General features: G+C 37.3%; 4 protein-coding genes across 4 annotated transcripts; all 4 read right to left on the bottom strand.

The window, feature by feature from the left end:
- Nucleotides 1-21,648: 21,648 nt before the first annotated feature.
- On the bottom strand, nucleotides 21,649-42,873 carry LOC310641644 (mast cell carboxypeptidase A-like; the record flags this gene model as incomplete). Its single annotated transcript, XM_083364881.1, has 11 exons — nucleotides 21,649-21,836; nucleotides 23,223-23,307; nucleotides 24,078-24,280; nucleotides 26,371-26,461; nucleotides 29,712-29,822; nucleotides 30,459-30,560; nucleotides 31,887-31,988; nucleotides 34,242-34,338; nucleotides 35,462-35,586; nucleotides 42,629-42,704; nucleotides 42,803-42,873. The coding sequence occupies 11 exons, from the start codon at nucleotides 42,871-42,873 to the stop codon at nucleotides 21,649-21,651; spliced, it is 1,251 nt and encodes a 416-aa protein (XP_083221007.1).
- Nucleotides 42,874-49,069: 6,196 nt separating this feature from the next.
- Nucleotides 49,070-65,183, bottom strand: LOC310641399 (mast cell carboxypeptidase A-like). Its single transcript, XM_083364432.1, has 11 exons — nucleotides 64,355-65,183; nucleotides 64,049-64,124; nucleotides 62,086-62,210; nucleotides 59,245-59,347; nucleotides 59,027-59,128; nucleotides 58,478-58,579; nucleotides 57,793-57,903; nucleotides 56,798-56,888; nucleotides 55,881-56,089; nucleotides 51,576-51,660; nucleotides 49,070-49,537 (listed from the first exon to the last, which is right to left on the bottom strand). The coding sequence occupies exons 1-11, from the start codon at nucleotides 64,426-64,428 to the stop codon at nucleotides 49,350-49,352; spliced, it is 1,266 nt and encodes a 421-aa protein (XP_083220558.1). The 5' UTR covers nucleotides 64,429-65,183; the 3' UTR covers nucleotides 49,070-49,349.
- Nucleotides 65,184-67,454: 2,271 nt separating this feature from the next.
- Nucleotides 67,455-95,713, bottom strand: LOC310641645 (carboxypeptidase B-like; the record flags this gene model as incomplete). Its single annotated transcript, XM_083364882.1, has 11 exons — nucleotides 67,455-67,636; nucleotides 68,548-68,632; nucleotides 74,824-75,026; nucleotides 78,013-78,103; nucleotides 78,187-78,297; nucleotides 80,337-80,438; nucleotides 86,804-86,905; nucleotides 88,192-88,291; nucleotides 89,564-89,688; nucleotides 95,474-95,549; nucleotides 95,643-95,713. 11 exons carry the CDS (start codon nucleotides 95,711-95,713, stop codon nucleotides 67,455-67,457), a joined length of 1,248 nt encoding a protein of 415 aa, XP_083221008.1.
- A 34,262-nt stretch (nucleotides 95,714-129,975) lies between these two features.
- Nucleotides 129,976-131,068, bottom strand: AGTR1 (angiotensin II receptor type 1; the record flags this gene model as incomplete). The annotated part of the gene is made up of 1 exon (XM_083363542.1): nucleotides 129,976-131,068. The coding sequence occupies one exon, from the start codon at nucleotides 131,066-131,068 to the stop codon at nucleotides 129,980-129,982; it is 1,089 nt and encodes a 362-aa protein (XP_083219668.1). The 3' UTR covers nucleotides 129,976-129,979.
- Between the last annotated feature and the right edge of the window lie 13,111 nt (nucleotides 131,069-144,179).

Consider the following 144,179-nt stretch of genomic DNA (forward strand, 5'->3'; position numbering starts at 1 on the left):
GTTAGAGATTAATAAGGATAACAGAGATAGGCGCTCGTGGCGCGTAAATGAGAATTTGTTTAGAAATCAGGAAAATGTGGAAGAGTGTAAACAGCGAATGAAGGATTTTTTTGAAATTAATATGAATAAGGATACTTCTATGGATATGGTCTGGGATGCTAGCAAGGCCTATATGAGAGGAGTGTTGATATATATGAATAACAAATATAGACGTACTTTGGAAGCTAGGAGGAAAGAATTGGATAATGAAATTAAGGAAAAAGAGAATGCTTTGATTTTGAATCCATTGGATGTGAAGACTAAGGAGGCTATTAAGCTATTAAGAGGACAATTTGATAAATTAATGGCTGATCAAGTGGCAACCAATTTGAGGTTTGCCAGGCATAATACTTTTTGCAATGCTAATAAGCCAGGTAGATGGCTAGCTTATAGACTAAGGAAAAAGCAGAGGGCTTCTGACATAGACAAAATTGAACACAAGGGAAAAATGTGTTTCAACAGGATTTTATCAAGGAAGCCTTTGTGGATTTTTATTCTAAATTATATGCTAAGGAGAAGATTAATGAAAAAGACATTGATGAATATTTGGAGAATGCTAGCATCCCGGTGCTTACACAAGTACAAAAAGAGGAGATTAATCAACTGATTACAGAAGAAGAAATACTTACAGTAATTAAGGAATTGAAGGTAGACAAAGCGCCAGGTACAGATGGTTTGACGGCGGCCTACTACAAAAATTTACAATTAGAGATGGTTAAACCGTTAAAGGAACTGTTCCAGACAATCCAGCGAGGGGGAAAGGTGCCTCCATCTTGGAGAACTGCCTTTATCTCTTTGATTCCGAAGGAAGACCAAGATGCTACTCAAGTAAAAAACTATAGACCGATATCACTATTAAATACAGACTATAAGATATTTGCTAAGGTGTTGGCTAATAGATTGATGAGGGTTCTGCAACGGGTGATTCATGGGGATCAAACTGGGTTTATTAGTGTTAGGCAAATGAAAAATAACGTGAGGCATATAGTAGATGTGTTGGAATTTTTAGAAAGGAACAACCAGATCCCTGCGGCGCTAATTTTTTTAGACGCTGAAAAAGCTTTTGATCAATTGAATTGGCAATTTTTGATGAAAGTTTTAGACAAAATGAATTTTGGGGATAAATTTTTGCAACCAATCAGGGCATTATATCAAAAACAAACAGCCTGAATAATAGTTAACAATAGTTTGACAGAAGTATGTAATATTGAGAAGGGCACAAGGCAAGGGTGTCCGTTATCGCCCCTGTTATTTGTGTTAACGTTGGAGATATTATTGGTAAAAATACGAAATTCGGAAAGAATTAAGGGTATACAGATCAGAGATCAGGATTATAGATTGAGAGCGTTCGCAGACGATCTGGTTGTTACAGTGACCCAGCCGGAGAGCTCTGTTGTGGACCTGATGGAGATAATAATGCAATATGGGAAGGTTTCAGGATTTAAAGTTAATGTACAGAAAACTAAAATTTTGGCTAAAAACATGACAGCATCGCAAAAGGCTCTTTTAGAAGGGTTAACTGGATTTGAGATTGTCAAAAGGGTTAAATATTTGGGGGTGTTTTTGTCGCCCTCTAATACAAAATTATATAAAAATAACTATGAAAAATTATGGAGAAAAATCCAAAAAGAAATGGAGAGTTGGGAAAAACTGCAATTGTCTTTGTTGGGGCGAATCGCAGCAGTAAAAATGAATATCCTGCCTAAATTTTTATTTTTATTTTTATTTCAAATGATACCGGTTCTTAAGAAAGATTCTAATTTGGAGGAATGGCAGAGAGGTATCAACAAATTTGTTTGGGCAGGGAAAAGGCCACGAGTTAAACTTAAGATTATGCAGGATACTCGTGAAAGAGGTGGTCTTAAAATGCCTAATCTTAAATTATATTATGAAGCTGCTGCGTTAGCAGGTATAAGTGATTGGATTAATTTGACACAAGAGAGATTATTAAATCTTGAGGGCCACGACTTGCTGTTTGGCTGGCATGCATATTTGTTGTATGATAAGAAGGTAGATAATGTGTTTAGAGTGCATATTTTAAGACAGGCATTGCTGAGAGTTTGGAAGAAGTACAGACATAAGTTAGATTGTAAGATACCATTGTGGGCAATTCCAAAACACGCAATAGAAAATATACATGCTGGTTTCAAACATGATGTGACTACGTACAAGGAGATCTTAAGCTTGGAAAGAAATGATTGGTGTTTGAAGCCATATAGTCTCTTGCGAGACGAGAAGATTGTTCAAAATTGGTTTCAATATACTCAGCTACGGGCCAGGTGGAAAGAAGATCAGAAAAATGGTTTTACAATGACTGATGAAAATTTGATAAAGCAAATTAGAAATCAGGGACCAGCACATATTAAACAGATATATCTTGCGTTGATAGAGATTGATTCAGAAACAGAGCTCGTTAAGGATTGTATGATAAAATGGGCCCAAAACATCCAGGAAGTTATCACAATGGACACGTGGGAAAAGATTTGGGTGAGGAACGTAAAATTTACACAAGCTCAAAACTTAAGAGAGAACTTTTATAAAATGTTTTATAGATGGCATTTAGATCCTAAAAAGCTTGCAAGTATGTATCCGAACTATCAGCCAAAATGCTGGAGATGTGGAGATGAAGATGCAACATATTTTCATGTATGGTGGACTTGTAAAAAGATCAAGGTTTTTTGGATAAAAATTTGGTGGAATATGCAGAAGATTTTTAAGCAAAGGATAAAGTTTTGTCCGCAACTCTTCTTGTTGGGAATAATCACGGATGCTACGGTTGTGGACACTAAGTTGATGTTAAATTTAATTACGGCAGCAAGACTATTGATAGGTCAGTATTGGAAGAAAGAGGAACTGCCGACCATAGAAGAGTGGACTTTAAAGGTCTCCGACCTGGCAGAGATGGCGAAGATTTCGGCTTATTTGAAAGATCACTCGCAAGAACGTTATATTATGGAATGGAGAAAATGGATTGAGTTTATCCAGAACAAGTATAGGGTTAAGAAGTTTCATGTAGCATTTGAATAAGTCTTCTTTCTTTTTTTTCTTTTTCTATTTTAGTTTCTATTTTATATATTAAATATATAATTTAATATTACTAAGGTTTGTCCTATCCTATATAAGCTAGAGAGTGATGGATTTTAGAGTTTATGGTTGTTAGTATATGGTTGTTTATGATTGTTTTTTTATATGTACCTTGTATTTAGCTCTGGGAAGTCGGGGGGGAGGGGGGGAGGGGGGAGGGGGGAGGGGGAGGGGGAGGGGGGGAGGGAGAAGGGAGGGGGAGGGGGGACTGTTAAAGATAAACTGTATGTTAAAACTTTTTAATAAAAAAAAATATTATGGATATTTTGCAAGTGGCAGAAAGCACTGAGAACTCCATGCAGTTCCTTTTGTTCAGCTTCTTGTCCAGATAGTCCTTCAATTGCCTTTCTTTCACATAGGGTGCGTACTGTCCCACAATCTGTTCTCCCTCTGTGTGATCTCTGTTTAGAAAAATCAGTGTTTTTATTTGAAATTTTGTGGCTCTGCAGAAGTTGTATGAAGTCTGTTTCCCTATTTGTCTTATCCCAGAATTCAGATTCCAGTTCTGAACCCTACCACCCCTCCCCCCACCAAAGATTTCCAAGAGTCAAGGAAGTTTGATGGCTTTTCAGCCCTCATTGAAGTTTCTCAGATTAAAAATAAAAACCTAAACAATGCAAACAAGATGAAATTAGAATGCCTCACCTTCTAAATGTTGACTTGAGGGGATGGGACATCTGGAAAAGTTATTCTACTTTTCACTGAATTGCTGTATGATTAATTTCAGTAAAAACTGAAACAACACTCTGTTTCTCACAAGTCCTGATTTTAAGCACAGATTAAATTTCACCAATTTCATCTAGCAAGTCATGGATGATGAACGGGGTCTTTCTTTTTCTTAAAAAAAAAACCCCTCCACAACCCTAACTGAGTATGGTTTAGCATGTTTTGGACAGAAATGTTTTTATCCCACTATAACCGACCATAGAATATTTTTTAATCATCTGTGCAGTTCAGCAACAAGGGAGAGAACTGTACTGCTGGTAGTGAAAGTTTGCTGCATTTATGAACCTCTGATTTGGATAAAGGAGCTCTACTATGGACATGGCTAAATATTACTGCCATGTATTATCAAGCAATCTTGTGAAAAAAATGAACTTTTGTTTTGAATGACTGAGTGCTTATTATTAAGTGACTACATTTGTTATGAGACTTATAAGAAATATTTCAGAGAGATAAATGATTTAGGTACATCTTAAAACTGTAATAATTGTGGGGGCAAATAGTACTTGCACAAAGTTGCTTGAAGACAGGTAACCACATTGCACTGTAAATTAAAATAGTTAAAGGAAAATAGTTGAGCAGGCATATACTGAGCAATTAGTATAGGTGGGTAATGTAAGAGTCTCTGCAGGTTTTACTTCACTAGTCATTGTCAACTCTAGGGGGCAGTCCTCATTTTTTTCCAAGGCCATTAAACCAGCACTCTCCAAAGACATTTCCATGGTCATGCAGCCAGCATGATGTCACGGAGTGCTGTTACCTTCTCACAGAAGTGGTACTTATTTATCTACTTGCATTTGATTGCTTTCAAACTGCTAGTTTGGCAGGAGCTGGGATGAGGTTGGGAGCTCACCCTATGGAGTGGCACTTGGGTCTCAAACCTGGGCTCCCAGCTTTTCCAGACAAGAAGCCCAGCGTCTTAACTGTTGAGCCATCACACCACCCCCATCCAAATCTTTATTTATGTGAAAACCTAGCTCTAGGCAAAATAAGTTTAGATGATTGTTTTGTTTAGTGAATTTTAAAATAACAAACAGCTATTACAAAAGCTTTGTTGTATGATTTTAGGATTATTAGTGATACATGCACAGGTGGTAAATCTAGGCCAGGGGTGTCAAACTGCTGGCCTGCGGGCCAGATGTGTCACATGGAAGCCACGCCCACCCCATTGCTGGCAATGGCAAAACTATCCCGATATATTGCACAATGTCACGTGATGTCGTGAGTTTGACATGTCTGATCTAGGCAATAATGAAGAATAAAGGTTACACTAAGCCTCAGATGTGCTGCATCTAAACTGTTAAGATGTTGCCAAGAAACATGCTGATTTCTTTCAAAATTAGAAAATGTATGGGTTTTCTACATTTTCACAAATTCTTCCATTGTTTTGGGTTTGTCTTATAGTTTGCCTTCTAATTGTATGAAGAAGAAAAAAGTAATTCTGCCTTTCCCAGCCTGGCACTTTCCAGAAGAGCTTGGATGATAAATCTAAGAATTTCTGAAAGTTGAGGTCCTAGCACATCTAGAGTAGAGGGAAAGACTGAGGTTATCATTAGTGATTGTACCTACTGTATGTTTTGGATGGCTAAGGAGCACTGACCCAAAAGGAGGGTAGTATTGAGAATCAAAAAGGAGAAATCAGTAAAGTAGGATCCCCAAATGTGGCAGAATAGGTAATATTCTTCAGGGAGAAAAAAAACCTGTCTAAGCCAGGGGTGTCAAACTGCTGGCCCACAGGCCAGATGTGTCATCAGGAAACCGCACCCACCCCATTGCCGGCAATGGAGAAAAAGCTCTGCTATGTCGTGCGACGTCACATGACATCGCGAGTTTGACATCATGAGTTTGAGGGTCTAAGCCCTCAAATCAGCCCAATGAAAAATAAATGTGTTGGAATTTACTTGTTGGGTATCTGCAATGGAAAACTAGAAAGAAGTGAGGAAATGAGATATCCCTGGATAAAAAAATCTTTTTTTTTTCTGTTTTGCAAATGAGCTGTCTGAATATGTTCCCTCTATCCTGATAGCAAACTTGGAGGAAAAGCCATGAGTCAAAGCATAAATCAGCATTCCAGGATCAGGAAAGCCACTAATCCAATGGAACTTTTGACTGTGCAAATGCTTTAAGCTGGAGCTTGAATAGTATTAGGCACATTGTAAGCCTTTGGGAGGGCTAAAATAATTATCAATTAATAATAATGGGAGGTACTTTAATTGATCTCTTCAAAGTTGCTGAACATTATGACAATGCTATGCAGAGCTTTTTGCTTTTAAGAATCTATGTACTTCTGACAGCCACAATTCTGCACTCATGTACTCATTCAGCCATTCTGGAGGCAGACCATACTCATTAGGCTATATTCTAAATGCTCTCCTGTATCAAGTGATGGAAATTGGACACAGTCCATTAGTTGGAACTATTGCAATATAATCTGGAACAAATAGTTTTTACTGAAACCTGAAACAGGGAGCTTGAGATGCGGGCTCACTGCAGAGACGTAGGACTAGTCAGATTTCCCCTTGTGAGGCTACAGAGAAGGTCCAGAGGGTGAAACCTTACACTGGATTCCGTTTCTGAATCCCTGGCATGTTGCTCTTGCACTTAGTCACGGCATAATCATTCCTCGTCAACAGCAATTTTCACCTTTGTCCACACAATGAGGACAGTCTTGCTCCCTGCCTATGAATGAGACAGGGATAGGTCAGTTTTTGATTGTTATACAACAGCACCCTTAAGATATACAGAATTTGTTTTCAGCAAGAGGCTGTTATATCTCCCTCTTTATTTATGCAGATGATACTGTGACAGTGTCTCAGATGGCAGTGGATTTAAAAAGGGCATGGAGAAAGCTGGCAGAATATTGTAGGTGAGAGCACCTTCTCATCAAAAACCCAAGGACATGTCTTTTGCCCAGAAGCCTAAGTGGACCTCATGGCATAGAGATGGGCATCAGATCAGGTTGAGGACTACCTGTACTTTGTAAATGTGCTCCCCTTTCACTTAGTAGTTCTCTACTTTTTGCACCTCAGATCATTACTTGTATCATTGCTATTTTTGTCAAGAATTATCTGGAAATACTCTGAAGAGCCAAATTAGACTAGACTAGACTAGACTAGACTAGACTAGACTAGACTAGACTAGACTAGAGTACTCCATCACTGGAGGTTTTTAAAGAAGATATTGGACAGCAATTTGTCTGGAATGGTATAAAGTCTCCTGCTTGAGCAAAGAATTGGATTAGAAGACCTACAAGGTCTCTTTCAACTCTGTTACTCTGTTATTCCATACTTCTGGTTCTTCAAAGGCCCAAATTGAGTAGGAAGCACACAGATCATCAAATGCAATCCTGAAGTTCTGAACATTGGGTTGGTGTTGGGGGTGTTTTGGTAGATTTCATCCTGGGTGCAGTAAAGCTCTTTCAGGTGAAATTGACGGCTCACTTATTGTATAGAATGTAGTCAAGACCTCCCCTGCATTTTGTCCCTTTAGAACAAATGCAGCTCAGTTTCTCGGAACAGATTGATAACTTCCTTGATGTGTCCTAAATACTACCCTTCATCTGGAGATGGACACAATTAAAGTGGATGATATCTTGCCTCCCTAACACTGTGGCTGAATTTAGTGTAGCTATAAAAGATTAGTTCTTTAGTTTTAACCCAGGACAGTTACCTGGGTTAAGACAATGAGACTGAAATTAAGCTTCTTAGGATGAATCATGATAGGGCTAAGGTAGCCATTAAACAATCCTTGACACAGAATATTAGGAAGATATTGGAAAGGTCTTTTTTTTGCCTCAGAGTGGTTCAAATATCCAGTGGTTCCTATGGGGTCTGTCCTGCAATTGGAAATACTGAGCCACAGAAAAACTGTTACACTGTCAAGGTGCCAAACACTAGCCTTTGCTGTTCTAGTGGGCAAGCATAAAAATTGCCCAATGGCTCAAAGGCTTTGCTCCTGGGATACAGGATAACATGTCATCCTCCATTGTCCATTCTAAAGAAATCTGAGGGCAAGGCTTAGTTTTCCCCTGATGATAGTGGGTACCCATAGATCAGTCTCACCTTATGGCCAATTTCTGTTATAGGGTGGTAGTTCCTATATTGCAAAATTTTATGCAACTGCTTATCAAATTTGACAAGCACGTACTGAGCATAGCACCCGTTAAATATGTTGGCTTTATACTTGCTTCTCTCTGATGCCACAATCAATTTTAGACTCATTGTCTTTTAACTTCCATGAAGCCCACCCAGTTGTGGATTTTTTTATTGCTACTATTTTAACCTGCAGTTGAATATACAGGCTTGGTACTTTTAATGAATTTTAACTCTGACTTGCTGGACAAATGGAATCCATTATCTTATTTGTTTTATTGTTTTATTGTCCTAATTGTTCTAAAAGCAATTTTTCTAATTGGTCTAACACCAAATTTGATTGAAAACAAAAATCCATTGTACATCACTTCCAAGTTGAAATCAAGTGACTAGTAATGGGAGTGATCCCTGTGGGAGCGCACAGGACGAAGGGAGCTTGATGCCGGCAGCAGGTGTTCCCTCAAATATCCCGGTTCCAAGCCATTTAGGGCTTTATAGGTCATCACCAGCACCTTGAATCTCACCTGAAGGGCAACCGGAAGCCAATGCAGCTCACGGAGTAGAGGTGTTACATGGGAGTATTGGGAAACCCCCATCACAACTCGCGTGGCCACATTCTGCACCAGTTGAAGCCTCCGAGTGGTCCTCAAGGGCAGCCCCATGTAGAGCGTGTTGCAGTAGTCTAAACGGGAGGTCACGAGCACATGAGTGACTGTGCTTAGGGCATCTCGGTCCAGGTAGAGTCGCAACTGGTGCACCAGGCGAACCTGGGCAAAAGCCCCCCTGGTCACGGCTCCTATGTGGTCTTCAAAATTGAGCTGTGAATCCAGGAGGACACCCAAGTTGTGAGCCCTATCAACGGGCGGTAACACCTCACCCCCCCATCGTTAAAGATGGAATAGTCTGGTTGACCCGAGATGCCGGTATGCACAGCCACTCAGTCTTGGCAGGATTGAGACGAAGCCTGTTTCTCCCCATCCAGACCCGGACCGCCTCCAGGCAACGGGACATCACGGCGAGGGCATCACTGGGTTACCAATTTCTTACCAAATTACCAATTTCTTCTTCACTACACTGTCCTAGAAATGCATTAGGTCACATAAATGCAGGGCTTTTTTCCTCATAGAATGCTCAGAACTGAGTTCCGGCACCTTTTTTGGATGGAACCTTGTAGGGTAGGCAAGGTGGGTTGTATGACATGTGTGAGTTCCGGCACCTTTTTCTTTTACAAAAAAAGCACTGCATAAATGTATCTCTCACTGGTGGTCAGTTTGTATAATAAAAGTGTTAGTAATGGATACTCATTTTTGGATGTATTTTCTTACAGGAATAATTGAAGTATTACATAACCAATACAATTAATGAGGTTATATAAGGGGTGGTTGTGTCAGCTTGTTGAGTAAAAAATGAGAAATTTCTTATAGCATTTTAAAAATAAATTTATGATGGCCTGAATGTACATGTGACAAATGAAAAGGATTTGTTTTTGTGGAACTGTAGCTAAAATATTCAAGTACTGCATGTTAAAGCCATAAAATTGCTTGGCTCCAGTGATCTGTTTTCATAAGAAATATTTCTTGAAATTCTATATTATTATTTTTTTTACCAAGGCCTAGCTGAGCAGTGGTCGACTCAACTACAGCAGAAATTCAGCGAAGTTCCTGCATGGCTGAGAATGATGGGATAATAAATAGGTAGGTAAGTAATGGATAGAATACTAAAATAAAAAGAGCTGTGATTTTTAGCTGCTCTCACAACAACTGGTGCCTGAGGATCACATACTGTATTTTAATAGAAGTATCACAAAATGTATAGTCTCAGGAGGGAACTCTTTTTTTTTATTGAAAAGTTTTAACATACAATTTTTCTTTAAAAATCCTCCCTCCCCCTCCCTTCTCCCTCCCCCCCTACCTCTCCCCCCTCCCCCCCGACTTCCCAGAGCTAAATACAAGGTATATATAAAAAAAACAATCATAAACAACCATATACTAACTACTATAAACTCTAAAATCCATCACTCTCTAGCTTATATAGGATAAAACAAACCTTAGTAATATTAAATATATATAAAGAAACTAAAATAGAAAAAGAAAAAAAGAAAGAAGACTTATTCAAATGCTACATGAAACTTCTTAACCCTATACCTGTTCTGGATAAACTCAATCCATTTTCTCCATTCCATAATATAGCGTTCTTGCGAGTGATCTTTCAAATAGGCCGAAATCTTCGCCATCTCTGCCAGGTCGGAAACCTTTAAAGTCCACTCTTCTATGGTCGGCAGTTCCTCTTTCTTCCAATACTGACCTATCAAAAGTCTTGCTGCCGTAATTAAATTCAACATCAACTTGGTGTCCACAACTGTAACATCAGTAATTATTCCCAACAAAAAAAGTTGCGGACAAAACTTTATCCTCTGTTTAAAAATCTTCTGCATGTTCCACCAGACTTTTATCCAAAAAGCCTTAACCTTTTTACAAGTCCACCATATGTGAAAATATGTTGCGTCTTCATCACCGCACCTCCAACATTTAGGCTGATAATTCGGATACATACTTGCAAGCTTTTTCTGATCTAAATGCCATCTATAAAACATTTTGTAAAAATTCTCTCTTAGATTTTGAGCTTGTGTAAATTTTACGTTCCTCACCCAAATCTTTTCCCACGTGTCCATTGTGATAACTTCCTGGATGTTTTGGGCCCATTTTATCATACAATCCTTAACAAGTTCTGTTTCTGAATCAATCTCTATCAATGCAAGATATATCCGTTTAATATGTGCTGGTCCCTGATTTCTAATTTGCTTTATCAAATTTTCATCAGTCATTGTAAAACCATTTTTCTGGTCTTCTTTCCACCTGGCCCGTAACTGAGTATATTGAAACCAGTTTTGAACAACCTCCTCTTCTCGCAAGAGGCTATATGATTTCAAACACCAGACATTTCTTTCCAAGCTAAGAATCTCCTTGTACGTAGTCACATCATGTTTGAAACCAGCATGTATATTTTCTATTGCGTGTTTTGGAATTGCCCACAGTGGTATCTTGCAATCTAGCTTATGTCTATACTTCTTCCAAACTCTCAACAATGCCTGTCTTAAAATATGCACTCTAAACACATTGTCTACCTTCTTGTCATACAACAAATATGCATGCCAGCCAAACAACAAATCGTGGCCCTCAAGATTTAATAATCTCTCTTGTGTCAAATTAATCCAATCACTTATTCCTACTAATGCAGCAGCTTCATAATATAGTTTAAAATTGGGCATTTTAAGACCACCTCTCTCACGAGTATCCTGCATAATCTTAAATTTAACTCGTGGCTTTTTCCCTGCCCAAACAAATTTATTGATACCTCGCTGCCATTCCTCCAAATTAGAATCTTTCTTAAGAATCGGTATCATTTGAAATAAAAATAAAAATTTAGGCAGGACATTCATTTTCACTGCTGCGATCCGTCCCAACAAAGACAATTGCAATTTTTCCCAACTCTCCAATTCTTTTTGAATTTTCCCCCATAGTTTTTCATAATTATTTTTATATAACTTTGTATTAGAGGGCGACAAAAGCACCCCCAAATATTTAACCCTTTTAACAATCTCAAATCCAGTTAATCCTTCTAAGAGAGCCTTTTGCGAAACTGTCATATTTTTGGCCAAAATTTTGGTTTTCTGTATATTAACTTTAAATCCAGAAACCTTCCCATATTGCATTATTATCTCCATCAGGTCCACAACAGAGTTCTCTGGCTGGGTCACTGTAACAACCAGATCATCTGCGAATGCTCTCAATCTATAATCCTGATCTCTAATTTGTATCCCCTTAATTTTTTCCGAATTCCGTATTTTAACCAATAATATCTCTAATGTTAACACAAATAACAAGGGCGATAACGGACACCCTTGCCTTGTGCCCTTCTCAATATTACATGCTTCTGTCAGACTATTATTAACTATGATTCGGGCAGTTTGTTTTTGGTATAATGCCCTAATCGGTTGTAAAAAAATTTCCCCAAAATCCATTTTGTCTAAAACTTTCAACAAAAATTGCCAATTCAATTGATCAAAAGCCTTTTCAGCATCTAGAAAAATTAGCGCCGCAGGGATCTGGTTGTTCCTTTCCAAAAACTCTAACACATCAACTATATGCCTCACATTATTTTTCATTTGCCTACCACTAATAAACCCCGTTTGGTCCCCATGAATCACCTGTTGCAGAACCCTCATCAGTCTATTAGCCAAAACCTTAGCAAATATCTTGTAATCTGTATTTAAAAGCGATATCGGTCTATAATTTTTAACTTGAGTAACATCTTGGTCTTCCTTCGGAATCAAAGAAATAAAAGCTGTTCTCCAAGACGGTGGCACCTTTCCCCCCCTCTGGATTGTCTGGAACAGTTCCTTTAACGGTTTTATCATCTCTAATTGTAGATTTTTGTAGTAAGCCGCAGTCAAACCATCCGTACCTGGTGCTTTATCCACCTTCAATTCCTTAATTGCTGTAAAAATTTCTTCTTCTGTAATCAATTGATTAATCCCCTCTTTTTGTACTTGCGTAAGAACCGGGATGCTAGCATTCTCCAAATATATATCAATGTCTTTTTCATTAATCTTCTCCTTAGCATATAATTTAGAATAAAAATCCACAAAAGCATCCTTGATAAGGTCCTGTTGAAACACAACCCTTCCTTTATGCTCAATTTTGTCTATATTAAAGCCCTTTGTTTTTTCCTCAATCTATAAGCTAACCATCTACCTGGTTTGTTAGCGTTGCAAAAGGTATTATGCCTGGCAAACCGCAAATTGGTTGCCACTTGGTCAGCCATTAATTTATCAAATTGTCCTCTTAACAGTTTAATAGCCTCCTTAGTCTTCACATCCTCTGAATTCAAAATCAAAGCCTTTTCTTTTTCCTTTATTTCATTCTCCAGTTCTTTCCTCCTAGCTTCCACAGCACGTCTATGTTTATTATTCATATATATCAACACCCCTCTCATGTAGGCCTTGCTAGCATCCCAAACCATATCCATAGAGGTGCCCTTATTCATATTAATTTCAAAAAAATCCTTCATCCGCTGTTTGCATTCTTCCACATTTCTCTGATTTCTAAACAAATTCTCATTTACGCGCCACGAGCGCCTGTCTCTGTTCTCCTTATCAATCTCTAACCAAACTGGACTATGATCAGAGATAGTTCTTGCACAAATCTTCACCTTTTTAGTCCTCAAAAAAAATCATTAGTCAGGAACTCTTGTATTTTTCAGTATTTTTCAGATTACAAACAGGCTTGAGTAGACTCCAGGGGATTTTAGGATTTAAATGGGCATGAATGGTTACAGCTATTGACATGATATTCAGGATAGCTTTGGGGCAGAACAATCAACTAATTAAGAGACCTTAAATAAAAATATAGATCTCTATACTCTTTATAAACTCACCAATATCCCTTTCTTTGTATTTCATGAGAAAATTTGCCTTTCTGGGATAAATATTTAGAGCATGAATCCTGATCATACTCAGTTTTACAAGTTTTCTTGAAAGCAGGATGGTGGACCAAATCATTTTGGAGCAATGACATTTCCTAACATCACCATCTCTCTTTTTTTCCCCCTGGGTTGGTGAGTACACACTTTAGTAAAGCAGTAGAGTATATCTACCTACTGTTTTCATTTTCAAAGAAACTCCCTGGGATTTATAAGCATGCTTGCAAATTATTATTTTATTTTTTTAAAAAATCAAGGAGCCCTGGTGGACAGTAATAGATAATTCTGGAAGTATACCATATCCAGGATGCTGTGTTAAATAACCTAAGTTACATTAAGTGATGAATTGCGAAAATCAAAGGTAGTTTACTCTGTCTGGATATTCATAAACAGTTATGAGAGTTCCTAATTTCGTATACTGTATATTATTCATTCACAGCCAGAGCATCAATTTGAGGTAATAATGCCCTCTGCTGGTTTCATATCATAAATGACAAATAGTGAATGATTTAATGATTTAATTTACTCTCTAGAGCAGACATGTCAAACTCGTGACATCACGTGATGTCGCATAACATATTGGGACAGTTTTGCCATTGCCAGCAATGGGGTGGGCACAGCTTCCGTGTGATGCGTCTGGCCTGTGGGCCAGCAGTTTGACACCCCTGAATTAGAGAGTAAATTAATAAAATTAATGTTTTATTAATTGACTCTCTAATTAATATTAAGTAAAATTAAGACTAAGTCTAAACTGGTTTAAGTTTTCTGTGGATGGAGTGTTGAGAGATTATTAGGTTTTCTTGGAATTCTGAAATTTGTTGCAAGAGGACCGAGTGTTTTTGAAAAATAGAATTAAATAAATGATCAATTTTAAATTTACCAATCAAAACAAAAATAAAACTAACTTTTTTTAAAAAAAAAGACTGAAGTTCTTAGGCCACTTATATGAACCTTTAAGAGAATTTGTAAACCACTAATTCATTTTTTTTGCCTAACTATGTTTTACCTTGCTCTTGAGATACAAAACTAGGAAAAAACACTGAACAGTGGAATTTTCAAAGAATGTGAGCTATTATTATAACACCCTTCATTCCATTCCATTTTATGAATTCATTCACGATGCTAATGCAAAATAAAGCAACCACATTAATGCTTAGCACAGTGGCAACTGCCAATAAACTATACCTTCTCCACTTTCCTTGCTTAATCTCTGTTCTTATCCTGAGTATCCCTTATATAAGAAGTTTAGGGAACAGTGTATCTATTTTTTTTGTAAGAGTAATATTTGTTTCTTACTTTCTTTCCAAATTCCAAATCATTAATCAACCTTTCAGAGAGTTCAGCTACAGTGTGCTTCAGAGGAGTCATACTTATGTCTACTTCCAAATTGTTTTGATTGAGAACATATGTAGACCTATGTGTGAGAGACTGTGCTTGCATGCAAAAGGGATCAGTTAATTTACAAATGGAGGATTCTTTTAAAGGCAATTCATTTTAATGAATTACATTGAGATTAATTGCTTAGGATTGTTTAGGTGGAGTTCATGTCAACTCTCACTATATAGATAACTTTCTCCAGGATGACTTATCTCTAAACCAAAGATTTTCTAACACCTATCATTGCTATAATTGAGTCCATTCATCTTGCTGTTGACCAAATTTTTCTCTTTTCTTCCGGATTTCCCATCATTACACATTTTTCAAGAGAGGTAGGACTTTGCTTGTATAATGTTTCAAAATTAGGATAAATTGAAGGTAGTCATTTGTGCCTTGACAACTCTGAATTAATGTTTCTATGATCTATTGTCTTTTTTCTGCTATCCATGGGTGGTCAATCAATCATGTGTGAATATTTTGGAATAAATATGTTCACACAGGTATAAAAATTCCCTCTCATGCATAAATTTATTTGGGATAAAAGATCTCCTGGGTTATCACCTGGGACTTCAACTGATGTTTACTGCTGGCCACATGATCACGGAGACGTCCTCGGACAAGCGCTGGCTCTTCGGCTTTGAAATGGAGATGAGCACCGGCCCCTAGAGTCAGAAATGACTAGCATGCATGTGTGGGGGAACCTTTACCATTACCTTTAGCAAGGTTCCCCCGCACATGCATGGTAGTCGTTTCCAACTCTAGGGACTGGTGCTCATCTCCGTTTCAAAGCCGAAGAGCCAGCGCTTGTCCGAGGATGTCTCTGTGGTCATGTGGCCGGCATGACTAGACGCCAAAGGCGCATGGAACGCTGTTACCTTCCCACTGTAGTGGTCCCTGTTTTTCTACTTGCATTTTTACGTGCTTTCAAACTACTAGGTTGGCAGAAGCTGGGACGAGTAATAGGGTCGTGATGGGTTTGACACGACTTCGCAGCTAACAACAACAACAAAGCAAAGGAAAGCTGAAGTTTTGAAGAACATAAGTTCATAAGTAGAATGGCTGTTTCACTTAGTGACCACTTTGCTTAAAGTTGCCAGTCTCAATTATGGTCCCTAATTTATGACCACCTCTGTGTTCCATCTCGTACTTTTAAGGTATTACTTTTAAAGCAACCCAGTGATGCCCTCGATGTGATGTCCTGTTGCCTGAAAGCGGTACAGATTTGGATGGGAAAGAACAGGCTCCGGCTCAACCCGGCCAAGACTGAGTGGCTTTACGTACTGACATCTCGTTTAGTCCAAGAGGTTCCATCTTTGATTATAGGAGGAGAGATGCTACCTCCCGTTGATAGAGCACGCAACCTGGGTGTCCTCCTGGATTCACGACTCAGTTTTGAAGATCATATTGGAGTCGTGGCTAGGGGGGCATTTGCCCAGATTTGCCTGGTACACCAGTTGCGCCCCTTTCTGGACCGAGATGCCCTACGTACAGTCACCCACGCACTCGTTACCTCCCGTATAGACTACTGCAATGCTCTCTACATGGGGCTGCCCTTGAAGACCACCCGGAGGCTTCAACTGGTGCAGAGTGCAGCTGCACAGGTAGTGATGGGAGCACCCCGATACTCCCATATTACACCCCTCCTGCGTGAGCTGCATTGGCTACCGGTTGCCCTCCGGTTGAGATTTAAGGTGCTGGTACTTACCTTTAAAGCCCTACATGGCTTAGGCCCGGGATACTTGCAGGACCATCTGCTGCTGGGAACGAATTCCCATTGCCCAGTACGCTCACACAGAGAAGGCCTCCTCAGGGTACCGTCGGCTAGACAATGTTGGCTTGCGACCCCCAGGGGAAGAGCCTTCTCTGTGGGAGCACCAGCCCTGTGGAACCAGCTTCCCCCTGAGCTTCGGATGGCCCAAGATCTCCAGTCCTTTCGCCGCAGCCTCAAAACACTCCTTTTCCACCTGGCTGACCTGGACTGATAGGGATTTTAATTAAGTTTACAATTTTAAGTCTATTCTTTAATTTATTTTAATTTATTTCAATTTTTAATTTTAATTTACTGTACAGAGACCTTTAAGTTTTGTTGTTGTTAGCTGCCCTGAGTCCCTCGGGAGATAGGGCGGGATATAAGTCCCATAAATAAATAAATAAATAAATAAAAGCAGAATATAAATTTTTGCCACAAGGTGTCACTGTTGATTTAATTATTGAGTTTATGGAAGAATAAAAACACTATATAGGTTGATAATTCCATCAAAAATGCATTATTTTTTCACAAGTCACAGTTGATGGTGATCTTACCGAATGTGCTAATTTCTGAAACTGCACAAACATGATAGCAAAGAAGTTATAGATAACATAAATGTATGATATAGCCACATTTGAAAACTTGTATAAAAATGATCACTACACCTCATATTGCAAAGCTAGAAAAAACTGCAAAATTAAGAAACTGGGATGGTCTGCAGAATGGAGTAACTCATCTTCTCTCAAGCACAAAGGAGCAGGAACATACATTAAGTTGCAGTTCAAAGATTTATTGCTCAAGCCTATACACAAGAATCTAGTCAACTAAGTTCAATTTTAAAATGGCACCAGATAAGATTCAACAGAATTTAAGAAGTGTTGAACTTAGTTCACTTGTGGCAACATACCATTTCTAGGCTGATGACCCACTTGATTTCGCCCCTCCCCCCAGCTCTGCCTTTCTCTACGTCTTCAGAAAAAGATTATATGTATGAAGCTATTTTGTTGGCATCCAAGTACATCTGCCTGATCCCAAGAGCCTCTCATGCTATATATGATGTTTGCAAACTACCATTTAAAATTGCCAAAATGTTTTAGAATAACACTGTGTTTTTAGTTTTATTTCACTTTATTTATTTTTTAATTTTAAAGAGCACAGAATATAAAGCAAGATACAGAATAATGACAAAATTAAACTAAACATCCATAAAAATAAAAACTATAAAAAAGAGGAAAAAAAGAAAAGTGAAAAAATCTATCATATATTAAACTGACAATTGTCTGGTGCTTTACACAAATACCATATATTATAATATTATTATAAAATATTATAATATTTATGCCATACAAAAAGATATTTTTTCATCCTTTTACCAGTAGAACATTTTGTCTTTTCAGAAACAGATATATTTACACAATTCTAAAAGCCAGTCTTTAGTGTCTATAGTAAAGTCATCATTCCAATTTCTCAATATTATCCTTTTAGCTACCCACCCCCCACATACATAGCATATGGGTCAATAATCCTTTTTACATCTTCCACAGAGAAAATCTCAAGTACTTCCTTTGGGGAGTCCAATACACTCTAAATATATATTTTTTGATGAATCAGTTTCAGTCTGAAATTAATCAATACCATTTTAACACCTTTAAGAACACGAAGCCATTGATGGAGCATTATCAGTGTATCTAATCCTTTGGTCTGTTTGATATATCCCACTATTATTCACTTTAAAATGTTCAACTTTTGATAAAGAGATATTATGGGTTTCTGTTATGGATTCCATCAACTGCAGCATCTCAGATACCTTTGAAGTAGCCAAAGTATCTGATCTATACTGAGCCTTTAAAATATGCTTGAGTTGAAAATACTGTTCACCGCCCTGAGTCTCTTGAGAGAAGGGTGGTATATAAATTAAATAAATAAATAAATAAATACTGCAAGTATTGTAAAATACTTGATTATCCTATTTCAGATGAAAAAAAATATATTCTATCCTCTCTGACATGAGATTCTTGCAAAAATATAACATCAGATATTTAAAGATCTAGGTAGAATCCTTTGATGTTTAAGGATGTTTTAGATTCCGCTCATTCCAACTTAATATACTTAAATTCAGCATATGAAAATTTTAAATACAATATAATTATACATAGAAACAATAGAAATTAAGCCACCCTTGAAAGCATTAAAAATAGCATTATGGATATACAGATAAATAATATATGGCTTCAAAGAATTATTATGAAAATAATCCAACCGGGAACAAAAGAAACTGTACCTAGAATTAAAAACATAAAACAAAAATACTTACACAAAAAGAAATTAAACCAACAAAATAAATAAAAACAATGACTTCCACAGAGAACAAGTTCACCACCTCAACCACCTTAGCTCCCATTCTCCTACCCACCCTTTTTAATAAAAAATAAAATTAACAACTGTGTGCTTAAAACAAGACCCAGCAGAGGGCAATGCTGGCTAAACAATGCACCTACCTAAGGAAGGGTGGTCATTTCAAGATTGCAAGATTCAGTCAATGCACAGTGAAAAATGTCAGTGCTGGTCAGGACCCATAAAGTGCTTGATTTGGTCAGAGATGGTCAGACAGAAAATTGTAGAAAACAAGGGAAAAAAAACACATTGATTTTCTTTAGTCGAAGTGGAGCAGCAGTCCTTCCTCAAAGAGACTGAAGCAGGTGAAATATTGAGGAAGATTTAAATTTTATGCCATTTAAAGTTGTGAATAGATATCATGAATGGCCACACCATGAAATTTAATAATAATCTGAAAATGCATGGGAAAAAAAGAGATAATGTAAAATAAGAAAGTTGTTGGAGGATCTCCAAAAGGGCTTTGAGAAACTGAAACAAATATATGCTGACTAATTCTATTGGCTTGTGTAGTGTGCTGTTTGGACAAGCATGGATCAGGGAATGAGAGGACAATTTTTAACAGCTCCTTGGCACTGTTCCCCTTTCTTGGTCTACTTGGAGAGTAATGATCTGAAATCATGGCAAGTTTTAGGATGTGGGTTTATACATATCTTCATTTCCACCCTTGAAAACAGGCAGGCACATTTGGTCAATAATAGCTAAGCAGTAACATTTTGACCCTGAATCACCAGAGAAACTGACTTTGTAGAATAACCTAAAATATGAAAATAGTTTAATTGTTTATTGGAATACTTGGGCTAAGCAAGGGATCAGTATATTAAATCAGACAATTTTGTGTGGTTCTTTTAAAGGCTTCAAAAATTGCATGTAGAACATGACTACACTTGGCCTTATACAATTAAAACATGTAGAATCTAAATGATATTGCTTGGATACATTTTCAGGTTAAATCAGAGGTCTTCAAACCTGGCCCTTTTATGACTTGTGGACTTCAACTCCCAGAATTAGATGACCTCCAAGGTCCCTTCCAACTTATCATCATCATCATCATCATCATCATCATCATTATTATTATTATTATTATTATTATTATTATTATTATTATTATTATTTCCTCAGCCAGGCACACTGGCTGAGTAATTCTGGGAGTTGAAGTCCACAAGTCATAAAAGGGCCAACTTTGAAGACCCCTGGGTTAAACCAACAGAAGCCTAATTTTTAAACTGCAGAAAGCAATACTTTTACTTTATTTTGCTGATGTCAGACTAATATCAGCTACGGTGTCCCATTCTGAACATCTCACTTTAAAATGAATTCAGAGAACGTGGGACAGGTTTAGAACATGGCAAGGAAGATGATCAAGAGACCATAAATTTTATAAAGAAAAGTAATCAGACATGGGTTTGAGAAAAGACACGAATGCATAATGTTTTTATAATTTAACCAGTGGAGAAAACACATAGATAAATAGTTGCCTTTTACACCCATCTGAGTATTCTAATTTATGGTTAGATTTAAGTTTTATATCTGCATCTTTTTCTGAAACTAAGGATAATACAAAATATAACAACCTATGTACTCAGTACATCTGAATTCCTCTGAAACAATTTTGGGGACTGCAAAAGGTTCCTGTCCTTGCTGCCACTGGCATCTTTGAGAACCAAACTATCATATTCAGTGGCTAGATTCACCTATCAAAATACATCATGAATTGTTTAACAGGTTTGCTTGAATAAGGAATGATTGGCTGGACTCATGCATATATTAAATCACAATGAAGCAAGCTACATTATGGCTTAATGTAGCACATAGCTGCAATAATTCTAAATAATGTTAATTTTGTGTGACTGTTTTTACACCTGTAAATAGCTCTCATGAGAAGAAAAAACATTATTGAAACAACAGGAATTTGGGAAGATGAGTTTAATCTTTTTCCCTCATGACCTGTTACAATGAAAATCACCTCTGGGAGATGTTACTTGCATTACAAGAAAAACTTTAATTCTCAGCAGTGAAACTTCTTCCAATATAAAGAAAAGCTTAGTATGAAGGAATAATTTTCAGCCTTATCAAAAGAAAAGGTAGTACATCTGATCCAGTACAACATGGTCCAGTCCTGGTTTCTTCCACTTCAGCTGTGATTTGCACTTGTAAAAATATCCACTTAATCTAAGGGACACACAAGATGCCAAAATATTATTTGGCTGTGTGCATCTTATAAAAATTACACTATAGCCTCCTTTCATTTTGATTTCTAATGAGGGATTGGGTGTTCCATTTGACTTTCATTCAAAACAATCATAAAAACAAAAGAAAATCCCTTTATTTTTCTATTTAATTCTAAGAAAATATATACCATAGCTAATTTAATTCAAGTTGTCTTAACTGACTCGTCTTTCAATTAACCAAAACCATACATTTTCCTTAATTCAGAATTTGTAGAGATATTGAAGGTAAGTATAAAAACCTTTCTTTTCTGGAATGTCCCTCTGTGTCTCATAATTAGAATAACGCTTGCAGGAAGACTATTTGTGAAATTATATTTTATGCTTGAAACTGAAGAAGCTAAAATGCCTTGTTTTGCATTGACTTGGGACCACAGATCCCAAAAGTGCTTTCAAATTCAAAACAAATATTTTTCATGTAATAAATGATGATTTATTACTTTCCAAACATCTATAATTCATCCAAAAGCATTAGTCCAAATTATAAAGTCTTGTTGAGGATGTGACTGGCAATTAACTTGACTGCTAGCATTATTTCCTGGCATGTTGGCTTGATCTGGGATTCAGGGAGAAGGAATCCGTATTTGCCTTTATCACGAAGCTCAAAGGTGAAGGAGTATTTGATCCCCTGGTTGAATACCCAGTCATCGGAACAACCGGAAGAAAGATCTGTAAAGCAAGGCACAACAAATAGAATGACAGGAAACATAGCAGGGGGGAAAAGGGAAATAAAAACAAAATAATAAAAGTGAAGGTAAGGTGTTTGAATAACTTTAAGAGGGGGAGACTGTTGTTCACTTGTGGAAGTCATGAGGAAAGTGAAATGTTTAAGATTAGTTGCTTCCATTTTAAAAACAGTACCAGGAATCATAAGTTATGAAAGCCCTCTCACAACTTGGAAAACTACTGCCAGTAATAAAAATGGAGGTAGATGGAAAAACAGTTTATGTAGAATGGTATAGGAATTCTATGAAGCTGTGGTGGTGCAGTGGTTAGAATGCAGTTCTGCAGGCCAATTCTGCCAACTGCCACCAGTTTGATCCTGACTGGCTCAAGATTGAGTTAACCTTCCATCTTTCCAAGGTCTGTAAAATGAGGATCCAGATTGTTAGGGGCAATATGTTTACTCTGTAAACCATTTAGAGAGGGCTTTAAAGTACTATGAAGTGGTGTATAAGTCTAATTACTAGTCTATTGCTATGGCTCAGTTGCCTGCTTCTTTTCTAAAAGGAAAAAAAAACACATTCCTGAAATCAGTGATGTGGGATTGATCTGTTATTAATCTCTTTGAAATATCAGTTTAAACTCATGGGATTTTATGCATTCAAGGGCTATCTCCATTTTCACTCACATCTGTTTTAGCCATCTTGATCTGTCTTTCCTCTCTCCATTCCCTATATAGGGCCCTCAGAAAAAGTCAAAGATGAGCTCTTTTCAGGATACCTAAACCTTTGGATCTTCTTATTTGTCACTTTTTTGGTGGCTTCATTTGCACATACTTACAAGAGAGATTGCATTGGGTTTATGAGAATATGCAAACTCTCAACAGCTCTTTTATATTGTAGATGGTACAGTTAGTCCTCAGTAAATGACCGTAACTGAGACTGGTAACTCCATTGCTAAGGTTGTAAAGTGAAAAATCATGTGACCATACCAACTTAAGATGACAGTTGTGGTTATTTAGTGAATTGTACACTATCATGAAGCACAGTGTCAAGTGACTGCAACTTACTGCAACTTGCAACTACTTGCCTTCTTTTCCATTCACTTTGCTTATTGGAAGCTGGCAGTGAAAGTTGCAAGTGGTAGTCTCTGATTGCAGCAATGCTGCAATGGAAGCAACTTCAAGGACCGGCCATAGGTTTCCTGCACTGTTGTGACTTTAAATAATAGTTGAACAAATAATCATTAACCGAGGATTACTTGTATTTTCCACAAGTGCTGCATCTCCATGCTACTGTTTTTTCTTCTAAGCAGAGGAAGAAAACCCTATCACTATCCAGCATGACTTATAAAGGATGTAATATGTCTTTTAACAATGTGTAAAATACGTACAGATAGTAGATGCTGATGTTCCATACTTATACACTTTACCATATAGGCTGGCTATAGCTTTGACAGCTCTTTTTGCAAGTTCATTCTAGTATCAAACAAAGAAGAAACCAGCATCAATTGGAGCAAAATACATATGTCTTAAAAGTAAACTTCCTATATGCTTTTTTGAGCCACAGAATCTAGGATACCTGGATGAATTTTGCTTACCCAATTGTGCTTCATTGAGTTTTTTATCTTATTGACATCATCTGGACATTTCCATTGCTTACGAATACAGCAAAAAATTCACACAAATGTTCATATGAATTATTCTAATTTTAGCTTGTTCTAGTAATGTGTAGTTCTAATGTTCCTAGGGTGCAATTTTTGTAAGAACATTTTGAATTATATCAAAATTCTGAGAAATGCAGATTTCGACTAGCTTGTACATTCTGGATGTTATTATATATTTGGCAGGTCTAAAAGTGCCATATGTGATTAAAAATTCTAATGGATAAGATCTTTGGAATTACACTTCTAGGACAAGAAAGTAAGTTGGAGGCAGGGCAAAAATCAACCTTGATTTAATTTATTGATAGGTAATCAAAATTACGTTCCTATAATAAATTGCCATTTATTTAAAATAGTCCTCTTTCATCATGTTAAATTTAACAATTTGGTATTAATTTTTGATGGGAACGATAAGCCACATGAAATCCTAGGATTTCTGGATGTGAATCTCTTTGTTTGATACATGTTAAAAATGATGATAGGATTCCATCTCAAGATTGCTAAAGAATTGTGTTGACTGAGCACAAAGCAGACAGACTCAAATTAGAAATTTTAGGAAATGGGACAATTGCAATGCCTTCATACCAATTCATTATAATTTGCTGTCTTCTTATAGGTATAACCAAAAGGGAACAATATCATCTGAGAGTAGGAATGCATGGTGAGGTAGCCCTTGATTGAAGAAAGATGGCTACGGATGAATGAAGCAACTGCTTTAGTTTCTGGTTCAGATTCTGGGGCAGATCCACAATATATTTCTTCACAGGGATTTCTGGAAGCATCAGCAGCTGTTGGTGGAAACAACAGTTACATTTTATTGCACAGTTAAGTTGATCCTGGTTAGTGTAGACAATGTTTATGATAAATATTTATTTGTTTGCTTTGAATCAGGACATTTTCCATTTAGCATGTTAATTTGATTAATAGAAATAAACCATTTAAGCATGTTCAAGTAACTCACAGATTTGACTGCAGAGGGGTTTTTTTGCAAGTTTATTCAAAAGTAGGTCCCAATGTATTCAGTAGGAATTACTCCTAGTAAATGTCCATAGGAATATACTCTAGAGATAGTTTAAATATTATGCAAAAATGTAACACTTGACAATTATTGTACTAGAATATTTAATAGGATACAATTTCCATATATTATTACATTTATAATAGATAGAAGCTTACCTCTTTTTTCCTAGCGTTATCACACAAGTACAGGCTCCACTTGCTTTTGGACCAATAGAGTGTTGACTCATTGGTTGCAACAAGAATTGACTGACTGGCTTGCTGCCTTTCATGGGCTGAGTGGGAGTGACTGGCCCATAGTCACCCAGCTTCATGCCTAAAGCACTCACAGCCTCCAGGTGCATTAACCTCTTGGACATACATGTTCACACAGATAAGTACTTCAAAGCAATAATCAATTTGAAAAAAGTCACTTCCCAAGGCCTAGCTGAATTTTTATAGTGCTTAATCATTATGTACACCAGACATGTCAAACTCACGATGTCATGTGACATCGTGTGACGTATCAGAACTTTTCCCCCATTGCCAGCAATGGGGTAGGCATGGTTTCCTCATGATCTGTTCAGCCTTTGGGCTGGCAGTTTGACACCCCTAATGTATACTAATGTTTCAATATGAAACAATGCTTTTTAACAAAGGATTTTTAGTCTTCAAGGAAATCTGGTAATTGAAATTTGATGCCCTACATCAGTGAAAGACTTTTCAGAAATTGCAAATTACACCTAGAGAAATAGCTTGTATAGTATAAAAATAAAATACTATCTTGATCAGTCAGAAAAAATTTAAAACACATGTAAACACATCTGATAAAAGTATGAAAAAATGAAGAAAAGAAAGGATTTATTCCCTTTTAAATGGAAGCATGAACACTACAATTTTGATGGCAAGTTACATTGCTACATTTTGGTGACAAATTGCAATAGAGCTCTGGGGAGCGTACAATGCTACCTTACCTCATTAACATAAATAAACTAAAATGGAAGAATAAAAGACCAGAATTTTGTACTTCCCACAGTAGTTAAGAAATGAGTGTCAATACTGATGTGATGTATGGTGCTATGGTAACCAATATTAAAGCAATTTCTTCCATTGTTTAGGGCTTGATATAGAGGTCAGAACAGTTATAGACATTTGAGTTACATAGGAAAACAGAAAGTATGACATTTTATAATATATTTCATTTTCCCCAAAGCTTCTACAATCTTTAATGGAGGATCTCTTATACTTGAGATAGAGTCATTCCTATCTACATAAAATTAAACTTTCTCCACCATCTTTTTTCAATGATTTTAGTTAATAAGCTTATTTTTTCTATAAAGACCAGGTCCAAAACTCTGTCATGATCCTAACTCTTTCCAATGTTGTCTTATAACTTAACTTACTGCTATTAAGGACAAAGAGTTAGTGTTTTACTGTTTACAATTTATTCTCCACACTAAATATATTTTTACTTGTAGCATATGCTTAATATGGTGATTTTGTTATCAGTCCTATTTGAAGAATTGTATCCAAAATGTATGTACTACTTTATAAGAGTAACAAAAATGAAGGCCTGTTCTTTCATCCTTTTAGCTCCAACATGAAATTGATGTTGGACATAAAACTGATGAAAGTACAACTGAGATAAGGTACGATCTATATAATATTTTAAGGAGCATTACTTATATTTTTGGTGATAATAAAAATGAGATATTTACTCAATCTTAGTTCCTAAGTTCATTAAACATGCTATTTGTCAACCCAAGTCTTTTTGATTTCCTCTAAATGTCTAGTGGCAATCTAAGTAATTTTACTGAAACACCATCTGGATTAGTCATATGAAAATAACGTGAAGGTAGATAATGTTGCAAAGGCTACTTACTGCTCCATGCAACATTAAAGTTCCTATTGATGTCAACGCCAATGCAGTTACTCTGGGATGCATTAGAACGATTCTTTCTCCAGAAACGATCCTGCTGGACAAAAATCATTTAGGGACTTCAATCTGACCCATAAACATTTTTCTATATTTTCTCTTTCTTTATACTGATTATGAGTGGAATGCATTAATTTTCTGTAGAAAGACAATGCAATGAAAAACGGCAGTGTGTTGAGTGAGCTTTCCTTTGATAGCCTGATTCCCTTGTTTAGCTGTAACTCTTTGCTATGTAGTTCAGATAAAAAGTTTGTTCAAGTGTTCTGTAAAAGAATGAGGGAAGAAGCGAGGCATCCTCAGATCCATTAGGCCAGAGGTCCCCAACCTTTTGGACACCAGGGGCAGGTTCCACGGAGAGAGGTTTTTCTGTAGACAAGAGGGGGCATGTTTTTGTGTGCTGCCTGCATCCCGCAGATGGGATTTTGCTTGTTTGTGCAGCCCAGTTGCTGGCATGCTGCATCCTGGTACTGCTCCATGGACCATGGGTTGGGGACACCTGCATTAGACAAATGTCCTTACAAATGGAAAAGATCCCATCAAGTTGCCCTAATTAGACTGCTCTCTAACATTTCACAGCTTATCTTGACTTTTGGCCTTAACCTGGTAGAAATTTCGAAGACATGGCTTGACTAGATTAAAATGTACACTACTTCAAACCCAGAACAAGGCATATAGAATAACAGATTTCCTACTACATTAGAAAAATATCAGGAGCTTTTATATGTCCAAGTAGATTTAAATCCAGGAGTGCCTTATTTTTGTCCTTCAGAATTAATTGCTTCTTGATGCAGTCCTTGGTGGTCTTAAAATGTGTCTGGTTCTTGCCTTAGCAGGATATAATCTTATAAGATTGGTATCTAAGATGGTTAGATATGTTTCAATCATGGCAGTAAAACTAATTCATTAATTTCCCGAATCATGGTTTTATCCACACATATCCATTTAGCAGGTAATTGATTTTAATAAGCACCCATCCTCCCTTTCACTACTAATGTTATATTGATAGAAACATTATGTGGCTTGGTAACTGTAACCACAATCAGTGAAATCTATCTACATTTAGATTTGTTCCACCGTAAATTCTTTGCAGAATTTTCTTGTTAGTACCAAGATGTTAAAGAGACCAAGACTTAAGCAACAGCCTCCCTAACCCCAACCTTCAGGCTTCCTTTTTAAAGTTCTGTAAAAGTGTGTGTTTGTATTTGTGTGTGTGTGTATGTGTGAAGGCAGCATATAACAAAACCACTAAAATCAAATGTATACACCAGCTAAAATGATTAAATCACAAACATAAGGAAAACAAGTTTGTGTAGGTTTGTGTAAGATGATTATGAGCCAGCAGTGTGCAGCAGCAGCCAAAAAAGTTAATACAGTCCTGGGTTGAATAAACAGAGGCATAGAAATCAAGAACATGCGAGGTATTAGTACCACTTTATAAAACCCTAGTAAGACCAAATCTGGAATACTGCAGCCAATTTTGGTCATCATATCACAAAAAAGTTGTTGAGAGTTTGGAAAAAATTCAGAGAAGAGCAACTAAGATGATCAAAGGCCTGGAGACTAAAACATGAAGAATGGTTGCGGGACTTGGATTTGGCTAATCTAAAGAAAAGAAGAAATAGGGAAGACATGATAGCAGTGTTCCAGTTTTTTAGGGGCTGCTACAAAGAAGAGGGGGTCACATTATTCACCAAAACACCAGAGGGCAGGGCAAGAAATAATGGTTGGAAACTAATCAAAGAGAGAAGCAACCTGGAATTAAAGAGAAACTTCCTGACAGTGAGGACAATTAATCAGTGCAACAGCTTGCCTCCAGAAATCATGGGCTCTCTATCTCTGGAGATTTTCAAGAAGAGGTTAGACAGTTACTTGTCTAAGATGGTATAGGTTCTCTTGCTTGAGCAGGGGGCTGGACTAGAAGACCTTCAAGGTTCTATTCTATTCTATTCTATTCTATTCTATTCTATTCTATTCTATTCTATTCTATTCTATTCTATTCTATTCTATTCTATTCTATTCTATTCTATTCTATTCTATTCTATTCTATTCTATTCTGTTCTATTCTATTCTAATGTCATACATAGTGCAAACAATGTCTGGATTCTCTGCTTCCAAGGGATCTCCAGGCCTGTTTTGAGAGCATTGTAAAAGGCCATAAGGACTGGGGTTATTCTCGCTTCAGGAGGGATAACGTTCCACCAGAGCAGGTGCCACAACAGAAAAGGCTCATTTCCAGTCAACTGGATGGAACCTGCAACATGCCTCTCCTGCGGAACCTGATGGGATGGGTAGAAATAACAGGAGAGGTGGTCCTTCAGATAACCTGGCCTCATGCCTTGTAGGACTTTAAAGGTCAAAATCAGCATGTTGAAAAACCAGCAACCAGTGCAGCTCATGGAGCAGATATGTGTCCTTTTAGGAACATTCATAACTGCTCACGTGCTGCATATAATTTTGCTTTTTCTCCACAAGTCTCTGATTTTGGCTAGATGCTGGTTGAATTAATTAGATCTGAAGCAAATATATATAATTTAAAAGAGATATTGAAGCAGATCTGGTGGCTTGGATATTACTGTTTTATGATAGATAGAGATAGATAGATAGATAGATAGATAGATAGATAGATAGATAGATAGATAGAAATAGAGATAAATGGATATAGATAGATATTATTGTATTGCTATTAATTCTGATATAACATTATACATATCTTTTGTTATGCTCATCTGCTCCTTGCTGTAGAGATATTTGTAATCATTTCTGCTTTCTATTAATTTTGTTTTGTTGTTTTCAATAGCTATTTCTATTCTTATTAGCAAATGTAAGATATATATTTTTAGTATGCAAAATTTCTATTGTATTCAGAACTGAAATATCATCAGAGGATGTTTCACTTTGATGCCTTCATAATGGAAGAAAATTCTGAATTCATAGTTAAAGTGGTCTCCAAAATTATAAAATGGGGATGAGGGTCCTATGAAGTCTGGGGTCACAGATCCCATTCCCCCATATATGAAACAAAGCTGGATATCTATTTATCTAGGGCATTTAAAATGTTCCAGAAGGCCAGCAGGGCTTAAAATCTTACAGATTTTCAGCCCTTCCCCAAGCTTTGTGAAATTATGGGTCATCAGCTTTTGAAATGAGAGGCAAGATAGAGGACTTTTTTGCCTCTCAGAATAAAAGCTGATTTTTAACTGATGGTTTGGGAGTGCTGGTTCAAGGAGGCTAGGAACATGTCTTAGATACCAAACATAGATTATCCTGTTAAAAAGTATGAATGATACCTGTGTCCAGCTCCAGACATACCCATCTACATTGACTATAGGAACGATGTAGAAATTCATGTTATCCAGTATATATGTCATGTCCCTGTTTTTTCCATAGGTGCTGATGGCCTGATAATTTAGAAAACATAACTTTTTTAAGAAAAAAAAATACATTTCTCTGTGATCCCATATACTCAAAATTTAGGCTCAGTTGGTCTTATAAATAAAGTGTATGTAGAACTGCAGCATTCTTCATCACACTATATAACATTATAGAATCTATTTTCCATATCATTCATGATAGACTCTTTTGAGAATACAGAAACATGATTCACATTTCTATTTGTTTAGTGGTATACAAGGGCTTTGATTTTTGGAGTTATAGATTGTGCAAAGATCACAAAATCAAAGATCAAAGCCAGTTTGGTCTAGTGATTAAGGCACCAGACTAGAAAGCAAGAGATTGTGAGTTTAATTCCCACCTTAACCATGAAAGTCAGCTGGGTGGCCTTGGGCCAGTCACTCTCTCTCAGCCCAACTACCTTACAGGGTTATTGTTGTGGGGAAAATAGGAGGAGGAAGAAGCATTAGGTATGTTTGCCACTTTGAGTTATTGGTAAAAATAATAAAGGTGGGCTATAACCAACTAACTAAACAAACAAATACAATTATGAATGAGTAAGAACTTCTAGGGATGCTAGAAGTTGTTTTAACACATTTGTAGGACAGTTAACATATGAGACAAAAAAATCCTTGTTAATTAACCTCTTTCACAAACCACTGACAAAAGGCAGGAGAAATCCACTCTCGTGCGTGAACACCACAATCCATAAAGATGGCTTTTCCCTCTTCACTTTTCTTTCCAATCTGCTTTGAAAAAGTAAAAAAGGGAGATTTTTAAGAAAGTACACTTCAATACCATACTATTCCTTACAGATGGATCCATTCTGTTCTGCCACCTTCACTTTTAAATAGCTTTGCTATTAAGAAAAAATAGTTTCTAAGAGTCTCATTCTAAGTCTTGTATGTAGAAATGTGTATGCAAGTCATTTTTTTCATTGTTGTTGTCTCATTGAAAGAGCAGGATGACTCTATTGTTGGGTTGTCATGTCATGCTTATTATATTGAGCAAAATAATATAATAAGCCACAGGGCAGCTGTGATTTTGAAAGATCTCCGGAAGTCACTGCTCACTGTTCAATGTGATAGAAGCAGAATGTTTTTATATATGTGGTAACAACTGTATTATATATATTTAATTAATTTCAATTTTATGTGTTGTAAATGAAATGAAAGCAAATATAATTTTTGTTTTAACAACACCCACTACTCATTCTGACCCCATCTGCTATGTAAAATATAATGAGGTATGGAGTACTTTATTGGTTTTCCGTTCAGGAAAAAAAAAAGAATAATCTTTTGTTCTTGAACATAAACCAACCGTGATTTGTTAATCAGATGGTTGGACTAGTGGAATACTAAACTAAAAGTGAACAAATTGCATGGTTGCTTAGCATGACACATAACCTCATGTAGTGGAGAGCTGGAAGAAGAACTCAGATTCAATCAATTATGCTTACTAATACAAATGTATTTTACTAAATACATGTATTTTGCTGTATTTCCTTTGTAGCACCTTTAACAGTAGAATTTAGTGTGTTAGTTTGTACCTATTGATGATTAATTGATTATGGAATTAGCACATTCAGAAGAGGCAGTATATTCAATGTCTTTAGAGGAGGAAATATATTCAACACATTTTATTATCTCTCATGTGATAACAATTAAAGCTTTGGTGCAAATCATATCAAAGATTCTATGTAGCTTATCAGAGACTGTGTCTGTAATGTTTTCAAACCATGAAAGATACCCGCTTCCTCCTTTCTGGCTATTTTGTCTCATTAGCTGTAAATAAATTCTTCCTTCATTTGGGATCTTCGGCTAGTGTAGATGCATGGCTGAAATACTTGATCAACATTCTATATAAGAACAATGTAACTTTGAGACTTTTGCTGTTGGCTCTTCTGAATGCAAGAGACCAGTAACTCACTGTAACCTGCTAGCTTTATAACTATTCAAACAATTGTTGAATCCTTCCCAGATATGGGTGGTGAATTTGGGTGTGTGTGAGAGAGAGTTTTTCAACACAATTTCATCTGTTCTTTGCTTATTTTCCTGAAAAGGTTTTCATACCCGAAGAAGGAATATGGGTCGATTTTCAAATGTCTTTCCAATCTGGATACGGGAAACCAATGTTGAGTTGTTTTTTGCAATTCTGGCAGTCCAGTCAGAAATCTGGGTAAAAGAAAAATAAGGGTTGCTGGAAAAGCAGTTGATGAAATGATATACAGCCCATGAAATTAAATTAATTTTTTTAGTTGGGCAATGTGCTGCCAGACTCTTGTTCTTTTTGGTATCGCTGATTAACATAGTTCTCTTCCTATAAGTTGAGTAAGATGATTTTCTAATTGTAGATAAGGCATATGATACCAGGCCATTAAATAACAACTGATCTCATACCTGTTACCATAACCTTCCCCATTTTAATGTCTTTTAGCTTTGTGATACTACAAATTTCCAATGATATACTGGTCAGAATTTGGAGAAATGTGGTCTTAATTTAGCTGAGGGATACTGAAATCAGAAAGAGTAGTCTAGTATCTGCTGAAGGAACCCATATTCATTAAACTTCTGGTTATCCATTTAAGGTAAGAATATATACCTGTCTTATCTTTAAATCTGATTTGTACAAATACGTGAGTAATAGTCCCAAAGGTACATTTCCAAAAGACAACTGGACTTGGTTTTTTCCTTGAAAACATTTTACTTTTCATCCAAGAAGCTACTTCAGCTCTGACAAAATTAAGTGATACTTTTTCACACCATCGAAATAAAAAACACTATTATCTATTGCTGTGGAGCAGTGTTTTTTTAGGCAACTTTCTATTTATATATACTCTTTATTGCTTTTAAAATAACAAAAAGGGTGAAAAAACAAAAATAAAAATACACACGTTATCAAAGAAGAGGAAAAATACCCACATAGAAAGTGCTTTAAAATATAAAAAAAACCAGAAAAGAAAAAAATCTATATCATTTTAGCAATAAATAGTTGCAATTCTATAATTATTATTATTCAATTATATTTGAATATATTTCATTATATTTTTCCCTACAAAGTCTTCCTTTATAGGCAATCCTATAGGAAGTGTAATTGGCTTCTCAATTCATTGAATGAAAGAGGCCCTACATTTATCTTTCCAATACTGCAATATCAATCTTTTGTTCATAATAAAGGCACATTTACATTGTTCAGTTACCAAATTCCATGTACTGGGTAAATATTTCAAAAGAATATTATTGCCTGAAAATTTTGCTGTTGCTAGAGAATTATATTTATAAATTATACTAAGTTTTGGGAGAAGGAACTTCTGAAGTTTAAGATATGTGGACTTCAAGCTCCTGATGGCTGGGAATTCTGGGAGTTTAAGTCCACACATCCTAAAGTTGCCAAGTTTGTAAAACACTGCTTTAGATGAAGCATCTGATAAATGCAGTAGAAGAATAGATTCTGTAAAAACATTGACAACTCTGAAGGAAAATGGACAATGCGATAATAATGATAGAGGGCAATTTCTTCAATTCAGGTAGTTGTGGCTATAGCTTAATCCTTCCATGAAATATGCCAAGTACTAAAAAGATACATGTCCAATCCTGTGTGAAAAATTTTTGCATGCATTTTTGATAGACTCCTTAGGTAATAGTCTAAACTAGACTCAGTTTTAGCCACCAAGTGCACTCTTCATGCTTCAGAGGATGCATGTACACCCAAGTGGTAAACTGAAATATAATTACAAACAAGTGCAAATGGTCTAATGTCTCTCTCTCTCTCTCTCTCTCTCCCTCTCCCTCTCCCTCTCCCTCTCTCTCTCTCTCTCTCTCTCTCTCTCTCTCTCTCTCTCTCTCTCTCTCTCTCTCTCTCTCTCTCTCTCTCTCTCTCTCTCTCTCTCTCTCTCTTTTAGTGTATGGTGTATATAGCCAGGGAAGTCTACAATGCTTTTTACCACAGAGAAGTACTGGCAGCCTAAAATTGCTAGTTCATTTTTTAACATATGCACACTATCCACAGTACATCACAAGGGGCGAACTAGCTTTGCACCAGCTGACTAGGAAGGTTTGGGGTATGTCAGGTCATCTGGGCTTTCTTCCACCAACTTTGGAAGAATCCAGGCAAGTCCGGTGCTTGTTTCTGCTTCCTCATTAAACACTGCTAGATTTTTCCCACTGAAGTGATACCTATTTATCTACTTTCATTTGTATATACTTTTGATCTGCTAAGTGGGCAGGAGCTTGGGGCAAATGACAGGAGCTCACTCTGCCACGTGGTATCGTGGTGTCAAACTGCTGGAGTGCCAACCATCTCTAGCTGACAAATCCAGTATCAATAAGCCATTGTGCCATCACTCTCCCTTCCCACTGTCTCTGATAAATGGGGATTCTTGATGCTGAAGATTGTTTCTTTTGTCGAATGTCATATAAGTTCTGTACCTTGTCCCATTCATTATATTTTTCATAGCTGTGCCCATCGTTCTTGTCACCATCAAGCTGCTGTTCAATGTCTTTTTGTAGGTTGTCAAATAATATTCTACATGATAAAAAATAATCAGAAAATTATACTCTATCTGAGCTCATTTATTTCTGCATTTTAGGAGCCAATTAACTCCAAAAGGACTTTGAATGGCTTACATCAGTGATGGTGAACCTTTTAGAGACCAAGTGCCTAAACTGCAACCCAAAACCCACTTATGTATTGTCGGGTGCTGGGTGGGTGTGGTCAATTGGGTGGGCATGGCTGCGGTGGTAACAGCAGACTAGGTGGGACTGAAAAGTTCAATCAATGAATTCCAACTTCGTGAGATCTTTATTTTCCCCTTGAGAAGTTGAAATTGATTGATTGAACCTTTTTTTTTTGCACACAGTGGCGGAGGCCTAAAGCGAAAAGGTTTTATAAAATCCAGCTGAAGGCCTAAGACTGGGCAACGGAGCACGTGCCCACAGAGAGGGCTCTGTGTGCCACCTGTGGCACGCGTGCCATACGTTCACCACCACGGGCTTACATCAAGTTAAAACAATAAAGAAAGCAATGAAGAACAGCAAGAAATCTCCTACATTCAGACAAATCTACACTAACAAAAATGTCACCTGCAGACTTTGAATTACTTTAGACTGAATTTTTGTATATTTATTTAAACATACATTAATTATTCAATGCATACTGCATGCAGATTTTGTACAACTTTCAAATCATGGGGCCCATCCAACTTAAATCTCACCCTCAATTTGGCAGTAGGCTTAGACGTGACAAAACTATTTCATTGCTTTCAGTGGTATTTGAATCATTCATATCTGTTAGAGCAGGCCATATAAATTAATTTTTTTTAAAGAAGCCACTCTTCATATATCTTGCATATTAACTTCATGGGAAATTTTGTACGTTGGTCTTGCAGTAACAAGCCACTCTATCTTGGAATGAACTTTTTTGCACAATCCAGGAGGACTGCTTTTTTCAGAAAGAATGCTACAAGTGAAGAAGAGCAATTTACCATTCCTATCCAAGTGCACTATTTTCTAATAAGGGAGAAATAATTAATTGAAACACACTGATTCATAAATATATATTACATAGACACATCCCATGTGCAATCTCTATACAATTTCAAAAGTACATAGCCACAGACCTGAGAAATAAATAGAGAAGTTTAACTTACTCATAAGGTATGCCATTCTGTTTAAGGAGCCCCTCAACAGTATTACTCTGTGCAGCACTGACATGGAAATCTACTTCCATCTGTTTGACTATATGCAGTGCCGTATCTGGGTACCAAAAATCAATCTGCACAAAAAGAAATGAATAGAAATGAAATAGAAATGAAAGTTACACCCCCCAAAAAACTGCTGCTGTTCAATTTCTTATTTCTGTTCAGTTCTACTTCTGAGAGGAAGACTGAATTCAGTTTTGTCCAAAACTTTGAAATATCAATTGTTGATTGGTATAAGCTTACATTGAATTTGGGAAATAATTCATTTGTTAAATAAGGTAAGCTTTTATCTGATATGCAGAAGTGTGAAGACTAAAACAAGTTCATATGTAATGACTAGTCACAGTTGAATGCTTTGTGAAGACAAATAGATAACTCTATTACTGATCAATTTTAATGGATTGATTATATGCCACAAAGTCCATTTTGACTGTAAATGATCACATACCAATCAATTTTTGTTGTTATTGTTGCAAAGTTGTGTCCGACCCATCGTGACCCCATGGACAACATTCCTCCAGGCCTTCCTGTCCTCTACCATCTTCTGGAGTCCATTTAGGCTCACAACTACTGCTTCAGTGATTCCATCCAGCCACCTCATTCTCTGTCACCCCCTTCTTCTCTTGCCTTCAACCTTTCCCAGCATTAGGCTCTTCTCCAGTGAGTCCTTCCTTCTCATTTGGTGGCCAAAGTATTTGAGTTTCAACTTCAGGATCTGGCCTTCTGAAGAGCAGTCAGGGTTGATCTCCTCTAGGACTGACCAGTTTGATTGCCTTGCAGTCCAAGGGACTCGCAGGAGTCTTCTCCAGCACCAAAGTTCAAAGGCCTCAATTCTTTGGCACTCAGCCTTTCTTATGGTCCAACTTTCACTGCCATACATTGCAACTGGGAAGACCATAGCCTTCACTAGCAGTGACCACCTCATTGTGGTTTTCAGGGACATTAAGCTCATTCTTGTATAGTTCTTCTGTGTAATTTTGCCACCTCTTCTTAATCTCTTCTGGCTTTGTTAGGTCCCTGCCATTTTGGTCCTTTATCATGCTCATTTTTGCATGAAACCTTCCCTTCATATCTCCAATTTTCTTGAAGATATCTCTGGTCCTCCCTATTAGGTAGTTAGGGCATAGACTTGGACTACTGTGATATTGAATGGTTTGTCTTGGATTCGAACTGAAATCAGTCTGTCATTTTGGGGATTGTATCCCAGTATTGCTTTTCCTACTCTTTTATTGACTATGAAGGCTACTCCATTTCTTCTGAGGGATTCTTGCCCGCAGTAGTATACCTGATGGTCATCTGAATTAAATTCACCCATTCCTGTCCATTTTAGTTCACTGATTCCTAAGATGTCGATGTTCAGTCTTGTCATCTCTTATTTGACCATGTCCAGCTTTCTTTGATTCATAGATCTTATATTCTAGGTTCCTACGGAGAAAAAATCTTTACAGCATCGGACTTTCCTTTCACCACCAGATACATCCACAGCTGAGTGTCGTTTCGGCTTTGGGCCAGTCGCTTCATTCTTTCTGGTGCTACTAGTACTAGCCCTCTGCTCTTCCCCAGTAGCATATTGGACGCCTTCCAACTTGAGGGGCTCATCTTTCAGCATCATAACTTTTTGCCTTTTGGTACTGTCCATGGGGTTTTCATGGCAAAGATACTGGAGTGGGTTGCCATTTCTTCTCCAGTGGATCATGTTTTGTCAGAACTCTCTGCTATGACCTGTCCATCTTGGGTGGCCCTGCACAGCATAACTCATAGCTTCATTGAATTACGCAAGCCCCTTCACCACGACAAGGCAGTAATCCATGAAGTAATCAATTTTAAGGTAAAGGTAAAGGTTCCCCCGCACACGCGTGCTAGTCGTTTCCGACTCTAGGGGCCGGTGCTCATCTCCGTTTCAAAGCCGAAGAGCCAGCGCTTGTCCAAGGACGTCTCCATGGTCATGTGGCCAGCATGACTAGACGCCAAAGGCGCACGGAACGCTGTTACCTTCCCACCGTAGTGGTCCCTATTTTTCTACTTGCATTTTTACGTGCTTTCGAACTGCTAGGTTGGCAGAAGCTGGGACAAGTAACAGGCGCTCACTCTGTTACGTGGAACTCGGGATTTGACCCGCCAAACTGCTGACCTTCTGATCGACAAGCTCAGCGTCCTAACCCACTTTATATAAATACATTGTGTCCTGTTTCAGTCTCTGTTACAATAGCATGAAAACTCAATTATATGCTAATATATATTTAAAATATAGCTCTTTGTATATGCTAATATATATTTAAAATATAGCTCTTTGTAAAATATACTTTTTTAAAAAATCTGAAAGTCACAGGTTTAGAAATTGAAAGCTGAAGAACTTTGTTCTGATCTGTCACTCCCTGAATTGGGAATCAGACTGCATAATACAGATTGAATAAAATATGTACATCCCTAGCACTGTGATGGTAAGCCTGGCCAAATTTCAGTCTACCTTTTCTCTTCTTGAGTGCAGTTATGAGAAAGAAACTGAAAGGTTTCATTTCTCATTTTATTCTAGTCATGCTTTGGTTTTGCATTTAAGACACTCTAAATAATATTTTAATTAAACAATCAAAAATTAAACTATGACTTGTAATCATTGTTCCTACTACTATGTTAGATTTGGGATATCTTTTCATTGTAAAGCCAGCTGAAAATTATTTTGGATTCTTTTTTCTAATGTTAAACATGTTAGAGTCCAAAATAGGCAGGACCAGAGCTGAAAGTGGGCAGAGTTTCAAAAAAGACATTTTCATCCTAGCATTCTCTTTCCCCCACAGGGGACTGGTGAGAGGCAACAGCTGCTGGGATATGCAACAGTCTTGGTGAAAGTCCCATAAAATAGCAAGGCCACCAGATACCAATATTGTTCCAGAAATGTAGATGAAACAAAACAGGTTTTTTTGGGGTGATGGGGGAACCTTACTTCTTCTATGCTTCATTGTGTGCTTCTCATGAGTGTTGTTGTGCCTGACAAAGTTGCCTTTACTAAGGAAATGTTTTTTAAACCTTGCTGTTTAGATCCTTTATTATCTGCTGTACAATCAGCCCACCTATGTATTTATTTAGCGTATCATACATGGACTAGCAATTTATATTAACATTTTGTCTAGATTAGTAAAACACAATAAAATGTAAATGTTAAAAAGATCTATGTTCAAATGCCAATGTCTAGGCCATCTAACCATTGAAACACAGCCTTTTTTATATTTTAAAATATTAAACACTGGACTGCATGTGCTCTTAGCTTGCAGCCGGTCATGTTGTAATTTACAGTTTGATGTGGGGCCCTGCAGTCACTCTGAGAAGAGGATACAATGCCCCATTTATACAGAGATTCCTGACAGATGCTGTGTGGAGTATGAATCCTATTTGGGATTGTCCATTGCTGATGTGATAGTTCAAAGCCTGGTGCCTTTTTTGTGGGGTCACTTATATGTCTTCCTATGTTTGGGTGTTCAGCAACCCATTTGGCTTTCCTTTGGGAATTGATGGTAAAATTGTTGGGCAGATGTTGTGTCCCACTGAACAATAGTTTGGGAAAAATCTGGGTGTTTGGACTAAAATGCCAGAGGATCCATGGCAGATTTCATGGAAAGCCAAAGGGGTTGGCACAGAGATCCAAAGTGATCTGGTCATGTTCATAGACAAAGCTGGCTTTTTCTGAAGTTTTATTTTCATTCTACTGCAGGTTTATTATGATGGAAAGCTAAAAATAAGTGTTGTTAAAGGCTTCTGGAGGCCATAAAATGGATTGTAACAATAAGCAGCTTCAAGATTACAGCTTCTTCAGTCCTTCTGTAAATCAGCTCAGAATCCTAATGACAATTAATTATTAAATTAAGCCAGGAACAGAACTTTTCAAACAGTCTTATCCTTTTGTGTATTTCTTGGAAGGCTGCCTTGTTTTGAGAATGCATTCTATAGCCAAGTTCTGCCACAGATTCAGCCTTTGGTAATGAAAAGACAGAGGAAATCCTTATGGTATTAGATTTATAATGCAATTAGTAATGTAATTTAATTGGAATGATAGAGTTGGATTCTTTGCTTACTCTTGTTTGGTTCTTATTTGACATTGCATGTTAAAGACCTTGAGTTGCAAGGGATTTTTTTTTTAAAAAAATCCACATTATACATAGGCCACAAGGCAAGTCAAAAGAAAGCCCATGAAAAGGCTTTTCATCATGTTTATATTCTACTTATAAAGCATTCTTTGTTTAGAAGTAAAATAAGGGTTTGCTGAGTTATGAAAACAATGAGAAAAGGTCTAAAGCCAGACAAACCTATTTTCTTGTTACATACGCTAGGTTGCTTTTTAAAGTTTTGACCATTTTCCTCTTATAATTTATAAAAGCCATATTAGTCTGAGAAAAGTTTCTGTACGTGAATGAAAATATAGTCCCAGAAGATGGTATTGTGTGGCTGACATTGTCTGGGCTTGGAAGTTAAACAGAGTCAGGCCTGTTTAGTACTTGGATGGCAGACCTCTTAAATTCCTAGAATTGGCCGATGTTAAAGTAGGTAGTTGTGTAAGCTTTTCTAAATAAACAAAAACATCCCAACAGTGGAAAAGCACATTTGTGCTGCTGCAAAAAACAAAACAAAACACAAACTGCACATCCATGAAATCACCAGGAATCCAACTAAACTTGAAAGAGAATTTAAGATAATGTGAATTTTTCAAATTGGCTTTTAATGCCAGTCTGGCATGAATTTAATTCTCTTAAGTACTGTATAAAGAGAGAAAATAAACCACAGGAAATAGTGAGAATATAAATATATTATATAAATAGTGAGAATATAAATATAGTATATAAATCAAATAAACTATAAACTATAAACTATAGAATATTCGTATGGGCAATTGTTAATGCTTGCATCTTCATTCTTATGCAGTAATTTTCAGGTAGACATCACAAGTATATTTATTGGTGCTTATTATGAAAATTACCCTTCACTAAAATGCAGTGTAACATTTAGTGGATAATGGTAACATCCACTGAGTCTTCCCATTTCTCTAATTTTAGAAATTAATTTACTTTTAAATTTGGGGGGCAGAATTATTCTGTTGCATCATCTAGATGTTTGGAATCTTAAAATTTATTTATTTATTTATTTATTTATTATTTATTAATTTAATTTATATACTGCCCTTCTCCCGAAGGACTCAGGGCGGTGAACAGGGCAATACATAATAAAAAACAAGATACAAAAATTAAAAAGTAATTAAACAGCAATGCCCGTAATAAATTAATACAGATTAAAAAAGTTAAGATCAATTTATAAAACCCAACCCCATCCCATCAGGCCAGGCCAGCTTGTTCAAAAAGGTAGGTTTTAAGATCGCGCCGGAAGGACCGGAGATCAGGCGCCATCCGGAGCTCGACCGAAAGATGGTTCCATAAATCCGGCGCGCCCACAGAGAATGCCCTCCCCCTGGGGGCCACCAGTCGGCATTCTTTGACCGGTGGCACCCTGAGGAGGCCCTCTCTGTGGGAGCGTACTGGGCGGAGGGAAGTTGACGCCGGCTGCAGGTGCTCCCCAAGGTATTCCGGACCCATGCCATGTAGGGCTTTGTAGGTCATTACTAACACCTTGAATCTCACCCGGAAGACAACTGGAAGCCAATGCAGCTTGCGGAGCAGAGGTGTGACATGGGAGTGTCGGGAAACTCCCAACACAACTCTTGCGGCTGCATTCTGTACCAGTTGGAGCCTCCGAGTGGTCTTCAAGGGTAGCCCCATGTAGAGAGCGTTGCAGTAGTCAAGACGAGAGGTCACGAGCGTGTGAGTGACTGTACGTAGGGCATCCCGGTCTAGATAGGGCCGCAACTGGCGCACCAGGCGAACCTGGGCGAAGGCCCCCCTGGTCACAGCTACTATATGGTCTTCTAGGGAAAGCTGTGAATTTAGGAGGACTCCCAAGTTGTGAGCCCTATCTATGGGGGGTAAAAACTCACCCCCCATAGCGAGGGATGGAATATCCTGAATATCCCGAGATGCCGGTACGCACAGCCACTCAGTCTTGTCAGGGTTGAGTTGAAGCCTGTTCCTCCCCATCCAGACCCGAACCGCCTCCAGGCAGCGGGACATCACATCGAGGGCATCACTGGGGTGGTTTGGGGTCGAAATAAAAAGCTGGGTATCATCAGCATATTGATGATACCCAACTCCAAAACCACGAATGATCTCACCCAACGGTTTCATGTAGATGTTGAACAGGAGAGGCGAGAGGACCGACCCCTGAGGAACTCCACAAACGAGAGACCTCGGGGTCGACCTCTGCCCCCCTGCCAACACCGACTGCGAACATCCAAGGAGATAGGAGGAGAACCACTGAAGAACTGTGCCTCCCACTCCCAATCCCCTGAGACACCGCAGCAGGATACCATGGTCGAAATCTTTGTGGCAGAAAATAAAAAATGTACAATAATAATAAGATATTGCAAACTTTCACACAGGCTTTGGAACTGAGGACAGGTTTTTAACTGAGTTTACTAGGCATTTTTTCCTTTTTTCTTTATCCATTTGTTTATAAATACAAAAAAGTAGAAAAAAGCAAACATAGAAATGCAAAAAAAAATGTTTTAAAAGCAAGATGTTACATTCCTCCATCCCCATATTGAAATAAAAAACAGTGAAGAAAGAAAGAAAAATAACTTTCTTCCATTTGCATCCCCAACCACTAACCACAGATTAAATATTTAAACTTTGTATTAAACATTAGTAATTTTGTTAGTTTCTCTTTGAGCCCTAACAACTATATTCCAGATGTCTAAATCTGCCTTGCTCTATAATATATTGTATATTGGGGAGCCATTCCTGCTTTAATTAAATTTCAACTGTGGAGATATAATACCATTTTAACAATCCTTTATATATTAAAAAATTGGAAGCATTCAAAACAGTTGATTTTCTTCTATCAGGCAAAGAATCTGTATTGCATGTATATATCTGGGTTTCTGTATATGCAAACAGAAATACACACACACACAAACACTACTTTGATAAATAGAAAATATTCATGTCTTTTTGAACAGGCATGCATTTTACAAAATTCCTTAAAGGGGCACAAAACTTCTGAGTTGCAAAATTTTCTCACCTGTATGAGGCTTGGCAAGGATTTAATGACACTTACTTCCTTTTCATTTTGCGGATTCACACGAAAAACCTTTGCACTTTAGAAGAGAAAGTCAAGCAATGAGCAGCATTCCAAGGCATGGAAACAAACAAACAAAAAACCTCAGTGCCCTTTGATGATGTGAAAAGGCTGTACCTTTCAAATCGTAGAGCAGAAGTGAAAACACAAGTAATGGTCATCACATCCAGGACCAACAGGGATATCATGGTCGTTTCTCTTTGCTGCCATTCATCTCTGACATTTTTATTCTTCTGTTTGATGATCAGATAACATCCACAGAGGATTTCTTTGGACAATGTGAAGTTTTGCTGTTATGTCTGCATTTAGATTTCATGTACATTTACTATGGGTATTGGAATCTCACACTGTATTTCCCTTCAAAATAAGACCTACCCTGAAAATAATCCCTAGCTTGATTTTTTTGGGGTGGGTGGGCCTAATATAAGCCCTATCCCTAAAATAAGCCCTAGTTTTGGGCGAGGCCCATGTTTAAAAATCAAGCTAGGGTGGGGATGGTGGGATGGAGCTACCCCACGTGCCTCCACCCACCTACCATTGCAGCCAGCCTCCCATGTCCCAACACTTGTCTCACTCACTGGCCCACTTCTGCAGCTGCTTGTTGCTGCTCACATGCGCACGTCACCCCCCAGCCTCCATTTCTCTGCAGTCAAGAACTGAGCTCCAGATTGATGTGGGTGGTGCCCTTGGAGGCCGGGCACGCCGTGTGCGTCTATCTGGAGCTTGGTTCTTAGTTGCAGAGGCCTTTCCTGAAGTTCTATGATGGCAAAATGGAGGGTGGGGGTGCTGCATGCATCAATCCAGAGCTCCATTCTCAGCTGCAGAGCCTGGGTGCGATGCGCATTAGTGGCAGCAAGCAGCCACAGAAGAAATGGTCTGGCTGGCCAGGGCTGTTGGTGCCACCACTGCATGGTGACACCATGGAAAAGACATCCCCAAAAAATAAGACCTGGTGCCTCCTTTGGAGAAAAAAAAGACCAGGTCTTATTTTTGGGGAGCCACCGTAATACTTATTAGCACCTTTAAGAATGTTCAGAAAATGACTCTCACAATGATGTACAGTATTTGATAAATGAGAAAACATGTCCATGGACACAGAATGCATTTGTACTTGTATATTTGTATACTTGAGAGTACAAGTCTGAGAATTCTCTTTGAGGTTAGCCCTAGTACAGTGATGGCGAACCTTTTAGAGACCGAGTACTCAAACTGCAACCCAAAACCCACTTATGTATCATCGGGTGCCGGATGGGCATGGCCCTTTGGGTGGGAGTGGCCAATTGGGTGGGCATGGCCCATTGGGTGGGCGTGGCTGCAGTGGTAACGGCAGACTGAGTGGGACTAAAAAGTTAAATCAATCAAATCCAACTTTGCAAGAACATTTTTTTCCCTGCAAGTAGTTGAAATTGATTGATTGAACCTTTTTTTTTGCACACGGCGGTGGAGGCCTAAAGCAAAAAGGTTTTATAAAACCCAGCTGAAGGCCTAGGACTGGGGTGATGGTGCGCATGCCCACAGAGAGGGCTCTGCATGCCACCTGTGGCTCCCGTACCATAGGTTCACCACCACGGCCCTAGTACATCTAGAGGTCCTCATAGTTTGGGAAAGACTTGGTCTCATTCTTATGCCCATTTGAATATATTTATACTTTTGCCTTTACTTTGTTATTATAAAGCAATATATGTATTTTTACATCTCCATCTTTGTGTAGACCCTATGGCTGTCCCATCCAGATTTGAATCCCCCCCTGCACTGCAACTAAATTTTATTGATTAGATTTATATCATGCCTTTGTATATGAGCTGAAGATATTATATACAGCAGTCTTTCCACCTAATTTTCTTCACAGCAACATCTCTTGTAAGGTAGGTTGGACAAAAAAGTGTATGACATCTTCTATTTGGATTTAATGGAAACATGGGAAATTAGAGGAGCCGCAGGTGATTAGAGGGTTCATTGTTCAGAGTAAAACAGGCCACTTCATCATACTTCTGGACCATATTGCACCTGAGATAAGTACTAGAAGAACGTGTGTGTTTCAGGTTAAAATATGTTAAATTTATAGATAACTTTTAAGTTAATGAAGATACAGTACCTGCAACACATTTGTCTAGATCATAAGTGTCCAACCTTTTAGCTTGCCAAGGCTGCAATGAGGGAAGACGCATATGAAATATATAATATAGTTAATGTATATAAATCACATAATAATGTTAAAAGTTTAACATTAAAAATTGGGCTACACTGCATGCAGTCGGTGGACCATGGGTTATTACAGACAAATGTAATATAGTTCAATAGATGCCACGGGTCGATGCCAATTACTCTCGCTTTTATAAGATAAACAATGAACTGTATAATCCATGGTTTGTATTACTGTTTAGAGTACAGAGAAAATTCTGTGAGAAGCTGTCTTTTGGGGAATATAACCCATATTTAACTGGGAGTGACATGTTTCACAAGACAGAGAGAGGGAGGGAGTGACAAATAAAGGGAGTCTTTTCCTAAAAACAGCTATTTTTGTTGATTTTGCTTCCTTATATATGAATTCAAGCAAGTGAGGTTTAATATGTTTATGAGTGTAGCTACATGAAGTTAAACTGTAGACTTCTAATTCCCTACCTGTTTTTCACTTTTTAGAATAATTGACCTTACTTTAATTCCCTCCTCCCATGTGGATTTCTTGCCTCTGGGCTGCACTTATTCAGAGTACAGGCCAGGAAGAATTTAATTCTCCTGGGTAAACTAACCATGGCATGGAACATGATCTCATGGTGCTATTTTTATTTACATACGTTTAGGATCAGTGTTGTGCAATCAAGTATTTTTTGTTATATACTAGCAGACTGAAGTTTTTAAGGAAATATTTTATTTTTAACTGGTTGTTATCAACTTTTATCCACATATTTTTGGACTGACTTATTTGCTGGGCATTTTCCGATAGCTTCTCATAGCAAAGACTTCTAAACTTCAAGATGCCTTTAGTTATGACTTCTTACCCAGAATATAGGAATTGGATGCAGAAAGAGTTGTCTTTTGACTAAGCACCTGCTGTGCCTTTTGACCTGATTCAACATAATCCTGTTCTCTTTCATAGTTTTTAAAGTGTTTAAAACTTTAAACATCTACTTTTACAGGCTTTTTACTAAATTGCTGTTGTTTTAATGGTTTTCAATGCATTGGAAACAGTTTTTAATTGTGCAGTTTGCTTTTCTGCTTTGGGGTTGTTTTTAATGACAAAAAGTGGGTGAACTTTTAAACAAACAAATAAAAAAGAAGTTCAGTTATTTTGGATGACAATTCCAAGTAGCCTTAGCCAATATGATCAGTAATCAGGGATGCTGGTACTTGAAAATATCCATGGGGCAGGAATTTTAAAAAAGTTGATGTGCTTTTTTCCTTATGTTGAAGGATACAGAGAAGCCAGAGTCTTCCTATGGCAAGGAAGAACTGGATCTTTTATGAGTGTTAAACCAGTTAGTACATTAAGTGTTTCTTGCTGTTAATATGTATTTATATAAATATAAATATAGTCATAGTGTGCTGATAGTAACTGGAATCTCAAGATGTGTGTGAGGCTTGGTCTTTTGTTTTCCCAGTACAGTTAGGATGAAATCAGTTCCTTTCAAATTGGTCTTTGTTTTGGGAAGAAATTCCCAATGAGACTCTTATTTACCTTCTAAGTACAGTACTTCTAACATTTGATAGATGATAGATAGATCTTTTTCTTTCTACGACTCACTAATCCCTTTATTGTGGGTGGAGTTGGGGCAACTGAATGGAGCAGAGTTTACTGGCCAGATGCCCTTCTTGATGCCTACATGGAGTTCGCAGCAAACATTTTCTCTTTGCAAACTGCTAAACATCTGCCACTGATTAGAACTGAACTCTCAATATCTGAATGGAAAGGTTGAAAATATTCTTATTTTCCTTTAAAAAAAATCATTTTTCATGTTTACTTCCATATTCCATTTAGCAATGTTTCGAGATTGTTTTTCAAACCAAGAGAAAATGAAAATACAATTAAATTGCAAACTATATTTCTAGACAGAAGACTAAATTCATCAACCTCTATTAAAAAGCCTGGGTGGGCACCTAAAAAAACCTATTTCCTAGTAATGAAAATATAATAGTGACAGTATCAGAAATATCACAAATTGAATGTTTTCCACTGCAATTTGCTTGCCTTCAGAGAGCTGGGGGACAAAGTGTCATGGCAGCAAACATTTCTTCCTGTTCTTGGATTCTAAGTTAGATACTGTTTTAAAAAGGAACTGAGCCTTTGGTGAGAAATGGGATCCCAGCATAGGTAATTTCTTTGAGAGCTAAGGCTGTTTCTGTATTAAAAACGGGCTTGAATAAAACAAATGCTGGTAATCAGCTTTTGTCTAAGAATACTTAACCACCTCATTCATCTTTTTCAGGAAAAGACTGAAATAAAAGACTAAATATAAAGCAAAGAATCACTGATCCTTCTACATCTTTTAGCTAAAATAGGAGAGGTGATTAACAGTGACCAGAGTTTTCGCACGAGATAAAGAAGATGGTTGAAAGTATCCTAAGGAGATAAGGCTTGGAATAATTTAAATATCTGTCCTGATTTTTTCTCCCCAAGATGCTATTGATTTCCTTCAGATGTTTTAACCTTTTCAATTAAATATTATGTACAGTTAGATTCTTTGTATGAAATTGAGCAAGTACCCTCTAGTTCTTTTCCCATTTCTTCTAAACACTCAGACGCTACACAATGGAAATGATTTCTCAGGAAAACAAGGTCAGAATGAGAGGAAGAGTAAGAATTCTCATACTGTGTACTCAGTCATTCCATCACAATCAAAAGGTAAGAAATTAACTCTACCCCTTCTGAATGATTCAGACTGTGGTATACCTGCACAAGAAGAATGTCTAAAGGCCATTTTCCTTTAAATTAATGCTTGTGTATCTGTGTGTCATAGTAACTGAAGAATGCTTTCCCAACATTCTATAGGGACCTCCATCACTCATTCTCTTGATGGTTGGCTGATTTAGCAGAATAGGTATCTATTTGATAAGCCTGTAATCCAGTATTTCACAACTTCTGGAATTTGGGAGTTGAAGTCCACAGTCTTCAAGCTGGGCTAGAAAATGGCAGAATGCTGGTCAATTTCATTTGATGATTTTTAAAATATGCTGTGTCCACTGTTGTCTGATAAAGAGTTACTAAACTGGTGACCTACTTGGTCAAATAAAATTATTGCCCTCATGAGTATGAAGGATGCTAAGGTTATGTTCTAATCATTACTGAACCATCCAGGTAACAAAACAAGGTATAATAGGACCTTGGTTTAGGAAATACTTTTCAGAAAGTTTTTGGTTTTATGCATTGGATTTTCTGTATTAAGAGAAGTATTGTTGTTGCTAAGTAATATCAACAGCAAACATTTTGCAAAAGGAAGGAATAACTGTAAGCAGGCAGATAGAAAATAAAATGTGTCTATTCAAATTTACTTTTGCTACTTCAGTTAAAATAGAACCATAGGTTCATTTATCAAAGTCAAAATGAATTTTATTCTTTCCTTTAACAATAAATTGGATCTAATTTAGTTAGCTGTTTTGCTGGATTGTGTATAAAATGTAGATTAGTTCTTGCAAGGTGAATGAATGATGGCACATTAAATGATGAACTGGACATGTAAATGCAATGACCCCATTAATACTGAATTACTAAATAGCAATACAATGCCTTGAGACAGTGCTGTTATTGTGCAATTATCTTGCCTCATTCCCAGAACTGAACTGAGGGGAGACCAAACATCATTGTCTTCCCTTTGTAACTCACGTATTTTCCCATGTTTTTTTCTTAGCACAAAACAAATGGTTTAGGAGGAAAAGATGGAAGAGCCTTCCAATTGATAGTTGCAAGCTTCATTGTCAGAAGCAGAAGCTCAGCAGCAAAGATTATTTTGGGACAAACATATGTCTCAAAGATGCTTTTTCAAAAGGCAACTTTTAAGACAATTATGAGCTGGATGACTGAGAATCTCCACAGCTGGACAGATACATGAAAGCTAAATTCTGATATTTTAGGACAGGATCATAAGGCCTCACCACAGGTATTAAGCTTTTGAGAATTAAAACCTCTTTTCTTCATAGCCTTCCATTGAACTATATGACAGTGCTATTTTAGATCTTCATCTGGTTGACTCTCTCAAAGAAGTTTTGCTAAATGACTGGTGAATAGGTTGAGAAAGATCTATATGATCAGTTCCATTTCTGTGTTTATGATATTTCTATATGTATATGTCAGCCACAGCAAGTAATATCAAAGGAAAGTAGTTGTGACATACTTCAGAATATCTGTGCCCAAAGATTTAAAAGTTTATGTTTTAGATGAGCAGGCCAGGCCAAAAAACTAAATTTGGAAGAAGCAACAAATATTCAAACAAAGAGCAATGGAGGAATCATCATCAGATTTATTAGAGATATCTTCATTAAAGGGAAAATCCAGGAATCCACTAAGAGGTGAGCTAACAGTTATTCAGCAAATGTCTTCCATATGCTTGAATAAAATAAATCAGTGGAATATTAAAATCAGAAAAGAAAATCCATAATTGCGGGTAGAATCAAGGAGACAATGGCAGCCAGGGAAGAGAGAATTTCTTTTGTAAGGAAGTGTGACCAAATTTCATTGAACATTGCTGACAATGTGCTTGGCAATTACTTTGATCGCTAGCATAGTTTCCTTACAGGTAGGTTTTATCTGACTTTCAGGCAGGAGGAAACCGTACTGGCCATGATCACGAAGCTCAAAGCCGAATGAATATTTTATTCCTTCATCGTAAACCCAATCTATGGAGGATCCGGAGCAAGGGTCTGAAAAACAGATAATGTTAAAAACAACTGGAACACAAAGGGAATGGTGAAATAGGAAGACTGGCTATGTAAGATTAGCCTAAAAAGAAGATTTTCACCAGAGCTACCTCCATTGGTTCAAATGAAACAGAATGAGGACTAGCATAGGCAATTAAATGGACACTGTTGTTTTAGGGCACCCAGCGATCTGTGTCTTTATCCATATTTTCTAAAATCATGCTTAAATTCCCTGTTTGTATTCTGAAGTCATACATACTTCTTGCTGGATGCCAGTAAGGATTCTTATTTTTTCTTCATCTTCATGATTGTGTCCAATTCTTAGAGATTGGCCTGATAAGACCCTGCAGTTTTCTTGGCAAGGTTTTTTCAGAAGTGGTTTGCTATTGTATCTTTCCTTTTTTAAAAAAATTCAAACATAATAGAGCTGGAAGGCACCTTGGAGGTCTTCTAGTCCAACCCCCTGCTCAAACAGGAGACCTTATACTATTTTAAACTACCAAGATGAAGCTATTTTTTAATGTGGTTGAGGCTTAATAAGCTCACATTTAGTATATATCACCAAAATATAGCTAGTTTTTTTTAACTGCATGTCTTTTTTTGTTAATATTGTAGTTTTTTTGCAGTTCAGTCTTTTGTTTTTTAAAAAGGAGATCTATTTGGACCATAAACAAACAAATGTTAAATTGCTTTTAACAATTCTTGAGGTACTTATAGTAATTAAAATACAAATAATGATACATTAAAATATAGGTAAAATATTTAAAATCAAAGCAAACTAATCACAATCATTAAATTTCATCAGCCCTCAACAGCTTGTACATTTTCACAATTTTCCTAAACCTTTTGGAAATGGGATCCAAATACTCTCTACGACACATGATATAACTATATGAGGTGCATTGCATACAAGAGAAGGCCATTTTCTATGTATTAGATAGCAGAGATTATGGCAGGCATCAGGGTAACTTCAACAGAGTCTCCCTTGCTGATCTAAATGACGGGACTGGTAGCAAAATAGTTGGTTTCTCAGAAAATAAGTCCTGAAGACAAGAGTCTTGTTTGCTGGATGGTTGGAGGAATCCACAGTAGAACCTCCGCTATATCCAAACTCCTATTAGTTTCTTAGAGCTATAGTGTCAGGTGGGGATAAAAACATTTTTAGAGGATGAAATATTACTGTATACATGGATGTGCTTTTTTCATGCTCTGCCTGAATATTTGAAATTATCAGAGGGACTGAAATGCAAATTTCACATATAATCCCAGTCAATAATACTATCTTCAGGAGAGAGTGAATTTGATATAGCAGTTAAGGTATTAGAGTTTTAGTTCTGTCTTAGGGACAAAGCCAGCTGGGTAACTCTGGGCAAGTCATTAGCAGAAGAAGGCAATGGCAAATCATTTCTGAGAAGAAGAAGAAAAAAGACTTGCCAAGAAAACTTCAGGGACTAGACCAGGAAGTTGGTAGGAGTCAACACTGACTTGAAGTCGCATACACAAAACAAACAAAAAAAGCAAAGTGAGAAGACAGCTTATGTGAGAAAAAAGCATATGTATACAGCGGAAGTTCACATGAACTTCTTATCCCAAGAATTAAAGAATCTTAAAAAAAAGCTGGCTGGAAGATACTCTTGGAGGTTGAGCTTATTTTTTTTAAATAAAATCTCTCCTCTTTGAAATCTGTCAAAAACCATTTGGGTTCAGGTTAAAGAAATGAGAAAATGATGATGAGAAAATCTTAAGATTCTATATGTTCCTAAGATAACTTCAGTTTCTCTTCACTTGTGGAGCATGAAGCACGGTTCAGACCTGATGTCAGAACTTTCCACAGTCCCACTGAGGATGCCTTTCATAGTCCTCCTCCTCTGCCCAAGATGAATGAAGTTTATACTTTCCTACAAAGCCTTATAGCATTCACTCTTAAGTATAAGTTACGGAATAAAATATCCCAACATGTCAAAGTAGATATGTAGATTTTTTTCAGTGTAAAAAGCATAAAAATGTTTTGAAGTAGAGTTTTGCAAATACACATACTTACAAATTGTGGTTGCAATTGCTCCATATATATACTCTGTTTGATAGAGACTATATAAAGCATCTACAGCTTCCTTAGCTAATTTATTCTGTATTTGAAAAGAAGAAATATTAGATCAATAATCCTTTCTTTCTTGGCAAATTCAACTATATACAAATTCAATGATATTCCAATCACTTTCAGATAATTTATATGAACATAGGAACTTGCCTTCAGCCAGGAATGGTTATTTGTTCCTCTAGCCCAGTATGATAAGCATCTGAGGTCCTATTTAGCACCTGCTAACTGAGCCCTATGTAGTGTCACAAGTGAATTAAATTTTGGTTGATTTTAAAGCTCTTGGACAATCCTAGATTTGGGCCCCAGTCCATAAGTAATTACACATAATGGAGCATTGATGTGACTAGAGGCCACAGGCAATAAATTTGGATTCCCACTTCTGTTGAAAGACAGTTGGGAATTTTATCCCTATCCAAGCTGTATTATTTGGACAGAAAATCTTCTGAATGATTCGTGCTGCATCTAGAGATGTGTTGTCATACAGATGTATACCTAATAGGCTCCATGTCTCCTGCTGAGTTTGCAACAATAGTCTGCATGCAAGCCAGGATCTGAATATGCCTCTCCATTTGTGTATTGGAATATGCACGCAAATGCATTTTAATCCTTAATAATAGAAGGCCTAGGACCTTTCATTTGAACGATTGCCAACTTCTATATCTCTTTAGATGAAAGGTATATAATGCACTTTTCTTTGTCGCCTCTGTCCAAGGCAGTTCTTTAAGATAATCTGCTGAGGTTTTTTCTCTCCATGTTTTGTTCTTCAGAAGTACAAAGATAACCTACAAAGATGTGGCTTTCTCAGTGGTTACATTCCTATTACACAAGAACGTAGCCTGGTGCCAACTTTTTGATGCCAAGAGAAAACATTTTTATATACTGACACATTTTAACATATTTTACTGAATTAATTAATTTACCCCCCTGTTTTGAAGACTTCTCTGTCATTTTTGTAAAACTGATGGGATGAAAAGCTGTATAAAATATAGCTACATTGTTTATGAGAACATTAATATTATGAATATGTTGGCAGGTGACATAGCATCTTCTTTACTTTGGAGAAAAATGAATTTCAGAGATGAGAAACTAAATCCTTATTTTAGATCAGACATGTCAAACACAAGGCCCGGGGGCCGGATACGGCCCGCGAAGTGGTTCCATGCGGCTCGCGAAGCCATCCTGGAAACAGTGAGGGAACGGCCCCCACTGCCTTGGCCCTGGCCCAGAGACCCTCCTCCTGCCAGAGACCCTCAGGTTTGTCCCACTCCTGCTCAGGCCCCCATAGGCACCCTTGATGCGAACGATGTAGAGCTGGCCACGCCCACCCAGTAGGCCATACGCACTCTAGCCACACCCACCCAGTAGGCCACGCCCACCCTGGCCCTACCTACCCGGCCCCCTGAGGGCAACCGCAATGCTGATGCGGCCCTCAATGAAATTGAGTTTGACACCCCTGTTTTAGATGATTAGCATTCATAGCATTCTGCAGTCTTAGCAGTCTTCTCTAACTTGCTACCCTCCAGATATGTTGGGGTGGCAAATTCGAGAAATCAATGTCATTGGAGGGCAATCTGTAAAAGAAAGCTTTGCCTAGAATCAAGAGAAGAGAATATATGCAGCTCAGGGTTGAACTGTGGAGTCCTTGGTACTTTTTGAATTGTTTGCATGTAAGTAAGCAACCAAGCTCAGAAAGCACCAAGGACGCCACAGATCTTTAAATCATCTCATGGAGCAGATTAGGTATACATTTTGCAGTCCATTAATCTGTGAAACTTTAAACAGATATAAGCTATTTCTGTGATATGAATACTAATAAGGGAAACTATTTGTAGCTCAGGATTGAAATGAGAGGGTCCTTGGTGCTCTCTGAACTTGGTTGTCTTCTTGCCAATGTTTCATTACCCAAGCTAGGTAACTCATCAGTTCTAGTAAGAAGTTCACTAGCATTGATTATGTTATGAGCACCTTACTAGCATTGATGATGTTACCTAGTTTAGTAATGAAACATCTGCAAGAAAACAACCAAGCTCAGAGATCACCAAGGACCCCATTGTGATATGACTCTGGGTTAATTATTATGCATTGTATTGTATTGTGTTTTGTTGTGTTCTGTTTTGTTCTATTCATCATAGATTATGGTAGATGGTCAGAGACCCCTTTGACTCGTTCTTGTTGTCTTCAGGAAGTGGCTATACTCCATTCAAGTGAGAACAATTTTGTTACAAGTTCTTGTTGAATTATGTGCATCCTATTGCTTTTCTGCTTATGAGCCATGGCCAAGAGGGCATTTTTATTTATAGGGAAATAATTACCCTCACCCCACCCCAGATCATCTCCCAAATGCACCTTCTGTTATTTGTTACATGTGAATTCAGGGAGGCAATTTAAATGTAGTAGATAAGCAATAACCATCTGGTTATTCCTTTCATTTTGGTCTATTAATTTAGAATGTGGATTTTTTTTATAATCAATGAACAACTCAGTGCTTCAGGCTATAAAAGGAAATAGTTTCTTAATCTGAACTTTCTATACTTTAATATTCTCTCACCAGACACCACTAATAGAAAATGATCCTTGTTGGCATCTGCTTGCATTGGATAGGAGAACCTTTCAAAATTGTTTTGCAAAGAAAAACATCTCATTTTGAATATGAGAAGTGAGGTGATTGCCAAAGTGCAGATTATTTTAAAAACTAGCATGTACTTTGTGATAGTACGTACTGGTTGGGAAGCTGGAGAGTGGCTTTTATAAGACTTTTTTCTGGGGCTGGATGGTGTCAAGACCTGCATTGTTGGGCACCTGCCAAAGCCCATGCTTCAGAACGGGCCCGCTGCCAATCTCAGTGCTTTTTGGCCTGCTATAACAGCTGCTGCTGCTTCCTGTCCTTCTTGAGTTTTGTATCCATGTGCTATCTCTCACCAAGCAAACAAGCAGGCAGAGAAGATGGATGAGGAACTATAAAATGGTATGATCTGCCAAGATGGATTCTTCTGTGATTATTCACAAAGCCCCCTGATCTCTCTCTTGAAATAGTCCTCAGGTCAAAAATTGCATTAAAATGTGTAATTTAGGAAAATTGTGTAAGGAAAAAAAAAGTCTCTTGGGGAAAAGTCTGTTTCACTCCTAATATGCCAAATTAAAAAAAAGTCTAGATGACTTAGTACATGAAAACAATAAAACAATTGTTGTGCATATATTTGGTGACCAAAGAAGGGTGCATATATAATAGCCTGGCTCTGCAAACTGCACTGGATGCCAGTTTGCTTCCATGTCAAATTCAAGGTGTTAGTCATCACCCATAAAGCCCTACATGGCATGGGGCCAGGCAACCTATGGAATTGGCTTCATCCCATCCCATCAGCCTGTCTCACTTGTTCAGACAGGGACAGTATGCTGCAGACAGCCTTGGTCTTGGAAGACACCCTTCTCTGCCACTGCCCTTGCATTATGGAATATTTTTCCTTCAAATATGAGGTGGGCCCCCACTATCCTGGGCTTCTGAAAAGGTGACAAAACCTGGCTCTGCTACCTTGCATGGGGGGGCACAAAGGACCGTACAATAGTGAAGTTGGCTGGTGTCATGAGAGCCCACCTCTGCTTTTATTAACCAATGTTAAATGGGCATCTTGGAATTTTTTTATTTCTTTGAAATTTTACATTATAATCTTATAATTTTAAAATGTTTAATTCAAATTAATTTTAATATTATAATGTTAATTTTACATTTATTTATAAAATATATTTTATAAATATTATTTTATATTTATATTTATTTTAACTTTGTTTTATATATTATATGTACGCTTCTCAGAGAGAGAGAGATGGGCGGTCTAAAAATACAAAATATAAATAAAATATAAATATAAATAAAATAAATAAAAACAAATGGGGAAACATAGTTCAACCCTTAAACGTAAATAAACAAATATAAAGGGCAAGCAGAAACTTTTGGGATGGCCAGGAGCTGTTTTAAAGTTTGAGGGGAGGCAAGAACTGGGAGAGGTGAGATTTTTATTTTTCCTTAATTTTTAATTATGCCCTTGAGCCTGTTGCAGGGCTTTCACCACAGTTTACATTTATTTCTAATCTTGAAATAGCAAGAAAATGTGCTACTGATATTCACAATAACTAGCTTATCTAGTTGTTGTTGTTGTTGTTAACTCCCAGAAGAGTTCTGAAGACAGCATATGGTCCTGAGGCCATGCATTTTTGTTATAGACTGATGAAAAGCTCCTCTTTTCTACATACCAGTTTGTCATGAGTAGGTGCTTCTTCTATTGTATAGCCATAAGGAAATAGCAGCATCTGAGAATAGGCGTGGATGGTTATATAACCTTTGATAGAAGCATGGTGTGCACGAATAAAGGCTGTGACTGCCTTTGTTTCTGGCTCAGATTCTGCTGACGAACCACAGTATATCTCTTCACAAGGGTCATGCGATCCACCTACTATGTCTGCTGCAAAATATTAAGAAGAGTTGCTTACGGTGTATATGAAAGCTATTTGTATTTCTTCCCAATACTGATTCATAGGCTGGGCATTCATAATAGGTTCTTTATGTAAAAAATTCCTAAGGCTTTGACTCTGTGATAGCAAGATAATGAAAGCTTTGAAATATTGGTCGCTTATGAATCTACATAGTTGGGAACCTCAGTCTTATAGGCAGAGTTGTGATTTTTTTTTGAATTGATACAGCTTTTAGGAAAAAAAGATTGGCACATTCTGATTATTAATTACTTTAATATTTCTCATAATGTAGGGCTAACGGAACAAATTATTATTGGCATTAATTCTTGTCTAATTTAGAGATTGTCCCTGATTCTGCTATGCATCCTATATGATAATATAGTCTAGAGGAAACTAATTAACTTCCATCCAGAAGTGACTCAGAATCTACCATTTTTATCCAAAATTAGTAAGGTAGTTCTATCTTTTTGTGACCCAAGCTCTACTCCCTTTGTATGTACTTGGGACATCACGAAGCACATATAAAAGTGCCAGGGCTTCTGTTGCATCAGCATGGTGCTGCTTTCATCATTTGTGTTACCTTGACCACCCTGCAGATATTGTTGCTTCTTTCAACTTATTCTGCAGTTGATATTTACTTGTGGGATTTAAGGAAATCACATCATTCTCTTTTCTTACATATCATACATTCTACTTACCGCCCCAAGAAGCTTTGAAATTCCTGTTCAGGTCAGTGCCAATGCAATCACTGTTTGAGTTATTGGAACGGTTTTTTCTCCACATGCGGTCCTGTAAGGCAAAAGTGATTGAAGTCCATTATTTCTTATTTTTTATTTCTTAATTCTGAAAGTATTATCAACTTATTTGCAAACTATGTACAACTAAATGTAAGCGGGTAGAAGGACTGTGGTCCTATATACTGCTTCCAGTCATGTTCTCTTTTGCATTATCTGTCAGTGGTGTAACATCCAAGTTACCTTTAATGTTCATCTCTGAATAAAAATAAATGTACATTATATAAATATACATTAACTTTTGGAATTGCTTATACATTACATTTATTACATTTCAAATCTGAGTTGTTTATCAATGGGCTGGGTAAGTATAATCCTACTGTCCTGCTGTGCTGACATCCAAGTGCAGATGACATTTGAGTAATTGAAAGATACACTCGTATGAGAGAAGACTAATACTCCTATATGCTGATTATTATAAGCTGTAATTTCTTATGGATTTATTCTTGTTTTGAATGAGGAAGGGAGCAATAATCTGTAAAAGATCAGATAAGAATATACTCATTTGCTTTAATTTGCGTGTTGCATTTTTTAAAATCCTTGGAAGTAATTAACTGATATGAAGACTAATGAAGCCCTAACTTATGACTTTTTGCTGTCCTTAGTTAACAAAAGGATTACATGAGGAAGAAACTATGCTTTTAATATTAATTATGATAGGAAAAAGAGCACCAAGGAAGGACAGATAGACATATTTCTCTATGGTGATTTTCATTTTTTTGTGTTGGAAAACAAATAACTTTTACAGATAGAGATTAACGAACCTTCATCCTCAGATAGAAATTATATTCTAACACACCTGTAGTAACACATCATCCTTTGAAACTTTCTATTGTCCCCATAATTCATTTTAGCAAAAGAAATAGTGTTAACTAGAAAGGAATAAATATGAATAATACTTTGGTCCATGTCCAGACATAACCATCAATGTTGAACACTGGGAGAACATAGAAATTCATGTTATCCAAGAGTTGTGTCATGTCCTTGTCTATTCCATAAGTCGTGACAGCCTGTAACAGAAAAAGACTTGCATATTAAAACCAAACAATTTTCAATAAATTTAGAATATTTGAAATGTTGCAATAATTTTCTTTTAAAGCAAATTTTCATTCTATCTTCCCTCGTCTATCTATAATAGCTTACACTAATGAAATCTATAATGTAAATAATAATTTACAATTATTTTACAGTATTTACATTGTGTGTGTTTTTTCTGGCACCTACTGATGTCAAAATTAGTTCTGGGCAAATTTCTTTTCATAGGGAAAGCAAAGATCACTCTTTCTTGAATGCTCTCTCTTGTTTCACCTTATATGGGAAACTTCCAGGAGGGCTCAGAAGATTATTTGGGGCCTGGAGAGACTGGCACAGAAGAATCTAAAACAAGCCTTGAGGAATCAAATCAAGAGATTATTTAGCCCAATATTCTGTATCAAATCTGTGGCCAGCCAAATGCCTACAGAGAACTCATATAAACAGGGATATGACACACATATATGAATATAAGGGCTAAATCAGCAATTTCTAATAGCTTGTACCTGTCAGTTTCCCTCAAACTGTGTTAATTAAACATATTTTACTAACCTCCTTTACAAACCATTGGCAAAAGGCTGGTGAGATCCACTCTCGTGCATGCACACCACAATCCATAAATATAGCTTTCTTTTGGCCACTCTGTTTTCCAACCTGTTTCCAGGAAAAATTGAGTTTTTACAACTTTTTAATGTTTACTTTGCATAGTAATTGATCTCTTTCTGGTGTTAGAATTAATTTGCATTTCCTTTGATTTGCCTACTTCTAGCTTTTATTGAAATTCTCAGTTAAAATTGTTTATTTTAGGGTACCAGACATGTAAAATTTTATTCTAAGAAAGTTGTGTAATAAAATACATGTACATTTTACTAAATTTTAAAACAAAAGAGAGATGAATATTTGATGGAGTGTTCTTTTTGAAAATGTATGGAATTGAATGAAGTAGAGTAGGTTTAATCATACTTTCCATTGTAGATCAGTTAATCCTGGTGTCAGCTAATGCAGTTCAATACAACTATCTGTTAATCTACTTTCTCATTATGCATTAGATGTAGATATACACCTATCTATTAAATGCTTGAATTATATTGACACTTTTACCTTAAGGACATACATAGGCCGTTCCTCATACGTCTTTCCAATCTCATTCCTGGATATCAGTTTGGGATGTTTTTTGGCCATTCGTTCAATCCATGCAGCAATCTAAGTGGATCACATAACAATAGAATTAAGACAATAGAATTAAAGGGATAGAATATGCTTTGTTATTTTAAATTATCTAAGTAATTTAAAAAACACTTTTTTTCAGTGCATAATACCTTTTTCCATTCATTATATCTTGTGTAGAAGTATTTCTTACGGAAAAGTTTTCCTCCATCCAACTGTTTCTCAATTTCATCTTGTAGATTGTGAAATAAAATTCTGTGATAGGAAGCATAATTAGATTAAATATGTAACTTTGCTTTCCCTGAATTCTTTTTGTTTAAGATTTCTTTGGCCCAGGTCTACCCTATAGGCTCACATACTTACATTAAAAAGTACTCCTTCTTTTTCTTCTTTTCTCTTTGTTAAAACTTGCATTATAAATTCGACTGGGGCTCCCTTTGTGTTTTGCTTACATTAATCTGTAAATTTATAGGAATAAAGCTAAATTTCAAAAAAGAAAACATGGCATCCACAATTAACTGATCGAAGCCCCACTCCTTTTTTTCAAACAAATGAGGCTTTGATTGCACAATTGTGGTTCTATCCTAATGTATCTGAGGACAGAATTGATCCAGTGACTGGCAAGTGCTGCATTGTATCTTTCCCCTAAGTCAGAGCTCCCCAACCTTTTGGGCACCAGTGACTGGTTCCATGGAGAGAGATTTTTCCATGGATCAGAGAGTGTGTGGTTTTGGGTGCTGCCTGCATTATGCAGATGGGACTTTGCTTGTTTGTGTGGACCGTTTGCTGGCATGTCACAGCCCGGTAGTGGTCTATGGACTGGGGGTTGGGAACCCCTGCCCTCAAGTGGAACCCAAGCCACTCCCTTCCCTATAATGTCACACAACCCAAAGCTCATCACTGCTTCAATGTATACATTCTTAAAATAAATAAATGATCGATGGATCATAAAAGGTTTTTGCCCATGTGTGAATTCTGGTGAACAGGCTATTTTATATATATACAAATTGAAAGAAAACACTGGGTTTAAAATAATATGGCGAGCCATTCTGAAATAGGTTTTTAAACTGAGAATGGTGGAAAAGTTATCAACCATGGATTTCTCCTGGGTAATCATATTAATAAGTGCATCAGAAGTACAACATCATGTTACTTTATCCAAATTTAATATGTTAACTCTGCTTAAGATAGAAAGTAAGTGAAGGCTTGGTAAAAGCAGAAATCAGTAACTGATCCTGTGATATCCAGAAAGGACACATACATACCATAGTCACAATGACATAAACTAGCTATTTCTATTGTAAATGTATTATTTAGTTCAGCAAAATAACTGAAGAATGAATTCCAGCTTAAGTATCATTTTGTCATGGTTCTGACAGATGAAGCCCTTCAAAAGAACTTCAAGGCATTGTTTACCTTGAAGAATCTTTTATTTGAGAAACAAAGTATCAGCACCACATAGTTGAACCCCAAAACTAAATTCCCGTCTCCTGGATACAAAGTAACAAAGTACAATTCCCTCCTCCAATAAACAGTCATAAATCACATCCCCCAATTAGCTTGAAGCACGGGCTTTCTCCCCAGCTCCCCAGCCCACAAAAACACTATCAGCTCTGGGCCCAATGTCCTTGGGTTCCCACAGCTGAGTTATTATTGTTATGAGTAACTGGACTCTCATCCCTATTCCTCCTCCCAGCATCGACTAATTCTAAAAGCATAGAAAAAATGGCTGAATTTCCGTTTGTTGTCAAAGCAAGAACATCTGTTTGCTAACTTCCTATTTTTCTGTTTTGTATTGGATTGTCCTCATTAAATAGAAATGATATTTAGATAAAATCAGTGGAGGAACTCCCACTGTTTACTAATCACAAGAAACAGTCTGGAAGTTGAATTGATATATTATTGAAGGAGCAATAGTAAGAAAAAAGGGATATGGTCATTTAAAAAAGAAAGCATGTCAAACCTTTATGTTTATATAGGGAAGAGATTGCGAATCAAGCAGAAAGATCGAATGAATAGAGAAATAGAATCTTACATTGATTACCCTTTGTTCAAGAACATATGAAGAACGACTGTAGGACTTGGGTTTGGATTGGCTAAAGAAAATAAGAAATAGGGGTGACATGATAGCAGTATTCCACTATTTGAGGGGCTGCCACAAAGAAGAGGGGGTCAAACTATTCTCCAAAGCACAAGAGGGCAAAACAAGAAACAATGGTTGGGAAGTGATCAAAGGGAGAAGCAACCTGGAATTAAGAAGAAATTTCCTAACAGTGAGGACAATGAACTAGTGGAACAGCTTGCCTTCAGAAATTGTGGGCACTCCATCACTGGAGATTTTTAAGAAGAGACTGGACAGTCACTTGTCTGAGATGGTATAGGTTGTCCTGCTTGAGCAGGGGGCTGGACTAGAAGACCTCCAAGGTCTCTTCCAGCTCTATTCTATTATAAGAACAAGCAGCACTGATGTAAAGACACTTACATCATACATAATTATGTACATAATACTGTAGATGTAGCAAAATATACTATTTTAAAAACTAGATTAAACTAAGATCATTAATCCTTTTTACCTCATATCTCAGCCTTTTTTGGTTGTTCATAAGTTTCAAAGTTTGAGAGAAAAATTAAGTACAAAATGGATGCTTTAAGCTTGGAAGAGACCCAAAGCATCTGTTCTTCCTCTTAAAGTCCCTGAAACCTATTCAGAAATGGCCCTTGGCCCCATCTACTTTCAAAGTGTGGCCCTTGATATGTTGCATACTCTGCATTAAAGAGTAGTTCTTTTAAGTTGATTTAAATTGTCTTTAATTAATTGACATACATTCACTCTTCATCTCTGTTTCCTTCCTTCTGTCTGTCTCCTAAAGAAATCTGTTTAATTCTATTTGGATTTCATTTATATTATTTAATTAAATTGCTGATAGTTTATTTATAATCATTCTAATAAATGTAGCATACATTCTCATGAATCTGAATTGTGAACTACATACCTATATTGGATTTGATTTTGCTCCAGGATCTTTTGGACAAAGTTTGTCTGGTCTGAACTGACTCGGAAATCTACTTTTTTCCCAATAAGAACATGTTGAACTGAATGAGGATGCCAAAAATCAAGCTAGGAAAAAAATAATGCAAGTTTATTTTTAAGCATGTAAACAGAAAAGAGGAATCATGTAGAAAAGAAAATATTTTTTATCTGTTAGAGAGAATGCCTTTCTTGCACTCTTTGTTATGTGAGCCAGAATAGGATATTGTGTTACAACAACTGATCCTAACTAGTTTGAGTTTAATTTCAGCATTAATGAGACAGAATTTTCCTTTTTCCTCAGCTTGGAGATACCAGAAGGTAGAACTTCAAAACTTCACTGCCACAATCCATAGCAATAGCTGTTCAATATACACATTTCACTATACCTAACAGAGTCATCCTGTTTTATTTTCTTTGGAAATGAATTATGCAGAGTAAAAGTAACTGTAGTCTCATTTAATGACTATTTGTTCAGTGACTATTCGAGGCTATGATGGCTTGAATGAGTAGACTAGTGCTCAGAGAAACAGTTAACAGCTTTGGGAGAAAAGAATGCCAATTGGTAGTATGAAGCCATTGAATGACCAGTATGAAACTTTGAAAAGGTTGTATTAAGGGATGCCTTCATGTACTCTTTTCTATTTTATAGATGTCATCATATCTTCTAATATGTGATAGGGCTCGCAACTTGGGCGTCCTCTTGGATTCACGGCTCAATTTCGAAGACCATATAGGAGCCGTGACCAGGGGGGCTTTTGCCCAGCTTCGTCTGGTGCACCAGTTGCGGCCCTATCTGGACCGATATGCCCTACGCACAGTCACCCATGCGCTCGTGACCTCCCGGCTAGACTACTGCAACGCTCTCTACATGGGGCTGCCCTTGAGGACCACGCGGAGGCTTCAACAGGTGCAGAATGCAGCCGCGTGAGTTGTTATGGGAGTTTCCCGATACTCCCGTGTAACACCTCTTCTCTGTGAGCTGCATTGGCTTCCGGTTGCCCTCCGGGTGAGATTCAAGGTGCTGGTAATGACCTATAAAGCTCTAAATGGCTTGGGTCTGGATTATCTAAGGGAACACCTGCTGCCGGCATCAACTTCCCATCGTCCTGTGCGCTCCCACAGGGAGGGCCTTCTCAGGGTGCCAGCGGTTAAGGAGTGCCGGCGGGTGATCCCCAGGGGGAGGGCATTCTCTGTGGGTGCACCTGCCCTTTGGAATGATTTACCGGTGGAACTTTGGACCGCCCCGATCTGCGTTCATTTCGCCGGGATCTGAAAACCTGGTTTTTTGATCTATCAGGCCTGGACTGAAGGGGTTTTAGCTTTTAATATTGTTTTAATTGTTGGGCTTATGTAATTTAATCTATTCTAATTTATACTATTTTTATATTATATTTTATGCTGCCCTGTAAACCGCCCTGAGTCCTTCGGGAATAGGACGGTATAAAAATTTAATTAAATTAAATAAATAAATAATAAAATGTCCTATAATCACCAATATTTGAACGTTTCATCTCTCACAATGTATTGTTATTAATCTTCCCATATTTGATGTAAATATTTTATAATATATTGTTGACATGCAATGTTACTTCATATGTGACAATCATCAGCACCAAGATCAAAACAATCAAAAAATGCCAAAAAGTTTCACGCAATTTATGTTTTACTGATAGAGTTTTCATTTTTAGAAATCATATGAATATTTGGGTAGTAGTTTAAGCTAAAATAGATTTTTGGCATATCTGCACATACAATATGTATAGAGAATGTATAAGCTGAACTACCAGAAATGGCTTCTCTTCATTTTCAGCTTTCACTATGCACTGAAAACACATTTTCATAACTGAAGCATTTTTTTTATTTGCAAAAGTTTTGTAGAATGACATGGAAAAAGATATGGTGCATATGTTAAAAAGACTCCTCACCTGTATTGTAGAGGCCAGGTCCTTCAAGACATTTAATTGATTTTCATTCTCAAGTTTCACTTGAAATACTTTGTCACTTCAATAAAAAATAAAGCATAATTAAAATACATTAACATCAAATTAAGTCACATTTTGTTCTATTTACTTCTTCTCTTCATATGATGTATGGTTATAAATCATTCCATCAGGCTTACCGTGCTATGCCAGATTGCATCTAATAGTTGCTTACATTCTTACATACAGTAGTGAAGCTAGTAAAACCAGTAACTTTGCTTTTAGGAAATAACCACAATAAGAAACATCTACCTGTCAAAGGAACGTGTGAGAACAACCCCCAGAGGGGTAAAAAGGAGCCCTAGAAATGTAAGAATGAACCTCATGATTCCACTTTGTCTGTAAAGCTAGATCCTTAGTTTTTATATATGCATTTATATGCACACATAAGCAATCAGGTGACTTCCTCTAAAGCTTTCATTGGATACTATACTATGTCTTTTGAGTTTGCCAGTTAATACTTTTAGTCTTCCACTCATTATCACAAAATCTGAGCAATAAAGCTAACAAGAAAAGCTACAACTCAATCAGATGAAAAATACCATTAAGTGTCATGTTGTATGGTGGGAGATAAACAGCTCTGCAGGAGATTTCAGCACATATCAGCCTAGATAGAGGTAAAGTAAAGATGAACAACATTTACATACCATTCAAAAGTGATTACCAAAAAAGCTAAAAAGGAAAGAAAAAAAAAGCAAAATACTTCCTCACCTGCAATCAACACACAGATAAGCAAGGATCAACATCAGGATTAGTATTAGGCCATCAATCAAGCAGTAAACAATACTCCAATCAATGAACTACTAACTCAGACAAACAGTCAGACAGTAAATGACAGTCTAATCAAAACTACTTACAAGAAAATAACATTCCTCCCAATACTGATAAAGAGCATCAAGGATTCCACAGATAGGTGTGACTCAGAATGATTTTTTTTGGTAATGTTTTTGTGTTTTTACCTTTGTAAGTTGCTCAGAGTCACATATGTGAGATGGACAGCTATATAAATTTGCCAAATAAATAAATTTTCAGTTTACTTTTGCTCCATTTGCTGGCCATTTTATCCTAACAGCATCCTAGCAAATGCTCCCTCCGACTGAAGGTAAGCAGTTCCTTGTGATTGCGTGGAGATAATGTGAGTTAATCCAGGGCATTGAACCAGAAATGTCCTGTCCAGATTTGCTGTGGATATAATTTGGTCCAATTTTAGGAAAGAGTCTGGAGTGAGATTTGGAGAAACAGAGGATATATATGGCAGTTTTGTTGTTTATGGGGGAAATAGGAGGATAAAAGAATGTTAGGTATGTCTTAAGTTATTTATACAAATAATAAAAATGGATATAACTAACTAATGAATAAAATGGCTTCATAACATCAGCTGCTTTTGAACTGAAGCACAAACCTACAACATTAAACAGGTGTTGAATTATGTCATAAATAGGCATATATACTGATATTTCGACCCATGTTGGACAGTTTGGGAGAAATTCTATTGTCCATGTCCAGTTCACATGACTTGCTTTCTCTTTTTCATATATAGAGAAATATGTGGGAGAGACCAGTCTCCTACTGTCCTTTTAAAAGGGCTGTTGACCCTTATATGACACTTCAAAAAAATCTGCTCTATTTATCAGAACAGGGAGATTCAAAGAACTTCAGCAGTTATGGTTTACATTCCTTCTTGACTGTTTATCTACTTCTTTTTTTCTAGTCTGTCTGCTGCATCCTTAATGTCTTCATTCATTCTCTGATTCTTCCCTCATAAGTTTTGGTTTAACCAGTTGAATAACTGAGAAACACCAAACTTTGCACCATAAATTTTAGCATATGCACAATTATTTGGAAAATCACCTTTGCTGACTGCTTAATGTTTTGACTCAAAGCCTCCATATATCTTAACTTTTTAATTTTATTTTGTTATGCTGTCTTTTGATTGAATTTCATATCTCAAGAACATCTGAAATAGATAAGCCCAGAAAGAGGAAGGAATGACCAGCCGTTATTTCTATCTACTTCCAGATAGAACTATGTCAGTTGCATAAGAATCTGATTAGGGTCAACACAGAAGTCTGTTGTAATCTAGACAAGCTCTTGCACAAATTTCCAAAGTATGTTTCCCCCCCCTCCTGCAACAACCCTTTTGATTAGCCTTTCTGAGCTAGAGAGTTTTGACAATTGAACTCTATCATATGATGGGATGTGCTGGCTGAGAAAGACTCTTTTGTGCCATGCCATCCTGTTCTTGAGTGTGCTCCTCTCTGCAGGTTTAAGGAATTATGCCAAAAGGAAGGTGTAAGAAGGCCATTCCAGGACACAATGCCATTTACTATATTTATATTAGCAGTTAAATCAACCTTAACCTAAACCTGCTCCTGTATTCATGTACTCATCCACCTATGTCAATTTTAGCTTTCTCAGAACAATTATTATTATTTAAACAACAGCATACTAGGGAAGCTTTTGAAGAACCCAGAACAAGCTGAAGGCTAAAACATATGAAGAATGGTTGCAGGAATTGAGCATGTCTAGTCTAGTGAAGAGGGACGCAGTGGCTCAGTGGGTTAGGACGCTGAGCTTGTCGATCAGAAGGTCGGCAGTTTGGCAGGTCGAATCCCGAGTGCCGCATAACAGAGTGAGCGCCTGTTACTCGTCCCAGCTTCTGCCAACCTAGCAGTTCAAAAGCACGTAAACATGCAAGTAGAAAAATAGGGACCACTACGGTGGGAAGGTAACAGCGTTCCGTGCACCTTTGGCATCCAGTCATGCTGGCCACATGACCATGGAGATGTCCTCGGACAAGTGCTGGCTCTTCGGCTTTGAAATGGAGATGAGCACCGGCCCCTAGAGTCGGAAACAACTAGCACGCATGTGCGGGGGAACCTTTACCTTTACCTTTACCTTTAGTCTAGTGAAAAGAAAGACTAGGGGGAGACATGATAGCAGTGTTCCAATATGTGAGGGCCTCCTACAAAGACAAAGGAGATCAAACTATTTTCCAAAGCTCCAGAAGGCAAGACAAGAAACAATGGATGGAAAGTAACCAAGGAGACAAGCAACCTAGAACTAAGGAGAAATTTCCTAATGGTGAGAGCAATAAACCAATGGAGTTGCTTGCCTCCAGAAGTTGTGGGTGCTCCATCATTGGAGGTTTTAAAGAGAGCCAGTTATCTGAAATGGTATAGGACCTCCTGCTCCAGCTGGTGGTTGACTAGAAAACCTGCAAGGTCCCTTCCAACTCTATTATCCTCTGTTTTATATTTCTAAGTTATGGGAGGACGCAGAAAATTCAGAAAATGTACAAAAGCAAATGTGGATTAAATTTTATTTATTCAGTTTGGAAAGCAATTTTTTACTACAGAATAAGCATATTTTCAGCAATATATTTAACAGCAATCATAGTTTCTTCACAAGTTGGCTTTATCTGAGATTCAGGAAGAGCAAAACCATATCGGCCTTTGTCACGAAGTTCAAAGGTGAAGGAATATTTTATACCTTGGTCATAAGCCCAATCATCTGAGCCACCAGCAGCAGGATCTGTAAATAGTAAGGAATGGGAGGTAAATAGAAGCAGGTAAATAGAACTGATTTTCATAAATTTAATGTTTGGTATCAACTTGGCATCCTCTTGGATCTTCAGTAGCCATAATTTCCAGAACATATGTCTATGCTGGATGCCTACTATTCACCTGAAGAGTAAGACTGTATTTCTTCCAACATTATTATGCAGTGTATGAGACACACCAATGATTATATTTTCCACATTAATAGATAATTTTACCATGCTTGTTTCCTTTGTCTTTTTTTAATCAGTCATGGAATTTCATATTAAAGTTAATGAACTAAAACAGTATAGTTCTACTTGCTTTCATATGTATCATAGTCAAGACATTATATTATGAAAAATAGGATAAATCTTTTTTGTAATACCTCTGCAAATCACATATACCGTAGTCATACAGTACTCAAGAGTCCTGATGTTTGAAAAGTGGGAGAATTCCTGTGTATATACACTGTCTGTAATGTTCTAATTACAAGTTTTTATGAACAATAATCTAATCCAGACATGTCAAACACAAGGCCCTGGGGCCAGATCCGGCCCGCGAAGTGGTTTCATGTGGCCCCTGAAGCCATCCTGGAAACAGTGAGGGAATGGTCCCCGCTGCCTTGGCCCTGGCCCAGAGACCCTCCTTCTGCCAGAAACCCCCAGATCTGTCCCACTCCTGCCCAGGCCCCCATAGGCACCCTTGATGCCAATGATGTAGAGCTAGCCTTGTAGGCTATACGCACTTTAGCCACACCCACCAAGTAGGCCACGCCCACCCAGGCCACACCCACCCGGCCCCTCAAGGGCAACCACAATGCTGATGTGGCCCTCAGTGAAATTGAGTTTGACACCCCTGATCTAATCACTACCATAGTTGTATTGCTATTAGTATAATACTTACAAATTGTTGCAGCTCCTGGACCATATGTATATTCGGTGCCATACAGTACTTTTAGTTCTCGAATGGCTTCTTTAGCAATAGAATTCTTTAGAAAAAAGATAAATTGTGGTAGACATTCAGATGTTTTGCTCAGAGTGGAAGCCAAGATGGGAAGAAGACTTATATTTTGGGAACTAGGTATCGTATTTTTATTACCGTATTCAGCCCTTAATTCCAGAGCTTCAGAGAGAATGTCATACAATGAAGAAGCTTTGGCACTTCAAACATAAACTAATTAATTTTCATTTAGGTATTAGTTGCTTTGACAGAAAGTTTATCTCTGAAATTTTTATTGTCATGGCAATAACTATAATCCAAACAGGATATCAGCCATATTAATTAGTTATTTCCCATTGCAATAATAACTTGCAATCTAATATACAAATAGTCCTTGATTTACAACAGTTCATTTAGTGACTGTTCAAAGTTACAATCGCACTGAAAAAAGTTACTTATGACTGTTTTTCAACTAAACCAGATTGTTGGGGGCAACACGCTGATGTTGTAAATCACTCAGAGAGTGCTTGTAAAGCACTATGGAAAGGTAATAATAATAATAATAATATAAAGTTGGAAGGGACCTTGGAGGTCATCTAGTCCAACCCCCTGCTCAGGCAGGAAACCCTATACCATTTCAGGCAAATGGCTGTCCAGTCTCCTCTTAAAAACTTCCAGTGTCGGAGCATTCACCACTTCTGGAGGCAGGTTGTTCCACTGGTTAATTGTTCTAACTGTCAGGAAGTTTCTCCTTAGTTCTAGGTTGCTTCTCTCCTTGACTAGTTTCCATCCATTGCTTCTTGTCCTGCCTTCAGGTGCTTTGGAGAATAGCTTGACTCCCTCTTGTTTGTGGTAGCCCCTGAGATAAGTCTAAGTGCTATCGCTATTGCTAAAGTTAAGTATTTAAAATTTTGCATAACTACATTCATTAATTAACAGAGAAAGTTAGAGCAGGGAGGTTTTGGTGCCAGAAGAAAGCAATTAGGAATTTTTTTAGGTTTGGAAATTATTTCATCAGAATGGCCTGCATTTCTATAGAGAACTATGGATTTTATTTTTATATTTTTAAACTTATAACCAGTTTTTATCCCTCTATGAATTTAAAGCATTATTGTTAAAGTACAAGGAGAGTTAAATTTGTTTTGATTCATATTTGCTGCAACTGATGGACCATATAATGATCTAAACTGGAACCCAAGCCAAAGTCTGAGCACATTCTGAATCAAGCTTGCAATATTTTTGACAAAAAAGGAGGTGATTAAATATACAGAGGTTTTAAGTAACCCAATATAAATGTTAAGAGAATGAGGTAGGAAAATCTGATTACAAAGATAAGGGAGGCAATTTACTTTTAAAAAAAAATATACATGTAACATTGTGAAATAGAGGTTGATTTAGTACTTTTCAAGAAAAAAAGAGTAATATTATACTATCAGTTATGGGCAATATGGATATATGTATGCATTTTTGTGTGCATGATGGATGCAGTAAAATAACTTGTGAAAAAAACAGGGGAATGTATTTTTTATTAATCAAATTCTTCCTCCAAGAAGTCACCAGTGGTGAGATTCTAGCATGAATCTTGAGTTTCTTGTTCAGGGGATGTGTGTGTGCATGCATAGGTCTGTGGAATGTTATCTTTGTTTTTTATCCAATCAATAGGACTATTCTTTGGATTCTAGTCACTTTGCCAAAAATAATGTCATATATGTATGCATGCATAGGTTTGTTATATGTATACAATGTATGTATGAATGAAAGCATACTACAGTAGTATAATATGATTCATCATTCAGTTGAGAGCAACTGAAGATATATTGCAAATAGTATGAATTTTTGTTAGTTATTTCTTTTCTAAAGCAGCTGGCTCTTGGTGGAATTTACATTACACAAGTTATTCGTCTGCAATAAACAAGGATTACAGAAAGGGACACGATAATTAGTCAAGACAACTTTACTCAGTTTCTAATTTTTCCAGTGCTAAGTTCATTCCACTCTTTTTGCATCAACAGTACCCAAAATCTGTACTCAGTTGTATCTGCAATTTTCCTCTTTTTTGGGGGGGATTTTTGCAAATGCTGTCCCAAATTTAGTTTCCCTTAAATTTTATCTTTGTGTGTCTGTGTGTATATTTGCTCATTTTGTGTTAACATATGCTTTTCTTATTCATACTCCATTGCAACTTACTTCACAGAATTAAGAAAATATTAACTGAATCCCCAATTGGTTTGGAAAAAAACAAACTGAGTCAGGTTATATTATACCATGGAACCAAAGAAATAGTTTAAGAAGAAATATAACTAGTGGTGAGCATAGGCATTCACAGTGAGGAAATGGGGGGGAAATAAGAAAATGGAAATAAGGAATAAGGAAATAAGAAATAGATGTGTGACAAAGACTTGTGTTTTAATATACTTTTGTGCAATGTCACACATTTTATCACTTGGGCATGAACATGGTTAAGGATGGATGTTTATGTTTCTGGATTCCATTATTTAAAAATGCTGAATTAAGCCCAGGGATTTCATTTTTCCTTTAAAAAGTTATTCATGGGACCCCGAAACATGAAAAACTGTAATAAGTGATGTGAATCCAAATTGTACGTTTACAGGCTTTATTCAGGCCTTCGGAAAAACTCATGGAAAGTGTAAATAGGGAGAGAAGATGAAGACTTCATCACTCCATCTCCATTCATTCAATAAACATTTGTCAGTGTAACTCTCAGAAATATAAAGGTGCGAAACCAAGTTCTAAAAGATTAGTACAGAAGGGGATATTTTTAAAGAGACATGTCAGACTGTGGTTGGAGCACTTATTTTATCATACGTCTGCCAGTTTTCTTTATCATATTTCATGTTAGAACAGAAATGAAATAAGATAACATTCTGATAAAAAGCATTATCATTACAGGCTAATCTTAACTGATCTGGTTAAGAACATTATGGGAACAAAATCACCAAACATATTTCCTCTTTCCCATACTAAAGTTAGATCACTAAAATAACACAAATTCTATGAGAATCTGAATGCTGTTTAAACCAGGGACAAGAGAATTCTATTGTAATCTATCAATTTTATACTATTGGATTTCAGTTAAATATTGCTTTGTTAAATTAAAGGCAAAAGGAGGGACAAATGGATCTACCCTTTGAATAATACTTGTTAAAACATTGTGGTTTAAGGATAAAAATGTATATAATCTAGCATAACACCATCAAATAAAAATTGTCCAAAATGTCCAAAGCAAAACTATTAATCTGTTCTTACTTTCTCTCTCTGGCCCAAATCTTGATATTTCCACTTGGGAAATATTATGAATCTGTCTGAATTCACACAGTACATGACCATTCTGGCAACTGAAAATTAAAATCCTCTCAATTTTTGAAATTTGTCATAATGTATTTTAGTGTCAGATACTTTTACTTTTCAAATATTCCTAACGAAAGAACTAAAGAAATATTAAAATGTTCAAAAAAATTCTATTGTATAATGTTCTAAGGCACTTAGTTTAGGAATTATCTTGGACAAGGAATGCATATCTATTGTTATTCCTGTGCATCAACAAAGAAAGCAAAAATGATGTATTAAATGGCATTGTCAAGATTCCGACTGATGATAAATTACTATAATGCCAAAAGCAAACTACATTATGTTTAGTGTGTTGCATAATCCAATCTAGAATCTCATTCCCAACTAATAACCTTATATGTTCCTGGCCAAACCTCATTTTTGAACTGGAGATGAGCACTTCCCCCTAGGGTTGGCAATGACACGAGCAGAATAAAATCTACAGGTACTGCTTAACCTCCCTTTGCTAAAATCCGGTTCTTGAATCTGAATTTTATCTTTGGACTTTGATTTTGTTTGATACCTCACCTTCTTTCTTATTTTAACCATGTATGAAATCTGTTGTGTTTCTGCATTACTGTCGAACCAATGGTTGCTTCTTCAGCAGTTTAAATAGTCTATGCAGGTCAGCCTCACATAGAGTGTCTTGTCAGAGTTAGTAGTTAATTTTTGTCCCTTGACAGGAAAGTGGTTTTTGTCTATTGATATTAACTTTTAAAATTAAGTTAAAAATGAATATAACATAAAAGAAGAACTTCGTATGAAAAAATACTATTTGTTCAGAAGAAAAGGGAAACGAAATAAACTCTTTAGTACGTCTGTGATAGAAAATATACTCTCTGGCCATTTCTGGGTCAATGTTTAATTAGTTTGGGACTAATTAAGCAGTACATTATTTTGGAATTGACTTGCCTGTGTCTTCACTGCTATTTATTCCCTGCCTCCCCTTTGTTTTTAAACAAGGTGAGAATGTGTGGAGATACACTAGTAATAGGCAAAGAAAGTTATCTGAAAACAAAATTGAGAAATATATGCCTAGATAACCACTCCTGTTCTAAGAAAGTCGCAGCTAGTATTTTCCCAGTCATTCAAGATACATCCAAACACCTGTTGTAAATTTAAGACTAGTCCTTTATAGTCAAAGCAATCTGTCTTGATTGAAGTGAGAAGGAGACTTCATATCCCTTGGACCCTGGTTTAATGTTTCCATTTAATCATTCAAAGGAATAGAGGTATGGTGGGAAGAAGGCAAATTGCCTGTCTGGAAAAATAGAGAGGTGGCAACCTAAGCGTTATAAAAATTAAACTAAGGTGCTGAAAAGTTTGAGACAAGTTGGAAAGTGAGGGAGAGCATGGTTCACTGGACCTCAGCTAACAAGACTGTCCTCTATGAAAAGAAGACAAGTGAACTTTGTCCTTTAAATGAGCAAATTCGGTATAAGAAGGACATGGCTTTATTATTTATTTATTTATGATTGGGACTCAGGGTGGCTAACAACAATAAAACACAATAATACAAATGTTAAAAAAAGTTTAAACTAACAAGCCCTAGTGATAAAATATTAAAAACATTTTCTTTTTAAAAACCCCATCAGGTCATCCTGATGGAAAAGAAATGTTTTGAGGTCGCGACGAAAGGACCGGAGATCCAGGGCCATCCGAAGCTCAAGGGGAAGCTGATTCCACAGGGCTGGCGCTCCCACAGAGAAGGCCCTCCCCTTGGGGGTCGCCAGCCGACATTGTCTAGCTGACGGCACCCTGAGGAGGCCCTCCCTGTGTGAGCGCACCGGGCGATGGGAGGTCATTCCTGGCAGCAGACGGTCCTGCAAATATCCCGGGCCTAAGCCATGTAGGGCTTTATAGGTAAGAACCAGCATCTTAAATCTCACCTGGAGGGCAACCGGTAACCAATGCAGCTCACGCAGGAGGGGGTGTAATATGGGAGTATCGGGATACTCCCATATCACAACCCAAGCAGCCGCATTCTGCACCAGCTGGAGCCTCTGGGGGGGTCTTCAAGGGCAGCCCCATGTAGAGAGCATTGCAGTAATCTATACGGGAGGTAACGAGCGCATGAGTGACTGTACGTAGAGCATCTCAGTCCAGATAGGGGCACAACTGGTGCACCAGGCGAACCTGAGCAAAAGCCCCCCTGGCCACAACTCCTATATGATCTTCAAAACTGAGTTGTGTATCCAGGAGGATGCCTAAGTTGTGCGCCCTATCAATGGGAGGTAACACCTCTCCTCCCATAACCAAAGATGGAACCTCTTGGACTAAATGAGATGCCGGTACGTAGAGCCGCTCAGTCTTGGCTGGGTTGAGCTGGAGCCTGTTCTTCCCCATCCAGATTCATACCGCTTCCAGGCAGCGGGACATCACGTCGAGGGCATCACTGGGTTGGTTCGGGGTAGAGATGAAAAGCTGGGTATCATCAGCATATTGATGATACCTCACCCCGAAACCATGGATGATCTCACCCAGTGGCTTCATATAGATGTTGAACAGGAGGGGAGAGAGGACCAACTCCTGGGGCACCCCTCGGGCTTTGGGATATAACATAGTTGACATACAGATTTGAGGGTTAATGAATGAATTCTCTTCCTCTATATTCTGTAAAAAAAGTCCAAGTCTTAATTCTAATAGATTATGTTTCTTTCATAATTCATATAACTCAATTCATATACACCTTGTTTAATTAAAACAGTTTTTTAAAATTGCATTTTTTAACTCAAGGGGGCAGACATTTGTTCTAAGATGATTCAGCAATAGACAGGAAACAAATATATCGCAAAACTGAATCATCTCAAATTGCAGCCCAAGATAAATTATTTGCTGAAAGGTTCACAACTAATACAACTTTCAACTTTATCGTCACCGAATTCTACTTACCAGTTTTACATTGTTTGATGTTAGGTCATAAGTATAAGAGTATGGATAAAGGAGCATCTGGGAATAAGAATGAATGGTCAAGTAAGCCTTGATAGTTGAACGGTTTCTTCGAATGAAGTCAGCCAAAGCTTTGGTCTCCTTTTCTGATTCAGGTTTACTACCACAATAGGTTTCACTACAGGGATTTCTTGAAGCACCAACAGCTGAATGAAGTGGGCAGAAAAATTAGACATGATAGGTTGGTCTAAAAGGCAGAAAAAGTGTGCCTTAATGGCTTCCTATTGATTTTATGTTTTTTAATTTTCAGTTTTAACTTACTATGCAAGTATCATTGAGCCGGCTAATAACAGGATGAAACATTTGCATAGCATTTTAAAATTTTCAAAACCTTTTATATATCTGTTAGTCTATCAATGACTGGATTCACACATTATACTAAGTCATGGTTGTTTTAGCTATGAGTTGTTGCAAGCTATAATGGCTGGTTGTGAAGAGCATGCAAACAAATATTACAACTCAGTGTGAAGTAGATGGAAATAGATGGAGGAAGGGTGAGAGATAATGGTCTGCACAAGGACATGTCATGCTATCAAGGCAGAAGGAAGATTCAGACTGAGAATGACATGATCCTTTTAGCCACTATACATTATGCTAGGTCTCAAGTAATAGTATGACTGGTTACTTTTAAAAGTAGCTTTGAAAGTAATATTTTATCATGCTTTCCTGTTCACTACTTCATCACTCTGAATATCACCTCCACAATTTTCTTTCTCACAACCAAACATGCTTTCTTTCATCTACTTCTCCAATCAATCTCATTGTTCAAAACTATTTGGAAAAAACTGGCACTGAAGTAGTGCAGTTAACTAACTGTGCAATTAGTTTTTCAGAGATGACCAAATAGATGTAAGAAAATGGACGGAGGCTATTGTTATTACAAAATAATATCTCTGTGTGACAGGATACGTGAATTGTGAAGTGGGCTATATAAATTATGGGCTTACTTCCACTGAGACACCCAACTGTTTAGAGCACATTAAAAAGGGATTATATAGAGATACTAATATATATTCATTTAACCCATAAATGTGAGGGGCTATTTTGATCTAATCAAAATCCTGCTTCTGCACAGAAAGAGTTTGATATGTTCCCTAATTAGCATCTATATGCAATGAAAATGTGGACATTGAATGGAACACTACCCTGCATAATTCTGCATCTCCTCACACTGTCTGCTATAATTCACAATGTTTTTCAGTTTGTCTGACAAGCAATTCTTAGAAATAGGCATCTACTTTAGAGAAAAATTGGCTCAGTGGTTTAAAATATTTTATTCATTGATTTCTTCCCAGGAGAAAGAATTATATTCTCCAAGTTTTATTGTTGTTTAATGTTACCTATCATCATTGCTCTGACCTTATAGCTAAAAAAATGAGATTACATCTCTCTCTCTCTCTCTCTCTCCCTCTCTCCCTCCCTCCCTCCCTCTCTCTCTCTCTCTCTCTCTCTCTCTCTCTCTCTCTCTCTCTCTCTCTCTCTCTCTCTCTCTCTCTCTGAGGAAATTGGAGCCTGCCAGAGTAGATCATGTGCATTTAATCAGCTTGGTGCCCTTTGATGTCAAGATCACATAAAAACATTAATCTCAGGTTTTGGCCTACTTCCTGTTTAATATTTCTATAAGTTGCAAGATATGAAGATGGCAACAACTCTGGAGAGTGTCAGTTAGTGAAGCTGGCATACAGCATTGTGGAATATACTGCATATATTTTACCAGGCAGTATTTCTTGAGGCTGTGACAGTGATTTGAGGAAGATGTATTGAAATTCGTTGGAGTGCCTATAGTGCAGTGATTCCTTGGTATTCAACTGCTTTGAAACTCATCAAATTTAGTATTCAACTCATTTTGACATGAAAAATTTGCCCTGGTATTCATTGTTTGTTTGGTACTCGACACACAAGCTAGAACCTGTCAGTTTGGCTCCCTTGTGACTCACTACATTATTCCTTGTTTGGTACCCATCATTTTTGGTACTCATTGTGCCTCCTGAAACTAATTAATAATGGGTACTGAGGTACTATTGTACTACTTTTTGAATTTTTAAAGCAGCTATGTCTTGTTACAAGTTCAAGGCCACTTTGGAAACTGCTTCCAGCTCTCTCCACATGAGTGTAACTGCATAGTTATTTGGCTTTGTGAAGCTGTACCCAGCAGTTGTTTTTATAATTCCAAAAGCAGAAATTAGTATCTGCTCCTGTGCATTTTGAAGGAGCTCTCTTAAGGGATTTGCAAAGCTTATTTAACAAGACTTTACCCTAGGACAATATTTTTTGTGTTAATATATGCAAGTGAATATTTTATTTTGCTCTTCCACATCACTCCTAGTGTGAATATGCTTCATGTAAAAACTAACAAAAAATACTTTGCTCATTAGTTTCTAGAAATATGTTATTTATGTGGGAGGAGTCAGGCTAATTCAAAGTATATTGCACACAGCATTATATGGACTCAGATTTTATTTTATTTGTATATATGTATATTGTTCTCTGAAAAGAGGAAAGGTTTTTTTTTGCCTCTTGCTGACAGAGAGAAAAACCATGCAACTTATGTGGAATAGAGTTCAGTTCTAAACCACAAACTACTTCCTTCTTAGAGATGTTTAAAATTTCTCTACAATATATTTTAGTATTTCAGTATATTTCCAGAGAAGAATTTGATCTTATTTTCTTTGAAAACCTATGTCTGGACATTAAATTGGTCAAGTGTTGTTGGTGGAGCAGTGGGCTAATGCCTCCTTAAGTAACACCAGCTGCCTGCAATTAGTGCAGGTTCGAGTCCCACCAGGCTCAAGGTTGACTCAGCCTTCCATCCTTCCGAGGTAGGTAAAATGAGGACCCAGATTGTTGGGGGCAATAAGCTGACTTTGTAATAATGCCGCTTGGGGGGGGCGAAAGCCCTAATAAGCAGGCATATACATAGAATGAAGGCTACTGCTAAGCTTGTAAGCCGCCCTGAGTCTTCGGAGAAGGGCGGGATATAAATTAAAATAAAATAAAATAAAAATATTTTCGTAGCACTGCATTAAGAATTTTGAACTCAACTAGAGTTGATGTTTGTAAACTTTAAGAATTCATCATGATCAACATAGGATTGGAGCATAGATTTTCCTTCTTAGGGTACAGGATACTTACTGCACCATGCAGCATCAAAATTTCTGTTGGGATCAGTACCAATGCATGTACTACCAGCATTTACAGAACGAGTCTTCCTCCACATGCGACTCTGAAATGGAACAGATTTGTGAATGTACCTTTTGAAAAATAATTGATACAATAATTATGACCTGCTTATTGTGTATTATTTACCTTTGTCCAAGAATAGACGTAACCATCAATATTCAAGACAGGCAAGACATAGAAGTCTAACTTATTCAGAAGCTCAGTCATAATGGTTTCTTTTCCATAGGTTCGAACAGCCTACATACAAACCACAGAGACAGGTGATAAGGATAATCTAAATGACTGGCCTGATGTCATTTTCATTTGCATGATTACCAAATAATATTACATGTTTTGGCACAGGAATAGGGATATGAAGAAAAATATTGAAAGAAGCAAGAACAGCAGCATGAATCAAGAGCACTAATTCTAATTTCAGCTGCTTGTCAATTATCGTCAGTTTGGTAATACTGATACCAATTGCTAAATGAATATAGACTTTGGAGAAAATTCATAAAGAGTCATAGAATTTATATTGTTTAGAAATTAGGATGTCACTGAAAGAGATCCTTTTAGTATTCTGTGAATACCTATCTCCAATATTAATTGATAGATTAGGGTTCTAAATATGAAAAATTAATTTGTTATAATGATATCTGTGATTATTTTAGAAATTCTATAGCTTTCCCCATTAATCAAAATATATGACAGTAAATATGTTAAATGTTTAATAGATGACAATAATGGAGTCTCTGATTAGATCTGATAACTGTAATATTGTAAATAAGGAAAAAAATTGCTTTCTGTTGCAATACTGGAAGGGATAAGGAAAGATGAATCTGAATAGCAAATACATTAATATGATTTTAACTTTTCAAACTGCTTCTCCACATTTTAAAGGTCACAAAAAGAATTTGTATCCTGCCACCATGGCAAATCTGTCAATGCTCCTGTTTACGTTCTGTACTTTATTCAGTTAAAAGAGTGTAGCTCTAGCAGCTCATGCAAAGCATTAAAACAGCGGAAAAAGGAAGTTAGAGTGAACTTTTTCAGAGCACAACAGAATGCTCCTGATTAACTGATTTCTGTGAAATGGCACAAGAGATTACATCCCCAAATGATCCTGGGAGTACATGAAATTATAATACAATCTTTAGGATTGCCACAGCACAGAAAAGGACAGGTTTGGGTAAGAGTTAGGATTTCCTTATTCTATTTGCAAGGCATTAACCCCAAATATTACAAATTTGGGCATAAAAAGAGATAATGTGGTGTAGTGGTAAAGATGGACTAGGATTGGGGAAACCCATGTGTTGGTCCTTTAGCTGTTGAAGTTCCACTCAACTCTCTTAACCCAACCTTATTATAGGGCAGTTGTGGGGAAAAATTGGAAGAGAAGATGCTATGTACCCAACCTTGAGCATTTAAAAGAAAAGCAGGAATAACAACAATAATCAAAACTTTTTCTGTGCCTTCACAGACTATGGTCAACTCTTGCATTGATTCAGATCCAGAAAGATGAAGGCTACATATTTCTCTAGACAAAGGGCTGCAGATCTGAGGAAACAGAGAAATCCAATCCATAATGCTCTCATGTTGCTAGGCTTTCGTGTACCAGATTTTTTAAGTCCATGTCTTCTGAAATAAATATCCACAAAAGTGAACTCAAGTACTGAGTATCACCAGAATTGAAAGACAAAATTTTCAGCATGCTTAGGCAATGTTAAGATTCTTAAAAAACCCCAACAACCTAAGAAACCAATAAATAGTGATATTAAAAACCAGCTATGACATCAAAAATAGAAGAAGCTGCAACTTAACTCTTTTGACATACTCTGGAGAACGTGCAGCTTCTTTAAACTTCTCTTAGAAGTGTACATTAATTATTAGATACATTTTATATGGCACAGTCTGCTCATTATATTTTAATTATAATCTAATGATATCTTTTTACAAGACCTCCCCAATTTGTTATTCCAACCCTAACATTTTGTTTAATTGCAATGGATTTTCTCTTAATAGTGAATAGAATTTTGCAAAGGGGTAATCAGAATTTTTTTTTTTGCAATAGCAAACTCCAGTGTCATGTTCACAGTGTAATTATGCTTCAAAATGCAAACTGGAAATCAAATGAAAAATCAAAGTAGAGGGCTATTTTATAGGAAAGACAGCAACTTTGGAATAACAATGAGAATATGTTGTGGAATTGTAAATAATTTTTCTTTAATTTTACAATCCCATTCACTTCTATTTTCAGCTGAGTCAATAATTTCTGCCAATGATATTTTGTCACCAACCTCTCGTACAAACCACTGGCAAAAAGCAGGTGAAATCCATTCTCTGGCATGGAAGCCGCAGTCTATAAAGATAGCTTTTTTATTTACACCAGGCTTTCCAACCTATACAAGAAAATGAATGAAAGAAAGAATTGGATACAAATTGTTAATGGTCTTCATATAGCATAGTACAAATAATATTAAAGGTTCCCCCGCACATGCGTGCTAGTCGTTTCCGACTCTAGAGGCCGGTGCTCATCTCCGTTTCAAAGCCGAAGAGCCAGCGCTCGTCCGAGGACGTCTCCGTGGTCATGTGGCCGGCATGACTAGACGCCAAAGGCGCACGGAACGCTGTTACCTTCCCACCGGAGTGGTCCCTATTTTTCTACTTGCATTTTTACGTGCTTTCGAACTGCTAGGTTGGCAGAAGCTGGGATGAATAACAGGCGCTCACTCTGTTACGCGGCACTCGGGATTCGACCCGCCAAACTGCCGACCTTCCGATCGACAAGCTCAGCGTCCTAACCCACTGAGCCACCGCGTCCCTCTAAATAATATTACATAGTGCAAATGCTCAAAATAACAGAGTTGGAAGGGACTTTTGAGGTCTTTTAGTCCAATCCCCTGTTCAGGCAGGAAACCCCATACCATTTTAGGCAAATGGTTGCCCAATCTCTTCTTAATTTTTTTTTAAAGTTTTTAAAACAACTTTGAAACGTTTAAAAGAAAACATTTATTTCTTTAGTAAGAAATGAATATGTTGCCTGTCCCCTCAACAGTTCTTAAGTGTTTACAAAAACACAGTAAAAATATCCATGAAATCAGCATTAACAGAATAACAGATATAAAACATAAATGACAACTAAAACCAGAGTTGCTTTCCATTATTACTTGAGTTCATATGGAAAGAGGCCGCCTCCTTTTCCTCCGCCCCCCCCCCCCGTGTTTGGATGGAACCTATGTCTTAGTATTTTTCATCATCCCTACAAACCACCATATTTTATCCTTGGTGATTATGGTGTATCTTTAGAGTCTGGCTACCTGCAGCATATTGCTTTTATATAATTCTGCCTCTTACATAAATAGTAATATATAAAATATCCAGATGCAAAGGAAGACAGAGCTTCCTTATCTTTAAATGTAGTTCACAAGAGGGATGTTTATTGTGCAGAAGTATGACAGGCTCCATCTGGTGAATGTCCCAACCATTAAAGGAACAAGGAATTGGTTTCTTTCCCAGCTAAACTTTTTAGTCATGCAGTTTCTGTCCAAGTTAAGATTTAAAAAAAAAATGTTACAAAACTCAGAAGTCAGTTCATATGCAAAAGCCTCATGTTCATATTTATGTACTCAGACTGGACCACAATGTTAAATTTTAGCAAATTAAACCTCGGATCACAGAACACTAGAAAGCAAAAGTGCAACATTAGCTCATTGGCTGGAGAAAATAAAAAGCAAGAGCTTTGAAATCTGGTCAGCATTTCTTATACAAGTACAGAATAGTGGTACCTTGCTGCTCATCATTAATTTGTTTCAGGAAGTGCAATGAGTGTCAAAAACGTAAGTACGAAACAAATTTTTCCCATAAGAAATAATGTAGTGAGTCACAAGGCATTTGACACTGACAAGTTCTAGCTTGTGTGTCGAGTACCAAACAAATGATGAGTACTGGGACAAAAATTTTAAGTCAAAATGCATTGTGTACCAAATTCAATGAGTTTCAGAGCAGTTGTTTATATTAACAAAGTTTTTCGTTACATATCTTTGGCTAGACTAGTGTCTTTCTGTGTAGAAACATTGACTAGGAAGATCTCTCTTTCTCTCCAATATTTTCTTTTTTGTAATTTTTAATGATTTAATTGAAATATTGCAAAATAATAATAAAATACAAATTCACTGTTATTGTTTGTTGGAATGTATTAAGGACAATTTAGGGGTGTGAGATGGATTAAAAAGACTCTCAGAGTTCCTTGAGTAAGATGGGTGGCTTATAAAATTTATAAACAAACAAAAATGTTAAATAAATACAGGTTTGACTTGAAACAGATAGCAGCAACTAAAATCTCAAACTTGGGCTTCTGTTCAGATCTTCAGACAGCAGAGGAATATTATCAATCCAAACACTTATTGAATAGCACAGAGCAGACACAGATGTCAGTGAACCCAATAGGTACTCTGCCCCCTTATGGCATAACTAATTAAACTCAGAGTACCAAAACATAGAAGTCACTTTACTTTGGCATGATTTCATGCTCTCCTTTTAGCTATACCTGAAAGCCAATGCTGGACACACAGAAGCAACAGGGCATATCCTTCTCCAGTGTCTGTACTATAGAAACATTAATGTCAACCTCATCTCACCATAACTTCATAAATACCCAGGATGGACAGGACAATTTTATATCACCCTGTGGTTTCAGACATCAACACTTGTCTAACATACAATATTGCCAGATTCTGTAGAACAGCACTCAAAATTTGTTGGATGAGCTTTTCTATAAACTAGATTTAATAAGCATCTAGTTCAGCATGGTAGAGTGTTTTGTTACTTGATAGTCTTCCACATACTAGCCTTTATGTTTTCCTACATCCATGTAGTGGTCCTACTGCTTCTTTTACTATCTATCTATCTATCTATCTATCTATCTATCTATCTATCTATCTATCTATCTATCTATCTATCTATCTATCATCTATCTATCTATCTATCTATCTATCTATCATCTATCATCTATCTATCTCATCTAATTTTTAATTATATACATTTTATATCTTCTAGCTTTTCATAATCTTTAAATAGTTTTATTTCTATATATCTATATGCTTTTTTCAATGACTATACATCAGGCTCCTTATGCTGGTCTATGACTGTAATAAAGATTTACTCTGATTTGAACAGATTTGGAGTGCTTATGTTTTTCATGTTGGAAAACCTTAATTATTTTAAATATGTCAGCACTAGCAATGGTATAATTGTCATCCCCACCTCGTTATGCTACAACTTAATTTAATGGACATACTGAGGATGGAGAGAAATAGTAGCCACAAGCTGGAAAATGTTAAGGGCAATTCTGCTTATGCTGTTTTCAAGACAGTTCTAAAAGAAACTTGAAAATTTTAAAACAAAACACTTATTTGTTTATCAAGAAATGTATATGTTGCCTGTCCATTTAATAGCTCTTGACAGTTTACAAAGACACAGTAAAAATATCCATGAAAACAGCGTTAAAAAGAATAACAGATATAAAACACAAACTACAACTAAACCAGAGTCGCTTCTGTAAGATAGATCGCCCTATAAATGGGATTAATAAATAAAATAAAAATAAATAAAATGGGAATATTCTAAAGCTCTGATAACTGTGCTTTAAGCCTTCTTCTAAGTGGTAGCAAGGAGGTCAATGATCACAAGAGCATAGGGTTTGCAATGATGCCCACATATGATTACATTCCTAGGCTTGTCCCATAATTGCTCAAGCTGCTTTGCCTTATGTATCATTGGCTGTAACAGCATAGTATGCCAGGGGATTCTGAGATGGGGAAGGAGGTATTTAGAAGAAGGCCCTGCACTAAGTGCTCAGGAAATGACTCAAACAGGCCACTGGAATCCAGTTAATTATCTGGAATCTGAATAGCTTCATTAAGCTCTGTGGGTGGACCAATATGATCTGGTCCTTGCTCCTGGAGAGGACAATGTGCTACAACTATCTAAAGTTCAATAGGAAGCAAAATTGTCCTTATCACAGCTACCACTTCTGGGACTTATCTTTTACTGTCAAAAATACTTTTGAAATATTTTATTTTAGCTCTGAAAATGAATGACATATTTCCCATTATTGATTGCCATTTAATGGGGCAGTGAATTTTGGGAAGAAACATCTGCAATAAATTGGATAAAGGTGATAATTCTGATAGCAGCTAGTTCCTTAAGCTCCATCTCCTTTTCCATATGTGAATATGCAGCCTCTTGTGTACTGTTACTTATACTAGCCTTCTTCTCCTTAGCACCTTCCAGATGTTGCACTACAGTTTTCATCATCCTCAGCTGGCATATTTTAGTGATGAGGCAGTTGGATGCTCAATATATCTGGAAGTGTGTTAGTGGAGAGCTCCAGCTCACATGGAGGTGTTTACATGTATATAAAGGCAATCATGTCACATCTGAACAGCCAAGTAGCTTTTCAGGGCAGTCTCCTGAGTTATTTGAAGCAGGAAGAGGCTGTTTTTTTTTGTTATTTGCATGTTGAGTTGTGTGTGCAAAAATATCAGCTGAACAGGGCTAGGTGTTGTTTTGATATGGTTTTTAATGAAAGCTGAGGCAACTCTGCAAACCAAAGGCAAATTTCTGCAAGTCCTGGTACAGTGAATCTTTTAGTTTTGCAGAGCAGTTGAGTCACAGCTGCATAGAAGCTAAACCAAAATGAAAAGAGGAAATGGAACTGTAGTGCTTGGTTTATTGCACCCTTAGGAAAAGCTCTTGTAAGTCAACCCTGTGGTTCTACAATAATGATGTAGGGCCTATTCTCATGACCTTTCAAAGCAAATGTCAGTAAGAAGAAAAGTATATCCCATGCTGATCTTATCAGCTCCTCACTTCCTGAATGGAGAAAAGTTCTAGCCAATCTGACCAGAGTTTGGCTTCCTTTCGCAGGGAGGAGCACTGGAGTCTTGTAGTGTTCTACAACATTTCTCCATAAATGTACAAGTAGAACAGAATTGGAGACAAAGAGCATAGGCAGTCTTAGCATACAAGAGGCTTACTGTCCTACATATTATCCATTGAAAGAGATACCTGCATTCCCAAGACATATTTCAAAGTGCAGGTTACAGCTGACCTTTCTCTCTTCTACTCAGTGTGCACCCGTTTCATTCTGCACTTTAATACAATGAGTATAAGTAAGTCCCACTTCTTAGTGGTGGTGGCAGGGATAGAAAAAATGGGTGAATTACCTTTCAAGGACTCCTCTAATAAGTAAGTCTCAACATAGAGAAATGTTCCCTGGCTCAGGAATTCTAGGAGTTGAAGTCCACAGATCTTAATGTTGCCAAGGTTGAGAGCACACACTCTAGACTTTTTGACTGGCTGCAGGAAGACTTTTAAGACTTTTGTGTGTGCCAAGGCCAATTTTTCATATTTTTGAAAGAAAATGTTTAAGGTTGGAAAAGGCTTGGCATACCATTTTCTCCTGTGACTTTAGTGTGCTTCCATTCAAAATTAGCCATTTTGAGGTCAGTTTTGAATGATGCAGCGTTGAGCTTTGGCATCTCTAGACGAGATGTTGGCTTACTACTAGTTTCTCACCCTTGCCATAAAGAGACCTTGTTCAAACTCCAAGTCCATTAATGTGCTAGTTTTCTAATAAAGAGATCTGCTGCCATGGATTAACTGATATTTGTATCTCCTAGCTATCCCTTTGACAAAGCAATGGGGCTGGTAGAATAAAGGCAGAATCTGATCTGAATATGGCGTGTACTAAGGCAAAAAGCTCAGCTTGGCCTGAAGAGGTAGAAAATTAACATAATATTGCCATAACTGAAATCACCACATAAGCTGGTTCCTAGACAGGAAATGGTCACATTGGGATTTTAGTATAGTAGCTACTGTATTTGTCCCCTAACACTCATGCAAATTTTAAATCTTCTCAGTCACATTTTTTATGATGTATTTACAGGAAGTTCTATTATGGGGAAACATTCTATGTATTTCAATTTCTGGATGACTAACACAAGGTGTACATCAGAATTTGATGAAACTCAGGTCCAAATGAAAGAGAATTACTTCATTTGAAATCATAGTCATACAATCAGGCAAACAGAGCCATCTCAATCTTAACATTTCAGAAATGGGAACCGTTCCTCCTTTTATTATTGTCACTATCTCCATTTTTGCTCATTCTAAGAGGTGAATTCTATACTAGTTAATTAATTAGGTATTGTACGGATGTCATTGTGGGATCCCACTCCCTCCCTCTTAACATTTAATGTACTATTGCGAAACAGATCAAAATTACTACATGGGGGCTGAGAGAAGAATTGGATTTGATGAATGTGATGAAATAACAAGGTTTTTTTGTGTGTTAAGTGGGAAATCTAATTAATTGTTTGCATCTCATTGTCAAAAACAAAAAAGAGGGAAGGGGTTCTTCTCTAAAGTTTATAGACCACTTTATAGCAAATATGTTTACAAATAACAGATGGAGTACACAGTTAAACAAAAGTAAATTACTTTTACCTTGCTTACAGGAATACGGCTGAATTTTTATTTGCTATCTGTCAAAGGATTTTATTGCAGAATGTGCTATTTAGGAAGACTTTACTATCAATCCAAATGGATGAAAGGAATTTATAAAATATATGTTGGTTTCCTAAAGCATTTTTTTAAATACAAAGACATTCCAGAATGAACAAAAACTTAAGAAAAGTTGCTATTTGCTAATTGCCAAGAGCAAACCTGATACTTTAGAAACAGATTTTTGAAAATTGAATACCTTCAGGAGAGGCATTGGACGTCCCTCAAACGTTGTTCCTATCTGTGATCGGGAAACAAGACTTGGATTTTTATTGGCAATATCAGCTGTCCAAGCATCTATCTGTCAATTAAAAAATAGATCAATGCATTTAATGACAGAAAGAAATGATGTAAAGAATGACTTAGATTAATGGTTCATGAAGATTACTACTGCCTAGATAAGAGTTGGAAAACATTTTTCTTCTTTTCCTGAAGAATTCAGACCAATGTATTAAAAGTGGTTAGTGTCCAAAGACTGAGTTATATATTTATCTTTGTTTGGTGCATAGCTAAAAGAGGAAAAAGAACTAGACATTACCCTTTACCATCTTACCTTTTACTAGGGGAAATAACTTGGGGACAAGTAGGACAGTGGAAATTAGAAGTGGGCAAGTGTAAATTAGAAGTGGGCAAATTAAGACTAGAGGATTGCTTGTTGTCCCCACAGCCTTGATAATTTCCAGAAACAGCAGTCAAATTCATCGCTTTAATCAGATGGAACCAGGAAATTATTAAATACATGACTAGAGACAGTCAGGTTAACAAGACTTAGTTTTGATTCAATAGAAAGAAAAACTAAATTATATAGAGGGTTTTTTTCATGGCCCCATATTTCTTTCAAAGACCAAATTCAGCCCTTCACCTGAAGAAGAAATGAGCACTCCTAATATAAAAGGGACGCGGTGGCTCAGTGGGTTAGGACGCTGAGCTTGTCGATCAGAAGGTCGGCAGTTTGGCGGGTTGAATCCCGAGTGCCGCGTAACAGAGTGAGCGCCTGTTACTCGTCCCAGCTTCTGCCAACCTAGCAGTTCGAAAGCACGTAAAAATGCAAGTAGAAAAATAGGGACCACTATGGTGGGAAGGTAACAGCGTTCCGTGCGCCTTTGGCGTCTAGTCACGCCGGCCACATGACCACAGAGACGTCCTCGGACAAGCGCTGGCTCTTCGGCTTTGAAACGGAGATGAGCACCGGCCCCTAGAGTTGGAAACGACTAGCACGCATGTGCGGGGGAACCTTTACCTTTACCTTTAATATAAATGTTGCCAGCAACTTGGAAGAGAATAGTGTGCATCATGAGACTCTGGAATCCTGTACTGTCACCTTTAGAAGTTCATATTCGCTTTTCCTGTCTTGTTCTATATTAACTGGTTGGAGATACCTGGGTATGACAGAAGGAGAGAGGCCTTTCTTGCCTAGGAACATGTTAACTAAAGAGTCTAGAGTTGACCCTGGGAAAGTATGTGAGCTGCTTCCTAAACTGCATATTCTTTATTCCTGAGAAATGACCTTCAGGAGAGAACAGTATTTTAAAACAAAACTGCCATATGGAACAAGAAGGAGAATGTTCACATGTGAATCTTCTTTACCTTTTCCCAACTATTATATTTTTCATAATTGTATCCAGCAGTCCGAGCGTGATTGTCCAGTTGCTTATCAAGGACAGCCTGAAGATTATCAATTAAAATTCTGCAATCAAACAATAATATAGATTGGACAAAATGGGTTAATTTAATTTCTTTTGTGCTCCCCCAGATTTCTTAGGCTCTGATCTTCCTACCCATGCTAATCAGTGAGTTTATGTAAGTCAGGCTTAGTTCGTTGGGTTTGCATTTCCCATTCCAGTTTATGAAGTGGATTGATTTGATTTGAAAATCCAATTTTGTTTTGACAGAAAGATTCCCAGCCAAGCATTCTCCGGATATGAAGAGGAACCAATATTCTTAGGAACCCCTAACTCTAATGATAGCATATGTTGGTAGTTGTAATCTCAATATATCTGGAGGGCATCAGAATGGGAAAGGCTGGGAAATGTGCAACATCATATCCTTGTCCACTGTAATTTGCATTTGGAGAGTATGAGACACATGATTTGCAATACATCTCAACCTTCATAATGCTGTAATTAACAATTGATCTAGTTACACTGACATGATGTCAGGGTATCGCAGATGCATATCAAAGGCTGCTATCTTGAATTGTTGCAGCAAGGACACTTCTCTGAAGTTTGTCAGGGACAATCTTTCAAAAAGCTCTGTGGTGCAGGCTGAATTGTGTACATTCATCACTGGAGGAGGTAGCATCTCCACACGTGGTGAAATAATTCTTCCCTTTGACACTGTGACAATCCTACACCGTCAAGGTCTATAGTGCTACAAGATTACCAACTGAGAGCAAAACAATAACTCCTCAGTGCATAACTAATGGATGAATCCCATCTTCCACAGTGTAGTTTCCATTTTCTAACTACTATAATTGATATTTGCAGTTTCTGGTTGACTGTTTTGTGCTAAATATCAGGCATATCGACTTGTCAATTTAAAAAGATCTAACCATGCAGAGATTCAGTTCTCTACAAGATCTTAACTGCATCACCAGTAGACTAGATCCTTCCAATATATGACACTACTTACAATAAGCGGAGACCTACAAATGTATATGGAAAAATCAGCCATAAGGCAATGTTACACACAATGTATGATAGTAGAACTATGTGGTAAAATAGATTATATTTTAGGAGAATGTTAACAAAAGTCCCAATAGTTTGAAACTGGTGTAAAAATAAGACAAATGAAATTTAAGATCGATAGGAAAACTAGAACTAGAGAGGCACAAAAACTGACAGATGCATTCAATTCTAATCAATAGTTTTGTTTTATTCATAGTACAATCTACATGGAGATTTATGTACCATTGGACCACTTATAAGTTATGTAATAAATAAATACTGCAAAAACTTACTCATAATTCAGTCCATGATGCTGTAGAATGCTCTCAACTTCAGAACATTTGTCTGCTTCAATTCGGAAATCAACAGTCATTTCTGCTTTCACTAGTTCAACAGAATCTGGTCGCCAAAAGTCAACCTGAACAGAGAGAATCATGGCAAAAAAGGATGCATGATTTCAGGCTGGCTCAAACATTTCCATCAGTGCCCTTATTATAGTATCCCTTGGGGTTTTGGGGAGAAATGGAATAAATATAGTTTATAATTTATTAAATATATGTATATTTCCTTTAGAATCTTAACCATAGTACATTAGGGATGCATATATTTTGGAAATGATGAAGACATGCTTAGGAGTTTTTGCAAGCAAATAACCTCCTTTTTATGTAAATAACCCCAATTTTTTTTAGACTCATGGAAAAGCCTGAAAAATAATATTTGGGCTATGTCATTGAATAGTAAATAAGTCCTGCATTCAGTAGATATTGGCTTCACGTGAGTTGGTTTTTGTGAAATGGCACAAGAGATTACATCCACAGGTGATCCTGGCAGTGGATGAGATGGTGATAGGTATTGAGAAATGGCCACAAGCGCAGAAAAGGGCAAGATTGGGTAAGAGTAAAGATTTCCTAACACTATTTGCATGGCACTGACCTTAACTGGATCACTGCAAACTTTTAAACTTTTGCAGTGTCCGGAAAGATCACAGAATCATTATTGATTGTATGTTGCTGACTATGAGGGTAAGTTAGTTACCTGGGGAATTACATGGTCACTATGTTGTGAAGATAGCCAAAGTCAAATGTGTTAGCTTACCTGATTTGAATTTTATTTCCTTGCTGCTGCTACCACTTTAATTTTTCAAAAAGAAAAAAGGCAGTGGAAAGACTTTTATTGAATAAGAGAATCAAAACAGGCATAAGTTGCATTGTAAGATTATTTGGATAAAAATGCCCAATACCTTTTTAGTAATGATAGAAAAGTCTTCTCTAAGTTAATTTCATGGACAGTCTGTATAGTTTTCCTAGCAACAATGTAAAGGTGGCTTCTAATAACACTTTTCTAGATTTTTTTTCTGATGTCTTAATCTAGTTTAGAAGAGTGATATTTCTCAGAACTGAAGCATTCATCCAAATCATTTACAAAGAATACACAGCCTTATTGAATGTAGCATTCCTTCCTTCAGCTATATCCCAATATATGAGAGTTATTTGAGAGTTAAGCTGGGATGACTTGTATAAAATCACCGGCAAGCTTCCATGAATATGGGTAGATTGGATTCTACGTTTTTTTTCCTCCTAGGACAGTGTCTCTCTGACTAGATGAGTGTTTCTCAATCTCGACAACTTTAGGATGCCTGTATTTTACCTCCAGAATTCTGCAGCCATCAATTGCCAAAATTCTACATCCAGCTACTAAACTTTCATTAGTTCTCCTTAATATGTTTTAGACTCATCAGCTCTCACCTCTGCTTTTCTACCTATTCTCTCTAGGTAATATGTATAATTCTATAATGTAATTATGGTTGTATACAAGGGGTTTTCCCTTTTTCAGTCTAACCAAATTTGCATAATGTGACATATAGAAGAACTGTCAACATGAGGAAATACAGTCCTATAAATATCCTAACTGCAACGAATCTAATTCATTATTTTGGCCATTAAAAGGATCATTTCTACATTTGTTGAAAAAATAATCTCAGAGCAAGTCAATAGTCCACAAGAGAATCTTTATAAAGCCTTACAATGAGAACTAACATGCAGGGGTGGTTTTAGCACCGAGAAACAAATTAACAAAAATTGTATTAATGTATTGCCTCATTGTGGCATATATATTCTTTTAAATTAGAGGTTTAAAGCCTCTTTTCATTTGGATGTACTGAATGGTACATAGAGACTTCTTGCGACTAAAGCATTTCTAAAAGGTGCCTGGTATCTAAGCAGTGAACAAATATTATTACTACTGGCACTGTAATCCATAAACAAGGTCAGCTGTTATCTAAATATGCCGTGACAAATAGGACTTTTTTCCTTAGATCATATATGGTTGTCTGAGATAACAATTAAAAATAACCATATAACTCCATCCTTACTTTTGTTGTGGCTTCACTTTATGTATTAAATCTTTTTATTTTTTTTACTTCACTCATATGATTGTATCATACCATTCCTTAAATGGGTGCTTTTTATTATGGACTTTTGGTACAATTCAGTCATAGGACTAATCCAAGGTAAATTTTGTTTATCCGGGATTTGACTGTCAGATTCAGTAAAACATGAGACTTAATTCATTATAGTTTCTCGTTATGATCTGGAAGAAGGAAGAATAGCTTATTTCTAAATGTTTACATGGAAATAATGAACTGTAATGGCCTTTTATTCCCAAGAAAGCATATATAGTACTGTAAATACTTTATGTTAAAGACTGTTATCTAATGGTCAAATGAATAAGTAAGAAATCAATGTGCAAATGCCAGTATTTATGGCTAAGCAAAATTTTATGAATTGTTAATACAGAAATATTTGGAAATATTTAATAGGATTATGCATGCTTCAAAAATGAGTTGGAGGAAGCATTTTGGACCCTAGGTGGGTATCTGTCAGCTATTAATTTTAAAAGCCTGACTTTTTGAAGTTTCTGGATGTGAAACAATCGATCTCCTTTTCTCTTTTTTCCCCCTTGAGTTTTAATTAAGAGCTTTGAATGTTAGCCAATGTCTCACTTCCATACTAGGAAATCAGTCATCATAGAAAAGGAAAGGAAAACGAAACAAACAAACAAAAAGCTGCACGAATAATTCTCCAATTCCATTTCAGTATTCCTCATTTTCTTAAGCAGATTGATCTTTATAAAACATCGATTCAGTAATTTTATTTAATTTTGAGTATTTATTTATTTATTGAGTTTATATACCGCCCTATTCCCGTAGGACTCAGGGCGGTTTACAAGGCAACTAAAGCATAAAATACAAAAATTAAAATCAGTTAAAACTATTAATTAAATTTAAGCCCTAAAAATTAAAATCTAAGATCCAATTAAAAATTTAAAAACCCTCAGTCTGGGCCAGACAGCTTGAAGAGCCAGGTTTTCAGGTCCCGGCAAAATGAACAAAGGTCGGGGGCCATCCTAAGTTCCGTGAGTAGTTGGTTCCATAGGGCCGGCGCAGCCACAGACAATGCCCTTCCCCTGGGAATAACCCGCCGGCATTCCTTAACCGGCGGTACCCTGAGAAGGCCCTCCCTGTGGGAGCGCACAGGACGATGGGAGGTTGATGCCAGCAGCAGCTGTTCCCTTAGATAGTCCAGACCCAAGCCATTTAGGGCTTTATAGGTCATCACCAGCACCTTGAATCTCACCCGGAGGGCAACTTGAAGCCAATGCAGCTCGCGGAGAAGAGGTGTTACACGGGAGTATCGGGAAGCTCCCATAACAACTCGCGTGGCTGCATTCTGCATCAGTTGAAGCCTCTGAGTGGTCCTCAAGGGCAGCCCCGTGTAGAGAGCATTGCAGTAGTCTAACCGGGAGGTCACGAGCGCATGAGTGACTGTGCGTTGGGCATCTTGGTCCAGATAGGGCCGCAACTGGCGCACCAGGCGAACCTGGGCAAAAGCCCCTCTGGTCACGGCTCCTATATGATCTTCAAAACTGAGCCGTGAATCCAGGAGGACGCCCAAGTTGCGAACCTTATCGACGGGGGGGTAACACCTCACCCCCCATTGTTAACGATGGAAAAAGCTGGTCAGTCCGAGATGCCGGTATGCACAGCCACTCAGTCTTGGCAGGATTGAGACGAACCCTGTTTCTCCCCATCCAAACCTGGACCGCCTCCAGGCAACGGGACATCACGGCGAGGGCATCACTGGGTTGGTTTGGGGTGGAAAGAAAAAGTTGGGTATCATCAGCGTACTGGTGATACCCCACCCTGAAACCACGAATGAGCTCACCCAGTGGCTTCATGTAGATGTTGAACAGGAGGGGAGAGAGGACCGACCCCTGAGGGACTCCACAAATGAGAGATCTCGGGGCGGACCTCTGCCTTCCCATCAACACTGACTGCGAGCGGCCCAGGAGGTAGGAGGAGAACCACTGTAAAACAGTGTCCCCCACTCCCAACCCCCTGAGACACCGCAGTAGGATACCATAGTCGATGGTATCAAAAGCCGCTGAGAGATCTAATAGGACTAGGACAGAGGAACAACCCCTGTCCCAAGCTCGCCAGAGATCATTCACCAGCGGAATTTGTGATGTTCATTTTGCTTAGACTATGATATATGAATGATAACTAAAGTAGCCTCCTTTGAAATTATTGGGAACTTAAATGTTTCCCAACTGAGATGGATCTCTAATTATAGCAAATTTTCTGATAAAAGATTTATGCACTAGAAGCCCACTGACCCTACTCCAGTATATCATTTCCAATTACTTCTAGGACTAGAGATGGATACCTATAACTTATAGCTGGCCAAAAATTCTTTTTTGAGGTGAGTCTTTGTAATTGTGAGGCCTATGGACCATAGTAAATACTTAGCAACTGGATCATTATGAATTCTACCAATCTCTCCTGTTCTCTCATCAGCTGGCTATCAAACAGTGCATCCAGTTTGTTTATGAATATACTCACAGTATAATAGTGAAAATGCCTAAAGCTTCAGAAATGTGAAAAGCATAACTTAAGAGTTTTCAAGTTATAATGTAGAATGGAGCTAGATATGGGAAAGACCCAAAAATGCTCTATGATAAATGAAAAGCCCTTTTGACATCTGTATATCATTGCTAAGTGCCATGTCTCATAAAGATTATAATGTCCCTTCCTCTTCGTTGCAGCTATCTCTCAACATCAAAGCTAAGTGTAAATATTGAAAACAGATCTGCTATCTCTGATGGTTCTTTCTCATGCCATAATATGGTTACATCAAGGTCACAAAACCCAAATTTGGAATGAACAAGAGGTTCACTGAACATTCGTGGGGAAAAAAACAAACAAACAGGAGAAGCTGATAACAAGCAAATATTCAGCAAGCAACCCTTTAAGAGAGCCACACAGAACAGCAGTTCTTTCCATGTTGGCACAATTTCACGTACAGCCTATCACTTTGGGGGGAGACAAATATTATTTTTACTTAAAATTTTAAAGTAATGACAAGAAATATACAGGCAGATTTTGTATCTAATTCTTTTTGATAGAATATTTTGAATTGCTTTAAGGATTGTTCATTTAGCATCATGAGAATACATGATGCTTTACAGAGCAATATATGGAAATAAATTAGATGCCGGCCTGGATAAACAAAATCGCACTTGTATATGTGGTATAACACTAAGAGAAGATTACAGGGAAAGAACTGACCACAAAAGAAGAATATGTGCGCACTGCAGCTATTCTTGCGCTTTAAGTCTGGAAAAAAGTCTGGAAAAAAGCATGTTCAAAGTATTAACTGAATGAAAATATTATTTTTATGGTTTTTCAAAACAGCCCTATACATAGTGCCTGCAAGAAAATCCTGGTGTGCTGCTATCATGTGGTAGATGTGCTTCTGTTCAAATTCTAGTGAGTTAGTCAAATCTTTCTTTCGTTTAGACTACTGCAATGCTCTCTACATGGGGCTGCCCTTGAGGACCACTCGGAGGCTCCAACTGGTGCAGAATGCAGCCGCGAGAGTTGTGTTGGGAGTCTCCTGATACTCCCATGTTACACCTTTGCTCCGTGAGCTGCATTGGCTTCCAGTTGTCTTCCGGGTGAGATTCAAGGTGCTGGTAATGACCTTTAAAGCCCTACATGGCATGGGTCCGGAGTACCTTAGGGAGCACCTGCTGCCGGCATCAACTTCCCTCCGCCCATACTAATCATTTGTTAGTATGACATGATATAAAATTAACATTAGTTTAAGCATATTTCCCCCACCATATGCTACATTGGAATTTACCTTCACAACATTGGCTAAGTAATTGAGAAAATGTACTTCATCTTCATTGCGAGGTGTAACACGGTAAACTTTTTCCCTAAATAAAATAGCAGAAAGACATGACTTATAACAGAAAAGCCGTTGTGCTATTCTGAAATGTTCTGAAATATTATTTTGTGTTCTTACTTACCCATCAAATCTGTGAACTGCTGTTTCAGCAAAAGCTGAAGAGGCACCTATGAGAAACAGTAAAGGCCACATCTTGCTTCTCCTGTGAAATGGTGAGGTGGTAGTGGAGTTTTTGCTTGCTTTTATAATAACACGTCTCCTATCTTTTTCAAACCCAGTTGTGAAAACCAGATCATTTTCCATCGATTAATTTCCTGACCTTGCTTTGTTTGATAGACTATTTCTTAAGATAAAGCTCACCTGTGGAAATAGAAAGAAAATCTCACAGGGAAAAGATTAGAGGTTAAAAGTAAACCATGTAGTTCTAAACATTTGAACAGGGAACTTTTGAACTAATGAAAATTATACAAAAAATCTAAATTCTCAAGATTTATTCAGCAGACAGACTGAGTGAGAAGTGGCATTGGAAAGGAAAAAAAACCTGTCTAAGAAAAGGAGCTTGTACAGTTTAAATGAGAGAATAAGCATGGATCAGTGGATTGTATTTTATTAGTTGTAATGTTGTTCTCACAGTTGTTAAAGTGGATTATTTTGAAAATAGAAAATGTATACAAAATCTAAATGGATTTATTTTAATTAACCTTCCTCAAGAAAAACACACATCTGGGAAACACATATGGTACTAAGCCTTAGTTTGCTTAACCCCCTAAACTTTACCTCAGGGCTAATAGTACAGCTCCTCTGGTTTTAAGGGTTGGAAGACTTCAACTTCATGGTCTGGGGAAGCTAAAGAAGGTAGAGAAGGCTTGGGGAATTTGTGGAAGTCATAACAAACATGTAGCAACTCATAGAAGTAGATAAATTTTAGATCTACTTTTCACCTCTAAGTCATTAGCTGATAATCCAAATCTATCTTTGATCAAATTACTGTTCTTCTTGAATTTTATGCCACTGATAATCTCTGCAAGGTGGGAAGACCATTATTTCCTGTAAGTGCTTCATGGCTCCAAATGAATTAAGAAACAGTGTTTCTTCCTCAGTGGATGGTGCCAGTGAATTACAATGAGGTAAGAGGGGTCATACAGGTGAATGAATATTCACCGTTGGACTGTGGATTGCTGCAGGAATCATTGCTCCCATGATTTTAAATGTCTGCTTGGAAATGGTTATGCACAAGTTTGGGATGAAACATCAGCAATATACTGATGATACTCAATTGTATGTCATCCACTGGGAGAAAGTAGGGATGTAAGAGAAGTCTTGAACCAGGCACTGGAGATTGTAAGTGACTGAATGGAGAGAAAGAAGCTGAAACTGAATCTCAGCAAAGTGAAGGTGCTTTTTGTCCTGAAGCCATCTTGCATTTTGCCTGCTCCAATGATGGTTCTGACTGGGGAGATACTTTCCCTGAAAGAACAAGTCTGCAACTTGGGAGTACATCTAGTCTCAGAGCTATTGCTACTACTCAATAGCCAGGTGAAGGATGTGGCTAGGGGAGCCTTTTGCTCAGTTGCAGTTTGTTTGCCAGTTGTACCACTTTGGGGAGCAGGAAGCTGTGGCAATAGTTACCTACACATTAACACCTCTATTCTAGAAACTACCACAATGCGTGCCGCATGGAGCTTTAGAAATTACAGTTGATGTAAAGCGAGCAAACGAAACAACAAAGCAACAAAACAAACATTCAGCAGCCCACATGCTGATGGGTAAGAGTTATCAGTGCACATAACATCAGTTCTGCAGGTGTTGCACTGGCATCCAATAGACTTCTGTGTATTATTCAGGGTATAAAATGTGTTTGTTGTTTTCACCTGGATCTTATAGGACTGCTTCATTTACGTACAACTAATTATCTGGTTTATTGATTTCAAGCTAATGCTGAGAGTCTCTCTCATTCTATGCACTCCAGAGATTGATAAAGGCGCAAAGGTTTTTCAGCATATTACCATCTCTATCCCATTATCTCAAGAGATTTTGACAGTGCCCCTTGTTGATGTTTCAGAAGACATGCACACTTTCTTCAGTGCTTTAAAGTTTTAAAATTATTTTTGTGTTAATACTTATTGAGATGCCAGCGTAAGCCAGATTTGTATTTAAATTGTTTAAAAAACATTTATTCCCCAAATAAATATTAATTTACAATGAAAAGACCAACTTTTATAACCCAAAAGGCAGTTTGTCAGCTATCTCTTGCTTGGAGTCTGATCAAGTAAACCTAGAGATTCTATGAAGTATGATGAACTGCCAGTGTGGCATCCCAGAGATTTAAAAACTTCTAATGTGAAAATAACAAAATTCTTATCATTTAATACAGTTCTTTAAGACTTATAAAAACAGTGAAGGGACAACAATGCAGAATGATCAAGAGCCCAGAACTTATAATAAATAAATGATGAAATGGAGTAATCAAACCAATTGTAGATGTTGTTGTTCCCTGTTGAGCAACAACAAGAAACTCAGAAATGTAAGACTGTCAGGTTTTTCTATCTTTGAATTTAATTTTAGGGAATTCTTTGTGCTTTGTAAGCAGCTGGGGACCATTTTTGAAAAAAAAAAGCCTAAAACACATCATTAGCTCTGGTAGCTATGAAGTGTTCACACTGTATGGTATATAATAATTCTTCAAGAGACATCTTGATATATGAGTCATCAGATATATGATTAGAAACACTTCCTGACATGGGATTCTATTGTTCATTTTATATCCATGGATGTATGGTTATTTGTCAAATCATCACAGAAAATAGTTCTAAATGGATTTTTAGTTCCCCCATGACTATAACAAACAATGTTCCATTTAGAGTTGGTAAAGGACCAACGGAAAATTGGGAAGGGCCATCTTCAATAATTACCAGCATGAAGGTAAACTCCCAGTCAAGACTGCATACATTGTTGCTTCTATATACACCAAAAAATAAATTAAGTTTCTCTTAATTCACTGAAAATAAAAAACACTGTTGGATGGGAGAAGAGAGAAAGGGTAGATGTAGAACTAACTGCAGGTATCACTACTGAAAACTACATGGATGCTTGTAAAGATGAGTTATTACAGCAGGTTAAACGTGTAGGGCACATCCTTTTGCTTGCTTTGTGGATTTTGCCCTTTTAAAATGTCTGCACAGGGCTTCTCATTCCCCCCCCCCTTCTCTGGTTTTTGCTTCAGCTCCATCCAGGTTTCTTTTCTCTTCTACTTTTCTTCCTTATAAATTCCAAAAACAAGCAAACAAATAAATCCTCCTATCAATTCTATCAGGTGTTATTTTTAATTTTGTTATAGGAAGAGAGGGGATGTGTGCATTCATATTTATGCATTTCTCAGGGTTATGAGAAAGAGTACAGGTAAACAATTTATTCTATTCTGTAAATGGAGTACCACAGTGCACAGGCAAATTTATTTATTTATTTATTTATTTATTTATTTATTTATTTATTTATTTATTTATTTATTTATTGACTGCCCATCTTATCCCAAGGTAACTCTGGATGATTAATTGTAATCAGTAGCCAGTAATTCATTTTATATACTGTCTTGCCCGTTTTTAGACTGTGGCTTTTGGAATACATATATGACTTCCTTTTCATCTGTAAGGATGGTTTGTGTCCTTATAGCAGAATAACAACAGAATAACAGAATTGGAAGGGATGTTGGAGGTCTCCTTGGCCAATGCTTTGTTCAAGCTGGAGCCTAGTATTATTCTGAGCAAATGGCTGTCCAATCTCTTCTTTAAAACCTCCACTGAAGGAGCACCCACAACTTCTGCAGGCAAGCTGTTCCACTGATTAATTAATTCTCACTGACAAGAAATTTCTCCTTAATTTTAAGTTGGATCTCTCTTTAATAAGCTTCCATCCATTACTTCTTGTCCTGCTCTCACGTGCTTTAGAGAATTGTGGCAACCAAAACTAGACACAATATTCCAAGTGCTGTTTTACCAATGCAGTATAAATTTTGGGTCTTCTACCAGAGTTTGAAGTAGAAGACTGGCTGTTCCTAGTACTGCACTCTTCTGGACAAGGAGCTCTAATGTTGTTTCTAGAAATTCCAGAAATGTCTGCAACTGGGTTCATAAGATGCCATTGAACCACATCTCTTTTGGCTGCAGCCTTTACCTGCTGTTTAAACAAAAGGCACAAATCCAAGAGGACCCCAGATCACAACCCAGGTCCAATCAGGGCAGTGCACCATAGCCAAAATTAAAGTTAGACTATCTCTAAACATGTTTGGCTTTTAAATTCACAACTGTTTCATCTTTCTGGAATTCATTCTAAATCTGTTTTTCCCTATCAGGATCCTTATAGCCTCCAGATTGTGGGTTAGGGTCTTCTAAAACAGTAGCTATCAGAATTAGCTGAAGAATTGTCACATAAATAATAGAAGCTAATTTATTTCTCTTGCTCCAACATTAACTGCTCACTGCAGCTGAAGCTTCCTCTATGTCTTGAGGTTTTGGGGGAGCATAACAATATTAAATAATGTATCACCTCAAACTTTCTAGAACTGTAGTTGGAGATGCTCACATTGCTTCATGCCAATCACATTCCCAGAGTGCCATGTTGTGATGTTGCATTCTTCCCAAGGAAGTCTATGGTGGACAGCTGCAGAAAACTTTGGAAAAGCACCAAATATTTCTGGAGTGCTTAAGGAACAATGAGATATGGTAGAAAACATGCTATGGGGAGAGATTTTTGTTATGGTAACTGGTGGAGGGTACTTACTCAAGAGGTCTTTCCAGTTACACTGTATGGCAGTGAAAGTTGGACCATAAGAAAGGCTGAGCGCCAAAGAATTGAGGCCTTTGAACTATGGTGTTGGAGAAGACTCCTGTGAGTCCCTTGGACTGCAAGGCAATCAAACTGGTCAGTCCTAGAGGAGATCAACCCTGACTGCTCTTTAGAAGGCCAGATCCTGAAGCTAAAACTCAAATACTTTGGCCACCTAATGAGAAGGAAGGACTCACTGGAGAAGAGCCTAATGCTGGGAAAGATTGAGGGCAAGAGAAGAAGGGGATGACAGAGAATGAGGTGGCTGGATGGAGTCACTGAAGCAGTAGGCGTGAGCTTAAATGGACTCCAGAAGATGGTAGAGGACAGGAAGGCCTGGAGGAACGTTGTCTATAGGGTCGCGATGGGTTGGACACGACTTCGCAGCTAACAACAACAAAGAAGAATTACTGTTATCCAGTGCTTTTTTTGTAAAAGAAAAAGGTGCCGGAACTCACACATGTTATATAACCCGCCTTGCCAACCCTACAAGGTTCCATCCAAAAAAGGTGCCGGAACTCCGTTCTGAGCGTTATGAGAAAAAAAGCCCTGCTGTTATGTGCTATACACAGCTTTGCTGCTGACGCAAGGACTAGAAGACCTCCAAGGTCCCTTTCAACTCTGTTATTCTGCATATAATTAGTTATAAATTCTGTTAATGTTTATTAAGGTTTCAGGAATGCTATAGTTATTGTTTTCCAGTGTTCATTAAAAATACTGTATAATTTAAATTTTGGGCATGTTATCTCAAATAGGTATACATTTAAGATCATAAACATCAACACTAAAGCACCACACACTCATTCCACTAAGAGTAGTTACAGAAATGTATTTGATTTGTTGAGATACTTTAGAAAATTGTGTTTTGCTTAGTAAAGGCCTTTGACAACATATTGTGCTTAGCAATCTTCCATCAATTTTATTCTAGTTTAGGATGATGAGAGTTTATAATACAGAATATCTGAAGAGTAAGGGGCTGGCTAAAGCTGTACCAGTTTTCGTTAGTGCAACTCATAACCTCACAAACAAGATTTTGGCTTTTCAGTCAACAGTCAGCAGAAGAAAGTCTGTTGCAAAATAAATAACCACAGTATAGAGATAGTGGAGTCAGCAACCATGTGTCATATTGCCAATAGTGGTGTTGCTATGGAAATAAAGCACAGTCATATTTCCAGCTCTCTAAGTGTTTGTCAGTATATTACATATCCTTCTTAGCTAATAGGATGTGGGATCTCAAGATTAGAAATCCTAGCTTGTATAGAAAACACTGGGGTAAAACTAAGCTTTAGTTACATTTATGCCAACTGACCTCAGTTAACTTCTCAGTTAAAATATGGAAGCATGTTTCTGAACAATATAAATATGATGCTAAGGCATTGTCATTGTTAATTGTTATGTATTGATGGTAAGATAAAACAGAAAAGATAACCTTTATTGTCATTTACCTGTATACACAATGGCAGACATTATAATGGAATTTCAATGCACAGTTCTTGAAGAAAAGAATACTATCCACTGAATAATGTCACCATCCCAAGGATAACAATAATAATATAACAGCAAGTTATATAATCAAGTTATAAAAATGACACCAAAACTTATATGAACCATAGTTCATTTTGAATACCCTTGCTAGTTAATAATGTTGATACTATAAGGAACAAAGCTGTTCCAGAATCTAGTTGTTCTGCTTTGGATACCACAAAGTCTCCTCACAGAAAGCAACAATAAAAACCATCCTGGTAATGATGTGTAAAGTCCCTGACAATACTACAGACACTGCTCAAACAGCACTTATATGCCATGTTCTGGATAGAAGGAAGTGAACTTCCAATAATCTTTTCTGCTGTCCTCATCACTCTCTGCACAGCCTTCCTGTCTGAAGCAGTAATATTTCTGAACCAAACAGTAATACACTACAACAGTATGTTTTCAATAGTCCCTATATAGAAAGTAGTAAGGAGAGGGGAAGGAAGATCTCTTCTTAAATGATGCTGAAAACGCAGTCGCTGCTTTGCCCACTTCACCAGTGTTTTGCTGTTAAGGGACCAAGCAAACCTATTTGTTAGCTGCACTCCCAGAAATTTAATATTAACTAACCACTTCCACAGTTGAATTATTAGTATACTGAGGTGTACAGTATGTCTGTGCTTGCTTTTTCTGAAATTGATGACAATTGCTTTTGTTTTTCCAACGTTTAGAGTCAAGCTATTCTTATTACACCAGTCCACCAAGTCCTCTACTTCCTCCCTGTAAGCACCATCATGGTCATCCGGAATGAGGCCTATCACTGTTGTATCATCTGCATACTTCACAATACGGTTGGTAGCAAACCTTGCACACAGCAGTCATGGGTCAGCAGAGTGAACAACAATGGACCTAGGACACAACCCTGAGGAGAATCTGTGCTCAAGATAAATAGTGTTAGAAATACTAGCATGCATGTGCGGGGGAAACTTTACTTTTACCTTTAGTACATACTGGGATCTATCACTGATAAAATCAAGAATCCAGTTGCACAAAAAGTCCCAGTTTGTTTACTAAATGTGGAGGAATGATAGTATTAAATGCCAGACTAAAGCTGACAAAGAACATTTGTATATGAGTATTTTTTTCCTCAGCAAAGCAGCTTCTTTCTTTCAAAGTTACTTCTGAGTTACTCTGCAAAGCACAAACAATTTTTTCTTCATGCTGGATAGAAAAGCCTACATTTTGTAACCTGAGCTAGCAGTGTTGACAATGAAGTTTCTTTGCCTCAGGTTTCACATTGGGCTGAAAATGAGGCTGTTGGCTTCCTTCTTCCCAGCCTCCTGAATTCTGCAGATCTTCATAAGGCAAGTGCAGGATTACAAGAGATAGAGGTGACTGTAGGGGCCCCAAGGGTGGGAAGCAGAACACAGGGTATCTCGGTGGTGGTGGGGCTTCAGAAGCCCAAGACAGGCACCCCTGAGGCACCCCATATACACTTAATGACCCATGCATTTGTTTAATGTATACATTAGGGAGAGCCAATGAAACAATGAGTTTCATTTAACATCCTTCTGTCTTACAACTGTAATGGGTAGGCTCCATTACTCTCATAACTCAAGGAGTGCCTGTATTGCCCTTTTAATTAGGAATTCTGAAATATATGTTGCAAGATCCAATCTGTGTTGGTCACCAGCATGAGAGGTTTAATCTTCTGAGCTTTCAGACTTGTGCTGGAGCCCATCCTCTGGAAACCTCTTTCTATCAGAATGTGTGCTTTGGACTATTCCATGTGTAGTAACTACACATAGAATAGCCCAAAGTATATATTCTGGTAGAGAGAAGTTCCCTGAGGATGGACTCCAAAAGCTTGGAAGACTAAACCTCTGGTCTTGGTGACCAACACAGATTGGATCCTGTAACATTGTCCTGGGAAATGTATATTGAACTTTGTGAAATATAAAAAAAGGTAAAGGTTTCCCTGCACATGCGTGCTAGTCGTTTCCAACTCTAGGGGCCAGTGCTCATCTCCGTTTCAAAGCCGAAGAGCCAGTGCTTGTCCGAGGATGTCTCCGTGGTCATGTGGCCAGCATGATTAGATGCCAAAGGCGCATGGAACGCTGTTACCTTCCCACCCTAGTGGTCCCTATTTTTCTACTTGCATTTTTATGTGCTTTCGAACTGCTAGGTTGGCAGAAGCTGGGACAAGTAACAGGCGCTCACTCTGTTATATGTCATCACTAATGCTGCAATTAAGAAAGAAAGCCACAAAGAGACAAATAAACCTTAATTTGCTTCACCACCTCTCACATACATAAATACATGCATGCATGCATGCATGCATGCATACACACTCAAGAAGGAAATACAAGACAGAAAAAAGTGTAGTTCTGCTAAAAGGTACTATAAAGTTTTTAAAAAGCTCATAGAAGATTTCAGTTCCAAACAGGGACTAGAAAAGCTTATCTATGAAGTGTAATAATGAGTAGCTGTTTAGTTCACAGAATGAAGAAAATCTATGTGGGCACTAAGAATCAGTTTTAACTTGATAGTGCATAACCAGTTCGAGCAAAACTTAAGTAATGATGTGACAGTATATAAAATCTTATTTAATTGGGAAAACATGATGAAGTTTTAATTCTTTCACAAAGTTAAATTTTCAACTGGTTTACTTATATTCTTATAAAAGGTATACTAATCTACTTATACATAAAAATACTTTATCATTTAGTATAGAATGTAAAATTCAATATGGATCATGCTATATGCTAATGGTAATGACCTCCCCAGTCTAAATGTTGATGAATTAACTTTTTACAAATCTTGAGTCTGGACACGAAAGCCCTCAAAATATGGATGTCTTTGTAGAGGAGATTATTATCTTATGGTAGGATACATGGCTTTGAGGTAGTCATCTGCCTTTCTTACAGGAGTTTTACAGTTCCACATCCTCACATAATTATCTGTTTCGTTATTCCTTCTTTTCTCTCTCTATGGTGTGAGGCTTTTGATATATACTGCACTATTTCTGTTGAAAGTCTGGAGGTTTTCTATAGAGCTGGATTATTCAACCATCAAAATACAGGTGGAACAGAATTACTTTCCCTGAGAATTATTTGCTAATTGCCATCACATATCCGACATGAGTAAGGGACGCGGTGGCTCAGTGGGTTAGGACGCTGAGCTTGTCGATCAGAAGGTTGGCAGTTTGGCGGGTCGAATCCCGAGTGCCGGGTAACAGAGTGAGCACCTGTTACTCGTCCCAGCTTCTGCCAACCTAGCAGTTCGAAAGCATGTAAAAATGCAAGTAGAAAAATAGGGACCACTACGGTGGGAAGGTAACAGCGTCCCGTGCGCCTTTGGCGTCTAGTCATGCCGGCCACATGACCACGGATACGTCCTTGGAAAAACTCTGGCTCTTTGGCTTTGAAACGGAGATGAGCACCGGCCCCTAGAGTTGGAAACGACTAGCACGCATGTGCGGGGGAACCTTTACCTTTACCTATCCTACATGATCTGTTTTCAGATAGCAAAGTATCATGTTTCTAATTTCGTATCAGAAAGAAAAAGGAAGGGAGAGTACCTTTCAGTTTTCAGAGGGTGTAGGAAAACACTTCACTGCAAGTACAAAACCCTGACCCATGGCATAACCTGTTGTTTTGCATTTGGTGAGGAGTGATTTTCAGTTGAATTGTCAAAACTCATCACTGATAAGATAAGAAACAGCAGCTTATTTTTCTTTTATAGCATTGCTCTTGAATGCATTCCAGAGGCCTTTGAGAGTTCTTTGAAGAGCTGCATTTTGCTTAGGGGAGACTTTCTCTTTACTGTTGTATTATTAATAGAATCTCCTTTCAATTCAGCTCAAAGGACACTTTATCTCTCCAACTTCAGAGTTTGGAGACCAAGATGGCCTGTTTTAGTAACTTCACTGAGGTAATTTCTCCTCTCTGACTCATTGTGTATCAATATAGCAATCTGTACTAAGAATACGCTCATGGCCATTGGTGCCATTGTGTCTGCTTTCTTCTGATTGGACCAGGCTGTAAAGACTCCCTCCTTTTTAATACATCCTATATTAAGATTCCACATAAGCATTTTCTCACACTTCAGATACTTCACTTTTTTGTGATTGATTGTTGTTGTTGTTAGCTGCGAAGTCGTGTCCGACCCATCGCGACCCTATGGACAACATTCCTCCAGGCCTTCCTGTCCTCTACCATCTTCTGGAGTCCATTTAAGCTCACGCCTACTGCTTCAGTGACTCCATCCAGCCACCTCATTCTCTGTCGTCCCCTTCTTCTATTGCCCTCGATCTTCCCCAGCATTAGGCTCTTCTCCAGTGAGTCCTTCCTTCTCATTAGGTGGCCAAAGTACTTGAGTTTTAGCTTCAGGATCTGGCCTTCTAAAGAGCAGTCAGGATTGATCTCCTCTAGGACTGACCGGTTTGATCGCCTTGCAGTCCAAGGGACTCGCAGGAGTCTTCTCCAGCACCATAGTTCAAAGGCCTCAATTCTTTGGCGCTCAGCCTTTCTTATGGTCCAACTTTCACTACCATACATTGCAACTGGAAAGAACATAGCCTTGACTATACGCACTTTTGTTGACAGGGTGATGTCTCTGCTTTTTAGTGTGCTGTCTAGATTTGCCATGGCTTTCCTCCCCAGGAGCAAGCGTCTTTTAATTTCTTGGCTACAGTCCCCATCTGCAGTGATCTTGGAGCCCAGGAAAATAAAATCTGTCACTACCTCCATTTCTTCCCCATCTATTTGCCAGGAATTGAGAGGGCCAGATGCCATGATCTTGGTTTTCTTAATGTTAAGTTTCAACCCAAGTTTTGCACTCTCCTTCTTCACCTGCAACAAGAGGCTCTTTAGTTCTTCTTCACTTTCTGCCATTAGAGTGGTATCATCTGCGTATCTTAGGTTGTTGATATTTCTTCCGGCAATCTTAATACCAACTTTTGATTCATCTAGCCCTGCCTTTCTCATGATGTGCTCTGCATATAAGTTAAATAGGCAGGGCGACAGTATACAGCCTTGCCGGACTCCTTTCCCAATTTTGAACCAATCAGTGGTTCCGTGTCCAGTTCTCACTGTTGCTTCTTGACCCGCATATAGGTTTCTCAAGAGACAAATAAGATGGTCTGGTACTCCCATCTCTTTAAGAACTTGCCACAGTTTGTTATGATCCACACAATCAAAGGCTTTAGCATAGTCAATGAAGCAGAAGTAGATGTTTTTCTGGAACTCCCTAGCTTTCTCCATGATCCAGCGTATGTTGGCAATGTGATTGATTAGGGATGGGTTTTTTTTGGCAGCTTGCCCAATCCTAACAGATCAGATTCTATATACACATACTGTATTTTTGATACCCCTCCAAACTAATGTCAACAAAGCATTGAAAACATGTTTTTTAAAAAAACATTCTGCAATAATATTAACCTGTTGTCAAATGCCTGTTCAAATAAGGACTTTATAATATTTTCAGGACTAATGAGCGAATTGCTGAGAGTGGAATTAACAGAATTATGGAATTGCTATCAAGACTTTATTTTCAAAGAATTATGCATAAATCATATAAACAAGAACTGGGCCCACATTATTTTGCAAATATTTTAGTAATCAAAGAAAATGAGATGTGTTTATCATCTCTGAGGAATATTGGCTTTGATGCTTTGTACAACGTACATGATCCTAGTACTTACATTTCACATTTCATTGGTAAAAATATTCTGGGATTTACACTTTGTGTTAAATTATGAATTATTCAAAGTTTATTAAACACCATTTGCTAAACTCAATCTGATTGTTGTGAGTTTAGGAAAAGTGGCAGGGCACAAAGAGCGGAGGAGCAGCAGCGCGAAGCAGGAGATTTTTAAAAACCGTCAAAGAAGACAACAGAATGGCGAATCTCGGTGTGGTGAGAGAATTCGACATGCATCACCCAGAAGAGTGGGAAGCCCATGTGGGACATGTGGAGGGATACTTGATGGTCAATAACATCACGGAGGACCAAAAGAAAGCGGCTGCATTATTATCCCTCAGCGGACCGGCAGTTTATAAGGTAGCCAGGTCATTGTGTCACCCGACTGCAGTGGCATCCGTCACTTACGCTGAATTAACAAGAAAACTGAGCCAGCATTTTACACCTAATCATTCTGAACTATACTGGAGAAGGAAATTCGTGCGTTGGAACCAACTACTGGGCAAATCCCTGACAGATTTTGTAGCTGCTGTGTAAGAAGCCACCTGCAGATGTACATTCCCAGACCTGGAGAACAGGATCTGAGACAGAATAGTCTTCGGACTAAGGGATGAGCGTTTACAAAACAGAGTAATCGCAAAGCCCACCGGAACTCTGCTGCAGTTCATGGAGGAATTAATGACGCACGAGGACATCGAGTTGCAAGACACCCCCCCAGAATAGCAATGCTGAGAGAGGTTCAATACATCAACAAACTATTGTGGAAGGTGGGGTGGGAGAGCTGGATTGTGAAGCTGAGATCGATGAAATAACACAGAGGTTGGAGAGGACACCAATTCGAAATGATCACTGCTACAATGCAGGAAGACAAAGGAGACCATCAACAACAATAGCGAGACCACCAAGGGACGGAAACAACAGTCGCCGAGAAGTGGAGCAAAAATGTGGCAGCTGCAGGGGACCCCACTCCAGAGCATTGTGCAAATTCCACAGTGGTAAGTGTTATGCATGTGGCAAGATGGGTCACATCCAGTTCATCTGCCGGAGCCGAGTCCGTGACAGCCTCCACGACTTAGAAGCGTGGGCCCCAGGTAACTCAAAAAATCTGCATCGTGGCACTGAGCCCCTTAGGCCCCAGGCACTAACCTTTAACCGGAAAAAAAGGGTGGCATCTTGGGTCCGCTATTCCATTCATCAATTATTAGGCCCAAAGATCAGAGTCGAGGTCCTCTTACAGGGAATTCCCTGCAAGATGGAGATCGACTCCGGGGCTGCAGTCTCCATAATTTCTTGGGAGACATTATCTGCAATTGTAAAAAAAAAGTGGCCACCAGATCCACCTTAAACCCACTCCCATTCAGTTAACAGATTTCCAATGGGCACTGATTAAATTAATGGGCATGGCCACAATAGAAGTGTGTTATAAAAAGTTTAAGGGCCCGTTGGAACTACTGGTAACTGAGGGTAGAAGAGTTAGTTTAATTGGGCTTAACTGGTTAGGGGCACCAGGAATTTGGTTAGGAGGAATAAATTCAATTCAGTCAAGGGATCTCGAATCCATCTGCAAAAAATTTGCAGACATATTTGATGGGACACTGGGAAAATACATGGGCCCTCCCATTAATTTTAATTTAAATCCTGAGGTCTTACCCATCAGGATTAAGGCCAGGAGAATTCCATTCACTCTCAAACACAAAATTGAGAGTGAACTGGAAAAGTTAGTAGGCCAAGGGGTATTAGAACCGGTAGAAGGAGGGCCCTGGGAAACCCCCATTGTCACCCCCCTCAAGCCCAATGGGGAGATAAGGATTTGCGTGGACTATAAAACAACTCTAAATAAAGCTTTGAATCTGCATGCTTACCCGGTCCCGACGGTGAAGCATGTCCTCCCTGCTGTGCAGTCCGGCACCATCTTTGCAAAGTTAGATATAACACAAGTTTACCAGCAATTGCTGGTGGCTACGGAAACTGTGCATGCCCAAACTATTGTTACCCACAAGGGGGCGTTCAAGGTGAACAGACTCCAATTTGGCATCTCAGCAGCCCCAGGCATATTTCAAGAAGTGATGGAGAGAACATTAAAAGGTATTCCTGGGGTGTGTCCCTATTTTGATGATGTATTAATTGCTGGGGAGGATGAGGAAAATTTAGCTAGCAGGTTAGAAGCTGTATTGGAGAGATTTAGAACAGCTGGCCTTAAACTTAAAAGGGAGAAATGTTCTATAGGGATAACATCCACGGAGTTCTTGGGCTACAAAATTGATGCTCAAGGCATACACCCTACTGAATCAAAAATTAAGGCAATCAAAATGGCTCCTGCACCAAAGAATAAGGCAGAGTTACAAGCCTTCTTGGGGTTAATTAATTTTTATCACACATTCCTACTGCATAAGGCTGCTATAGCTGAACCCCTACACAGGCTGTTAGACAAAAAAACACCTTGGACGTGGAATAAGGTTCACAACAATAGTTTTGAGAACCTTAAACAGTTACTGTCCAGTAGTTCCACAGTAACACATTTCATTGAAAACAAACCCATCTGTCTAGCTTGTGATGCATCCCCATATGGGGTGGGAGCTGTAATAAGCCATATGGAAGCAAATGGGATGCAGAAACCCATTGCTTATTATTCTAGAACGTTGTCTAGGGCAGAGAGGAACTATGCCCAAATTGATAAAGAGGCATTAGCAATAGTTGCGGGCATTAAAAAATTCCATGATTATTTGTATGGAAGAGAGTTTACCATTTACACGGACCACAAACCCTTGCTGGGACTTTTCACAACAGACAGACAAACACCTCAAATCATGTCCTCAAGGATGCTAAGATGGTCAATATTCCTTTCTGCTTATACGTTCAAAATGATTTACAGGCCAGGGAAGATGGGACATGCTGATGCATTAAGTAGGCTGCTTTACCTTCAAATGACCCAGATCCTGTCCCAGCCAGTAAAGTCTTAGCCATACAAGAACTCCCTGAATGCCTTCTCATGGCAAGGGACATTGCAGCGGGCACAGTGAGTGATGCAGTACTCAGCAGAGTGGCACTGTGGGTACAATCTGGCTGGCAAGAAAAAAACCCAGGCCCACAGTTTCAGCCTTACTTTGTGAGGAGGAATGAGATGTCCTCCCACAAAGGATGCCTGTTATGGGGAAATAGAGTGGTAATACCAGAAAGATTCAGAAACAAGGTCTTGAGGGACTTACATGAAGATCACCCAGGAATTGTGCATATGAAAGCATTGGCAAGGAGTTACCTATGTTGGCCAGGTCTGGAAAAAGCTATTGAGGAACAAGTGGTGAGTTGCTACCAGTGCCAAAGATCCAGACCTGAACAACCACATGCTCCTGTGCACAGGTGGGAGACAACTCACAACCTGTGGTCTAGGGTACATATAGATTATGCGGGACCCTTCCAGGGACAAATATTCTTAGTAGTTGTGGACAGTTATTCTAGATGGTTAGAGGTGGTACCTGTAAAAAGTATGACGTCTGCAAAGACCATACAGGTGTTGAGGTGGCTCTTTGCCACACATGGGTTACCTGACGTAATTGTTTCTGATAATGGCCCTCAATTCACATCTACTGAATTCCAGGATTTTATCAGGGCCAACTCGATTAGAAATGCAACATCGGCACCTTTTCATCCCTCCAGTAATGGATTGGGAGAGAGAATGGTAAGATCAATGAAAGACGCACTGCGACGAATTATAGCGGGCAACTGGCATCAGAGACTGGCACAATTTCTATTGGCTCAACACACAACTCCATGTACAGCCATGGGTAAGACCCCAGCTGAGCTGCGTTGGGGTAGAAGACTAATCACAAGATTGGACAGACTACATCCAGACAGGGTGGCCGCAGAGGTGGAACAACCAAACGCAGCTAGGGAACTGTCTGTGGGTGAATTAGTTTGGTACAGGAACTATGGACTGGGTGACAAGTGGATACAAGGGGTGGTGGTTGACAAAACGGGGCCCTTGTCTTATGTTGTTGAGGGGGAAGGGGAAAGGCAGATCAGAAGACATATTGACCAACTTAGGAAGCGGGTACCCGAGAGTCTGCAACTTCAACATCCTCAACAACAAGTGGGTCGCTCAGACCAGAAAGGAAGGCCAACCAGCGAACCACAAGTGGACATGGTGGAGGTACTACAATCACCAGTACTGATAGTGGCCTACCCCATACCAAACATAACACCATCTCAGCTTAGGCAAGAAGTGCCAATGGAAGTAGGCAGCAAAGCAGTTCAAGCTGGACGGCTTAATCAGGAATCAGCCACAGACCACACAGGGACTCTAGAACAGTCAGTGGCGGAAGGGTCACCGCACGAAAGGAATGTTGTGGATAGGAAGCCAGGTAATACAAAGGCTGGGAAGCCGTTGGGAAGGTACCCTGCCAGAACTCACAAAACTCCGGCCTATCTTAAGGATTATGTGAGGCAATAACTGGATTGGATTGTTTGGTGCTATGATTGCCTAACAGTAATTGTTCTCGTTGGGGGGGAAGGGGTGTTGTGTATGTAGGATGCTTGGTTGGTACAGCCAACCTAACATCACTGACATCACTCAGGTGATGTGATAGGTAAACCTGTCTGGCGGGAAATATACGACACCGAGTTGGGTGTTACCTGGCAGGCAGGAAAATAGAGCAATTGGGTTGGTCAGCTGGTCGGGCATCAGTAGTATATAAGGGGTTGACGAGGGTAGGACGGGTGCTTCCATTATGTACCAATAAAAGGGACAGTTCGTGTACTCTGTCTCTTTCTTGTGTCCACGGCGGCTGCCCACTGCACAACAGAAGGTAGAATGAAATTCTTCATCATGGCTGTGTAAGGGACATATGTTTTTTCTACATAGCAAAAAACTATTTAAGCACAATGAACTTTGGTATTCCCAAGTTCACTAAAGCAATTTTTCAACTCCAACAATCTCTAGCCAACATCGGAGAAGAATAGGATATCTCTATTATTAAAAATACCACTCATAGAGATACATCTAACACAAGGTTAGTTTGAACTCTTAAAGGTGGATGTGCAGTTCCAATAATGAGACAATGTGAGATTTCTGCAAACACACAATATTGTAATTAAATTCTTACCATAACAGAAATTACCAAATCATCAATGTCTCAATGATTTTCCACATAGCAACAAGGGCATTAGATCTTTAAGCAGAAATTGCCACTGCACATTTTTTTTCAAGAGATAGCCTGTGGATCTCATTGAAGTATATTATTAGGTTATCCAACCTCCCACCTTTAGATAACCTTGTCATTTTTTTCTGTGGGCACACTGGCACAAATTAGTGATGCTGTATGGTGTATGTAGCCACTTAAAAATTAACCTTCGTATCAGCATATTACCATAGAATGAAAAAAGATTTTGTTACAGAGATGCCACCAATTAACTTTCACTATTTTTATGATGGCAGAAAGGAAGAAAGAGACTTACTCTGAGAACTGCCTGTTCTCTGAGCTCAGCTGCGGGCAACAAAGGCAAGTGATGATTGGTTATTAATTTTATGAGCTGTATAAACTCATGAATTTAGGAATAGCCCATGCTCATAACAACATGAAGTCTGCAATTGGTAGAGTAATCTAGAAAATTCCCAGCTGCATTTTAAATATAATCAGAAGACTTGGGAGATGAAACATTTGAGAATTCCTACTTTTCAGCCTAAGAACCAAACTGATCAGGGATTGATATGTGGGCCGTCTACTGGTAATAGGAATTCTACTGCCTAAAAAGTATAGAGCCAATCCAGCATGCACTCCCATATTTACACAATTGTATATATTTATGTATGCTCTGGGTAGGCTTTATTAACTCAGCTGATCCATGCAGAAGGGTTTGCAGTTATCTCCCTATCATTGTTTAAAGTTCACTACCTCATTTGATAGATTCCATAAGCATGCAAGCACAATTGTAAATTTCACATGGTGATATTTCTTTGCATGTATTATACAGTTTCTTGCAGTATAAAGTCTTAGTGGCATTTCTACATGTTCTTACACCATCAACTACTACTTCTGTAGATCTAGCACAGAGAAATTGTTAAGTATCTGATGCTGTGGCCTTCAACTGAAGTCTAAGAGTTAACAGATTAAGTAATAAGTAGTATGTACTTCACCTGATGAGAAAGAATATTGGCTCTGGGAAGCCTGGAAGTAGCAAAAGATGAAAATGTTATGTGTAATACTTGTAAAAATCTAATAAATGGTATCAAAATAATTCCAGAGCTTCCAGGAAATAAGTTGGCTTCTTGTGTCTCTTTGGAAATCCTAAAGAAACTGTAGTAAACACCAAATACATTCTATGAAATCACGAGGGATTGCAATAGGAGGGAAGAGAGATGTCAAACATTTTCCTCAGGATATTGGTAGGGAGAGGGGAAATTTGAAATTATCTCCCAATTAAAAGAAAGCTTTTTTTTTTGAGGATAAATCCTGTGCAAAATACCATTAAAACTAATCTAGCATTTGGCAGTTTATTAACCTGTCAGTCATAATTACCTTTAGTCTTTTGGGAAGATAAAGGACCTGTATACAATACACAATATTTACAGCCCAGTTAATTCTGTCCTAACCTATGGAATTGTTTTTAAGATCTGCTTTCTTAGTTGATTTTAATAAGGCTCCTAAGGCTGTAATTGTAGATACAAGTATCCAAGAGTAAGTCTCATATACTCCATTGGTTTACTTTCAATAAATGTTAAAAATACTGTAGCCCTGCTGGATCAGGACAAGAACTAGTTCAGTCTAGCATTTTGTTTTGTCACAGTGGTCAACAAGCAAGAAAACTCCTATCCCATTCCAGATTTGCAAAAAAATTAGTTTAAGTTTGGTAATATGCTAGCTAGGCTAACATATGGTTGACTATTTTGTTTCTTTTTTCCCCATCCTGGTTTGACTGGTTTTCAGGATTTCAACATCCCATGTTGAAACAAGTTAGTCTTTTCTATGTCAGGCCATTGGGCACGAAGAGGGAATTCAACATAACTATGTTAGGTCTGAGGAGTAGAAGTGAACATTTGGTCATGTCCTTGGGTGTCTCTGACTTGGAGTTTGAATTCCCTCTTTAGTTTTGTCTGTGTAATTCTTAATCAAAAGGCTGCTTTGCAGTTATTGTAGACATTTAGATATAGATACAAATCTGAGATTTGTAATTGACTGTGCCTAATTGAATTTCAACATAGGGCAATAAGACACATACATATTGGTCTTGCTTTACTAGAAAAATTGATTGTTACAAAATTGACTATGAAATTCCCATTCAAACTGATCTTATGAACTGTATGCAAAGATGTATCAGTTAAAAGCAAGCTGAAATGATTGACCCAAATTACTTGCTAATGACTGCACTTTTGCTTGGTGCTATAAAATTTTGTTTACATCATATAAAATTGGTATAAGACTGCAGTATTCATAAATTTTCCTGAACTTGTATCAATAAGCTTTTCACATCTTTTCAGAACTAGGCTTATAAAATCTCCTTGAAGAGAACAGAAACAGATGATGACTCATTTTGTCCTAAGTTGAAATTTCTCCACCTAGTTCACCATAATTTACAACTCTGTTTTGCTTTCTGCACTAGCCGGCCTTCACAGATGATGTAAATTACCAAAGGCCTCTTCACTGTCGTTTGTGATCTGGCGGCATGATAATATTAACTGCGAGAGAAGTACCTTCAACTCCAGATAGTTTTAACATGTGATAGGTGACCTTTTGTAGGATGCAATTTTCAAGCTAGATTGAGCAGGAGGTCAGCCAGCACCGCAAGCTCTTGATCAGAGAATTTCTTTTTAAAGGCAAGTAAAAAAGGCAATTGTTACTGCTTGTAAAGAGAATGAATGAATGAAATGTATATAGGCCCAAAGCTCTTGCAAAAAGCAAAGAAATGGACGAAAACCAGTGACATCTGCTGGGCAGATAATAAAGTCAAGATGGTGGACATGGCCATGTGATCAAATGACCACCCTATTCAATGTGGTTGTTAGATGCATATTAAAGGCAAAAAGGTTTGATCAGGTGTTGTGCTAAGAAATGGTATAGGGTTTCCTGCCTGAGCAGGGGGTTGGACTAGATGACCTCCAAGGTACCTTCCAACATTATTATTATTATTATTATTATTATTATTATTATTATTATTATTATTATTATTATTATTATTATTATTATCCAAGCAACCTAAAACTAAAGAGAAATTTTCTAACAGTGAAAACAAACAGAGGAATGGTTTGCCTTCAGAAGTGTGGGTGCTCCATCACTGGAGGCTTTTAAGAAGAGACTGGACAACTACTTTTCTGGAACGGTAGGGTCTTCTGCTTGAGCAGGGAAGGGTGCACTGGAAGACCTTCAAAGTCTCTTCCAACTCTATTATTCTGTTATAAGTTACATCCTATTTGTTTTTTTACCACTTCCTTTCAAACATGTTGTGTGAAACCAAATTGAAGTTTTGCTCTCCATGCAAGATAGGTACTAAAAACAACTATACATTATTGACCATAACTACCTAGGAAAAGGCAGTATCCAAGAAATAAAGAACCATATGCTTTACTGTAGAAATTGCAGAATCTATATTTAATACATGGAGTATTTTTTTTAAAAAAACCATCAGAACACTTTACATAAAATCTAGTAGTATCAAGTAAAATGTTCTTCAAACCATTGCAGTTGCAAATTAGCTTTCATATATATTAATTATAAGTGTTAATCCAATAACGTCGGATTCTTTTCTTTAATAAGGAAAGGATGTTTATTCAATTGGTTCAAGACCAGCACAAATATCCCAAAGGTGCTTTTTTAAAGATATAACTGGACTTTCTTAATTTTCTGTGAAGATGTTTTGCTTCTCATCCAAAAGTGTTCTTCAGCTCTGGTGAAGCAGAAGAGCTGAAAAAGCTTCTTGGATGAGAAGTGAAACCTCTTTGAAGAACAAGAAAGTCCAGTTGCCTCTTGAAATAGCACCTTTGGGTCAACCATGACCTGGATGACTGACACCAACACAAATAGTAACATAAATAAATGACATGCAATTATAAAACACCATTTAAAGCAGTTGTCATCAGAATAAGGAATAGTAGAAATTTGTATACTGCATTTTGGGTGGCATCAGGCCACACTGGGTTATCTGGAAAATCAGATAAAGCCTATTAGCTACTGATATTTGGAGTAGTGATGAGGCAGGAGGAACGAACCCAGTAGGAGTGATTTTGTCCAGAACTTCCTCTAAGTGAGTAATTGTTTGCAATTACTGTGTATTGTTTCATCCACACACAAATTGTGCTGGAACTTAAATTAATTTTTTAAAAAGTCACATGGGACATACTGCAAGAATATTTATTTATGTAATTTCTATATCTATCCATCTGAATCAAGTGACTCTGAATGTAGAGTTCCATTTTCTGTTCTTTTCCCAGCAAAAAGTCTTCCAGTAGTCACAGGATGAAATGTGAGATATTGTGAGATACTGTATATGTCATTGAGTGACATATACATTTAATTAATTAATTCAATAGAGTACTAATAGAATATCAGTGAAGACAAATAAATGTTGGAACTTCATGTTGGAAAGTTCTTGAATTGCTAAAGCTTTTTTTAAATCCAAGAATGCAAGCTGAAGCCCCACAAACCATAAATTTACATTACATAAAAATATAAAAAAATACCCGTTCCTTTAATGGTTTGAAGGAGCTTTGTTGGCAGCAGTTCTGATCAGAGAATAAAAGTTGCTTAGAACAGCATTTAAAATCCTACCTCCCTCATATCAATATCTTTGACTTCTCTTTTTTGATGAAATGAGCCAATTAGTGTAGCAAGGGAAGGGCAGAGCAATTGTTTTTAGTTTCATAAACTTTAATTGCATTTAGTTGGGGATCTTCCCTGCAGACCTCTCTTGCATAGCAAGAGTTATGATGGAGTTGGGAAGTTTAAAAAAGCATCAATTAGATTAATATATTACTATTACTACTATATTACTATAGTAAAAATATATTACTGTATTGTATGATATTATGTTTGGAATATTATATATAGTTTAGTTCCACATCCCAGCAAGGATGTTATGCTGTAAAAGCTATAGAAAAAGTGTGTGTTTGTGGGGGAGTTTTGTTGGGAATTAAGGTAGGCAACGGGAAACATGATAGAGCAATAAAATAATTCATGCTATGGAAATATGAATAGGAAGTTTATTTTTACTCACACATTGTTGCAACTGAAACGCGATGGGAAAAAATGTGGTTGATAACATGAAAATATTATTTTCATATAGTTAAAGTATAGAACCCCTTTCATGGATTACTGCCTTGTCGTGGTGAAGGGGCTTGCGTAATTCAATGAAGCTACGAGCTATGCCGTGCAGGCCCAACCAGACAGACAGGTCATAGCAGAGACTTCTGACAAAACGTGATCCACTGGAGAAGGAAATGGCAATTCACTACAGTATCTTTGCCATGAAAACCCCATGGACAGTACCAAAAGGAAAGGCCTGGATGACCGTTGTCCATGGGGTCGCGATGGGTCGGACACAACTATGCATCTAACAACAACAACAAAAAGTATAGAATATGATGCCATCAGATAATAACTTCCAACTGAGACAACAATGAGATTGGACAAATTCACGGAGGATTTGACTACTAATATTGAAGTTTGCTTATGCAGAGAATAGGTTTAGACCCCAGACTTTATAGCATGCAGATGATTAACTCAGTACCAGGTTTCCTCAAAATTGGTGGTTCTAGATCTAAGGACTTCAGCTTCCACTATGGCATGGGTGTCAAACTTGCCACATCATGTGACGTGTAGTGAAGAATTGCGACTCTTTTTGCATTGCCAGCAATGGGGTGGACGTGGCTTTGATATGATGAAACCAGCCCATGGGCTGGCGGTTTGACACCTCTGCACTATGGTCTAAATCATGCTATCCAGGCACTCAGGTACTCAGTTGGGATATCAGTTGTATAACATTCCCTTTAATATAGGCAGAACCAGATTCAATAGGGGTGTTATCTGTAGTGAAGTTGGGTAAACCACTAATGAAAATCCATATAATGTAAACCCTGACATATGCAAGATGTGAAGAAACAAATATGAATCTTGTGGAGTTATTTGTTTTATTGGTTGTAGATTTGTTTATTTCATGGTTCACCTCAATGGGACTGTAATCCAAGCTGTGTCTTTGTAATTAAATATTTCCTCTTGCTTCCATAAACTCAAAGCAATATTCAGTTGACACGATCGAGCCATAACCTTTCTTCATATCTCTAGGGAATGACTTCCTCTCTTCTGCCTAATCATATACTGAGTAGCTTGTTTACCAAATGCCACATTCTTGACCTTAAAAAAAAGCATAGCACAGATAATTTAACTGGCAGTTAAAATGTTCCAATTTGTACTTAAATCTATAGGGACTAATCTTACTAAATACATATTTCCCTTCTGCCCTCCCCCACTCCATCATAACTGACTTTTGGCAGTGAAAGTCCATCTTAATAAACATTAGTGGTCTCTGACCTATTTCTACAGTTCTTTTTTCCTGGGATTCCAGACAGGGAAATCTTTACTCAGAACAGTAATCTGGGAAAAGGCTTCTTTCTGTTCTTTTCACAATAAAATGTTTGGAAATTCACTGTGGGAACTCTTCTTGGCAGAGTTTCTTCACAGAACTTCATGTACTCAAGTGAAGTAAGAAATCATTCAGTTTGCATTTAACACTAAGATATTTCAATTTTTTTAAAAAATGTATACTAACTGGAATTCAATATATGTTGACATTTTTGGTTTCCTTCCTTTATATTTTATATATTTTTGCACAAGTTGCACACATTATTTTAGAATAATTTTCTCTTTTCTCTCTCCTCCAAGTTCTCCCTCCCTCCTTATAGTTTTCTTTTGGTTTTACATAAGCAATTAAAGTTGTTTTAGTTAAAAGGAAGATATGCCTGTTTTTTTTTCTTTTTCAGTTGGGAACCAGCTATTAATTACTGTTATAAAACTAAATTTATAGATTATTGCAATTTAATTAATTTTAATATTGTCGGCATTAAATGATAGGTTGCTGAGGACTCGAAGTGAGAAATATTAAGGAATTTATTGATCAAAGTGAAAAATGAAAATGCAAAACCTGATATGTTGGTTAATAATTATTAAAAAATATGTCAGCAGCAAATGCCATTATCTTTCTTTCTTAGAGATGAAGACTGAATCTGCACTCAGCTTTGTCTTTTCTATACTCGATTTGTTATGTCTCTTTTCTCAAGTTTTAAATCATATAATAGAAGAAAATAAAAGCAAAAAGAGATATGAAGTTGAAGACTATCTTCTTTGGCTCAGAAATTCACAGAATGATGACTTTAGCCAGAAAATAAAGATATCTCTTTTGACAAGTTAAGACAAAATGTTAAAGTGCAGAGATTGCTGAATGTGAAGGTATATATTATCAAGATTGTGGTTTTCCCAGTTATAACATATGGATCTTCAGAATGTTGAAATAATGATAAATGAATGCATTGGAATTGTGATATTATTAAAAAAAACAATGAAAATTCTTTGAGCTCTGGAATAAAAAAAATCATTCAATGCTAAATGAGGTGAAAGCTAATTGCTTGGCTGAAGCACTAAAATGAAGCTAAACTTTAGATATTTTGGACATATGATGCAAGGCGAGAAGCTGTCAGAAAACATGTTGGCTAAACACTATCAGTGCTGACATAAGCATACAGATACAAGAAATCAGAGAAGCTACTAACAAATTATCTTGGCAAAATTATGCCCATCAGGTCACAGGTTATTGAAGGGACTAAGCAACTGAACAAGAACATATTTGCTTTTATTTTTACAACAGCATTCGGGCGCCTTGTTGGTTGTGAAATTGGGCTCACGATGCTCATATTTTTTGAAATGACTATACATGATATTTGGTTATATTATAATACTAGTGGAATTAAAAAATGGCACCTTAAAACTTGACATTTTTTTCCTGAAATCCACAAGAGCAGATTAGTATAGCAAAGCCATAATTTTAAAAGCTATAGTGCTGTACTTTGAACACAGGAAGATTTAAACTGAGTTGAAATCCTTGGTTTACTTAGTTCGGTATGTAGATACTGATACTATTTCTCGTACGTTTTAAAAGAGTTTTAAATGGGACCATTATATTTCTTTCTTAGAGATGAAGACTGAATCTGGATTCCACTTGGCTTTGACCTTTCTACACTTGATTCATTATGTCTGTTTTCTTAAGTTTTAAATCCTATAATAAAAGAAAGCCTTGACAAAGTAAGGCTAAATGTGATTTTGCATTTATGAAAGGTAGTACATAAATCTAGATAAATGAAGGGATATAGCTAGCTAGGCTCTGGTGTAGCCTGCACATGTTCAAACCCCAATTCAGTGGGGCTGTGTTAGTGAAAGTGAAAAAGGGAGCTTGGCTTATTGAATATAAAAATAAGCTTTTATATGAATACAAATACAACAGATGTGTTACCAGAGACTGGCAAACATGCAAGTGTTTGAATTCTGTGCTCTTAATGAGAGCATCTGGTTTTCTTCTATTGCTGAGCATTGGTTTTTTTTTCTTGATGATAGTTTCTATTTGGCCTTAAAGGGAAAGAGACCCATATTTAAGAATAGGGCTGCTCAGAAACCAGTCCTGCTTCATTCAATGGGACTTCTCCTGCATCTATTTATTTAAGATGAAACTATAAGGTTATCCCTACAATGCACAAGATATTTATTTCTTGAAGAAAAAAATAGCAAAAAGGAGAATAGCTGCAGGTTGATTGCTTTTTTGCTAAGTAATGAGGCAATTAAACAATATTCTGAAAAAATGGATGTTAAGACGTTCCATAGACAGCAAAATAATTATATTAAATGCTAATTTAATAGAGCAGTGCTACCATATGTCTATGATGGAAAGCAGGGTAGAGATTAAATGGGAAGACAGGAGAATTTCATTTGAGAAAAAACATAAAATTAAATGTTAAGATGTTATTAACTTTCCAGAATTTCAGGTGTAAAAGGCAAGAATGGGATCTCTCATCAAACTTCTGTTTAAAGTTACAATTACACATTTTTTATATTCTTATACTTCTTTTCTGAAGATTACTAGTTTTTCCTATTTACACAGAAATCTTATGAGTGTTTATTCATAAATCTATATAGGTTTGCAGCCTTGCAGGCTAAATGTATTTTTTTTTCTGGGAAGTGAAACTCTGCTGACTTAAATTCAAAGAGAAAGAGAGAAAGGCCCATATTGGATTACCAGGTTGAATAGTATAATTATCCTGAAACTGTGGATAGTGGCTGAATATTAATGTTATTTTGATTTTGATTTGTACTTCTATTGCTGTCTCTCATTTAAAATGACTGCTGTTTCTCTTTTCTTTCTTTTTTGCTGTTTTAACATGATAAAATGTACACTTAATTTTGCCTACTTCCCATTCGGAATGAAACATTAAAGTTTTTTTTCAAAGCAATAACAATAAAAATTGATGAGGAGAGAGATCTTTTATACTCTGAACTGTGTATACAGCACATGCAAATTCTTGCTTTCATAATAATAAGGTTCCTTTCACAAATTTATGTCGTCCTAGTTATCTATATCTATATTATCTATATTTGTTTGAATATATACTTTAGCTCATCACCTCATATTTGTGCCATTGTAGTCATCATATACATTTGTCCATCACCATTGCACAAAGAAAATGAAATGCTCAAAATCCATAATTTCCTCCAGATCAGTTCCGTGGGGATGTAGTATGACCATTCTCTTCTTTCAGCTGTTTATTTCTAGGAGGTGGCAACCCTTTATCAAGGAGGTTAAAATGCTGGTATTAAAATCTTGCTATTTTTGTTGCACTTGTTCATGGAGTAACATGATATTGTAGGCAGGAATGGATCTGTCAGATTACATCTGCCATCTATGTCCTATTATCTTAACAAATAACAAATCCCCCATTGGTTTTAATGACCACCTTAGGTATTCCATCTTGTGGGGACAGTCTCATGACAGTTATTTGAGCTGTATCATAGTCATGCAATGAAGCCAGCTGTCTGCTGTGGAACTGGGTTGACCCAGAAACTGGGTATTCGGCCTTTTCAATCTTCTACACATGAACTTCACTGCAACAAATTATGCAAAACTTCACATCATTGTTAACAATTAGCAAGTTGTGGTCCTTGCAGGACTGACAGAAATTATCTGGAGGGTTTCAAAGCTATGCAATGATTTTTTTTGCTTGTTGTGGATATAACAAACATGTTTTTGTAAGAAAGCAACCAAATATTTCCTATCCAGCCTAGTTAGTAATATATGAAGAGCTTGGGAGTAAGGCTACTAGACAAGTTAGTGGGTTACCAGATTTAAGCTGCACTAATAGAAAGTAGCACAGAGATTGCTGTCCTTTAATAATGATCTGGGGTTTTGTAGACCTGAACAGATGTTCTATATGCTTTGGATTTTGCTAATCCAGCCAGTTTGATCAAAGGCACAGGAAATAGTCCTAAATAACTAGAAGCAGGAATGTAAATGGAATTCTTCCACACATTTTATGGGAGCAAACTGAATTCACTGCTAAATGAATGACAGGACTGAAATAATTTCATTTGCTGGGGTTGGGGAGATAAACATCTCTGCCACCCCTTTGTTTGTATAACATGTATCTTGAAAATGAATTTCTGAAAGCTGTTTACAAAGATCTTATATTTTCATATATCTGTGTTGTTTGGTATGTTGTGTTACACACATTTCAGGATAATTGCCCCCAACATTTCTTTGTTAGGGAAAATTGTGACAATTTATTAAGATAAACATATTGTCGTGGCATATCAACCTTCACCACTTTGGCTCAGAAATTTCTTAAATAAATGTATAAATAAAATATTCACTTCGATTTAATTTCCATGTGAAACAATAACTCTTCAAAATCATTTGTGAGAGCCACTGACAACTCAACTAGCAAAACAAACATGAAACAGAATTTATGATATACTGACCTTTATTTCTTTCACATTTTTCTTCTTTTGCCAACACATCTCTTTGCTTTAGTTGATAATGTTTTCACTTCTGCTGTCTCATATAATCTTTTCTCTTTTCTTGGGTTATGCGTTTGCCACCTTTTATGACACAATATTAGTGCTGAGCAGTAAAGTGAATGTTATTACTTCAAAGAAGCATTACTTGCTGACAAGAATTAATTAGGATTCTAAATTGTTACCGAAGTCTTCTATTCTACAGTGAGAGCTTTAGTGAAATGATGGAAATAGATAATTAGCACTGCTATTCTGTCTGTTCAGTTTGGATAGTCCATAAAAGATTTGATGCTTCCCTTCCTGAAATAAACAAAACCAGCTTCTGAACTGTCAGAAAACAACAGCAGTTCTTGAAGGCTAATCATTAGCAGCTTTTGTCATGGACATATAATTATTTCACAAATTCTGCTTCAATCAGGGAAAAATATGCTTAAGTGCCAATAAAGTTTTAAACCTAGTATAATTTTTTCCACTGGGAGGGGGAAACACATTTCTCCATTGGAGAGGGGAGAACCGTTTTTTTTTACACTTTTCCTATATGCATTAGAGAGTCTTATCTAATTCCTTCCAGATGAATTGAACAATCTAGCAAGCGTGCTGGCTGGCGATTCTGGCAACTGCATCAGGAAACATCAGGTTTTTCAGCAACTGGAAGCACATTAGATGGCCTAATGGATTTGGCCAAATATATTCTAGGTTTGTTAAATCCAGCTTGTCCAACACAAATATGATCCTCAACATGGATCATGTCAATTTTGTCCTTGGCAAGACATCACAGCTGAAACTGAAAATCTGCCAAGAATTCTTCAGCTTCATACATGAATTTTAATTTGCCTTGCATCAAAGACTTTTTGGTATCTTTTGTCCTTTTGTAACACGTATGTGTTTAGAACCATGAAAATGATGAGTGAAATAATGTGGCTTTCTCATAAAGAAGGATCCAGAATAAATCACCACATTTTAAAATATAATTCTATTTTTTTCTACTAAATTGCATATTCTTAACTTCTTTAGTATCTTTAACAAAGCTGTGTAGTACTTCTACTTGTGCTTCCTGTCTCCCTCATTTGTGTGTCTGCAATAGCTACCACTGTTCCTAGGAGGTTAATATGGCTGCCAACCCCTTTATCCAAAGCGAATGGGAAAAGGATCTTTCTGATGCTAGAAACAAAAACTGGACGTATTGTCACACCAAATCTGGGAGAATTTTCTGTATCCACACCATTCTGAACTCGAGACCATGAGAACCATTGTGCAGTGGAACAGCTGGCCTCCTACTGTCATAGGTGCTCCATCATTGGAAGCATTCAAGCAAAGGTTAGACAGCTGTTTGCCTGGGAAGGGAATTGGACTATAAGATTCCTTTCCATCATATTATTTTATGAGTCTCTTTATGTAGTTTCTTCCCAATATTCAATTGGATTGTAAAAATAAAAAGGCAGGGAAAGCAAGCACAGCATGTGTTCTGAGTGTTTTTCTATCCCTTCTACCAGCAGTAGACGTGAGTATTTAAGCTCTCTCCTTGTGCTCCCTCTGTGTGTACATGCATACTGGGAAGCATAACATTTAATGCATATGTTCTTTCGTTGCTCAAACACCTACACCAAATTTGGTCTTGATTTTTTAAAGTTTTTGGAAACTTAGCCAGCTCATAAAAAGAATCTCAAGATTTTTTCCCCACAATTTATTTCCAACATTCAATTGGATTGGGACAAATAAGAATCATGCTACTTGGAGGTTAAGTAAAAATATGCAGAACAGCATAAGAAGCATCTGGGACCTGTGTGTGAAATGGGTCAATTTGACAAAAGCTGTGCTGTCCTGTTGTGATACAAGCCTAGCTCTCTTTGTGCCTATTGTTACTCAGTGTACTGTAATTATCCAAAAGTGAGGAAAGATTTGATAGTGCAGTGCTGCTTTCATCACTTTCTCAAAATAGCAGCAGCTGCAAATCCCCATGTATAACCTAAATATATAACCTAATCAGTGGTGGGATTCAAATATGTGAACGACCGGTTCTGTGTGTGGATGCTGCTGCCAGAAGCCCATTCTGGGCCTGGGCAACAAAAAGTTAGCTACTGGTTCTGCCGAACTGGTGTGAACTGTCTGAATCTCACCACTGAACTTAATGTATAATCTAAAAGGTTCCCAGCTGATGGTTTAAATGGATAGTCTGTTTTAGAACTGAGATTCTGTAGGATTGGATTGTTTTATATCAAGGCTCCTGATTCATTTAAAAATAGTTCAGATCCTATGAAAATTGGTATCAATTCAGTGGTTTTCCTAGAGGTTATACAGAAAATAAAGAAGTACTATCAATATAGTATATTCTACTACAGTATAATCCCTGGACCCATTCTCTGATTGTATTCTCTTTTTCCCTTATGGATTTTGCTATGATATTTTTCATTTGAACAGAGATTCGGAATGTACTGAATTGCCTTTTACTCCTTAATTTGGCAACAGTATTTTCCAAAAAGTGCCACATTTCAGATTCTGTATATATAAAATAGGATTTCAGAATAACAGACTATATTGCAATTATATGACAAATGTAAGCATTTCTTGTTTTAATTACTGCAGTCTAAATTAATTTGTCAATTTGAAAATGTGTAGACCTCATCTCCTAGAATTTTTCAACCAGCAACATCTTCAAGTTGGCCAGGTTTTGATACACAGGGAAACTCTGCCCACAGCCTGGAGTCTGATCTTGATGGGCTAAAGGTTGATTCAGTCTTCCATCCTTTTGTGATCATTAAAATAAGGGCTCAGATTGTTGGGGGTAATAATGCTGACATAGTAAACACTCAGAGTGTTGCAAAGCAGTGGGGAGTGGTATATAAGTGGTATATAAGTGCTATTGCTATTTTATTCTGTCAACTTTTAATGAAATCCTGGGTGTAAGGATACTAAGGTGTTCTTCTCTTTGATACTTGGAGACAGATCTGGTTCTCTGCTTTATCATGAGTCCGTTTTATTGGGATGCTAAAAAAATGACATTTGCTTCTTTTAAGAAATAGCATTGGCTAGCTCTGGACTTAGTGATCTGTAATAACACAAATGTGGGAACAATTATGATATTTTGAAATACTAATATATATGAATTTTATTTTTCACAGCTTTCATAAGATATAGAATCTATATTACATACACACACACGTGTGTGTGTGTGTGTGGTTACTTATGCTATGCATATGAACATTAGCTACAACATACTGAGCCAACAAAGGAAACTACAAGCATTAACAATTTGTTTGCTTTTGATATTAGATGTATCAAACATGAAACTAAATTTCAGATACAATGAACATTTTTGTATGTGCAAGGATGAAACTATTAAAAGAAATTTAAATCCATAGATAATTCACAAATATTTTAAACAGACTTCTAATATCAGTGTTTTCAAATATATACTATTGTGGAATCACTAACAAAATATCATAAAAAATACATTTTGTTTTGCATGTTTTCTGTACCACCAACTGATTGCTACCTTTCTGCAAGTTAATCCATTCTGTGCATGTTTACATTTTATACTAAATATCCAAGAAATTACTTTACATTCATGATGGGAGGAAATGAGTAGAATAAAGTACTGTTATTTATAAATAGAAATAAATATAATTTCATTTACAAATTTAGCAAGCCAACATTTAAAAATAATTCCGCCAGCAGAAAAAAAGTGTTTTTTAATAGATGTGGCAATAACTGAAAATAAAAAGAATTGATGTATGTTTTCTGTTTAAACAGAGAGCAATGTGATCTGTTTTCAAGATGATGCTTTGAAATAAAGATGACAATAAAAGTAAATGCATAATTTTATGTTGATCCTTTAAGAAACAAATGCAGATGTTCAGTTGCAATTATAAAGGAAAACTGCACTCACATTTGAAGTTCACTACCTTTTCCATGTGATCGAAGACTTAAATAAAATTTTGTCTCAGCTTATGAAATAGTTCTACTTTTATTGATGCATGCATGCATGCTACTTTCCTTTAGACTTTCCAGTAGAACATCTGGACATTATATTCTATCTTTTCTCTATGTAATTTGAGTCATTCATGTTTGGGGAATCTTTTTCTATGTAATTTGAGTCCTTCATGTTTGGGGAATCTTTATGCAAGACAATGCTTTGGACAACAGAAATCTCCTTTTCTATTTATATCTTAATGACTTATGGCAGTGTGATGCATCTTTCTCTTAAATATATTGCTAAGCTATACTCTTAATAGTTCCAGTCAACATCACCAATAGTGAAGAATTGGTACTGTAACAGGTGAAGGAACACAATGTTTTGCTTAAAGGCATTAAAGTAATGCTTTAATTAAAGGTCTTCCACCCACAGAAATGTTAATAGAGATAAAGGATCCTTCTACTATCTTCAAAGCAGATGTTATCAGAATACATATTTTTCTTAAAGGAAAGTTGTAATATACTATTATAGCCATGTTAAACAAGTAATCCATATCCTTTGACTGTTTGGCAATGCAGGATTGACCACCTGGAGACTAAGACAGCCAGTTTTACATAGCCTTAGAAGCATCGATCCAATGTTCTGTTAAAAAGACAGAGATAAGTCCAGCAGTGGGTATGATGATTAATCTCTGTCTTCTTTGCTTGCAGTTATTTGACCATTATCTGATACAGAATTAAAATACTGGATATAAATCCTCAATATGATCAAGGGTACTTTTCATTAATGTAAAATTATAGCTGCATGATTTTCTTTGCACAAAATAAGTGTTTTACAGATTTAAAGTATGCAAAAAGTATACACAGGAATATAGTGATTAGGAGCTCTGGAGATTGATAACAGATGCTAAAAGAATATAGACAGTACAGGTGCTTAGTCTGCAATTAGAAAATAAATCCATCTGATTTTAATACCTACTGATCCTACCAGAGGTTCTACACCAGGGTGTCAAACTGCTGGCCTGCAGGCCAGATGCATCATAGCAAAACCGCGCCCACCCTATTGCCAGCAATGGGGAAAAAAGTCATGTGATGTTGCGAGTTTGACACCCGTTCTATACTAACAATACCTCTTTCTTTTTATTGCTGACATAGCTCTAGACTCTGAATATTCTTTTGGTTTAGTTTTTGTATACTTTAATGGGTCTTGTTTATATATTAATTAATATAGTATGTCTATTTGTGTACACACATGTGTCTATGTCCACAGGGATGGTGGATGAGTGACATTTTGGCATCACCCCATATTTGGTTGGCTCTACTGTAGTGGTTGTCAAACTTGGCAACTTTAAGATATGTGAGTCAACCTCCCTGAATTCCCAAATGAACATTTACCACATGCAAATTTGAGTATCTGTGAGATATTTTCTGTGTATCAAGTTGCCCTGTAACTCCACTCTCCCTGGAATCTAAGTATCTAGAAGCTACAGCTGGTGAAAAATGTGATGGCACTGGTAGTTATATGAACCCCAAGACTGATACATGTTGAACTTCTGCTCTGCAAGCTGTATTGGTTGCCAGTTTGCTTCTGAATTCAGTTAAGTCAAGATGCAGGTTATGACCTATAAAGTGTCTCCCAGGTACATTGCACTGAGCTGATAGTACAGCAGTCATTATAGTTGTAATCTGAAGCATCTAGAAGATACCATTATAGAAAAGGCTGTATTATCAAAACTTTTCTGTATTAACGCCCATTTTGAAAGGAACTGTACTAAATAAACAATAGCAGTAATGTAGTAATTTCTGAAAGGCAATTAAAATTGTGTGAAACTAAACAGAAATTTTCCAGATATATTTTGCCAAAAACTCATAGAGAGGGAAATAACTTCAGAATGAAGCTTTTGTTCAACTACATTTAGAAACAGTGCTATATTCTGAATGTGATACTTTAGTTGTATATGTGGCAAGTGTTAATTGAACATGGAAAAATATTTTATCTAAATATGGATTCATTCTATATTGCATTACAATTTTACTCTTATTTCAAAACTTTATGGTATTACTGATATGCATGAGTTCGGTTCTGTACTTTTCAGGCTCTGAAGAAGATGGGTGTATGTAATTCGATGTAGTACAGGGAGGATTTGATTATAGTTAAGCAGGGAGTTCTTTCACTTTCTTGAAATACACCTTTCCTTTCTTTTCCTTTCCTTTCCCTTTCCTTTCAGGACTCTGAAACAAGTGTTCTATAAAACACCTATGTATAAGGGAACACAAGATAATTTCAGAGATTTTTCTACATGTAGATGGATTAGATGTTCTACCACACATTATCTCCCACCAAGCTCTGACACTGGAAGGCATGATGCCTGCATTCTTTATTTAAGATGTTCCTCTTCATAACTTGAAGGTAGGCCCCAGTTTTCATAAGGATGAAGTATTTCAGATGGTCCAACCCTGCAGAAGAGGAGTAGTGTCACTTTGAGCAACTAACAGCAAAAAATGTGCTGCCATATTATCACTCAACAACCAGAGATCCTTTTTTTCTGGAAGTACGGATTAAATCTTCTGAGGGTCGATAAGAAAGAGAAGTCATCTTTGTCGACAAACTGGAATGCCTGACATTTGGAGGGATATATTTGAGTAGCTGAAGGAAATATTTTCTAAAGTTTTTTCCCCAAAAGCCATAAAAGACAGGATTCAGGCAGTTGTTAAAGTAAGCTAAGCAGATTGTGAAGGGCATAGCTGTATCCACAATATCTTCAACATCACAGCTCTTAATCACATCAAGCTGAATCAGCACATCTATAAAAGTAAATATTTGATGAGGAATCCAAGAAAAAAAGAAAAAAAGAACTATTGCAACAATCAACTTGAAGATGTCATCACCTCTGCCGTTATTCTTCTGAAACTGGTAAGCCTTTTTCAGAGTTTTCCAGATTAATATGTAGCTTATTAAAATGATCACAAAAGGAATTAAGAAGCCCAGAATATTTTTAGATAGGCCTAATCCAATGTTCATAGTTATGGGATTGGTTGAATTCCTGCGTGTGCCATACCAAAAAGCACATACTGTGATGTTTTCATTTTCAAGGACGTATGCGCGGCGGTGAATCCCAACAGGCAAGCTGGCAAGGACTGCCAGTAGCCAGATAATGATGCAAGTTACCCGGGCAACAAGCATTGTGCGTCGAAGGCGGGCCTTCATGGGATGCACTATTGTTAAGTAACGATCTACACTGAGGCATGTCAAGAGAAAGACGCTGGCATACATATTGAAGGTTGCTGCAACTGAAGCAATCTTACACAAGCAGTTGCCAAAAGGCCAATGGTATTTCATGGCTGTTGTAGCTGCCCATAATGGTAGAGTTACTAGGAAACACAGATCCGCCAGAGCTAAATTAAGCAGAAATACACTGGCCACAGTTTTCAGTTTCATGTAGAAGTAAATGATAATCACAACCAAGCTGTTTCCAAATATACCAATGATGAAGATGATGCTGTAAACAGTCGGAACCATAACAAAAATGTAGCTGTGTCTTCCCAAGGAGGGACAGTCAATAGGATTCTTTTTATCAGGGTCTTCTGCAGAGATATTTAGATTCATTGTGATCAGTTTTGCTAGAGGCTGTATGGGAAATTGATACCAACAACACCTGAGAAGGGAAAATTAAAAGGTTATTATTCTTGTTTTCTGGTTCAATGTATTAAAAGCACTCATGTGACAGCTCCTTAACACTATTTTAAACTACTATAATACATCAGGTCCCTTTGATGGGTTAGATAATTTATCCAGTAGTTTGGTCTCCTCTGACATGTAAGCTGTCATTGGGCAGAGACCATATTAAACTAGCTGAGTGTGCCCAATGATATCCCTGAAGTAACACTTTTGCTTAGTATTACATTGTATTTTATGGTTGCTTCCCATTCATCCATTTGTTGATATAACAAATTAAATAGCATACAGACATAAGCTTTGGACTGAACTCTGTGACCTAATAGTTTAAATATTCCTTGAATTTAGGTATAACCAGTGTTTTTTTAGGACTTCACTAGAACAAAAGATGACCTTGTAATCTTGACACATTACAGCACTGTAAATAAATGAGATCTTGCTCTTTCCCCAGTGTTCTGTTATCAATGCAAAAACTAAATATAGTTCAACTGCTAGATTCCAAATACCTTAGAGTTCTGTATCCGTTACATTAGGAATAGATTTAATAAGCATTGAATAAGTTTCTCTGGCTGATCTTGGAATACCAAGACAAAGAACACAATTAAATGTGCATTCTAATGACTCTTTAAAGGCATTGTCTAAGATCACAGAGGTTTAGCAGACATTAAGAAAAAATTCAGGAACTTTTATTGTTTATCTGAATTGATGTAGATGCCTTGAAATTTAGGCAATTTTGATATGATTAGGAAGTATCCTGCCGCTGGTTTCTGAAGTTGAAGCATACTGGGATGATTTAATAGGTAGTGATGAAAAGGATACCATTTTTGTGGCTTTTGTGATCAACTGTGCAAGAAAGAGAGTTTAACTAAAATATTTTCAGTAAAGTAAATCTTAAGTCATCTTTGCTTCTTTGTCCATGTTCTAGTAGTCTGCAAACAAACAGTCACTATATGAAACAGAATAAATAAAATCCATTTAATAAAATGTAATCCTTTGAACGTAGCATGTCATAAGCTAGCTTTCCCCAAATACATACACATCTTGTTCTATATGTTTTAAACTACTTACATAGAGAAAATAGGAAATGTTATTTCATTTACATTTTACAATTGCTTTTCTGAGTGAGCTCTAAAGTGCCTGAGCCTTCAGCTCAACATGATGTTCTTAAAATATTTTTACTACAACTCCCAATGCTTGTAGAACACAACTCTTATGGCACTCAGTTGTGATTCACAATATGTGCAGAACATTAAGTTGCTCTCAGTAATTTATACTGTTTGCTATTGTTTGTTGTTTAAGAATTTTCATTTGACATCATGGAGTCCTAAAAAGTAACACCTGTATAAATTTCTCATGATAAGGTAACAGTGAGACATATTATCTTATCTGTCTGACCTTGGCAGTTATTTATTTGGCATTTTTCATATCTTTCAGATACAACAGCCCAGTACCTAAGTTGTATATAGGAACCTCTGCTAAATCCGAATTGGATTTTTGTACCAAAAGAGAACTAATGTTTTGAAAGAAATTTGTTGCTCTGAAATTCACAGCAATAGCACTAGTATAGAAAATTGAAAAACAAGTACTGTACAAAGCATAACAATTAATCAATATATATTATTGCTAGACTAGAAAATCAAGATGTCAGCTAAAGCAGATAGATGGCACATGACAGTTCTGAAAATACTTTTGTTTTTCACTAAGTTATTACTTTTCCTTGCTAAATATAATGAAAATTACAATGCTCCCACTTTTGAAACAGCAATATCTACTTAACATCCATTTAATTTGCCTACGACCAATCAGGAAAAAAAAGTTAAACCCCCAAATATTGTATGAAATATGTTTAAAAGTAAAGAATTTCACATTATTATAAATGATTCTTTGCTCTATTTAGAATGTCACTTGTGGCAGATTATTTAACAGCATTGATTTTAGCTAATCAAAATACAATTGGGATTAAACCTGGCTCAAGTAAAGCAATCAGTTGAGATACTATTTTCATTAGAACATGCATTGTAAAAATTTGTTACCTTTTTTATTTTTTACTTGCTTTAAAAAGGCAATAATACATTTTGGCCTTGACCTTTTTGTTTTACCCCTCTGTTTGGTAAATCACAATGTGATTAATTATTATCAGGAATTCAATGTGAAGAACCTTGCAAAGCTGAATATTTAATTAACCTAAAGAAATTAAGAAAAGACACTTAGTTTATTTGTGCCTTCTTTGAAAAGAGTTCATATTATGCTGCCATTTTGCTGATTGCCTGTAACAGATATCATTTTTTTAAAAAGAGACAGGAATTATTCAAATCTTCCTTCCTTCCTTCCTTCCTTCCTTCCTTCCTTCCTTCCTTCCTTCCTTCCTTCCTTCCTTCCTTCCTTTGAAACAATAGTACATGAAAAGAACAAATGTGTGTATTGGAATGAACAGTGCCAGAAATCATTAATACCGTAAATCCCAGTAAGATCATGCTTGTCATTATCCACCTCTGTATACTCAAACAGTGATGCTTGACAAAGTAGCATTCTTGACTGCGAGGAGTTTTCATTTGCATTGAAGTGAATGCATGGAGAAACTCTTTGCAATGCTTCCAGCTCAGTGTAGGAAGATGTTTTGCCAATGTCAGGGCAGTGATCAGGTGCCAGGCAATTGTTTCTTTTGGATCCAGAGACAATAAGCACACCAGTGAATAAAGGGGCTTTAAGCTTTTTTGTTAGCTCAGCCAAACAGAGTTAAAAAGCAAAACACAACAAGCAAGATGGTACCCAAATCTCCTACAAGCTGCCAGCAGGTCCTTAATGCTACCTGAGATACCTTGAGGGTAGCCAGTTTCCACAGCCCCAGTTTTCACCTTGGTCTGTGCAGAAGCTCCCAACAACAACAACCCCAAGGTTTTTATTAAAACCTGGCTGATTTCATGGCCCTTCTATTGTCAGGAGATCGCAAGACCTGACAGTTACAGTACTGGCTGGCACATAACTCTGGGATGAGAATTGAAAGTCTAAGACAGTGATGGTGAACCTTTTAGAGATCCGAGTGCCCCAAAACCACCCTGCTGCCCCCACCTGTGCCCACTCTGCCCCCACTCCACCCAGCTGCAGGTCCACCCATCACCTCCATGGCCCACCGCAGATTGCCCAGGTGGCCCAGCAGTGCCATGGTGGCCATGCCCTCCGCCCGCACCCTGCAGCATCATCTGTGTGCAATGGGGCACAAGGGCAGAGTCTTATCTCTGTTGCCTGGCTGCCATGTCCTTGATTGGGCTGCTCCGTGTGGGCCGTGTCCGGGAGTAACTCTCCTCCAGGGGGGCTGCTGGTGAAGAGGGAGCTGCTGGGGGCAGCGGGGCTGGGGCGACGGTGCGTGTGCCCACAGACAGGGCTCTGAGTGCCACCTCTGGCACGCATGCCATAGGTTCACCACCACTGGTCTAAGACTTTCACAGCGAAAAAACTTTGAAGCTACATGATTATCCTCCCCTCCCCATTTTCTTCATTCAGTAAAAATCCAAGCAGGCTAATGCAAAATGAAGGAGAAATCAAAATAAATCACTAAACTCCTCAAAACTAAGAATGCTCTTCTGCACTGCTACTACAGAAGATCACGAGTTACCTAGTTAAGGTAATGAAATGTCTGCAAGAAAACAAGCAAGCTCAGAGAGCACCAAAGACCCCTCAAGATCACAAGTGTTACAATGACCTTGGTGCTCCCTAGAGATTGCTGATCGATAGCTTAATGGTATAAGGCAGTGTTTCTTGATATTCTAGTTGGGAATTTCTGGGAGTTGAACTTATAGTTGCTAAGTTGAGAAACACTGGTGTAAGACGCAGACTTCTATAGAGAAGGTTCTCTGTATCTATCACCAGGCAGAGGGAGGAAGAAGAACCCTTGTCTGAAATTCAGGGACAACAGAGTTTGAGAAGCCAATGGTAGGAATCAGTTTGAATTCATTCTATGCATAAGGAACACTATGTTTTAAACATAGTTCATCATTGAGCAAGCCATTGTGGTCTGAATATCACATATGAGCAACAAAACATAGTTTGCACGCCACAATGGCTGAGTTTACATGTCCTACTTAGCCAAACCAAATAAACCATATATATGACTTTGGAGGTCGGTCAGCATAAGGAAGCTTCCCATATCATGTTCAGATATTATACATGAAATGTCATGTATATACCATAAAATGTCTACTTTTTAAGCTGGATAAATATTGTGACAAGCATCACAATTATAACTGCCAAATTGCTGTTTCTGTACTATTGCAACTTGCATAAGTTATTGTGGCAGATTTTTTTCCATTAATGTCAGCGGGAAGCTTGGCAGCAGTGCGAGATTGTGGACTGACCTCCCTAACACTGAGAGGTAAAAGTAGTCTTTGTGAATAGGCCCTCATTCAAGGGGCATCAAATGTGATGATCACTGAGGGCTCAATCTTTCATCAAATTATATGGAGAGCTGCTAATCCCTGTTGTATGTAACTGTCCTGGCTGACCTTTTATTTTCTTTTTTAATTGTGATGATTATAATAAGTCACTGATGAGAATGTGCTGTTGCTTCATACTGTTCCACCAGCTATTATTTAGCACTATGCTCATTTCCTATGTTGGATGATCATACCTTCTAATTAAACTGCCTGAGATAACGGAGAAGGATGCTGGGCCTCTCTACAAGGTAAACAGCACTTTGCTGAAATGAAAAACAAGATGAGATACTGGTGGCTGCAGCTTCCTGTGACAAGTTCATTAACAGCAATCATATAAGCAAGGATTGTAAGCCAGATTTCAAGGAAAAATAATTTTTCAGCATTTGCTTTCCAACAAGGGCCTTCTTGACAGTAAGTGGATATGTTCTGTAAAAAGGTCACCTGAACATCTTATTTGAAGGATTATTTCATTGCCAAATCTCTAAATATTTGTTCTTGTGCAAATTGAACAAAAGTATAGCATCCATATATCTATATCTATATCTACACACACACACACACACACACACACACACACAGAGGCATACAAATTGATCCTTTTGGACACAAAATAATTCTCATGTATGATTTATATTCTTCTATTTACAACTTCCTTAAGAGGAATAGAAAATATCTGGGAATATAACCTTAAGCAAAATAAACCTGGAGATAAAAAAAGTCAGTCAGCACTTTCTTTCCAGCAAGTTCTTGCACAATTTTGTTAAGATTATGAAGCTTCTCAGTTCTGCAATTAATTCATAGCTTTTTAGGTTTATCCATGTCATCAGGAGAGAAAACCGGATTCACCGTAGTGGCTTTTTGTTGGATTTCAGCAGAAATTCAGTTCTAGTTAGCTACAGAATATTGCAATATTATTATGTGCAGGTGTAATTTCTGATTGGCCAGCATTATTTGTAAAAGAAAGGTGAATAACAATAATCAAACAGAATATGAATAGTTTTCTGTTCCTTTATCACCTCGCATATGGGATCAAAATTTAGATTTTGGTGCAATTAAGTCCAATCATTACTTCCAGAGTAAATGATCACTCTGAAATGAATTTGGCTCAACGTTAGTTTGGAACAATATAATTTATTATAAACATACTTTTAAGTCTTCACTTTAACCAATAATTTGCTCTTTCATCCATTTTTCATGGTACCCAATTTAACTGTTTTAATTTTAAAGGAGGGGGGGGGAGATTCTAATTCTTTACTAGGTTATCTTTCTCTGTGAGTAGCAGCATTAAACCAGAATCAAAGTTTTTCTTTTATCAATTATTTATTCATTTGATTTCTTCCCACCACAGTCAACACAGTTAATACAGTTTATTTTCCCATCATTTTTGAGCCTAGTTTTATCCAATAAACAGTTACCAAGTAGTTTAGAACAAGACTGTGATGTGCATGATAATTAACTATAAAATTTATGCTTTTTAGTTTAGAAATTTGAATTTTGGGAGTCCTTCAATAGGGTTATATAAATCTCCGAAGAGGTTGTTTTTTATTGTTGATATCCACAAAGTAGGGTGCTATTTCTAAAGGCCAAAATATAGGGACTGCCTGTTAGGTGTGAAAGACCAGGACCACATATGAAATTCCAATTAAACTGATGTATTATTACTCATGCATGCATAGGAATCTACCAGTAGTGGGATTCAAATATGTGAACAATTGGTTCTCTGGGTGGATGCCGCTTCTGGAAGTCCATGGGCCTGGGCAACAAAAAATTAGCTACCAGTTCTGCCAAACTGGTGTGAACCGGCTGAATCCCACTACCGGAATCTACTCAACTATAGGTTAGCACAATTTCGGTGCTAGATAAGGTCAACAGAATTCAGGAGGGGTTGGACTTTGTTTATGGCTATGTTGCAATTCTAAGCTGATTCCTCTTTTGACTCCACTCCCCAGGTTCTGCCACTCCTTCTTCTACACCAGGGGTGTTAAACTGCCAGCCCACAGGCCGGTTTCATCATACCGAAGCTGTGCCCATCCCACTGCCGGCAATGCAAAAAGAGTTGTGATATGTCGCTACACGTCATGTGACATGGCCAGTTTGACACCCGTGTTCTACACTGCCCCAGTTCACTGAGACTTCTAAGAGTAGCTTCTGCTAATATCATCCTTATTGAATTGATATGCTGATTGATTTGGATTTTCATTTCAGCGCTTTATCTGTGTAACATAAAGCACCCTATGAGAAGGATTAAGAGTAATTTGGGTAAAAGGTGAACACAAGATCCACTTTTTGGCTTGGAGAACAATTCAACTCATTTTACTTTCATATTTAGAAATGCTAACTGCTGCTTCTTTTATCCCCAGGAAATTGTTCATACCTTGATTTCCTCTCTGCCTTAAAAGTATCGGAGGCAACATACAATAGATAGATGAAACAGCAGATATAAAAGCCCACCAGAAAGCTTCAGGACAGATTAAACACCACTAATGATGACATCAGAGGTGGATATGAATGAGGTCCAGCTGGACTTGAAGAGGAAACAATTCTTTAAGCACATCTAGACTGAATGTCTGAGATTGTATTAATGTGAACAAATTATCTCACTCTTACTCTTTCTATACATTTACTCTTTTGTCTAACTGACGATCAAACTAATTATGAAATCATTCATGCAACTATGTGAAGGTGTTTATAAAAGGAAAGGCCATGGACTCCAGGCATTTGCAGGATTTCTGAATCTGATTCTAAAAGTGTGTCTATGCATGTAGTACCCATCTGTAACTCTTTAAAGCAGCTAAATCTTTTCTTGGGATCCCATTTCTACCCTGCCATATCATCTTAGGAAAGCACGTGCCTGCTTTACACACCGACCAAAGTATTTTGAAACACCATCTTGGAATTAAATCTGAAGCAAAGCTCAGCCCTAATAGCCAGTAAGAATAAGCTTGAGAAACAAGAAACAAGAGCCACAATCAAGATAAATAAGATAAATCAGAGTCCAAAGCAGGAATGGGGATGGAGAAAGTGTCTCAGCATTGACCCTACTTAGTTCACTGGAAGATAAAGGGAGGGGGGCATTCAGACTTGCAAGATTCCCTTACTATAATCTTATAATAAAATTAGTAGCATTCATTACTATGTTTTCCTAATCTGGTCTACCTCGATGGGCTGACATGATGGCATCTCCCCTAACTGGGGAGATCCACAAAGAATTGGGATCTCAATGGCGATAAATGTGTGTGATGAGGGTTTACCTTCTTTTGCCTGTTCTAATTCATTTTGGCTCCCATATGTACCTTCACATGGGGAAGTGGGGAAGTTTCATCTGACTTCTATGGAAACTTTTCCCTCAAGGCAAAGGTTGACCTCTCTCCCATGTCAAGATTCTAACTTCACTCTTGTAGTGTACTTTGGAAAAAAATAGCTTTTATCAAATTGCTAATTGCTGAACAGCAACACTGTAGGTAAGCAATATAATTTGTCGTTTTGTTCCTCGGTTATATTAGCATAAAAAGAATGGAAGATCTGAGTAAAAAAAGCAGAATTTTAAGAGTTTTAAAAAAATATTTAATATTTAATATTTTAAAAAATATTTAATAGCTTAAATGTAGGTAACTGAAGCTCTCAGGGGAAGCAGATTGTTTTATTTTTGCCACCAGCCATCATGGGGTGCCTTTGAAAGGAGCCTCTAGCTGTTGTGTGTAGGGTGCTGTTGGAGGGACAAAGAAGACTATTCAAAAACCTTTGTGCAAGTGTGAAAAAAACAAAGCTTGTGACACCTTCAAATAAATGCAATTTTGATTGCTTTGTGTGAAAATATCTGCTGAAAGCATGGCTAGAGACAACTGAAAAAAATAAAGCTATTTTCAGCTAGATTCTTGTTTTTTTCCTGAAGATGATTTCAGTAGAAAATGAAGGTAATTATATTACTCAGAATGAAATGGTTTCATTTGGTTCAAAATGTACTTTTCAACAAATGCAGAATCTGACCACTAGAGGTCTGTATAACATATTCATTTTTAGAAAAAGAATTTAACATTACTGAATAGTATCTATACTTTTAAAGAATTTCTTCATGTTCCAAAATTAATAACAGAAGGGAGGATAAACTTTATTCCCTGTGTAGATTAGAGGATAATAATAGATTTTTTTCCTTTGCTAATTGCTGCTATTTTAGTATGTTTTTGATCTGCTGATATTTAACCTAATATTCTGCTATAGTAAATCATGGACTGAGATTTTGACTTCTGTTGCTATAAGGTCACATAATGCTTGTAATCCATAACCCTACTGAATCTAGTTATGAAAAAGTGTATGCTTACCTTAATAAAAATTCAATATTAAGAAAAATGAAGAACTCACTTGAGTTGCAAAATATTGGCCCAGAAACATTTTTTTCAGATATACAGCACATTTCTTTCAGAATCCTTTTAAATTCTGATTAGAGGATATAAAGTCTGATATCCCTTCCTGACTCTTTCCTTCCATGCACATTTGATCAATCTCACTATTTCTCTGTTACCTTTATTCACTGAAATTAATAGTCCAAAAATAGGGGTATATAGGAACACTTCCTTCCAACCAAAATTATTCTTTTCCTTATAGTGACCTAATGCCAGACATGAAAGATCATGACATGTGAAATTCCAATTAAACTGAATTATTCTTACTCATGCCTATACCCAGGAATCTACTACATTAATGGTTAGCACCAGGGCTTTTTTTCTAAAAAAAAAGGTGCCAGAACTCTCATCTTATTAATCTTTTATTTATATAATTTTATTTATATATTTATATAATTAAACAATTATATATTCAATTCTTAACATACATTTAATTTATTGTGTTCAAGACAAATGTTCATAGAAAATTCCAAACTTTTGTCCAATTCTCATCTGGCAAATCTTCTTGACTCCTTTCCTTGCTCTTAGTATCTATGGCCGAATGTCGTCCTCTGAGTAACCACAGATCAACGTACTTTGAAGGATCGAAAAGTCTCAGAGGTGGTCCTACAAGTTTGATGAACAAAAGAGCAAAGCCTGCAATAGGCTTAAGCCAATAGCAGCACATCTTGTGCAAAAGCTTTTTTTTTTTCAAAAGGTGCTGGAACGCCGTTCTGAGTGTTTTATGAGAAAAAAAGCCCTGGTTAGCACTATTTTGGCACTAGATAAAAGTTAACGGAATTCAAGGGCAGGCTGGACTTAGTCCATTTGTGACTATGTAGAGATTCTAGGCTGATTCCTTTTTTGACCCCTGCCCCCAGGTTCTGCCACTCCTTCTTCTACATCTTATCAATTTTGTTACATTGAATTAATCATATAATAAGATTATTGAGCCCCCCCTTAATCTGATAATTAGGTAGGTTCCCCTTGGCCTAATCAGTCAGTGGGATTTGGTCATGCCCATTATAAAACTCTGTTTTTTCCCACCAGTATAGTACAAAATGTTGTTTTAATTGAATGCAGGCTTATTGACTTCATTTTATTTTTATTTCAAGAGATGTAGCGGAAAGGACAACCTTCCTTTCAGGTCACTTATTTATCTATGGTACTGACTCTTCTTCATATTCAGGATGATTGGTGATGATTTACACCCAGAATAATAGCTCTTCCTTCTCCTGTTTTCTTCTTTATAACATTTATTTATTTATTTATTTATTTATTTATTTATTTATTTATTTATTTATTTATTTATTTATTTATTTATTTATTTTTTATTTAATTATTTATTTATTATTTAGCTTCTAACCCACATATTCACCTTATTACATTTTAATTGTTTTTATGATTTTATACATTTGTTTTGTGAAAAGAAAATGTGTATATGAACACACAGTATATAAAGGTAATGTTGTTACAGTCAAAGCCAAAAACAGCGCATTCAACAAGTTAATGGACGTTAAGATTGGGTTAAGTATTTAGAGAGATCATTTAAAAGATGGGAAAATAAAACACTTCAATTTCACTGACTCTGGCTTCATATTTATTTCCAAATACACCAGTGGGGCCAAAGATATTTGTTAGGAAATAAGAATAACAGAAACCTAGTGCTTTTTTGTAGAAATGCATCGCCTAAACTAATTACTTCCCCAAATATACTTTTTTTTTAAAAAAAAAACAACAACTACATCTCAGCATCAAATCAGTCCTAGTCTTTCAACTGAGGGATATGAAATATCAGGATACAAAGAGTATTATTTTGATAGCAGTTATGATTCTTACAGAAACTAAATGAGCCCCTAACGTAGGTACTAGGAGAAAAATAATGAATCACAAACACCATTATGCCATGCCAGAAAAACAGAAATGTTATTTTTCTAAATTTTCATCACAATCTCTCATATTTATATTATTTATTTATTTTATTTTATTTTAATTCCATTTATATCCTGCCCTTCTCCGAAGACTCAGGGCAGCTTACAAGCCTTCATTCTATGTATATGCCTGCTTATTAGGGCTTTCACCCCCCCCCAAGCGGCATTATTACAAAATCAGCTTAATTGCCCCCAACAATCTGGGTCCTCATTTTACCTACCTCGGAAGGATGGAAGGCTGAGTCAACCTTGAGCCTGGTGGGATGCGAACCTGCACTAATTGCAGGCAGCTGGTGTTACTTAAGGAGGCATTAGCCCACTGCTCCACCAAGGCTCCACTTAAGGAGGCATTAGCCCACTGCTCCACCAAGGCATATTAGTTATGGAACCTATGTTTTGTCTTCTAATAGGGAATTTATTATCCGAAAGAGAAAATAAAGCCACAGATTTCCCCAAGGTTGGGGAAAAAACAGGAATGTTTTGGAAAAAAAGAGTGAAAAATATCTGCATATCTGTGGTCTAAGAAGGGAATAAGCATTACTAGAGGCTGAGGGGGAAAAAAGAATTTAACACTCAAATATGGGCACTTCCTCAATTTCTAATAAGAAAATGATGGTGAGAGAAGAAAAACAGGAGTTTCCTGAAGTGTCGGAAAATGATATTATATGGCATGTGGTAACAGAGATGTTGTACCCAACTGTTCCAGAGATGACAACACATATTTTTGCCCATTTTTAGAAATTGAAAGCTGTAAGGATTTTTTTTCTTTTACTCACATTCTTTCTACACTAGGACATATTCAGTATAAAGATTGCAACTGGGAAGAGCAATATAAAGAAGAGATTTTGTTTTACATTAGACTGGATGGCAACATGACAAATTTACTAAGCTGAAAGGCATTGGGTCTCATCCTATGCAAAATACATGAACATTCTGGTGTGACACATTGATGTTGACTGTTTCAACTACTTCCTTTCTTGGGTGTGCCTTGCGAGTGGGTCAGTCCTCGTGACTACACAGACAAGTTCTTGCATGGAAAATTTTTTCTCAGAAATAATTTCCCATTGCCTTCTTCCTAGAGCTGAGAATGACTGGCCCAAGATCACCTGGTGGGACTAGACCTCATGGATTCCTGATTTCTAATCCAGAGCCTTAACCACTACAGCAAACTAGCTCTCCTTCAATCACAGGATCTTATAAGCTGATTTTAGAAAGAGGATTTGAGTATCAAATTAAGAACAATTAACAACACCTTGATAGTTCTGAAGACTGGTATATAAGTTACCTAGGTTACCATCTTGTAAGGATTAATTACATAATGAAGAAAACAGCCTAATTACTAGATACAATATGAAGAAACTAGGTTTTAAAGGAAGCCCAAACTGAACTCTTAATAGAGAAGTGGACACAATTCACTGGGACAGAACATGCCTAAATTCCCAGATTTCACCAGCATCACAAGGTAGCACCAATCACAACCTTGAAGAATTAAAGAGCTGGATCTGATCTGTGCATATTCTACTGAGAAAAATGGATCAATAATATGGTAGTTTGATGTAAAGCAACTTCCTGTATTAATTTCTTGAGTTAAAGGCAAATTGTTACAGAATCTATATTCTATTGATTAATAGAACATAGCACATGTGGTAATGATAGCCCTGAAGGATAATATTTGTAGCGCAGGATTGTAATGAGGGGTCCTTGGTGCTCTCTGAGCTTGGCTCCTGAAGACATTTCATTACCCAAACTAGCTAACATCTTCACTGCTAGTGCTTTGTAATGAAATGCCTGCACAAAAACAACCTAGTTCTGAGAGCATCAAGGACCCCTCATTGCTGAGCTACAAATATTGTCCTTCAGTGCCATCATTACCACTGAAAAATAAAAACTTTCCTCGCTGAGATGTAGGATAACATGCTAGTCTTGCACTTCCTTTTTTCTTGCATTACAACTGATAATTCATAGCTCAGTGTTAGTCCACCAAAGAGTGTGGTTTAAGGTGATTTCTTACAATATCAAAGTTTTAGTTGTCAGATATGGGGTTGTGCCTACACATATTAAATTCATTATTTTATGTTTCAACAATCGAATGACAAACATAACTGTAAGTTTTGTCAACATTCCAGATAATGATTGCCTAATTCCTTTGCTGAGCAAAAAGCAAGCAAGTAAAATCATCAGTTTCCTGGAAAGCCTACTTCAAAAGCAAGAGGAAACAAAACAGTGGTAACAAGAGATCTTAACCGCTAAAAGTGTTTTGTTTGCTATTTATTTTAACATTAACATAGAACAATAATGCCAT

This window comes from Vipera ursinii (assembly GCF_947247035.1).
Source record: "Vipera ursinii genome assembly, chromosome: 5".
Lineage (NCBI taxonomy): Eukaryota > Metazoa > Chordata > Lepidosauria > Squamata > Viperidae > Vipera > Vipera ursinii.

Excerpts from the sequence above, each read along its gene's own strand:
- LOC310641399 (XM_083364432.1), bottom strand. The coding sequence starts at position 64,428 with ATGAGGTTCATTCTTACATTTCTAGGGCTCCTTTTTACCCCTCTGGGG. Across the intron at positions 56,090-56,797 it reads TTTCAAAGCTTCTTGGGGCG|CAGACATAGTAGGTGGATCG; the intron begins GTAAGTAGAATG and ends AATATTTTGCAG. Across the intron at positions 51,661-55,880 it reads CACCTACTCATGACAAACTG|AATAAATTAGCTAAGGAAGC; the intron begins GTATGTAGAAAA and ends TTTCAAATACAG.